The 102,644-nt window shown below is 38.6% G+C and overlaps 1 protein-coding gene, 1 long non-coding RNA gene, 1 other non-coding gene and 1 pseudogene across 5 annotated transcripts; 2 read left to right on the forward strand and 2 right to left on the reverse strand.

Annotated features, from left to right (window-relative positions):
* The first annotated feature begins 6,868 nt into the window (after positions 1–6,868).
* LOC130708239 (uncharacterized) lies at positions 6,869–12,285 on the forward strand. 2 transcript variants are annotated; one of them, XR_009008354.1, is made up of 5 exons: positions 6,873–7,288; positions 7,539–7,583; positions 7,801–7,991; positions 11,254–11,502; positions 11,626–12,285. It is a non-coding gene; the product is annotated as an uncharacterized LOC130708239 (long non-coding RNA). The 2 variants fall into 2 exon arrangements; XR_009008353.1 differs by having other exon boundaries at positions 6,869–7,288; positions 7,801–11,502.
* LOC114236491 (small nucleolar RNA SNORA24) lies at positions 7,339–7,469 on the forward strand. Its single transcript, XR_003622436.1, has one exon. It is a non-coding gene; the product is annotated as a small nucleolar RNA SNORA24 (small nucleolar RNA).
* PRSS12 (serine protease 12) lies at positions 8,173–90,890 on the reverse strand. 2 transcript variants are annotated; one of them, XM_057546736.1, is made up of 13 exons: positions 90,091–90,888; positions 74,161–74,299; positions 70,908–71,086; positions 66,704–66,854; positions 58,139–58,317; positions 56,233–56,374; positions 52,795–52,991; positions 48,420–48,561; positions 37,622–37,827; positions 25,596–25,674; positions 24,751–24,873; positions 12,280–12,560; positions 8,173–10,522 (listed from the first exon to the last, which is right to left on the reverse strand). In XM_057546736.1, the coding sequence occupies exons 1-13, from the start codon at positions 90,578–90,580 to the stop codon at positions 10,215–10,217; spliced, it is 2,616 nt and encodes an 871-aa protein (XP_057402719.1). In that variant the 5' UTR covers positions 90,581–90,888; the 3' UTR covers positions 8,173–10,214. The 2 variants fall into 2 exon arrangements, with proteins under 2 accessions (XP_057402719.1, XP_057402720.1); XM_057546737.1 differs by lacking the exons at positions 8,173–10,522; positions 12,280–12,560 and adding an exon at positions 24,214–24,250 and having other exon boundaries at positions 90,091–90,890.
* Positions 75,857–76,464, reverse strand: LOC114236484 (ADP-ribosylation factor-like protein 6-interacting protein 1; annotated as a pseudogene).
* Positions 90,891–102,644: the final 11,754 nt, after the last annotated feature.

The raw sequence follows: 102,644 nt of genomic DNA on the forward strand, positions 1-102,644 counted from the left end.
TGTTGCCTAGAAATATTACAAATGGTGAAAGTTTCATTAGTCTGAGTCTCTAAATGGCCAAGAGCATTACAAGAAACAAACCTTTGTGGTTTTAAGCCACAAAGACTTTGGATTGTTCATAACTGCAACACAACCTCACCCATTCTGATTGTGGCAGTTTTAACTGGTGTTGACAAATATTTACATTCCCCTCTTTAAGAGATGGAGCTTAATTTCCCTCCCTTTTTGTGTGAGCTGAAGTTAATAACTCATTTCTAACAAGTGATGGCATGTAACTTCTCAGACTAGGTCTGAGAAAAACATTAGGACTGTCTCTTGGATCACTCACTTTGGGGAAAGCCAAACTGCTGTAACTTGAGGACACTCGAGCAGACCTATGGAGATCCACATGCTGAGGAGTTGAGGCCTCCTGCCAACTATTAGCATTAGCTTGCCAAGCTCAGGAGTGAGCCACCTTGGAAGAGGATCCTACAGCCCCAGGCAACATCCTGAATGCAACCTCAAGAGATACACTAAGACAGCTTAGCTGCTCTTGGATTCCTGATCTGCAGAAATTGTACAAGATGATAAATGCTTACTGTCTTAATCCACCATGCTTTAGGCTAATTTGATACACAGCAATAGATAACAAATACATTGAATGATATAGAAACACACTAAAAATTGAACACTGAGGATAGAATGAAATCAAAGGTAGCTCCTAGGCTTTGAGCTTTGAAAAATCTGGAAAAATTGTGATATCACTGACTGTAAATTACTCAACTCCATTGTATTTTTGAGGCAAGGGCCATGTCTGCTCAACAAACATTTGCTGGAGTCTTGTAAATGTTTAACAACTGAAAAAAGTGTTCAGAACTGAAAAAAATATTCCACTACAGATAGGGGAGAACTCTCATCTCCTCTTGTCTAGACACTATACTTCTATTACAATTTTGTTCCCAGTAGTATCACATTGCTAGTACACACCAACTGCAAGCTTAAGTTCCCAAAGTATTTTAAGATGACAGTAAGCCCACAGGCGATTTCCTGACTATATTTCCTCCCACTTATCTCAACAGTCATATGAGAGATGTGCAGTTATGCTACTTTTGTTTCCCTGATGATTACCATAGTTTCTACACTAAAACCCTAAAAGGAAAAAGGGAGAAGTAGTATAGTTGAAGAATGAGTATTCTATAATGAACGGTTTCAGTTCATGTATCAAATGCAGAATTGAAATATTTTCCAGCCATCGTTTTATCAGTCTAACAGCTTCACCTCACAGTCTACCTTTAAAATCCATAAACTAACCTTTATTTACAATCAATTTTTAATCCTTCTATCTATTACCACATTATCTCTCCTGAGAACTCACTCTAAGCCTCAAAGATTTGGCTTGAACAGTGGCTAAATCTATTAGGTATGATCTCGGAATCCCCCCAAATTTAGAAATATTGCCATCTTAGCCACAAATTGCACACTAACAGTAGACAAAAACCATCACTAAAGCACCACTTGTTAAAATGAAAACAGACTATAAAGTTATGACTTTTATTAAGCTTTATTTTTAAACAGTTTCAGATTTACAGAAAAGTTGCAAAAGTGGTACATGGAGTTCCCAGACACCTGTCATCCAACTTCCCCTATTGTTAACATCTTATAATACCGTGTACATCTGTCACAACTAAGAAACCAACACTGGCACATTACTATTAACTAAATTCCACACTCTATTCAAATTTCACCAGTTTTCCATTAATGTCCTTTTTCTGCTTGAGGATCCCAGCCAGGATACAACATTACATTTAGTCATTATGTCTCGTCTCCTCTGGTGTGACAGTTTCACAAACTTTGTTTTTCATGACCACAACAGTTTGAGTACAGTTTAGGGAATTAGTAGAACGTCCACCAATTTGATTTTGTCTGATGTTTTTCTCCTGAGTAGACTGGGGTTAGAGCTTTGCGTAAGAATAACACAGAAGGAGGTGAAGTGTTCTTCTCATCACATCTTATCAGGGTACACACTATCAATATGACTTACCACTGATGTTGATATTGATTACCTGGCTTAGGTAGTATTTGCTAGATTCCTCTACTGTAAAGTTATGCTTTCCCCCTCTTGCCTTACCCTACCCTTTGAAAGCAAGTCACTAATCACAGCCCATACTCAAGATGATGTTGGGGTAGGAAAGGGGGATTAAACTTTATCTCCTGGAGAGAAGTGACTTTTTAAAATAAATATAAAATTTACTCAATTCCTGAAGTACATACTGAGTACCTCAAAGCATCTGCTAATGCAATTTAGTGCCCATTTAATGTGAATCACTCTGCTAGGCACTTCAAATAACGGTTAGAAACAGACCTGCATCATGAGGAGTTTACAATATAGTGAAGAAAATATACCACAAGAAAAATGCTAGTTAAGTACTATAATGCTAGTTAAGTCACAAAAAGGGAAAAATCAAATTCAGTTGGAGTTATGAAAAGTTTCATAGAACAAGAGATATTTAAGCAAAGTATTTAAAGCTGACTATAATTTTGACAGATGGAAATTCAACAACCATTTATGATTTTAAAAATCTCAAAAAAGTGCATATAGAGGGAATGTACCTCAATATAATAAAAGCCATATATATCAATCCCATACTTAACATCATACAGTGAAAAGCTAAAAACTTTTCATCTAATATCAGGAACAAGACAAGGATGCCCACTCTCACCACCTTTGTTCAACATAGTATTTGAAGTCCTAGTCAGAGCAATTAGGCAAGAAAAAGAAATAAAAGGTATCCAAATTGGAGAGAAGTAAAACTGTCACTATTTTAGACGACATGATTTAATATATAGAAAACCCAAAGATTCCTCCAAAAAACTGTTAGAACTAATAAACGAATTCAGTAAAGTTGCAGAATACAAAATCAATATACAAAAATCTGTTACATTTCTATACGTTAATAACAAACTATTGGAAAAAGAAATTAAGAAAATAATCCCATTTACAATTGTATCAAAAAGAATAAAATACCTAGGAATAAATTCAACAAGGAGGTGAAAGACCTGTACACTGAAAACTATAATACACTGATGAAAGAAACTGAAGACACAAACAAATGGAAAGATTATCCATGCTCATGGATTGGAAGAATATTGATATAACATCCATACTATGCAAAGCAATCTACAGATTCAATGCAATCCTTACCAAAATTCCAATGGCATTTTTCACAGAAATAGAACAACAAACCTAAAATTTGTATGAAATCACAAAATACCCCAAATAGCCAGAGCAATCTTGAGAAAGATGAACAAATCTGAAGGCATCATGCACCCTGATTTCAAACTATACTACAAAGCTTGAGTGATCAAAACAGCATGGTGTTGGCACAGAAAGAGACACATAGATCAAAGGAACAGAATACAGATCCCAGAAATAAACCCACACATATGCAATGAGTTAATTTATGACACAGGAGCCAAGAATATACAATAGGGAAAGGACAGTCTCTTCAATAAATGGTGTTGGGAAAACTGGAAAACCACATGCAAAAGATTAAAAATAGGCCACTATCTTACACCATACACAAAAATGAACTCAAAATGGATTAAAGACTTGAATGTAAGACCTGAAACCATAAAACTCCTAGGAGAAAACATAGGTGGTAAGCTCCTTGACATCAGTCTTGGTGATGATTTTTTTTTTTTTTCAGTGCCGTATAGCATGTGGGAACTTAGTTCCCTGACCAGGGGTTGAACACATGCCCCCTGCATTGGAAGCACATAGTTTTAACCACTAGACCACCAAGGAAGTCCCTTGGAGATGATTTTTTGAACCTGACCCCAAAAGTACAGGCAACAAAAGCACAAATAAACAAGTGGGGCTACATCAAACTAACAAGTTTTGGCACAGCAAAGGAAACCATCAACAAAATGAAAAGGCAGCCTACTGAATGGGAGAAAATATTTGCAAATCATATATCCTGCTAAGGAGCTAATATCCAAAATATATAAAAACTCATACAACTCAATAGCAAAAACAAACAATACAATTTAAAAAAAAATGGGCAGAAGATCTAAATAGACATTTTTCCAAAGACATACAAACAGCCAAGAGGCACTTGAAAGGATGCTCAATGTCACTAATCATCAGGAAATGTACATCAAAAATATAATGGAAAAAAAAAATATAATGAGATATCACCTCACACATGTTAGTATGGCTATTATCAAAAAGACAAGGAATAACAAGTGTTGGTAAGAATGTGGAGAAAAGGGAACCCTCATGCACTGTTGGTGGGAATGTAATTGGTGTGCAGCCACTATGGAGAACAGTATGAGGGTTCTTCAAAAAAATTAAAAGTAGAACTAGAGGGTGATCCAGCAATTCCACTCCTTGGTATTTACTCAAAGAAAACAAAACACTAACTCAAAAAGATATATGCACCCCCATGTTCACTGCAGGGTTATTTTCAACAGCCAAGATATGGAAACAACCTAAGTGTCCACTGATGGATGAATGAAAAAAGAAGATGTGGTACACACACACACACACACACACACACACAAAGGAATATTATTAAGCCAAAAAGAGGATGAAATCTTGCCATTTGTGACAACATGGATGGATCTTGAGGGTATTATGCTAAATGCAGTACATTGGACAGAGAAAGACAAACACTGTATGATCTCACTTATATGTGGAATCAAAAAAACAACCACCACCACCACCACCACCCATAGACTCATAATATAAACTGCCAGTTATAAAATAAGTAACTCCTGGAGATGTAATATACAACATAGTGACTATAGTTAATAACAGTGTATTGCACATTTGAAAGTTACTAAGAGAGTAAATCTTAATTCTCACTGCAAGAAAAAAGAAATGTAACTATGTATGAGGATGGAGGTTAACTAGACTTACTGTGGTGATCATTTCACAATATATACAAATATCAGATCATTATGTTGTACACCTGAAACTAATCTAACATTATGTCAACTACAGGAAGAAAAAAAGAAAATAGATGGAAAGACATTCAAGATGAAGAAAAGAGCATAAACAAAATATGAGGGTTCTCTCTCTCTCCCTCTCTCATTCATCCAGTGTTTTAGCACTTTAACCCAACACATTCATTTTAAGATCTTCACTAAGTCTTACTAGGTTAGCATAAGTGAATGGGGTTAGGGGCTATATTGAGTCCCCTCGAAATTCATTATGCTTAAGTCCTAAACCCCCAGTACCTCAAAATATGACTATATTTGGAGATAAGGTCTTTAAAAAAATAATTAAGGTTAAAAGAGGTCATTAGGACAATATGACCGGTGTCCTTATAAGAAGATATTAAGTTATAGATAGGCACAGAGAGAAGAGGATGTGAAGAAACAGGCCCATCTACAGGCCAAGAAGAGGTCTCTGAAGAAACACACCTGTGGACACCTTGATCTCAGACTTCCAGTCTCCAAAATTATGAGAAAATAAATTACTGTTGTTTAAGACATCCTGTCTGTGGTATTTTGCTAGACCAGCCTAGCAAAACAACACATGCTCAGTTAGAGATTCTAAATCAAATCTAATGCGGCAAAATTCCCCACTGTGATTTGTTATTTAAACCTTATTATTGAGTAGTTCTTTCAATTCACTAGTATCATGAAGAGAGTAAAGTAAGGTGAAGAAAGGAAAAAGTGAGCCTTAAAAACAACTTTAGTTCTTTCAAATTTTATGCCCTATAAACTTGTCCATTCCAACCCTAACCATAACAGAAATTTTTGCCCTAAATTCTTTCCCCTAGAAAAGTTTGTAGTGTTCATGAAGCTTCACAGATCTCTCTTGTAGCACTTTATTCACCAGATCGCTTGATAACATTATCCCTGACAGCAACTGCTGCAACACAGGGCCCCAAATGGTCCACTACTAAGTAAAAGCTTCACCTCGATCCACCTTTTTGTCTCATACCGTAGGAAAATTAAAAGGGAAATAGAAAATAAATTTAAATGGCATTTAACAAGCACGTATCTAGGACTAAAAGTATTCCTAAACGTCTGTAACTCCCCTTTTAAAGAAATAGACCTACCATTTATTTAGCTGCACCCCCAAAGAAACGTACAACAGGGAAGTTAAAACCCAGGTGTCCACTTGCAAGAGTCAACAGAAGCTCTGGAGCGGCTACATTGTGGACCACAAACCACGGGTCCGAAGGCAACACGGGAAACGTTCACACACGCATGTAAAAGGGTCTCCCGCACGCTCGTCCGGTCTAATACCCTTTCCTTTTCCTAATCTTGTGTTTACAAAATCGTCTGGCAAGGCTTTCAGCAGAGTGCAAATACTCCTAAGAGATTAGACTCCCTCAAAACAAAACAAAAACTGATTGCAGACCACTGACACCTGCGCTTCAGGAACAGCAATGTCGGCGGAACACGGGAAGATACGGAGTTTTTTAGCAGAGAGACCAAAAAAAAAAAAGTCAGCTAGTTCCATGAAAATCAACCAACCAAAAGGTTAAGAAGCAGAGAACTATCGAACCTGGTGCTTTGGTAACAAGGGTGACTTCTAAAGTAACTCTCTAACAAGACAGCCCTTCCGCCTTCTTCACTCAGCGGACGCGCTAGTCCGACAAGATTTCCTGGTTTCGCGAGAACTTTTGGCAGCTCTGAATGCGCACGCATCAGAGTCGGCGGCCACGTGAGCAGCCCAGATCTAGCGCGGGGGGCGGGGGCGAGGCGGGGTGGAGAAGCTTAGGAAGGGGAGGGGCCATCAGGAAGGCGGTGGCCAACGGATGGGGTGGAACCTCAGCGGAGCTGGGAGGGCGGGGCGGAGGGAGAAAGCGCGTAGGCCCCGCCCCTCGCGGCGCTTCCCCGGAATAGCGTCACCCGCTCTATAAGAGAGCGTGTGGCGAAGGATTCGGCCTTTTACATCCGGGAAGCGTCGAGTTTAGGTTAAGGTACGGCGTCGTGTTTCGTGCGCTAAAATACTTGAGACAGAACTTTTCGGCCAAGTTTAAAATGCAGGAGATGCAACAGTCTTGTAGAAGTAGATCGACGTCAGCTTGGAAAACCTCTAGGTTCAAACGCCTGAGTGGACTTAAATGTTCATTGATTCTCGGAGCAGCCACGTTCAGCCGGGGGCGCTGAGTCGGAAAACTAGCGCGCGTGGGCCGTGGGCCTTCCGGCAAAGTTTAAATGCAGCTGATGACTCCGGTGAAGAAGGTCGTTAGTTCCGCTGTTGGTGTCATGTGGCCATCTTGAATCTACTCCGCCACTATTAAATAGTAACACCGCATCCTGATAACCCGCCAGTTTGATCCAGGTGGTGAGTAGTATCTGTAGTTGTCCTTGCTGGTCTTTTCTGGGATCATGAATCTCCATGTATCTTTGGGACCTGTCAGCTGTGGCAGTCTCCCTTCCTAGCCATGGAAGAGCATATTCTTGTTTATTGGCAAAGCTGTCACCATTTAATTGGTATCAGATTCTGACTTGCACAAGTAACATTCTTCACTTTAAAAATCTGGAGGGTACGGGGTTATTGGGCAAACATCTAACTATTGTTCAAATGTTTTTAGGAAGCTGAGCTAATTGTTCCAATGGATGATGGAAAACATAACAAGGTACGTTCCTGTCTTTATATATATATATTTCTGAATCTGGAACCCTTAGTGCTAAGGATTTGGAAGGCCAAAATTGGCATATTTTGCTGGCATTTTGTAATTTAAAAGAGTAAATAGCCAACTGAATAGAAAGTAACTGAAGTAGCTGCTAAGACTCAGCACCATGAGGTAAGTACACAAATTAGAGTTTTATAAAGCTGGTTTTCTTCTCTTGCAGAAGTCAAGAAATCCAAAGCGATATGGGTGAAGTCTTACTTAGCATCCTGAAGTACACTGCCAAATGTGATTTTAAATCTCAAGTATGGTATTTAAATGGAGAATAAATAAGTGCTTCCTTGCTATATCAATAAAATGCTTGATTTGTACAGATGTCAGTGTTCCCTGACTGAATGACCAATAAGTGCAAAGGTAACTACAAGTAGTGAACAGGCTGTCTCCTGTTCCACTGTTGTGGAGCTCGAGCAGAAGTAACATGAATTAATATTGTTGTGTAAGGTATTATTTGGGGAAAACTCTTACACATAAAAACCAGTTTACCCCTGAGGAAGAGAGCAGGGTCATTTAATACCACACAGAAGATTAAGGAAACTGCACGGTGAAAAGCTATGCACTTTATTTACACAGATGTGCACTGAACACTTGCATCTTTAAAACTCACACTTAACATTTAACAAGAAAAAAAATTAAGCTATAATAAAGGCATATTTTATGAACCAAGCATTCTACCTCAAGGTTGAGCAAACTGCAGGCCATCTGTTGACAATCTGTTCTTTAAGTTTGCCATCCTCTGGTCTAGTTAAAAAGCCAATATAAATGTTTGCATCAGCACTGTAGTTCAATTACAAGGATGGCCCATGAGAAACTTTCAGGAAGATAAATTTTCTGGTTTTTCCCAAGCCCTTGTGCACCGTCCATAGCTGTCATCTCTATATGTAAATGCAGAGTTTTTCCTTTATCAAAGTCATGAGTGTTTAGAAAACGTTTTAATGCTATTCTACTTGAACTGCATTGCAGTTCTGCAAAGTAGTAAACTATAAAGCACTTTCAGGTTAGCACCAGTTTTTTTACATAGCTCAGAATTTACAAAAGGGATGCAATATGATACAGAAGGGAAAGGGATGGAGGTGAAGTCCCTCCATGGTGAGTTAGCCATTTAAGAGGATTACTTAAGCATTCTTAATCCTATAGTTTGCACTTCACCTTTTTTTACTACCTGGGATTTTGGGAAGGACTCATGATAGCAGTCATGTCACCTCTGATAAGGATTACTCAAGTATCCTGAGGGCTTAGCTTTTATATTTGGGCAAAGATTTTGTGCTGCTACCAAGAATGCCCTGTAGGACACATAATAAGCAGCTATCCCTTAACTCCTTTGGGAAACAGCCAGAGGGAAAACTTACCTTTAGACAGGAGAACCATGGGTTAGAGGGGTGGGAGGAGATGCTCTTGTCTGCATTGGGACTCTTCCTGTTCTGGAGTTTGGATTCAAAGCCTTTCAACAGCTGTCTCATCTTGGCCTCTGCCTGTTAACCCATTTGAAAACTAGAAATACTATAAAATCTTACCTACCTTTTATAAATTGTCAATGAGGTGCATAGCCACCTAGCACATAAGTGGTATATGGATTAAACATAACAGTTATTTTAGACTTTCCCATACTATTGACAGGGAAAGCATTTTTAAGTCTATTTTTATTAGATGGGACTGTATCAGGATAGTCTGCAGGTTTAAGTTAGTTACCAGAAAGTTGCAATAGGTGGCACTCTTAAATCATGGTCGGGAAAACAGTGTGATGCTAAGGAAAAAAACATTTTTGTTTTACCAAGCTGTAAATTTGAAGTGATTAAAAGTAATCAAGCAGATTGAATTAGGTTGTGCATTAAACAATTTGAAGGCATTCTTTATTATGTTATCAGGAATGCTGAATTGTGCTAACAACATACAAGGTAGCTAGAATGTTTTTCTCTTTAGTTGCCATAGTGCTTGGTACAAAGGCTTCATTCAGGAATGTATTGTGACAATGATATTCCTTTCCAGTCTGTTTATAATAGAATTCCTTTATCTTTTTTGGCCTTCAGTTTTCTCACGAAAGGCCAGAAAGATGTGGTCTGATTTTTTTTATCAGCCTAAGGAAAAAAATCTGAGCTTAAGAAATTACATGAACAGAAAACAATGCCACTCTTATTTTGAGTATAGTAAAGAGTATTTTCTTTGTGTGTCAAATGTAGGCTCTTTATATGAATATATACCATACTGATTCAGTTATAAAGGAGTTCTCAATCCAAATAAATGTAAAAACAGCCTGACTGCACAATCAATATACAAAAGTCTGGAGAATGCTGAGAAATAGGCAGAGACAAGACTCATAAGAATAATGAATTTAGTGTCCATTAAACTAATTTGGGTAGGCGACAATGCTAAATAAGGATAATGATTACTACACTGAGGTATCTGTAACCAAAATGTTCACATCACACATTCTCAAGCAGCAAAGGGGTACACAGTTCTTATCACAACACAAAACACAGAAATACGGATCTCCACTCCCATTAGTTGGCATCTGGCTAAATGCTAATGTTGGAAAGTTTCCAACAGATTCTTTAAATATTTTCTTGAGGTTTCCATGAAGGATTACAGTTTGGTGACACTTTTTATCCAAGGTACAAAGGCTGAGACTTTGGTATAAACACCAGGGGAATCCTTGACTCCACAGCCATATCCCCAGGAGGTCACCCCATATACAACCCAGCTCTCTCCTGGCCGTTCACACATGAGTGGTCCTCCGCTGTCTCCCTGGCAGCTGTCCACACGTTTGTGTTCATGGAGGTTTCCAGCACAGAGCATCCTTCCTGTAAATCGACCCTTATAACGGTCTTCACAAAACCTCTTGGGAAGTAAGGGGATGGCTGCTTGTTGTAGAGTTCTTGAGTAGGCTCGTCCTATGCAGGCCAAATAATTGAATTAGATTTCAGGTAAAGATCGTAGCAAAAAGAGCTACATTTAACAGTTTAATGAACATTTAATAGCCCTATTAAAAAGCCCTATTGTGGCATTAGTGTAGTTTAAGTGAGTGATAACTATAAATGGTATTTTTTTTATTGTTTGCACTTAACCATACTCTAACCCTTCACTATTCTGTTTCTCAGTACTGCATTTTTTGAAGAATACTTTTAGTAACACTTACGGACTTGCCCAGTAGAAAAAGGTAACCTACAGAAAGCACATTTGTGCAGGCTTTAGAATTTGAATTCTCTATATTAAAACAGTGAGGGTGTATTCATGCTGGTTCTGTATTAGCAAATCCACTGCTCTAGGACTCATCTACTTCACTGACTTTTGAGGATTAATTATAAATAACAATTCTATATAAGCACATAAGGTGGCAATTACTATCCTCAAGAGAAACATGGTATTTCATAAAGATGATTCAGAAACAACATTCTTACATAGAAACAGGCTGAAGTTTAACCACTTGTTAACGTATTCTATTTACTAGTAAGCCACTCATTCTCTGTTTAGTGGCTAAAATGTATAATTGATAGGTTCTCCATGATAGCCTTTTCTTGGATCTAAACTCCACATTATTCTCCAATCCAATTTACTCAACTGGAGTGATTCATCCATAATAAAACATTCCGTAAAATTTACTTTCTTTGTCATCTCTATTCAGATGTAGTGTCTAAAGGGAGGTGATTGATTCACTTCCCTGATGAAGTAATAATTCCAGCAGCTGTACTCCAGCCTTCAGTTTGCCTCACAGATCAGCATAGCGTCGTGAGAAGGCATGTACTCTGCCCTGATTCTATTATATCATCCAGGAAATGTTTCCACTTAAGGTTTATCTCAGGATTGGTCGCAGAGCTTTTTCAGTACTGTATATCTGCTACAGATGTTCTACATTTTGCTGCTATGAAATAACGTAAGTTTAAAGCCCAGATTTAATGTAGCATGGGATAAAATGAAAACAAATACTTATATTTACTAAATATAACCTTATTGAAATTATCACCTGTAGAAATACTTATTTGATGTTCTTTTTCAGTGTTAATTACTTTTAATGGAGAGCAGTCAACCCAATCATTTCTCCTTAGTAGTCATTTGTGAGTCGAGCCCTAATCCAGGTGAGACCTAGATGTTTCGAAGACCATCCTGAGCAAGCACTAGCTGATGTTAACTCTAGCAAGACAATACAGAAAGCTGTTCGCCTGAGAAGAGCACAAGCTGAACACCATCCTGCTCGGGGACGGGGCAGGTGGGAAGAATAGAAGGGGGTTGTGGAAGGAGAAACCCAAGTGAGCTGGATCCCTCCACTTGAACCTCAGCAGCTCTGATTTTTGTTCTTCATTTAGGAATTCTGCATAAGATTTACTTTGATAAAGGGCTCCATTACAAAGAAACCATCAAACACCAAAGCCCTTTGCTGGGGTAGCTACATCAAAGTCATTAGGAAAACTTTTTAACATAGAGACAGCTAGGCGCAAGTCCTGAGTAGGGTCCAAGTTCTAATGGGAACCACAATACCCTCAGGGTATGAATCCAGATTACATGCATGCATCTCACACATGGTGGAATTTCCAAACAACTAAGCCTGAAACCCTTTTAAGATTTTGCTACCCTCTGTACACCCAGATGTATGGACAATCCCAGACACAAGCAGGTGCCCAGATTTTAATTGTTTCTTTGGGTTATTTGTTACCTGTGTCTCCCCATCCTGTTATGTAACAATTGGAGGCTGTTTTCTGTGGCCTCTCCCTCCGGAGTGGCAAACAGGCTGGCAGAACGTGGCTGCTGAATCTGGCACATTGTTCTTCTGGTCCTTGTAACCTAACCAGGGCGATGTCGTAGTCACTGCTGTCTGGCCGATACTCCCGGTGAATCACAATCTGCTGAACTCCAATTTCTTCTTCAAACTCCTCCGGCACCAGAGTATGATAATCCCCAACCCGAACAGCATAGTTCCTAGTGCTGTTACCATACCTGGGAGGCAGAGAGAGCTAATGGGAGGCTTGTTTCAAGTGTTGTGAATTGGTAACTGTCAGCCAGGAAGGTTAACAGAGATGCTTGTAAGCCTTTCTTCCAAATCATTAATCCCTTTTATAAGTTTAACCTTCCTTTCCATTTCTCTGATCCCACTGCTCTCAGTCTCACACTCTAAGCCCACTGTCATCACTTTTTTTCTTCATCCATTTCACTATTTAACTCAGGTTATCACTAACTTTTCTGAGAAAGAGCAAATGTGGAAAGTAAGGGCTAATCACTAACCTGTCATTTCCCCACCATGAAAAAGGATCAAAACAGGAACAAATAGTACAGGGCAAAATTACCATCCTGTGTTTGCTGTCGTCATTTTTCTATCATTTCCAAGATTGTTAGTTCCACGAGGGCAGAAACTATGTCTGATTTAACTCTGTATCCCCCAAAGCACTTAGCACAATCCACTTTACTCCCCTTTTCTGTGAACTGAATGCAAACCAAAACTATCTTCAGGGCAACATACATTCATTATATGCTCTCATCTCTTAAATCTTTGTTCAGACATCACCTCAGTAAGACCTACCTTGACATCTAAGATTGCAACCCACCCTTGCTTATGCTCCCATCCCCCAGCACTCCCAATATCCTTAATCTGCTTTACTTTTCCTTTTTTATTATACACTACTTTCTAACAAATTATTCAATTTACTGTTATTATATTGTTCTCTGTCTCCGCCCCCTCCCCCCCCCCTTGAACAAAAGGTACTCAAGGGCAGGGATCTTTGTGTTCACTGATGAATCTTACACATCGAGAATAGTGATGCCAGTTAAGTAGGAATGCAGCATATGTTTGTTGATCTAGTGAATGAATGAATGTTTATTTTTAATGAATGTGTCTTTTTTCCATAGGAACTATTCAATTAAAACAAATACAATATTTACTTGATTGACAGTTCTCAGCCTGTTTTTCAGCCAACATACCTTGATTCTGATACATCTGCCTAAAGCAGTTTCTCAACCTCAGCACTCCTGACATTTGGGACCAGATTATCATTTGGTGTAAGGGGCTGTGCTGTGCACTGTAGGATGTTTGGAAGCATCCCTGGCCTCTATTCCCTAGATGCCAGTAGCATGCACACTCGCATACACACACCCAGTTTGACAACCAAAAATGTCTCCAGACATTGCCAAATATTCCCTAGGGTGCAAATTGTCCCCACTTGAGAACCGCCGACCTAAAATACATCATCCAACCCACCTCCTGATCACTTCCTCTTTCTCACTGAAGAGTATAGCACCTTGCTCGCTTCCCCTCTATAGCTACTTAAAACATTCTCAATGACTTAATTCCCAGCACCTTTCCCTTTTAGTTCCCTAACCTCCTCACCTGCAGAGAGTGTTTTCTCTACTTGATCTCAGCCCCCCACCTACAGCTCATACTCACCAAATATTACACATTTTTGAAGTCTTGGTTTCAAGCATCTCATCTTGACAGTTTGACATCTCTACTCATACTTAAGTACCTCCTATCTTTACAGTTTTACAGCTCCATCCACAGCTCTTCACTCCCACTGGACTTCAATCCGTCGGCCCCACTAGTTTTTTCATGTCATTCTCACTCTGCTTATGACTTCTTACAAGGCTTGGATTCCATCATCACTCTTTTGCAAAAACTCTCAATCCTTCTTTCCCTGATCTGCCAAAACTCCAACTCTGGTTTCATCAACTAACCACCTACTTTCCGCTAGCATCTGACTGTTCAAAGGGAAAAACATACTTTAACAGCTCTCACCTTAATTTTTTTTTTTTAATCAAAACTTCAATATCTTCCACTGGAAACGGGGCCTGTACTTGAATGTGAATTTAGAGAAGTGGTATTCAAAAACTGGAACTTTCTAGTGACTGCCTATTTGAAATAACCTTTCATTTATTCCTATAAAATTTCTGGAAGTTATAAGTTGCTCAAAGATTCTAATAGCCCTAAGTAGGTCTCTGACAACATTGCAATGTATAAAGTGATTTTCTTAACTATGTCAGCTCAAAAAGCTGAACAATGCAACAAAGATGATTTAGCTTATACAATCACCTACTAGTGATCTATGAAACTAATAATTTCCTGTGGTTCCTTGAAGCTCTTCATTTTCAACCTTAAATTATCACATATCTTTAAAGTTCAGAAGGCTTTTCATATATTGTACCTAGAGACTATCTTCTTATGGGTTCCACTTCAAACTTTAAGTTTAGGATTATTTCATATCCTGAAACTCTAAAAAGGAATAGTCATGAAGAATAATCAGATAGTTAAATAACTCTCACTTCTACTTTCTGTGTATTGATACTAATGTATTATAAAAATTCAATATGACTCATTAATATGTTCAGGTTTTAAAGCAAAATCCCAAGTGATTTATGTTTCTAACAAGAATAACTGTCAACGCATCCTTGAAAGTGCTGCTGAAATGTTTCATATATCTTTGGAATGGAATTTAAGAAATTATCTCAAGCTTCACTGTCCAGTACAGTAGCCACATGTGGCTAATGAAGCGCTTGAAATGCAGTTGGTCCAAAATGAGATGTGCTAAAAGTACAAAAATATGCACAAGATTTCAAGTATTTACTATGAAAAAAGAATATAAAATATATTGTTTCTCTAGATAATAAGACTATCAGATATCTCAATTTTATATCCTATTTTGCAATGATATTTTGGATATACTGAGTTAAATGAAATATATCATTATATATAATGATATATATATATATATCAATATATCATTATATAACCAATATACATATGGATGAAGTTAATTTCACCCATTTGGTTTTTTAATCTTTTAATGTGGCTACTAGAAAATTTAAACTTATATATATGATTTGTATTTGTGGCTCACGTTATATTTCTAGTAGATAGCACTGATCTAGAGAAATACTATGGCATAAAGAAGGCATCCTATTTTTTAATTTTTCTTTAATGCAGTTTCTTGTGTTGCTTATAACTTTTAAGCTCGAGTTATGAGACATTCCCTTCATATGTCAACTTTTTATATTTAAGATAATTACATTACTGTTCAACCAAAAAAAAAAAAGTTTTATTGCAACAATATTTTCCATTCTTTGAAAAAGAGCTGTGACACTTAGCTAAAATAATCCTTGCATCTAAACTGGCTATATAAATATATCCTACATTATCTAAAAATTGAGTCTTCAGCCAGTGAACAAAGAAACAGGACATTACTACAGCAAGGAAATTTATTTTTTAAATATCCCAGTTTTAAAGTCTTGGGAAATCTTGCCTTAATGCGTCACTTCATGCCTGGATTACTACAGCAGTCTGCTAAATGGCCTTGCTGCTTCAAGTGTCAACTTTTTCAAGCCATCCTTCACACTGCAGCCAGAGCAATGTTTCTATCGGATAATATAACTACTCTTCTGGATACCCTTCCAGATAGATACCCTTCACTGTCTACATAGTAAAGTTCAAATTCCTTAAATGATATACAAACCCATCCAAGAATGGCCCTTGTCCACCTCTCTGATACCACCCTCGTCCTCGTGTCTGTGTCCCTGTCATTCTGGCCGCTTGAAGAGGTATCTGACAAACCTGTCTTTATTCAGACTATTTGCAATATCATTCCCTCCACCCCTCATCCTAATATGGCAAAAACTGATTTTATCTTTCAAGTCTCAAGATCTCCTAGGAAACTCTTCCTGCCCTCCCCGAAAGCTAGCAAATCCTTCTTTTGAACACTCCCAATAGCACTGTCAGAGCGTTTACAACAGCTTCTACAACTTGTTAAGATGTCAGGTCTCCCCAGTTAAAGGCTCCTTAAGTGTAAAGACCATGTCATGCTCACTTTTGTATCCTCAGCACCAAGCAAAGTGGTTTGCACAGAGAAAGCTCTTAATAAATATATGTTAAATGACTTCTTTTGGAAGACACGTTCTGTTCACATACATACACTCTGATCCCGAACTTACTGAAATGAGACCTCCTCTCACCAATTCCTATGTTATAACAACACCATCACAAAAGTTACTTTTTAAAAAAAGTCTCCACAAAGATCTAATGTTCTCATTAATACTGGCTGTTCATCAGAATCACCTGTACCACTTTTAAGAATACAAATGTCCAGGCCACACAAACTCTGAGAACATTAAATTAATAGGGCTGATGTAGGACCATGGGTGATCCAAATTCACAGTCAGTCTGGAGAACCACTGAACCAAAGACTTAAAGGCACGGGCATAATGCCCGCCTCTTCATGCCTGGAATTTCACTGGGTGAAGTGAGCATCCTAAGAGATGACTACCAGACTGCCATAACACAAACACGTACACATTCCATACTTATACTGTGTTCTCAGGTCAGGTAGATTTCAGCGGGTATTTTTGAGTATACTCCCAAATTAATATGCTCACCAAGCAGGAGTTGATATTAACCTGAGAATAAAAATAAAATATTTACCTGACAAGAAGGAAAAATGCATCATTCTTGTTAAAATGAAGTTCCTTATTAGAATCTATACTTTTAAAGTCGTCCTGATTTAAGAAATGGACCAGCTAAACCCAAGCAGTGATTCCCACACTCCTTTCACTCCAGTTATTCTTAGAATAGATTTATGCTTGGAATTTGAAGAGCATCCGACACAAGACTAGATTAGTTTTCTAACCAAATATTTGTCTTCCAGTGTCACCTCTCCTAGTGAGTGCGATTATATACTTCAGGGATAACACTTTGGCTGAGGTTACCAGTATGATTTTGGACTTTGAAATCATTTTCTATGGTTCTAGTCTTCTCAAGAAAAATGTATCAAGGAATTCTTTTTCAATGCATTTTAAGGTCTTTCTAGTTGAGCTTTTGTTATTTTGATACACTTTATTCAAAAATGCTTCTAAAACAAACATTTCAGGGTTTGGCTGACACGCCATTCAGTTGTTTGCTTTGCTGAAATGCTTTCAACTCCCCCTCAAATAAAAATTGGATGAAATTCCTGGACAAGCTTGAGCAAGAGAGGATCTGAGACAGGGCAGTTAGTAAAATCCACTATTCCAATTTCTCTGAGATTCTGGAATTAAAATAAACTACAATTAAAATTTTCTAGAATTAGAAGAGTTAATTCAGGTGACGGTCATTTTCTTTATGATAGTCATTTTCTTTCTTTATAGATTCATCTCTTCAAAAAGACAGTATTTTACATCAGCCTGTACACATCTGCTACTTCTAGAATCTTTTTTTCTCTGTTGTCTGGATGAAACTCAAAAAGTAGTTGACTGAAATTGCTTGTGTAAATGGTTCCAGTTGCTTATGGAGAAGAGCCTTCTCTGTAGAACCTCGCACTGTCCCTTACATACATGTCGTGTGTGTTCAGGAAATGGTTTTAGCATAGTTGATGGTATTGTGTATATCACCAAAGACCATGTTCTTAAGAACTCTACCATATACTAGGTCATGGTGGAACATATGTTAAGTACCGCACACATTTTGTTCTTAAAAAGAAGTCCCATTAACTCTGTGGCTCATCTTTCTAATTATAATGTCTAATAATTTAGATATTTCTGATTTTCAGAGCAGCAATCTCTGACAATTTCCAGCTTCTTTGGTGATTCTAGGCAAAAAAGTCAGATAAAATCAGGTAAAGCTATATTCTTGATCAAATCAAATTTGCAGTAGAATTACAGAAATGAAAGAATCCTTGTTTTGGGTACATTCTTTCCTCCAAAGTGGTGTTTGTTATCAGAACAAGCAATTAAAAGAAATTAGTTTAACATTCAGGAATTTTTCTCTCAATTATATTGCCATACCACCATAGAGAGAGGGTCATTTTACAGTAGTTGTAGTAATGATTTAAAGTAGAAAATAGTGGGAGTTCACTGGCGGTCCAGTGGTTAGGACTCCATGCTTCCACTGCAGGGGGCAGGGGTTCGATCCCTGGTCGGGGAACTAAGATCCTGCAAGCCACATAGCGTGGCAAAAAAAAAAAAAAAAAAGTAGAAAATAGCAAAAGCAAGCAATTTATATTGTGTAAAATTCATAGGGCAACTGCAGAAAAACTTAATTTATCCAAGTTTCTGCTTCAAACTGCCAATGGGATACTGCATTCCAAAGTCTGTACTAACACTAGGAAAAATGTGAAAAATGGGATAGAAGGCCTTTAAATGGTGATTCACCAACTACCTCAGTTACCCTTGTTAACGTTGGCATAAAAGAATGTTTTGGACACCTCACAATACGTGAAAGCTATGGATGTAGAGCTGGATTACTAGAACTCTGTCAGCCTTCCAGTAAGGTACCCTCATCATACAGAGACAACTCTATAGGAAATGAGTGTAACAGGATGGTGGACGTGAGTAACTGTGTTCTGATCTCATCATCCCCAGGCCATCATTCCTAGATTATTCTGATACAAGGATTACATAAAAGAGTGACTACTCTGTGAAGGCAAAACAAATAAACATAAAAAACTGTCACCCCGTAGAATAAAGTAACACAGACGGCAATAGCAATCTATGCCCATTGTTCAGAATGGCTGTTCAAGAGCACTGGCCTACATCATCACTGCAAGAATTAGGCACTAAAGGAGGCCCCATGAACAAGAAATGATTTTATACATTGAAGTCCAGTAGTTAAAGCAGCAGAGATACAAACAGAAAGGAAACGGGGGTGAGAGAGAGAATTTCAAAATATGAAATCTAGGTCCCCTACCAGTGGGTCTTAAGTTAGACTCCCAAGAAATCTAAAAGAAAGGTAACCTCTCAGAACCTGACCACATTGCTTCTGTACTACAGTGTCTACAATTCCAGAGGAAAGTTATTTTTTGCAAACTTCAGAGTTTCTGATGATTAAAGCAGGGTTGTTTTAATCCAAAGTCCCTGAACCCAGAAGACAAAATTTGGAGTTTGTTCTAATCACTGGTAACTGTCCTTATGGCTGTCAATAAACTTACTGTAATAAAGATATGAGTTGTAGCCTCCTTAGGCACTTCAGAACAAGTCTATGAAATCCGGTAAAGGTTACAAACCAAGTCAGATGAATTTGTAACACCTTTGCAAAACAATTTTCTCCCTACTCACATTAAAAGAGTCTTGCGGTCTATCCAAAGCACATCAAAAAGTTGCATATCATAATCTGCTCCTCTGTTTTTTAATCAGCTGTCTTTTATGCCGCACAGATAATGGGAAGAAACTCAGAATGACGTATGGAAGGAGTTATCTGTTGATCTAGGTTTAAAATACCACCATCCTCTAAAGAGTCCAACATCCTTAAATACACCCACTACCTGGCAACCGAGCCCCCACTTTCATCCTGCATCCATCATTTAGGAGGGTCTAGTGTGTGCCAAGTAATATACGAGACACTTGGTTTATAAACACAAATGAGACCATTACTGACTTGAAGCAATAATCTAGAAGGAGCAAGCCAAGGGAGGAATAATGACATGTAAACAAACAAACCCAAACATGTACCTAAAAAAAAAAAAAAAGACCTTTGAGGAAAGTCAAAAGTCAGATCAAAGTTTTCAACCTCAAGTGGAATTTTTGGGCAATTTCTCAACTTTAATACTTTAAGCCTTGAACCCCTAAGTCTATAACTTTTAGCAGAGAAAGATTTACTTGAAAGAGAAGGAGTCTTGAACAAGAGGAGAAAAATCTAAACGGAACGTACTGAATTATTTTGCTTAGATTCTAAGCCCAAGACAGGCTTCTCCAGTTTCTCTGCAGTTTCCTACCTCGTTTTTCTCCACTAGTCAGTGGGATAAAATCATCCTGAATTCTCTACTTTTGCTAATAATAATCTTTGATTCCTTTTTGTGAACCCCAACATAATAATAGCCAACATTCGTTTTGAATTTTACGGTTTATAGAATACTCATTTGTTCCTCACTGTAGAACGTTATTGTCTTCATTTGATAGATGAGAAAATTGAGGCTCCCAGAGGTTAAAATAATCTCCACACAGTGAAACAATTAACAGTTGGAGGAGCTGGAACTGTAACATTGGTCTTGATGGCCAGATCCAAGTCGCTGGTTACACAGTACCAAGTTCTACTGATTTCTATCAGGGTCTCTACCTTCTCTCCCTCCTTTTCTTTTCTACCTTCTATCTTTATTACAATAGCCTTATAACCAGTCTCCCTCCAGTTCCTACCACAGTGGTTTTAATCACTTGGTAACATGGACCAATTTGAGTCACTCCAGAAAAAGGCACAGAAGCATGTATGCAAATATTTTTCATATAATTTGAAGCTTGTTCACAGACCCCTAGATTAATAACTTTGCTTCCCCCCACCCCAGATCTATCCCATACATCTCCTAAAACTCCTCTTTGATCATATTTCAAGGCTCAAAAACCTTTAGTGGTTTCCCACTGCCTAGTGAATGAAACAGATTCAGTACCCTGGCATTCCAGACCTTTCCTGCTTCTTTACTGTAAGTCCGCTATACAAATTCCAGATCCACGATCCTAGTAACTGGCATCCTTCAAATATGCTTTATGCTTTCTTTCTCACCACTGTGCTCTCAACACGAAACGTTATCTGCCTCCAGCCTCTACCAATACCCAAATCCAGCCTCTCTGCTTGAACAGACTTCATAACAACTCACTCCTCCCACATACAGCCCATCCCAGCTTTGTCTTGTGTTAAAGAAATAAAAAGGAAACAACAGACCTCTTTCCTATGTTAAAATGAAAATTACCTCCCATTAGCATTTGTGGAGTTTGAAGTAACAGGTAATGAATTTAATCTGATTCCACTCACTCTCCCCTTTCTGCTTGCCTTCCTTAGTGCACCATGTCACTTCTTCAGAGGATGGCACTCGGAACTGAGCACAGTTCTCTCTGTTTGATAGCGACAGTGCTTTTGCCCCCGACAGCAGCTTGAGCACAGGACGGAAGAGCAAGCATCTTGTTGTGTGGGCGCTGTTCTGTCAGGGCTGCCCAAGGCTGATTAACTTTGTGGGAAACCACATGGCATCACTGACTCTATTAAGGTTGCAGGATGCTAAAACCCATAAGGTCTTTTCCACGTGTGCTGCATTCAAGCCAGGTTTCCTGAACTAAAGGCAGCATTTTACTTCCTCTTTATTCCACATTACTTTTTATTAGAATCACCCTACCAATATTCTTTCCCACCATGGATCCTATCTTCTAACATATTACGTGTCCCTCCCAATCGCCTGGCATCAAAAAATATGATTAATTTATCATCAGTGTCCTGTTTCAGTTTAGTGATTAATATGTTGAATAGGGCAAGGATAAGTATCCTGTTAACTCCATTATATTCTTCCTCATCATCAGTCTTCAAAAGTCCAGAGCACATTCTATTCTATCCAGGAGCAAGAGGGTCTTAACGTTTAATGTTCATGAGAATCATCAAAGATGATTGATAAAAATGTAACCTCCTGGGTCTTTGCTCCAAAGATTCAGTAGATCTGGGATAGGGGCCCAGAAATCTAGATTTTTAATAAGCTGAATGTATTGGGTTGGCCAAAAGGTTCATTCGGGGTTTCCTGTAACATCTTACAGAAACACCCGAACGAACTTTTTGGCCAATCCAATACCTAATATTGTGGTGAAAAGACCACACTTTTAAAATGGTGCTCTAAACTTTTTTTGATCCTATATGTCTCCCTCCTCTGGGTTCCTATAGCTGCATTAAAAACTCATGGTACCAAGGGTCCTTCCTATCCGTCTTACTCTCCAAGATATTTCTAGCACATGGCACATTCCTGGGAACGTTACAGGCTCAATAACTTTTTGTTAAGTTAATAAATGAATCTTTATTGTCTGTGCCAGTCATGTAACACAGGACTATATTAAACCCACTGGTATATAGGTGAACTCTCAAACTCAATTATTACTGCAGAAATGACAAAGGCTATGTAAAATACAGATTTGTGTCTTCTGCAGCACCTTAAACATGGAATATTACTCCATAATATTTATCAAAATAGACAAGAGGAAGTGAATAGAGATTCTAGAAACAAAGATACATGAGAACTTGGCAAACAACACAGTTGACATAAATCAGCTGGTAAAGAATGGAATGTTTAATTTTAAAAAGTACTGGGAGGGCTTCCCTGGTGGCGCAGTGGTTGAGAATCTGCCTGCTAATGCAGGGGACACGGGTTCGAGCCCTGGTCTGGGAAGATCCCACATGCCGCGGAGCGGCTGGGCCCGTGAGCCACAACTGCTGAGCCTGCGCGTCTGGAGCCTGTGCCCCGCGACGGGAGGGGCCGCGATAGAGAGAGGCCCGCGCACCGCGATGAAGAGCGGTCCCCGCACCGCGATGAAGAGTGGCCCCTGCTTGCCGCAACTGGAGAAAGCCCTCGCACGAACCGAAGACCCAACACAGCCAAAAATAAAATAAATAAATAAATAAAATCAAGTAAAACTTTAAAAAAAAAAAAAAAAAAAAAGAAGAACTTCTGGGGCATATTTCCTATAAAAAAATAAAATAAAAAGTACTGGGAAAACTAACTATCCATAAAGAAAAATATAAAATTAGGTCCCTTCCTTATACCGTATACCATACACACACACACAAAAACTGTAAACAGATTAAAAATCTAAATAGGAAAAGCAAAATTGTAAATTTTTTTTGTAAAAAACTACTATCTTCATATGGGGCTAAAGAAGAATTTTTAAAATAAGATATACAAAGCTTTTATACGACTTTAAAAATTGACACATTAAAATATATTAAAATTAAAACATCTTCACAAGAAAAAGACCTTAAACTAGTGAAAGGACATGCCCCAGATTGAGAAAAGTTATTTGTAACACATAATAACAAAGATTCTGTACAAAGAATATATCCAAAAAAATGTTTAAATCAATTACAAAAGACAATCGAATAGAAAAATAAGCAAAGGATGTGAACAAATAATTCATGAAAGAGGAAGACACTAATCAGGAAAATAGAATTAAAAAGAAATCCAAAAACTCTAAGACTGGCAAAAATTGAAAATGTTGATGGTATCAAGTTGGGGTAGGGATGTGAGGAAACAGGAACTTACACATTGCTCTGATATAAACTGATACAGTTACTTTAGAACGTAAGTTAGTAGTGTCTAGTAAAATTGAACGGCACCCATACTCCAGGACCCAGCACAATGCTCCCACATGTCTGTACCAATGAGACATGTAATGGATATCTAATGCAACATTGTTGTTTAATAATGAAAGAATGGAAACCACCTAACTAACCACCAGTAGGAGAATAAGTAAACTGAGGTTGGTTTCATCTTACAATAGGAGTTAACACTCATATGGCAGTTAAAATCTACATGGATGGATTGTAAATACACAACGAGGCCATATATTTTCACATATGAAAAAATACAAAACAAATTTTTGGTTGTAACAATTTTTCAACACTATGGTACATGTTTTACTTAAAACATTTTATGAGTATTTTTAAGTACACAGAATAATGAAACCCCTTGTACTCATCACCTTGATTCAATAACTATCAAAATTTGCTAAGCAATGGTATACATCTTTAAATACTAAAATTCATGCTGAGGAAATGGCCATTAGCCAGGGCCCACAAAAGAGCAAAGGACAAGGAGAAAGGACCACTAGGTTCTAGTGCAGGTGCTGTCACCATAAGCAGTGTGACTCTGGCACACTGAATCTCTCTGCATGGCTTCCCCGCTGAACTGGGAAAACTTCAGATTGGGCTGATAAAATTCCTGGGACAAATGGAAATAATCAGGATGCAACCTGACAGGTACAAATAGAGAAATCTAAAAGACACAGAACAGCAAGAAGACCCAAAGGTTCTAAAATTCAAATCAAAACACCAAATCAAAACACTAAACCTGGACTCCCTATTCCTTACCATTCATAATCAAATAATCTGAGGTCTCTTCTAGCGATATGGGGATATGATTTCATCCTCAGATATGTCCTTGGGGGAAGCACTAACACAGCTGCCTCCCCTTCAAAAACCGATCTTGTCTTCTCCTTAACTCTAGAGTTTGCTTTAACACCAGGTAGAAAGTAACTTCCTGAGAGCTCTGTTTGCTCCTGATGTTACCCCCTCACTTCCACAGTGCCGCTGGTGGAGACAAGGAAGGCCTATAGCCTGGCTCTGACACCCCAAGTTTCTAGCACGCTGTAGAGCAGGAAGGGATTGGAAGAGCTGGCAAATAAAAGCCACACCGAGTTGTTTGGAAAGGTGGACACATACCTCTTGAAGCAGTGTGCTGCTGTAAGGACCCAGCAGCTACTCAGGAGTGTGGCCCCACAAAGGAGTCTGCCATCTCCATGGGATGACTTGAGCCGGAGGGACACTTGCCAAGGCCAACCACCCCTAAGAAGAAAGTAAGCCACTCATCAATATCCATAAAAGGCCGAAAGGCAAGGACAGTCATCCAGCAAAACAAGGACTTAGAAGGCTTGCAGGTGGGAGGAAAGAAGTAAAAAGGGGACTCTAGGATGTAGACTCCTTTCCTACTTTGAGAATGAATATTCCTACAACTTTGAGCAGACCACCCTGAAGACTTGCCTATAGCATCTGTATGCATCCCACCAAATTCTGACGTTCTTGGAAACAATCTGTGTCTTCTTTATATATCATGATTTGAAGCATATTTTCTCCCTCACCTAAGCAGCCTGAAGAAGTTGTTTTTTGTTTTGGCTTCTGAAATCTTAGTTCCCCGACCAGGGATTGAACCCAGGCCACGGCAAAGAAAGCGCTGAGTCCTAACCACTGGACCGCCAGGGAGTTCCCCGGAAGAAGTATTTAATAAGCAAAGCACTGGTTTTCCACTAGTAAATTCAACAAATAAAAAAAATATATTAAAATGAGTCAAGTCCAAAACAAATATATTCTAAATTAAACGAATTTGTAGTTATACATTTTTTTCAGATTTTCTGTTAAATTAGTTTGTTTCTGCCACATAATTTTTCAGCAACCCATCTATCTCATAAATCAGGGGATAGTGATTTGAAGAACACGGTCTATATAAAGTGAATATAAGTCAAAGGACAGTGAAATTATCAGTGTAATCTGTATTTGAAGAACCTTTTTACCTTAAAGAATTTTTCCCACCAATGATCCGCTTCTGCCGACGGTGCAGTAATCTCAAACCACAAACAGATGAGAGAGACTCTGAAGCAGAAAGAGATTTTTAATTAAACTATCATATTGCTGATAGTGGGGAAAAGACACAAGTGACACATTCCCCTGATGCTTCTTCCTCTGTTTTAAAGTGCTTTTTCTCTTCAAATTGTAGGCTATTTTTCTTATAATAAAAATTAAAATTTTTTTTAAATTTATTTATTTTATTTATATAAATTATTTATTTTTGGCTGCATTGGGTCTTCATTGCTGCACATGGGCTTTCTGTAGTTGCGGCGAGCAGGGGCTATCGTTGCAGGCTTCTCATTGTGGTGGCTTCTCTTGTTGCGGAGCGTGGGCTCTAGGCACGCAGGCTTCAGTAGTTGTGGCTCGTGGGCTCAGAAGTTGTGGCACATGGGCTTAGTTGCTCCGCAGCATGTGGGATCTTCCCGGACCAGGGATCGAACCTGTGTCCCCTGCATTGGCAGGCAGATTCTTAACCACTGTGCCACCAGGGAAGTCCTATCTTATAATAAAAATTGAAAGTTGTTTTCTCATGTAACCAAGGCAACAATAATTCACAAGTAGACAAGGAACTTTATGAGGTTTCCTACAATCAGCTCTGAAGAGGTTTCACAGGCTGCTGAATGATTTGGCCCTGTCTAGTACATCATCCTTGTGGTTCCCACACCTCCTCCTCTGCTGATTATAGAGATTGTTCGGGAGTTCAGAAATATTAAATGAGAGAACTACAAAAGGCAACAATGCTCTGAATTATTTGATTTTCACAGACAACACTCTTCCAAGCCACATACACAAATATAACTCATAAGGCAAAGCACATTCCCAGGATGAAATTCTGACATAAATTTACATTTACTCATATAGCATGTTAATATATGGAAAGGATTTACTAAGCCAATTTAAGTGGCAAATTGTATTTAAGGATATATATAGTCAAACTTCTCAAGATAACAGATTTCGGGGTTCCCTGGTGGCGCAGTGGTTGAGAATCCGCCTGCTAATGCAGGGGACACAGGTGCGAGCCCTGGTCTGGGAGGATCCCACATGCCGCGGAGCAACTGGGCCTGTGAGCCACAACTACTGAGCCTGCGCGTCTGGAGCCTGTGCTCCGCAACGAGAGGCAGCGACAGTGAGAGGCCTGTGCACCGTGATGAAGAGTGGCCCCTGCTTGCCGCAACTGGAGAAAGCCCTCGCACAGAAACGAAGACTCAACACAGCCAAAAATAAATAAATAAGTAAATAAATTTATTTTTAAAAAAAAAAGATTTCTGTCAAGAGCATAAAAAAAAAAGAGTTAAACTAAAAATGTATGAAAAGGTAGTGTATAAAAGAAGAGTAAATAAACTATGACTAGCTTTAAAAATAATTTTAGAAAGTAGGAGAATCTATATGGGGATACGCTGTTTCTTTGGTTAAGTACACGTGTATAAAGTATAGATATATACTGTTTTTCTATCTGTGTAAGAAGAGAAGGGTAGGAATTGTGCCAAGACCATGAAAGTCTAGTCAGCACTAATGTTCCTCCATAATAACCAGGTAGAAGGGAGCCCAATATGGAATCAGCACTAGTTATTTCTTCATGGAGAGAGAGGTTCAACAATGTGTACCAAGATCATTAATTTGTCAAAGGATCTCAGAGACATGCTGTCAAACCTTAATCCTCATCTCTTAGGATATGAGTCCTCTACATGACACTGCAAATTATAAGATACCAGAAGAACAGAAGTTTCCAGTAATGTTCCAAGTCAGGTCAATGTATATAATGCCATGACAAGCAATGATGTAATACTAAGCAAGCAAAACTGGAAGTTTACATCATTCTGGGGCAAAGAACCAGATTGCAAGAAAGTAAAATCTATTTAAAGCCATAAAACCCACTATTATAAAAAAATTATAAATTAAAATGAAATTCATTTATAAACGGATCCCATCAGATGACCAATAACCAATGGCTTGGGTTTGAATCACCTTACAGAAGTTATTAGGTCTTGAGCCTCCACACAAAGTCAACAGGTTAATAATAAACCAGATTCAGTAATCCAGCTGGTCTAAGATGAAATTTTTTTATTTCAGATATGGTAGCATTAAGACCATGGAAAGGTATCAAAATAAGCAGTGCTACACCTTTGGAAGGCATTAAAACAAATGTATTAATAATGAAGAAATAAATTTGGTATTTGATATTTTAAAATAGGTTTACATAGAAATATGGTAGAACATTTTACAATTACTGAATTTTTATGCTTTTCTGCTGCTTAAGAAATTGTCCATAATCCAAAGAATTAATTATGTTCACTTTGTAACTGCAGTTTAAATTATTGGAGGGAATTTAATAAATTAAATTATAGTCAATACTTAGGAAAAATTGGCTTACCAAATCATATTTATTTCAGGTAATATATATGTGTGTATATATATTATATATATATATATATATATATATATATATATATATATATATATATATATATATATATAACAAAGCACAAAGGGTTATAAATATTCTTCTCCACACTCAAAAGACCCTCAGATAGTGAAGAATCATATTAACAACATCCAATTTATTTATTGCATTGTCTTTAATGGTTATTAAAAGATGTTAGAAAAAGAGAATGCTCAGATATAGATGCACTTGATTTTAAGAAAATCTTAAGTATCAAAACCATGGATTCTGAGGATTAACCAAGATGGCGGAGTAGAAGGACGTGCTCTCACTCCCTCTTGCGAGAGCACCAGAATCACAACTGGCTGCTGGACAATCATTGACAGGAAGACCCTGGACTTCACCAAGGAGGATACCCCACGTCCAAGGACAGAGGAGAAGCCACAGTGAGACGGTAGGAGGGGCGCAATCACAGCAAAATCAAATCCCATAACTGCTGGGTGGGTGACTCACAGACTGGCGAACACTTACACCACAGAAGTCCACCCACTGGAGTGAAGGTTCTGAGCCCCATGTCAGGCTTCCCAACCTGGGGGTCCGGCAATGGGAGGAGGAATTCCTAGAGAATCAGACGGTGAAGCCTAGTGGGAATTGATTGCAGGACTTTGACAGGACTGGGGGAAACAGAGACCCCACTCTTGGAGGGCACACACAAAGTAATGTGTGCATCAGGACCCAGGGGAAGGAGCAGTGACCCTGGGGGAGACTGAACCAGACGTACCTGCTGGTGTTGGGGGGTCTCCTGCAGAGGCGAGTGGTGGCTCTGTCTCACCGTGGGGATAAGGACACTGTCAGCAGAGGTTCTGGGAAGTTCTCCTTGGTGTGAGCCCTCCCAGAGTCTGCCATTAACCCCACCAAAGAGCACGGGTAGGCTCCAGTGTTGGGTTGCCTCAGGCAAAACAACCAACAGGGAGGGAACCCAGCCCCACCCATCAACAGTCAAGTGGATTAAGGTTTTACTGAGCTCTGACCGCCACAGCAACAGTCAGCTCTACCCACCACCAGAGCCTCCCATCAAGCCTCTTAGATAGCCTCAACCACCAGAGGGCAGACAACAGAAGCAAGAAAAACTACAATCCTGCAGCCTGTGGACCAAAAAGCACAGTTACAGAAAGATAGAGAAGATGAAAAGGCAGAGGGCTATGTACCAGATGAAGGAACAAGAAAAAACCCCAGAAAAACTACACTCCTGCAGCCTGTGGACCAAAAACCACAGTTACAGAAAGATAGAGAAGATGAAAAGGCAGAGGGCTATGTACCAGATGAAGGAACAAGAAAAAACCCCAGAAAAACAACTAAATGAAGTGGAGATAGGCAACCTTCCAGAAAAAGAATTCAGAATAATGATAGTGAAGATGATCCAGGACCTCGGAATAAGAATGGAGGCAAAGATTGAGAAGATGCAAGAAATGATTAACAAAGACCTAGAAGAATTAAAGAACAAACAAACAGAGATGAGCAATACAATAACTGAAATGAAAACTACACTAGAAGGAGTCAATAGCAGAATAACTGAGGCAGAAGAACGGATAAGTGACCTGGAAGACAGAATGGTGGAATTCACTGCTGTGGAACAGACTAAAGAAAAAAGAATGAAAAGAAATGAAGACAGCCTAAGAGACCTCTGGGACAACATTAAACACAACAACATTCGCATTATAGGGGTCCCAGAAGGAGAAGAGAGAGAGAAAGGACCAGAGAAAATATTTGAAGAGATTATAGTCGAAAACTTCCCTAACATGGGAAAGGAAATAGCCACCCAAGTCCAGGAAGCGCAGAGAGTCCCATACAGAATAAACCCAAGGAGAAACACGCCGAGACACATAGTAATCAAAGTGGCAAAAATTAAAGACAAAGAAAAATTATTGAAAGCAGCAAGGGAAAAACGACAAATAACATACAAGGGAACTCCCATAAGGTTAACAGCTGATTTCTCAGCAGAAACTCTGCAAGCCAGAAGGGAGTGGCATGATATACTTAAAGTGATGAAAGGGAAGAACCTACAACCAAGATTACTCTACCCGGCAAGGATCTCATTCCGATTTTTTTTTTTTTTTTTTTTTTTTAATGAGGATCTTGAATCAGATGCGTATGTTTGATTGATTGATTGATTGATTGATTTTGGCTGTGTTGGGTCTTCGTTTCTGTGCGAGGGCTTTCTCCAGTTGTGGCAAGCGGGGGCCACTCTTCATCGCGATGCGCGGGCCTCTCTCGTTGCGGAGCACAGGCTCCAGACGCGCAGGCTCAGCAGTTGTGGCTCACGGGCCCAGCCGCTCTGCGGCATGTGGGATCTTCCCAGGCCAGGGCTCGAACCCGTGTCCCCTGCATTAGCAGGCAGATTCTCAACCACTGCGCCACCAGGGAAGCCCTCTCATTCAGATTTGATGGAGAAATCAAAAGCTTTACAGACAAGCAAAAGCTAAGAGAATTCAGCACCACCAAACCAGCTCTACAACAAATGCTAAAGGAACTTCTCTAAGTGGGAAACAAAAGAGAAGAAAAAGACCTGCAAAAACAAACCCAAAACAATTAAGAAAATGGTCATAGGAACATACATATCGATAATTACCTTAAACGTGAATGGATTAAATGCCCCAACCAAAAGACATAGACTGGCTGAATGGATACAAAAACAAGACCCATATATATGCTGTCTACGAGAGACCCACTTTAGACCTAGGGACACATACAGACTGAAAGTGAGGGGATGGAAAAAGATATTCCATGCAAATGGAAATCAAAAGAAAGCTGGAGTAGCTATACTCATATCAGATAAAATAGACTTTAAAATAAAGAATGTTACAAGAGACAAGGAAGGACACTACATAATGATCCAGGGATCAATCCAAGAAGAAGATATAACAATTATAAATATATGTGCACCCAACATAGGGGCACCTCAATACATAAGGCAACTGCTAACAGCTATAAAAGAGGAAATCGACAGTAACACAATAATAGTGGGGGACTTTAACACCTCACTTACACCAATGGACAGATCATCTAAAATGAAAATAAATAAGGAAACAGAAGCTTTAAATGACACAATAGACCAGATAGATTTAATTGATATATATAGGACATTCCATCCAAAAACAGCAGATTACACGTTCTTCTCAAGTGCGCACGGAACATTCTCCAGGATAGATCACATCTTGGGTCACAAATCAAGCCTCAGTAAATTTAAGAAAATTGAAATCATATCAAGCATCTTTTCTGATCACAACGCTATGAGATTAGAAATGAATTACAGGGAAAAAAACGTAAAAAAGACAAACACATGGAGGCTAAACAATACGTTACTAAATAACCAAGAGATCACTGAAGAAATCAAACAGGAAATAAAAAAATACCTAGAGACAAATGACAATGAAAACACGACGACCCAAAACCTATGGGATGCAGCAAAAGCGGTTCTAAGAGGGAAGTTTATAGCTATACAAGCCTACCTAAAGAAACAAGAAAAATCTCAAGTAAACAATCTAACCTTACACCTAAAGAAACTAGAGAAAGAAGAACAAACAAAACCCAAAGTTAGCAGAAGGAAAGAAATCATAAAGATCAGAGTGGAAATAAATGAAATAGAAACAAAGAAAACAATAGCAAAGATCAATAAAACTAAAAGTTGGTTCTTTGAGAAGATAAACAAAATTGATAAGCCATTAGCCAGACTCATCAAGAAAAAGAGGGAGAGGACTCAAATCAATAAAATCAGAAATGAAAAAGGAGAAGCTACAAAAGACACCGCAGAAATACAAAGCATCCTAAGAGACTACTACAAGCAACTCTATGCCAATAAAATGTACAACCTGGAAGAAATGGACAAATTCTTAGAAAGGTATAACCGTCCAAGACTGAATCAGGAAGAAACAGAAAATATGAACAGACCAATCACAAGTAATGAAATTGAAACTGTGATTAAAAATCTTCCAACAAACAAAAGTCCAGGACCAGATGGCTTCACAGGTGAATTCTATCAAACATTTAGAGAAGAGCTAACACCCATCCTTCTCAAACTCTTCCAAAAAATTGCAGAGGAAGGAACACTCCCAAACTCATTCTATGAGGCCACCATCACCCTGATACCAAAACCAGACAAAGACACTACAAAAAAAGAAAATTACAGACCAATATCACTGATGAATATAGATGCAAAAATCCTCACAAAATACTAGCAAACAGAATCCAACAATACATTAAAAGGATCATACACCACGATCAAGTGGGATTTATCCCAGGGATGCAAGGATTCTTCAATATACGCAAATCAATCAATGTGATACACCATATTAACAAATTGAAGAAGAAAAACCATATGATCATCTCAGTAGATGCAGAAAAAGCTTTTGACAGAATTCAACACCCACTTATGATAAAAACTCTCCAGAAAGTGGGCATAGAGGGAACCTACCTCAACATAATAAAGGCCATATATGACAAACCCACAGCAAACATCATTCTCAATGGTGAAAAACTGAAAGCATTTCCTCTAAGATCAGGAACGAGACAAGGATGTCCACTCTCACCACTATTATTCAACATAGTTCTGGAAGTCCTAGCCACAGCAACCAGAGAAGAAAAAGAAATAAAAGGAATAAAAATTGGAAAAGAAGAAGTAAAACTGTCACTGTTTGCGGATGACATGATACTATACATAGAGAATCCTAAAACTGCCACCAGAAAACTGCTAGAGCTAATTAATGAATATGGTAAAGTTGCATGATACAAAATGAATGCACAGAAATCTCTTGCATTCCTATACACTAATGATGAAAAATCTGAAAGAGAAATTATGGAAACACTCCCATTTACCATTGCAACAAAAAGAATAAAATACCTAGGAATAAACCTACCTAGGGAGACAAAAGACCTGTATGCAGAAAACTATAAGACACTGACAAAAGAAATTAAAGATGATACCAACAGATGGAGAGATATACCATGTTCTTGGATTGGAAGAATCAACATTGTGAAAATGAGTATAGTACCCAAAGCAATCTACAGATTCAATGCAATCCCTATCAAATTACCAATGGCATTTTTTACGGAGCTAGAACAAATCATCTTAAAATTTGTATGGAGACACAAAAGACCCCGAATAGCCAAAGCAGTCTTGAGGCAAAAAAATGGAGCTGGAGGAATCAGACTCCCTGACTTCAGACTATACTACAAAGCTACAGTGATCAAGACAATATGGTACTGGCACAAAAACAGAAACATAGATCAATGGAACAAGATAGAAAGCCCAGAGATTAACCCACACACCTATGGTCAACTAATCTATGACAAAGGAGGCAAAGATATACAATGGAGAAAAGACAGTCTCTTCAATAAGTGGTGCTGGGAAAACTGGACAGCTACATCTAAAAGAATGAAATTAGAACACTCCCTAACACCATACACAAAAATAAATTCAAAATGTATTAGAGACCTAAATGTAAGACCAGACACTATAAAACTCTTAGAGGAAAACATAGGAAGAACACTCTTTGACATGAATCACAGCAAGAACTTTTTTGATCCACCTCCTAGAGTAATGGAAATAAAAACAAAAATAAACAAGTGGGACCTAATGAAACTTCAAAGCTTTTGCACAGCAAAGGAAACCATAAACAAGACGAAAAGACAGCCCTCAGAATGGGAGAAAATATTTGCAAATGAATCAACGGACAAAGGATTAATCTCCAAAATATATAAACAGCTCATTCAGCTCAATATCAAAGAAACAAACACCCCAATCCAAAAATGGGCAGAAGACCTAAATAGACATTTCTCCAAAGAAGACATACAGACGGCCACGAAGCACATGAAAAGATGCTCAACATCACTAATTATTAGAGAAATGCAAATCAAAACTACAATGAGGTATCACCTCACTCCTGTTAGAATGGGCATCATCAGAAAATCTACAAACAACAAATGCTGGAGAGGGTGTGGAGAAAAGGGAAACCTCTTGCACTGTTGGTGGGAATGTAAATTGATACAGCCACTATGGAGAACAGTATGGAGGTTCCTTAAAAAACTAAAAATAGAATTACCATACGACCCAGCAATCCCACTACTGGGCATATACCCTGAGAAAACCATAGGTCAAAAAGAGTCATGTACCAAAATGTTCATTGCAGCTCTATTTACAATAGCCAGAACATGGAAGCAACCTAAATGTCCATCGACAGATGAATGGATAAAGAAGATGTGGCACATATATACAATGGAATATTACTCAGCCATAAAAAGAAATGAAATGGAGGTATTTGTAATGAGGTGGATGGAGTTAGAGTCTGTCATACAGAGTGAAGTAAGTCAGAAAGAGAAAAACAAATACAGTATGCTAACACATATATATGGAATCTAAGGGAAAAAAAAAAAAAAAAGGCCATGAAGAACCTAGTGGCAAGACGGGAATAAAGACACAGACCTACTAGAGAATGGACTTGAGGATATGGGGAGGGGGTGGGGTGAGATGTGACAGAGTAAGAGAGTGTCATGGACATATATACACTACCAAATGTAAAATAGATAGCTAGTGGGAAGCAGCCGCATAGCACAGGGAGATCAGCTCGGTGCTTTGTGACCACCTAGAGGGGTGGGATGGGGAGGGTGGGAGGGAGGGAGATGCAAGAGGGAAGAGAAATGGGAACATATTGTATATGTATAACAGATTCACTTTGTTATAAAGCAGATGCTAACACACTATTGTAAGGCAATTATACTTCAATAAAGATGTTTGAAAAAAAAAAAAAAAAAAACTAAAAATACAATTACCATATGACCCAGCAATCCCACTACTGGGCATATACCCAGAGAAAACCGTAATTCAAAAAGACACATGCACCCGAATGTTCATTGCAGCACTATTTACAATAGCCAGGTCATGGAAGCAACCTAAATGCCCATCGACAGACGAATGGATAAAGAAGTTGTGGTACATATATACAATGGAATATTACTCAGCCATAAAAAGGAACGAAACTGAATCATTTGTTGAGACGTGGATGGATCTAGAGACTGTCATACAGAGTGAAGTAAGTCAGAAAGAGAAAAACAAATATCGTATATTAATGCATGTATGTGGAACCTAGAAAAATGGTACAGATGAGCCAGTTTGCAGGGCAGAAGTTGAGACACAGATGTAGAGAATGGACATATGGACACCAAGGGCGGAAAACTGCAGTGAGGTGGGGATGGTGGTGTGCTGAATTGGGCGATTGGGATTGACATGTATACACTGATGTGTATAAAATTGATGCCTAGGGGCTTCCCTGGTGGCGCAGTGGTTGAGAATCTGCCTGCTAATGCAGGGGACACGGGTTCGAGCCCTGGTCTGGGAAGATCCCACATGCCACGGAGCAGCTGGGCCCGTGAGCCACGGCTGCTGAGCCTGCGCGTCTGGAGCCTGTGCCCCGCAACGGGAGGGGCCGCGATAGTGAGAGGCCCGCGCACCGCGATGAAGAGCGGTCCCCGCACCGCGATGAAGAGTGGCCCCCACTTGCCATAACCAGAGAAAGCCCTCGCACGAACCGAAGACCCAACACAGCCAAAAATAAATAAATAAATAAATAAATAAAGTAGCTATAAAATTAAAAAAAAAAAAAAAAATTGATGCCTAATAAGAACCTGCAGTATAAAAAAACAAACAAAACAACTAATACTAAACTTTCATTGGGTTATTTGTATGGAAATATGTTAATATAAATGTTTCAGACATTACATGAAATTTCTAAAAATCTTATATTTGTATTTGTATGGAAATATGTTAATATAAATGTTTCAGACATTACATGAAATTTCTAAAAATCTTATATTTGTATATGTATGGAAATATGTTAATATAAATGTTTCAGACATTACATGAAATTTCTAAAAATCTTATATGTTCTGGTATAATGTTATAAGTAATAATCCTAGTCATTACTTTAAAATGTATATCTCAGAAATAACTAATTTTCTTGTCAACTGCATTATTATGAACTTTCATCAAATCTTTAACCGTGGTCATTTTTAAGTCTTTTGTCATTTACAGACAGTTCTGGGTGTACTCTGATGATTTTGCAAATATGTTCCTATAAAAGGGTTTCATCTTCAAGAAATTCATGGAAAAGACTCTGACAAGTACAGGTTTCTGGTAACTGACTGTACTGCTGAACTGAATGAATAAGCATTTTCAGAACTCTAATGAAAAACTGATGAACTCATAAAAGTGCTAACAAAAGATCAAGATGAAAAAAAAAATTAATTACATGGGACTGAGTGAACTGATGAGGATGAGTATAATTTTTGTGACTTTCTGTCTGAATTTAAAAAAAAAAAATCCCACAAGGACTCAGAGGCAAAGAATATACAAATCAATTTTCACTGCAAAGTAAAGGAGCTGTTACAGTGGAGGATTACTGGACTGAATGTCAATATTATGACATAGTATGAGTGTGTTTCATGTTTGGTAATTGCAATCATTGTTGCTTTTGTTGTGGTCATCCATGTACAATGCTTGGTGTCAGTCTATTTATCTCTTGTAAAAATAAAATACAGTGTGTGTGTGTGTGGAAAAAAAAAATGGATTCTTAATCCACATAAATAAATGACTGTTCTTTTCATAAAACATAACCATAGTTTTCTCCAAAAGAGCTAGTTTTCCCCTTTATTCATTTAAAGCAGTATTTGTTTCATAAAAATTAAACTCAGAGCTTTTAAGAACTCTTCTATTTATATATGTATGACACATCCATTACTGTATTATACTAGAAGATTACTTCTCATTTTCCTTACATTTTTATTTTTATTTAAATTTTATTTATTTATTTATTTGGTTGTACCGGGTCTTAGCTGCAGCAGGCGGTCTCCTTAGTTGCAGCTCACGGGCTCCCTAATTGCAGCAGGCGGGCTCCTCAGCTGCAGCTCGCAGACTCCTTAGTTGCGGCATGCGAACTCTTAGTTGCAGCATGCATGTGGGATCTAGTTCACTGACCAGAGATCGAACCCAGGCCCCCCACATTGGGAGCGCGGAGTCCCATCCACTGCGCCACCAGGGAAGTCCCCCCTTACCTTTTTAAATTTCAGAGAGTAGAATCTACAAAAGATAATTTTCTTTTTGCAATTAATTTTAAAAATTATCCCTGCTGTTTAAGATATTAATAAGAGTGGAAGAAGTGCCCTTCTCTGATTCATCTTTAAATTTTCATTTCTTCTTTTTATGAAGCAAATATAAATTCTGAATCTTCAAGAATACCAGCAAGTTTGATAGTTTTATTACAACCAGAGAAGGAACGGTTAGAAATGGCTAAGAATGTCAAAAGGGGACAATCTCAGAGATTACAAAATCCTGTAAATCCACTCCTGCCCCTGAACCCTGCTCTCCCTTGTGAGTCCCATCCAGTAAAGTTTGGCAAGAACCACTGCCTCTAAATACTAGCAGAAGAACAAGGGATTGAGTATATCCTTATGGAGGGGAGTTTCATTATCAAACTACTGCTTAGAATAATGAAGTGTGGCTTAGTATTCTTTGACTTCTATAGGGCCCAGAAGGTGACTTACCTTTATTACTGTTACCTGATGCTTTATTGCCAAAATAATCACAAATAACTCCTGCATCTTCACCGTGGCGGCAGTTGTGTTTTCCAATATCTTGTTTGATACAGTCAGCCAGGGACCTCTCATTTCCTGTGCACTTCACATTATCCATGTGGATGGGTCCTTTTCCTTCCCCAAAATAAGCCATGGTTCTTGCTCTGGCAGGACCCCTGGAAACAGAGCATTCTTGAGGATGCGGAGAATCAGTCAAACATATAATTGAATAAATCACAACATATACCCTCATTCAATTATATTTCTTAACTCATACATTAAAACACTTATTTCATGACTCTGTCAAAAAAAAAAAAGCTTGAGAGGTAATAACTATACATTCTTTGTTTTCATATCTCAGAACTTCTTGATTACATCTTAGCTCCTACTAAGAAAGTCACATTTAATGGCATGTCAAAAATTTATGGTAGTCTTAAACTCTAGTTTAATCAGGAAAAAAAATCATCTCAAAATTTTCTACTCCCTTCCAGAGCATAATACTCTCTTAAAATTTGTATAGTAAGACTTCCCTGGTGGTGCAGGGCTTAAGAATCTGCCTGCCAATGCAGGGGACACAGGTTTGAGCCCTGGTCTGGGAAGATCCCACATGCCGCGGAGCAACTAAGCCTGTGCGCCACAATTACTGAGCCTGTGCTCTAGAGCCTGCAAGCCACAACTCCTGAGCCTGCGTGCCACAACTACTGAAGCCTGCCCGCCTAGAGCCTGTGCTCCACAACAAGAGAAGCCACCTCAATGAGAAGCCCGTGCACCACAACGAAGAGTAGCCCCCGCTCACCGCAACTAGAGAAAGCCCGCACGCAGCAATGAAGACCCAACACAGCCAAAAATAAATAAAAATTAATAAAAAAAGAAATTGGTATAATATTTCCAAGAAAATTACGAGAATTAAATAATTACCTAGGGAGCTAAGAATTTTTAAAGCCTACTTTAGAAGTACAAAAGCACAATTTTTAACTGAGAAAGAGAACACCAGGAATCATGAAGAGAAGGCAGACTTACTTTTGGTATATCACTTTTCTTTGGGTTCTGTTTTTTTAAATAATATATTACTTCTTTTTAAATATCCAAATACAAAATCTTTTTAGTGAAATATTTCAAACTAACACCATATTCAAAACTCAGTTCCTGCTAAATTAGTGACATAAGAACGGAAAAGTTTTAAAGTTTGAATTATAGGAAAATTGTCTTTATAACCTCAAGTTAGGGAAAGACTTATTAAACAAGACACAGATGTATACCTTAAATTAAAAGATTGATAAATTCAACAAAAATTAAATTAAGAATGCCAGTTTACTAAAAACCACCCACAGGAAAGTGAAAAGATAAGTTTTAAAGTTGACGAATATACTTGCAATACATATATATATATATATGTGTATATATATATATATATTTATGTTGGTGGATGCATTCTCTAATAGAGGGACATAGCATACAATATACAAATAACTCTCAAATTTCATTTTAAAATAAAAAACCAACAACCCAATAGAAAAACAGGCAAAAGACAGGTTTTAAATCAAAAGAAACTGTCTTATTAAAAATGACAATTTGGACCAGATTTCTAACATTAAAATATTCTACTTAGTTAAGATAAGGTTATTATACTTTCCTTATAGTTATGCAAGGAACTCAGGCAAAGTAGTTTACTGATATGAATTATCTGAGGAATTTGCTTGAATAATCCTCTTTCAGCAATGAGACCTGACCTCACATGCTTGTAGTTGGCAGTACACTCATTTCAGAAATATACCCCATCATTTCTTCTGTACTGATAACGGCTACTCTGACATAAATTGCAAATAAAAATAAGATTTAACCCATTAGAAATGCTTACAGTCATGGAAGATCAAACAGGTAACTCTAAAGTTACTCTTTTTTGAATGTGAATCGACATTTCTTCAAAGAAGATATACTCATGTCCAACAAGCACATGAAAAGATGCTCAGCATCACTGATTATCAGGGAAATGCAAATCAAAACCACAGTGAGACACCACTCACGCCTACTAGGATGGCCATTGTCAAAGAGATGGACAATAAAGAGTGCTGGTGAGGGCTTCCCTGGTGGCGCAGTGGTTGAGAGTCTGCCTGCCAATGCAGGGGACACGGGTTCGAGCCCTGTGTCTGGGAGGATCCCACATGCCGCGGAGCAACTAGGCCCGTGAGCCACAACTACTGAGCCTGCGCGTCTGGAGCCTGTGCTCCTCAACAAGAGAGGCCGCGATAGTGAGAGGCCCGCGCACCGCGATGAAGAGTGGCCCCCGCTTGCCACAACTAGAGAAAGCCCTCGCACAGAAACGAAGACCCAACACAGCCAAAAATAATAAATAAATAAATAAATTTATTAAAAAAAAAAAAAGTGTTGGTGAAAAAAATAGTTACTTTTTTTTTTTTTTTTTAAACTTTGGGTTTATTTATTTATGGCTGTGTTGGGTCTTCGTTTCTGTGCGAGGGCTTTCTCTAGTTGCGGCAAGCGGGGGCCACTCTTCATCGCGGTGCGCGGGCCTCTCACTATCGCGGCCTCTCTTGTTGCGGAGCACAGGCTCCAGACGCGCAGGCTCAGTAATTGTGGCTCATGGGCCTAGTTGCTCCGCGGCATGTGGGATCTTCCCAGATCAGGGCTCGAACCCGTGTCCCCTGCATTGGCAGGCGGATTCTCAACCACTGCGCCACTAGGGAAGCCCAAAGTTACTCTTTTTTAACATACAAAACTTTTAATAGTTGTATAAGTAATAAATGCTCATTGTATCAAGTTTGCAAAATAAAAGTATAAAAACTCTCAACAACACACTGCTAGCATTTGGTACACATTTATGGGGAAAATATTGCATACTAACTACAATTTTTAATGGTTAAAAAAATTCATTGTACAGATTAGTGGATCTCAAACTAAGTGGGTGAGTCTTATGCAGGTGGTTCTGCATCAAACTTTAGTGTAGAAAAAAACAGAATTCATTTCCCTATTGTTGCACATTTATTTTAAGAATTTTAGACTTTTTTATAATTATATACATCCTTATACGTAAATCTTTGTGGGCAGCTTAGATTTCTTCCCAGAAGTGAAATTTTTATTCAACAGGTATAAACATTTTTTAAGATTCTGGATATGTGTTGCTGAATACAGAACAAATCTTTGGAAAGCAAGTTATGCATTTAAAATATGTATAATTAAAATGTAACCATTTAAAGAAAAGGTATTTTTCTGTTTTACTTTGCATATCACAGTTCTGATGTGTCTGGAATTTATTTCTGTTTAGTATTAGTAAGGGATCTAGTTTTAGTTCTGTCGCTAAAGTAACTGTCCCAATAACTCCTCCTGCTGATTTAAAGGGCTTTTTTATTTACTTATTTATCATGCTTATAAGTACACAAGCCATTTCTTGGTCTTTATAGTTCAATAATTGGCTACACATTAGAATTACCTTTGGATGCTTTTAAAATATAGCACCACCTGAACCCCACCTGATGTCAATTAAAGTAGAATTAAGACATCAAGTAAAATGGGAGTGGGGCGAGGCAGGGGTAATATTTTTTAAGTCCCAAAGTGATTTCAATGCACAACCAAGGCTGTTAACCACTGCCGTAGTTGGTATCACTGACCTCTTTGCCTATTCCTGTGCCAATATCCCATGGATTTGATTTCAGATAAATTTGGAAGTCCCCCTCCTCAACCAACACACACACCAAGAAAAACAAAAGATTTTTATGAGGATAGCATTTAATGTATAGATTAATTTCTATTTTGTCTTCCCATTCAGGGTTGTAGAGTATCACTTATGAAGTCTTCTAGCTTTTGTAAAGGTTTAGTTTTTTTCACACAGACCTCAATTCTTGTGAAGTTTATTCCTTAATTTTTTTTTTCAGTTTTGTACTTTCTGTAAATGAGAATTTTAAAAAATTTTCAATCTAGCATATAGGAACACTATTGCTTTTTAAAAAATATTTATACTTCATACTGTTACATTAATAAACACTAGTTCTAGTGTCTTTCCAGTTGATTATCTTGGGTTTTACAGGTGGACATCATATTATTCATATAACAATTCTGACTTTTTTTTCAATACCAATACCTCAATTCTTTTTTTTTTTTAAGAATAAATTTATTTACTTTATTTATTTATTTTTTGCTGCATTGGGGCTTCATTGCTGTGCACTGGCTTTCACTAGTTGTGGTGAGCGGGCGTACTCTTTGTTGTGGTGCGTCGGCTTCTCATTGTGGTGGCTTAGGCTCTAGGCACTTGGGCTTCAGTAGTTGTGGCATGCAGCCTTCAGTTGTTGTGGCTTGTGTGCTCTAGAGCGCAGGCTCAGTAGTTGCGGCACATGGGCTTAGTTGCTCCACGGCATGTGGGATCTTCCCGGACCAGGGCTCGAACCCATGTCCCCTGCATTGGCAGGCAGATTCTTAACCACTGCACCACCAGAGAAGTCCCAATACCTCAATTCTTAATGATTAGTGGAAACTCCAGACAATATTGAGTCATTGCAGAAATAGCAGGCACCCTTATTTGTTCCTATTTCATGCTTGTTTGTGATATAAAGTTAAGGTAGTTTTATTTTATCCTCAGCTTCCTAAGAGATATGAGGAAGGAGTGTTGATTTTTATCATGTAACTTCTCAACATTATTAAGATGTTCATATTTGTTTTCACTTATAGACAACAAACTAAAATACACTAATTGAATGCCTCAGTTGAACCACTCTCATATTCTTACAATAGACTCTCTTTGTGGGATATTGTTCTTTTAATACACTGCCGAATTAAATTTGCTAATGTTTTGCTTAGAATATTTAATGTAGATTTATGAGTTTTCTTTTGTGTATGTGTACTTATCTTGTCTAGTCTTGAAATCAAGTTATATTAGCCTCATAAAATGAATGGAAAGATTTTCATCTTCTTTTTTTTTTTTTTTTTTTTTTTGCTCTACAATAATTTACATAACTCAGGAGTCATCTGTGTCTTAAAGATTGGTCAAAACTCTTGGTCAAAAAGTCAGAGTCACTTCTTCTGTCATCATTAATTTATTTGGGTTTTCTAGATGCTCAACATCACTAATTATTAGAGAAATGCAAATCAAAACTACAATGAGGTACCACCTCACACCAGTCAGAATGGCCATCATTAAAAAGTCTACAAATAACAAATGCTGGAGAGGGTGTGGAGAAAAGGGAACCCTCCTACACTGTTGGTGGGAATGTAAGTTGGTACAGCCGCTATGGAAAACAGTATGGAGGTTCCTCAGAAAACTAAAAATAGAATTACCATATGATCCAGCAATCCCACTCCTGGGCATATACCCGGACAAAATTATAATTCAGAGAGATACATGCACCCCTATGTTCATAGCAGCACTGTTCGCAATATCCAAAACATGGAAACAACATAAATGTCCATCAACAGATGAATGGATAAAGAAGATGTGGTACATATATACAATGGAATACTACTCAGCCATAAAAAGAATGAAATAATGCCATTTGCAGCAACATGGATGCAACTAGAGGTTATCATACTAAGTGAAGTAAGTCAGAAAGAGAAAGACAAAGATCATATGATATCACTTCTATGTGGAATCTAAAATATGGCACAAATGAAGCTATCTACAAAACAGAAACAGACTCACAGGCAAAGAGAACAGACTTGTGGTTCCCAAGGGGGAGGGGGGTAGGGAGGGAGGGACTGGGAGTTTAGGATTAGCAGATGTAAGCTATTATATATATGATGGATAAACAACAAGGTCCTACTGTATAGCACAGGGAACTATATACAATCTCCTGGGAAAAACCAAAATGGAAAAGAATATAAAAGAAAAGAATGTCTCTACGTGTATCACTGAGTCACTGTGCTGTACAGCAGAGATTTACACAACATTGTAAATCAACTACACTTCAATTTTTTAAAAAATTGGGCTTTCTATCAATTTTGATAATTATATTTTTGTTGAAAATGTACAGTTTCCTAGATAATTGTTCATTTCATCTAGATTTCCAAATTCATTAGCTAAAAGTAGTTCATAGTATTCTACAATTTTTAACCCTCTGTGTATCTGTGCTTATATTCCTTTTCTCTAATGTTTACTTGTATTCTCTCCTTTTTCTTAATCAGAATTGTCAGGAATTATTTTATTAAACTTTTTTAAAAATGGAAATAATTGCTGATATGTACATGTGTAATGTAGAGCAACTTAAAATTCAAATAGGAATACTTTGAAGAAAATTAAAAACTAATAGCATCCTGAAACTAATATCCCAGATGATTCCCATCAGTTTTGGGTGTGAGGATGAGTAGAGGTAGAAGGTAAATAACAGTATGCTAAATCTCTTGATGTTTTTCAGGAAGGGGAAGTTACAAATAATTTTTGAGATTGGTAAGAAAATATGCCAGTATGTTTGCTAAAAATTTTTTCAAATTTCTAGTAAAACAACAAGAATGCTGAAATTCCAGACAACTAGAGAAAGGAAAGAAAGAAAACTGGATTGCCTGCAAATCTAAAAACCAAAGATTACACAAAGAACAGACAATAAAGGCATGATCAATAGCATAAAAGTAGATGATAGGTGGAAGTAAACATGTAGAAAATAAAATTAGACTCATTAAATAAAACAAAAGGATGATTCCTTAGCAATTTACCAATCAATGCACAAACTAAAGAGAATGCACCATTTTAGATATATCAACAAGTAGAATTAGAGAACATTTTAACTAATGAAAGTACATAATTAAAGACATTTTCAATGATATAGTGAAATCTAATAAATTTTTCTTTGACTTTTTAAAAAATAATTAAGGACTGTGTCACCTATAGAGACTTCTCACTGGACTACAAGCATGCAGTAATTCATAGCTAAGAATTCCAATGAGACAATAGGCTCTAATATATTAGTCTTTAAACTGAGTATCAAGTGCTCCTGGGAGTAGGTGATGACTTTCCAAGGGATATAAGGACTTTATGGGAACTGATATGCAGATCATCAAAATCCATGTGTATTCTCTCCTAAAGCTGGTCTTGCTAAAGTCAAGGTCAACTTCTCTTTCAAAATTTCCCTTTTCCCACTGAGCAAAACAAAGACATATCTTTCACTCATTCCAAATCCAATCACAGTGCATTGCTCCAAGATTTAAAAGACTCTAAAGTGGCCAAAAGATCAATTCAAAATAAATTTTATCCAAGGACCAAAAACCCAACCCATCAGTCTAGGAAATGGAAGCTTTGGTCAACTTTTCTTTCCTATGTTTAATACTTATTTATCAAATTTTATTTTTTGTTGTTGTTGTTTTTATTTAGTTGTGTACTAGAAATCATAAAATCCTGAGAGGAACTTGTTAGAAGAATTTAATTTCTCTCTTTCTCGCTCTCTCCATGTGTGTACACACACACATTTTTTTTTTTTTTTGACATAGACCTTTTTTTTTTTTTTTTAATTTATTTATTTAATTTATTTATTTATTTATTTTTGGCTGTTCTGGGTCTTCGGTTCGTGCGAGGGCTTTCTCCAGTTGCGGCAAGCGGGGGCCACTCTTCATCGCGGTGCGGGGACCGCTCTTCATCGCAGTGCGCGGGCCTTTCACTATCGAGGCCCCTCCCGTTGCGGGGCACAGGCTCCAGACGCACAGGCTCAGCAGCTGTGGCTCACGGGCCCAGCCGCTCCGCGGCACGTGGGATCCTCCCAGACCAGGGCTCGAACCCGTGTCCCCCGCATTAGCAGGCAGACTCTCAACCACTGCGTCACCAGGGAAGCCCCACACACACATTTTTAAAAACACAGGACATTAGGATTCTGTGGGGAAAGAAAATTTAAACCACAATTTCAAGGAGAAAAAGAAACTGTAAAATTTGTTAAGGTCAAAAAAGAGCTTGCTCATGTATTTTTTAAATGAATGTCAGAGTATCAAAGCACTATATTTATATTTTATTGGATATAATTAAGAGTAAAGTAACTGTTCTATTTTTAAATGTCATATACAAATATGCCAGAAATTAAATCCTTTGCAGCTATTTAAATGTAAGATAAAAATTAGATATACTTAACTTTAGATCTCTACTAAGACAATAGGGGTACATCATTTTTTAAATTCTTTTAAGGGATACTACTCTAATAAATACACAGTTCAAAAACAATGTCATATTGAAATATATGCTAATGGATTCACACAAAGTTCAAATAGAATGGAATTTCCATCATGGCTATTTAGTCTTTCTTAACAAGGCTAACTGATAGCAACACATTTCACATTCAACCCTCTAAAAACAATGTGCTCATATGCTAGACTTTGTCAGACATTATGTAATACATCATTAAAGAGTGCCTTTTACTTTCTGTTCACTCTAAGCATATCTATATTAGTTACCATTCACGTTCCTGGTTTTTATTACTTCATTTCTGTTTCTCCCATTATGAAAAAGCTTTCTAATGCTATTTTGATTCTCAGTGTTTCCAAGGACTAATCCTCAAGTGTGATATAGCTGGCTGGGGGACAGGTCTCTGGAATTCTTATTAATAAAACTCAAGCCTTTTGACAGTTTCAAAGTTTTCTGGATTGATTTCTACAAATAAATTGCTTTATTAAAGACTTTTATTAATTTGAAGTAACGGGGAAAAAAACTTTTATTAATTCGAAGTAACATTCTGTTCTAATCACATACCTATTTACAATTATATATATGTTCTTATATGAAATTCCATCTCCCCTTGGTGGAAAATTATAAAAACGTTCAAGTATATTTAGATTGATCAAATATCGAAATGATTTTCTTTTTAATACTATTTGATGGCAAATTGTAGCTTGTGCACTAGAAGATGTCTATCCAATTTGTCATAGTTACATTAAATTACTGAATTATGTGTTAAGAGGCTGTATTTTAAAAATAATTATGAAGTATGATCTTCCTTCAATGCTTTTCTTGATAATTGTTACAGAAATAGTATTGAAAATTGCTACAAACTTTGTTCACTTAATCTAGATTGCTCTTACCTAAATTCACCATTTGAGTTGAATGTAAAATGGACTAAATGATAAGTAAAAAGCAATGAAAAATTTAGAAAGAAATCAAAGTGAAAATGCATTGATGAATATTCTTACAAATTTTTTTCTCCTTAAGCATGACTTAGACACACAATTCAAGGATCAAATTTGACTTTTTCTTTCATATTTTCCTTCATATTTCCAAAGGTAACACTAGGTTTCTTGGATCACCTCTACCAAAACAATAAAAGTAAGCCAAAAAACCAGTCTCAAGCAGTATATACTTTAATGGCTGATTTTAGGTAAGGAAATTCACTGGGCATGTAATGTAAGAACAATAATGTATATATGTGTGTATATATGTATATACATTCTTTTTTTTTCAAATGGAGAATGAAATGTTAGAAATATAGTGAGCAAAGGAAACTTAAATTGTTGACTGAATTCATCTAGGCATCTAATGTAGATGCTTCCTCCCTTCCTCTCCTACCCCATATTTTGAAAGCTGAAAATATGTCACACGCCACCAATTTTGAATACTGAAAATCTATATTACAAATAATGGACCCACTGACCATAGGACAACTGGAATTGCAACTAGGTCCAAAACTGAACCGTAAATTGAAGTAGTATCTGAGTAACCAGAAACAAACTCTGACTTAAAACTTCAGGGAAAAAAAAAAAAAAAAAATTTGAACTTTTATCAAAATAGAAATAATTTTAAAAATAAAAATGTATTCTGCATAGGAATAACCAGTTAAATTTATCAATATTTAAGATACACATAGATGTGTAATTAAGGATATATTTTAAAATCCAAACCACTATTAGTAATCCAATATAAGCTAGGCAAATTATGTATATTAGCTTAAATTTCATGACCCTCTAAACTGTAACATGTTCCATATATTTGCAACTCCAAAATCAATTAGCCCTTTCACAGTCATTTGCAGACATGCGTAAAGTCTCAAAAAATTTGAGTTGCCCAGCTGAGGTCTCACAAGGAGATAAACTGCCTTTCTAGTTCAGCTCTCAAACTGGAAATAAGTGTCCTTTCTCACCTTATTTAGTGCCACATTTTTCGTGCTATAACTCATGCCTGAATGAAGCCCATTTAACAAACTTATTTTCTCTGTAAGGCGTATCACAGCATTCCTTCATTCAAGAATGTTAGACAGTACTTCAGCAAAATTCTTGGGGACCATTTTAAACAGGGAAATCATCAACAAAAAGGTACAGAAATGGAAAAAAAAAAAAGCACTAGGAGACTGCAAAAAGGGCAATTGTTTGCAAGCACGAGAGCTAAAACAAGAAGGCAGAACATGGCTTGGTTCAACCTCAGCTCTAGAAGCAATGGCTCAGTATTTTCTAACTCGATGTTCACAGTGACTTTACAGAATGTAACTACTGCAAATAACAAGAACCAACTGTAATTTCAGTAACAGTAGAATCCCTTATAAGGCTACTGTGTTACGACATAAATCACAGAGAAAAGGTTAACATCTTTGGCTGACAGAAGCAGTAGTATGAATAGTCAAGAGTTATTAGACTATTTGTTGCTAGATAAAAGCTACATTTCTTAAGTAACATAATGTATATTTCTTGTGAGAAAATAGAAAAATTTAAAGAGACTCTACTTCGTATTTCTTTATAATTCTGAATCAAATAAGCATGCTGCCAGTATTTTCAATTGAATCATAGAAGTTAATTTTAGTCAAGAACAAGGATAAAAAATCAGAAATTTTCATCAGATGAACATCCCAAATAGTTAGGTTTTCCTTACTTGTAGCCAAGCTGTCGACAGATCACAGTTGCATCCTTATCAGTCCACCCATCATCACAAATTGTTCCCCACTGGCCATGGATAAAAACCTCCACTCGTCCTTCTTTCTTATTTTCTCCATCCATCAGTCTGATTGGAAAACCTAAGTCATGATTCAAAAGTATTAGAAAAGCCAAAACAAGCAAACTGATACTAAAGCATGAGAGACTTTATACAGTACTATCTGTTTGTAAAAGGAGCTAAAAATCAGCTGGGCAATGAGAGAGAGAGAGGAGAGGAGAGATACCAATTTACAAAAAAACTGTATCTACTTCTGCAATATCTTCTGTAGCCTTGAAGTCAGAATGCTGATCTTGCTCAACTTTGTATTCCCAGCCCTTGGAGCGGTGCCTGGCATTACAGTGTAGAGAGTACACGTAATAGCTGTTTCTTGAATAAATGAATATATATCACTGTAAAATCGTGGATTATTTTATTACCACTAACTTCTAGTTAGCAAAAGACATTAACTTGGAGTTGTTTTTGTTCTACATCTACTCACTTACCCGTGAACACACGTAGAAATTTATACTCCAAAGCTAGGATTTCTAGGAAGGATTTTTAGATATACCCTTGCATGCATGAGTAACTTGAATGATGGAAGAGGGGAAAAAAATTTTTAAAATGGCAAGCACAAAGACAATTTGTATCTCAGCCCTCCTATTTACTATGGATTCCAAAGGAAGGGCTTAAATCATAAAAATTTTAAGATGTAAAAGTTGAGAAACTGACCTCTAGCAAATTGGGATTTATCTAAATTATGCAAATAAAGTGGTTTATAGAGTCTTTCACACATCTCTATCAACACCAATAAATATGGTTTTGTTTAATCAAAGGCCCTCACTATGGCTTGCATACTGCCAGGGGTTGAATTGTGAAGTCATTAGATGGGACTCTAATCCAATTTGTGCCCAGAGATATACAGAAGGAAGACAGAGTGAAGAGACATAGGAGAAAATGGCCACCTGGAAGCCAAGGAGAGAGGTCTCGAACAGAACTTTCCCTCCCGGCCCTCAGAAGGAACCAACCTCTGTGGACAACCTCAGTTTTGGACTTCTAGATTCCAGAAGTGTGAGACAATAAATATCTGTTGTTTAAGCCACCCAGTATGTGATACTTGATTACAGTAATATACATACTTTAAATTACCTAGTTACTAGAAGGGTCTCCAGCTTCAGGGCCCCTAAGATTGACTGATAAGGATTTAGGGAATACCATCAAACATAGTGAAATTAGCAGAACCAAGGAGGTGAAGTAAGCAGCTAATGAATAGAGTATCATTCTATATGTGTTTAAACCAACATATGTAATCACTAGACAACATTTGTTAATTGAAGGAAAATACTGTTGGCAAGATGGACACATCCTACTTTGATTCCTCTGATTCTTCTTTGTTGCCCCCAGAGTTGCTGGCTCTCTAATGTCTGTCCCTGATCATACTTCGTGGAACAGGCATCACAGTAGAATCAACATAGCAAAGTCAAAATCAACAAATGTTTGTGCCTACTCTTGCACTGCTTACATTAGCTGAAAATCTTGGTGTTTTAGGTGTGTCACAAAACACAGTGTATTTGAAACTTAACATTTCTTATTATTGTATCTGAAATTTGGGGATTCTTTGCAAGAGGAGCAAGGCAAAAAAGTGATCCTCAATGAAAAAATTTAAACAGATGAAATTCTTAAAATTTTCAATTTTTACATTTTTTAGATCTTTGGTGCAAAATTAAGAAATCATATGTACATGGAATTAGACCTCCATATTCCACCCTAGTTGTTTTATGGGTAGCTTTTCACATACCATAAAAATAAAAATGATAAAGTGTTTTTAAAGCCTAAGTTGCATACTTTATAAAAATAATAATACAATATTCTGAACCTAATTTTAGCCATCCATTTTATAAAATCACTGGATTTTCAACGCCTGAAGGGAAACTGAATGACAGAAGCCATTCTATCAATACCACCCCACCGCTTAAGTTCTATCTGTTATGGCAATAATAATATACATGTTTTATTTCTAAAATCTTAAATAAATATAAAATGCTTGGGAAAAACTAAACAGTCCTGTGGGTATACAGCATCTTTAATTATATACTTCAAACTCTGATTACAGTAGAGTTTTCTTTATTTCAATTTTCCTGTAACACTGATTTAATACATTATCTTAAGAAAATAATATTTTTCCTAGAAAAAAAGATAAAATGTAGCATAAATGTAAATTAAAAGTCAAACTTTGAGTAAGAGACACTCTCACTGTGAAAGAAATCTCTGCTAAGATTTAATACTCTAAACTTTAGAATTAAAGCAGTATTAAAATGAGAAATCTACGTATTGACCATCCCACAAATTTCCCCCAGTTCACATAGGCATTAACTGCATTCTTACTAAAATTACTTTTACTGACCTAGAATATTGCTTTTGAGCATTCCATCTACCACACACCCAAAATTAGAAAGTGTCTATTGAACTACTACTAATTTTGAGAAAAGTTTCATTCACATTTAAAGTTAAGGTCCACAAGTTACCCTTCAAATAGTTGAAAACTGTAATAGTCTAACAGCTCTTATCACAGTGCCAAGGAAGTAAAAAAATCTCAATTGTTTTTAAAATGCTGTTGTTTATACCACTATTCCATGACCTCCTTCTCTTTTCATTATGCAGTCCTTTTTGATAAGTGGGAAAGTAATGATCTCTTTGGATGAATAAATGGTAATCTGATTCTATTCCAAAAGGATAATTTGGCTCAGATATAATGTCCTTTGGACAAAAGAATAGTTAATAGACATATTACCAAAATTAGGACCAAAGAATTCATAATAATGATCCCATATTTTATTAATAATTATCACCCTCAGCTTTTTAAATTTTTAAAAAATATACCTATAATCCTAGAAAATTAAAGATTTTTAGGGGAACTGAAAGGAATAGATGTCCTAACTGTATGTGTATATTTAACCACACAGGTCTTCAGAGAACTCAGATTATAGTATTTTGTATTTATAATATTTCATCACCTGGAACACTGATGGAATGTGCCTGAACATATCACTCCATGATCCAAATACCCGCTATCTGGGGCTAAGAGGATCCAGTTCTAGCAAATAGGCTCTATCTCCCCCAACCACATGCAATCATTCATCACATAATCCTGGGAGAATCATAAATCCTTTATAAGAAGAAAGGAGCAAGGGAAAAGAATAAACAAAAAGAAACAAAATTGAAAATATGACCCATAAGGGATGGGGTAAAAGGCTGTATTTCCACCTGGTATAATGCTAGATTAGCGCAGTGAGTCACTATGATCTCACAGGATAGAGTGCAATGAGGAATCAACCACGTACTTTGACAAACTTAAGTATACAAAACAGTTAATACTGTGGGATTCAACACGTTCCATTATTTTATAATGTGAAGATTCCAGCTTCACAGTCTCAAAACAGGAGGATACAAAAAGGGCTGATTCAAGCCTGAGGTGAAACTTAAGAACCACCTGTGGTTATTTTAACATCTATGCACCAAAAAGTACATGTATAGATACAAATAGAGCTATGGTAGAGTCCTGGCATGTCTTTTGAATATGTCCCTCTATATTTTTCATTCATATTTATTCTGCCCTCCTTGTTGGATGTTAAGTCTGTCAAGAATATATAGTCATTTGCTCTCTGCTCACAAAAGGACCTTCATCTACAAATATTTAAGATTGTTAGATGAGCTAGGTACCTTTTATCCGACCGTAAGTCTGAAGAAATTTGGAACTAGGGAGTAATAAAGGACACTAATGGATTTTTAGTAACAGGATATCTTAGAAAGATAGGTGGGCTATTTACTCCAATGAATCCACCTAGGAGCCCAGTGAGAAACTTGAAAGATCTAGGTTAGGACAGAGCAAAGGTTGGTTGGTAACCAATGATTGACAAGGCCTCAGGACTAAAGAAGAAATAAATCATGGAAGGTGGGAAAGAGAGCTATTGTTTTGTTCTGATTTATTTTTAATCCTTTCTCAAGTAGTTCATTAGAATTCAAGGTAAATGAGAAGCAGAATAGGTGACTAATCAGTTGGGGAATGGATATTGTGGCTTCTTTAATCCATCTTTCAGATACATGAGAAATTTAGGCTTACAGGTAAAGAAAAATTAGGAGTAGAAATTTATAACATTGGCAGAAAGACTCAAAAGACTATTTTTCTCTGAATGCAAATTATTAAAAATTAGAGCATTTGGGGAAACAGACAAAAAAAAAAAGCCAAAGACGAGAAATGCTTCACATTCCAGACCAGTGGATAGAGGTGCAGTGGCTACTGAAATACGGATACTCAAGAGCTGTGGCAGGACCTCACCCAGAGACAGTCTGTGTCCATCCCTGCCAGGGTAGCAGGAGATAGCAACGTCTTCCCAATGGCTGCAGTCATGCCTTCCCCAGGGTCTCCGAGAACACTGAAGGAAACTGGTTTCCTTTCCTGAGCAGTTGACATCATCCAACCATATGGGCCCTGTGCTTTCTTCAAAGTGGTTTGCAGAGGCTTGTTTGCCATATCTGTGGCAATAAAATAAACACTGTACATAGAACTTTTGTCTCTTGTTTCAAGGAACCACAAAACATAAAACAAACCACCTAATTAAGCGGCATGACTTCAGAGGGTAAGTATTTGTTCTTTCTCCTATCTTGAGAACTCAGTTCTCAGACCAGTGTTCCGCTCCATCACATATTTTGATCATCTTAACAATGTTGGTTAACTAATCCACTAGTTAACCAACAATATTTGGTTAACTAGTGGAAAATTAATCCTTTTTTCCCAACCATTCTTGTGTTTTGTCTACAATTTAACCCACCAACCAGAGAGAATGCAGACAAAGAGATAAACCTCAAATTCCTGACCATGGAAATAACACAGTGGACCAGAAAGTAAGAACGTGTGTCTTATATCAGCCTCTGAAGAGCCATCAAAGCCCATTTGATTTCATTAGCTTCTCTAGGCCTCTTTGGGATCCTCTCTTCCAAAATAAAAAGTGTGTATTAGTTCAGTGATTTCTCAAGGACCATTTCCAAACCATGATGAAACTTGGATTTCAGCCCATCAAAATCAGATTAATGACAATGTTCTTAGCTTTTCATAACGTTACATAAATCTGATTTTTAAGATTTTTATAAATTATATTTGTGTTTTAATTAACTTCATTTGTAACACTGCACTACAAAAAAATCCTAAATGTATTAATAGAAATAGGAAAGATCTGCAAAATTTAAAATTGGTAACTAAGTCAGTCTCTACCTTCATTCATCCTCCCCTCAATTTTGTTTTCTTTTGTTCTGTAGAATACAAACAAACCTCCAGAAATTCCTGGGCTAAAAGATATTTGAAGTGTCTTTCAGTTCTCGGTCTATATAATTAAACTTACTCATAAATTTTATGTCAGTCACTTCCATCACTGAATGTTTTTATTATTTCTGTACTAAGAATATGAAGAGATCTTTCTGTTTGGAAGATGAATTTTCCTAATTGTTTCCCCATGAATTTTCCTAATTGTTTTACCATGCACTTATTTATTAAATTTATTTAACAAGATAAACATTTCAATAAATTAAAACAATGCAACTTTGAATGAGTCATTCTAAGACTTCTATTGTGCTGACTAATCAAATCTTAGATAGAAAAGTAATTAGCCCGAATCCCATATTGTTATCACTTTCAACTTATACCATGTTTCCACAAAATGCATCAATCTGATTATCATCTGTCCATATCAACTATATAACAGACAGCAGGAGATCATTTTACTTTAGGATTTCATTTGTATGAAGAAACCCAGAGTTCACCCTTTCTCATTCCAAAAGAGTATTCTCTTTCAGAAACTCCTCCATAAACTAAAATGTAAATGTAGCACATGCCTATTCTACCTTCTAACATAGTCATTTAGAACTTTTAACAAATATTGAGAACACTTTTAAAACCATTAAGTTCTGATACTCTGTATATGCAAGAAAAACTGAATGTATTTGTGAAACAAAATAAATAAAATATGGAAAAAAAATCAGTCACTCAATTGTTTTAATTAATAAGGAAAAATACGAAAATAGTAAATAATAGTATTTTTGAATCTTTCTAAGTTTGTGAAAACAGGATACAGTTCTCAGACTAACAGAGATTTACTCAGATGAAATGATATTTTTAAGTAATTCTTATTAATTAAACAACAATATTTATTTGGCTGGCATATCATACCCCTTGACCTGACAATTATATAATAATGACTGCACTGCCCATGAAAATTCAAAATATTAGTCAATAACATGCATCTATATCTTTATGATGTCATTATTTATAACAGGAACAATTAAACTAATCTAAATATTAAGTAAATTATAGTATGAACATTCAATAGTTATTATGTTATTAAAAATTGTGACTGTGTAATAATATAAAAGTAAAAAACATGAATAGAAAAATTACATATCTACTACTAGAGCTGTTATAAAGTTATACACACAAGTTATAATAATGATGGTGTAAGAATGGAAAAATTAGGGGTAGTTTTTTATTTTCTTTATTTTCTAAACTTTATCTAAAATTTTATATTACTTTTACAAACTTAAAAATATATGCTTAAACATGGTCATACCTAGCTTGAATGAAAGCATATTTTTAAGGTTTAATAAATATTTGCAATTAGCTCTATCTCAAGCTGAAATGAAATAATTTTGCTCGTTTTTTCAAGCATGAGACAATTACTTCAAGCATGACATAGAAGTATGGAAAACAAGAAAGAATGGGCATTCATGGGTTTCATTCAGATATTAGCTCAAAGGCATCATTTGCAGTTATTTCAACCAACTTAAGTCCTTACTCTGGAATGCATTATGTGTGTGACATGAAATATATTGCCCAAAGCGTGATACTCAGTTTTTAAGAGAGTGAGGTCAAGGGTGAGTTCTAAAGGTCATCTCATGACAAGAAAGCTGTTTTTCTCAAATAAAAGTGATAATTATCATCACATTCTGAGAAAGGAAATAATGTAATACCAAAGCATTTGACACTGGACTTCTCTGCAGTTTTAGATACAGTGACGTCAGTACTAACAACATCCAATAGTAGTGAAGCATCAGAATAAAACTGAGCATTCAAAGCATACAGTCGTACTTGAACAGACACAATGAGACCTAAAAGTCATCCATGGCTCCATTATTCAAGAAGAGGGGTGGGACTTCCCTGGTGGCGCAGTGGTTAAGAATCCACCTGCCAGTGCAGGGGGCACGGGTTTGAGTCCTGGACCGGGAAGATCCCACATGCCGCGGAGCAACTAAGCCCGCGAGCCACAACTGCCGAGCCCACGTGCCACAACTACGGAAGTCCGCGCGCCTAGAGCCTGTGCTCTGCAACAAGAGAAGCCACAGCAATAAGAAGCCCGTGCCCCACAACAAAGAGTAGCCCCCGCTCGCTGCAACTAGAGAAAAGCCCACGCTCAGCAACGAAGACCCAATGCAGCCAAATAAATAAATAAATTTATAAAAAAAAGAAGAGGGGTGGTGGCAGGAAAGGCAAATGAGATAAACAGTAAGATATGGTTATTCATCATCAAAGAAAATGTTATTGGTTTCTTTGTTGTTGAATTTCCATATAGAGAAGGTAGATAAGGTAGGTAGGAAGGTAGGTAGGATAGGTAGATAATGATTGTGAACATGTATTTTTAGTATTATAGAAATTAAAAGTAAGGATTACAAAATGAGACTCTTAAAAATATAACTTGGCATTTAGCTGCCTCCCGTCAATGGATCTTACTTAAATCCCAGCTGTCGGCAAACCACATATGTACTCAGCTCAGTCCAGCCGTCGTCACAGACAGTGCCCCACTGTCCCCTGTAATACACCTCCAGGCGACCCTCATGGTTGCCTTTACCACCTGCAAGTCTGATGACCCCATCTGTGACAAGAAGGAAACATAGAGACTAAGCAAATAATTATCAAAAAAGGTAGAACAACATTTTAATTGCACGAGAAATATCACCCTACTCAGATCTCTCTCTAAGCCTTTCGTTAAACTTCCATTAGAACTGTGCTCAATGACCTGAGGTCACTGGATTGTTTCTGGAGTAAAAGTCATAACACATATCTGTCCTAACAAAATAGTCTTTCCTTTTTATTTGTACTCCTATTTCTAAGTAGAAAAACATATTCTGATATAACCCCAAAGTAGTTATTTAGATTTTTCCAGATTAAATAATATTTGGGAAATTTCCTATGGCTTCGATCTCCTTAAGTATGAGCAGTATTAGTCAGTTAAATTTAAAAAGTTAAAAAAAATAGTAACTCGGAAATAGTTCAAAAATTTAACTGTGAATGAAAAATATTGCAATATGGAGACAGAAAAAGCTATTCTGGTTAAAGAGTGATCTATCATGTCAAGGTATTTATTATTCCTTGGGCATTCATAGGTTACAAAACTGGGGTTCATGTTTTCCCTTTGTTCTTTTATCAATAATACAAATCTGCATTTGAATCTCGTGAATTCAATGAATAATTAATTCCCAGAGAATTCCATAAAAAGCTTCTAAGCAGATACACAATACAATAAATTTATTCCCAAAAAAGTATATTAAAAAGCTATTTCCATCCAAAATAATCCAAACACCCCCCCCCCACCAAATGAAACATAAATAATCGTGGGTAAAAGTCATACTTCTCATGACTTTCTGGGATCTTTTAAAGTAAATGAAGGTCTCCTAGCAACAGAATCACTTACAAATGTAAAACTTCACTGTCTGCAAAGCACTGTTACACCTAGTATCTCATTTGACCATCTCAGCAACATTACAAGACTATCCTCATTTGAAAGAGGAAAAAATGGAGGATCAAGAGAATGAAGTGCTCTGGCTTACAATCTGGTATAAATTTTATATTTCTATTGTGTATAAATGTGTTATTCTAATAAAAACAACAGTGTGTATAGAACTATGTAAATAAAAAAGTAGAACTTCAGCATTTCACAGTCCCTCAGAAGTGTTTCACTTGATTTTTTTAAAGAAAGATTAAAGCCCCCAATTTTTTTCTTCAAGCTCTTTTTACTATAGAAACAACAGATTTGTGATGACCCAACTTCTCTTGCCTCTCCATTTCCCTCTTCTTCCCCGCAAACATATAAGTACATACACATACACTCATTTGCACTCAGAAATATCCTTCTTGCAACACAAGATATATCTTGACAAGCATGCTGTGATTTGGAATAGTCTGAATATTGAGCACAGCAAAGGTAACTTGGTTCTTTAATAGTGTGCTTTAATCAACAGTCCCATCAATATGGTTTTACCAGCTACAAACACATTCCTAGAATCAAGATAGGTTAATATATGAATGGACTAAATATAGAATTCTAATACCTAACACACGAAATTTATCATTGCACACTGATTTTGACTATTGGGTACTATACATTGCAACAAGATCATATTTTCTGACCTAGCTTTATAGGACTGTATAGCTTGCAACTGAAAAATTCAGAAATATCTATGAATAAGGAGATAGCATTTTAATATATCATTTGTATTACTTTTTTTTTTAAGTTTTATTTGGGGGCTTTATTTGTAAGCTCATTTAGTAATATCAGCTAAATTGAGGAGAAGGGAAGGTAAGCCCAAATGGTGCTGGGGGCAAGAGTTGGTTAAGATTAATGGGGTGAAGCTCTTACCTGTTAGAGGGGTACAGGACACTCCAGCATCTTCTTTATGGCCACAATTATGCTCTCCCCAGGAACTCTTTGGACACTGCTCAATAGAAAGCTCATTCCCAGTGCAGCGTACTTCATCCAACATTATGGGGCCAGATCCTTCCCCAAAATATGCCTGATTCCATGCTTTGGCAATGCCGCTGAACAAACATAAGAACATAAGTCAGACCACAGGTTGGTCTGACTTTTTTCTTTTGCTCCTGGCAAAGGTAAAATTATGATTAATTCATAATTTCCCTTATCAATTCACTCCATAGGTCACACATGACTTGCTCTATTTCTTTTTTGTTTGCTTGTTTGTTGATCTTTATATTTTCAGCTATCACAAATCTTTCCAAGACTGCTAGTTACTCTCCAATATTTACTCCCCTTTTCTTCATTAGTAATGGAACCTCAGAGTTTTAGGAGGACAATGGCTATCCAGAATAAAGACCACATTTCCCTCCCTCCTTTCCTTACAGTGAAGTTTGTTCGTTTGTTTGTTTGTTTTAAAATATGCATAACATAAAATTTACCACTTTAACCATTTTTAAGTGTACAATTCAGTGGCACTAAGTACATTCACCTTGTTGTGCAACTATTACTAGCATCCATCTCCAGAACTTTTCAATCATCCCAAATTGAAGCTCTGTACTCATTTTATATGACTAAGTTTTGACCAATAACATTTAGGTAAAAGTGTCATGTATCACTTCCAGGAAGTATCCTTGTCCCACTTCCTCCTTCCTGCTGACTGTTAGGCAGAGGTGATGGCTGGAGCTTGAGAAGCTATCTTGGTCCATGAGGTGCCACACTAAGAATGAAAGAACTGCAAGCAAGAAAGAGCCTGGGGCCCTGATGACTGTGGAACCACCATACTAGCCTTGAGCTACCTCTGGTCTCTTGAGAGAGAAGTAAACTCTTGTCTTGTTTAATCCACTGTTATCTTCAGTTCTCTGTTACTCATGGCCAAATATCTCTTCACTTAAATTTATTTGACTAAATTTACTTCTCCCACAATTCAACGTGACACCATCTTCTAGAACCCCAGATTTAAATGAAGAAGATCACAATTACCTGTCAAAATGGTTAATGACTTCAGAAATTGCATCTTCAGCCCCTTTTAGCCTTTTAAGTTTTAGACTAGAGCATTTATACTTGCAGTTTATTTTTCAATGATTCTGCATCTATTCCCCATTATTTAAGTTGCCCTTTTCTTATAATATTATAACTATCTTAAGAATTTACAACCAAAACAAGAATATAATTTTTATATACGTAATTCAAATTTTACTGTCCAGAAATAAGGTTTTATTGGAACAAAGGCACACTGTTTCCCAACTTATTGTCTGTGGCTGCTTTTGCACTACACAAAAGCTCAGTTGAGTAGTTGGAAAGTCTAAAATACTCACTATCTGGCCCTTTACAGAAAAAGTTTGTTGACCCTCGCTCTAGAGGAAAGAGATTAATGAAAGCAAATATGGAAACTGATTTAGAGAACACTGAAAGTTGGAGAACAGAGGAGGAGGAGACAGGATGACTAATGCAGGTCATGGGGAAGCCAGATAGGAAAGCTTTGGAGAAAGGCAGATTAACAGCCTTCTTGGATCTTTGCCCTGGGATAAATGCTAGGAAAGAAAAAGATCTGTTAAAGAAAATTTCAGTGGGTATAATTCATTGAGCCAAGATTAGGTGCTATAAGAAAACCAGGGACCAATATGAGAGAATATAAAATTTGATCCTAAACTCATAACAGAAACAAAAAATAAACTCCAGATGGTTTAAAGACCTAAAGTGAAGGGAAGGGAAGGGAAGGGAAGGGAAGGGAAGGGAAGGGAAGGGAAGGGAAGGGAAAGGAATGGAAGGGGAAGGGAGGGGAGGGGAGGGGAGGGGAGGGAAGGAGGAAGGAAGGAAGATGGCTAAAAAGTTAATATAATGAAATAATAAGAACATAGTTCCTATAACCTTGGTAATAAGAGAATTTCCTGAGCAAGATAAAAAAAAAAAACACCCGGAAGTCAGAAAACAAAGACTAAAAAAGTTAAATTTAATCACATATAAATTTGGACTACTGTATAGAAAAATACACCATAATCAGTCAAAAGGCAAACAAACTGGAGGATATATTTGTAAAACGTAACCACAATCAAAGAAAAAAAAACACTCCTAGAAATAAATAATAACTTATTATTATCATAATGAAACACAAAATGACCAACATAAACAGGGCAGGGGGCTTCCCTGGTGACCCAGTGGTTGACAATCTGCCTGCCAATGCAGGGGACACGGGTTCGAGCCCTGGTCTGGGAAGATCCCACATGCCGTGGAGCAACTAGGCCCGTGAGCCACAACTACAGAACCTGCGCATCCGGAGCCTGTGCTCCGCAACGGGAGAGGCCGCGATAGTGAGAGGCCCGCGCACCGCGATGAGGAGTGGCCCCCGCTTGCCGCAACTAGAGAAAGCCCTCGCACAGAAACGAAGACCCAACATAGCCAAAAATAAATAAATAAATAAATAAATTTTAAAAAAACAGGGCAAAGGAGAGGAACAGGCTGTTTACAGAAGAAGAAATGCCCATGGCCACTGACCATATGGTAAGATGCTCAACCTTACAATGGTCAAATTAAAACAATAAGAATGCATTCTTACATATCCTTAATATCATTTTCATTAAATATTTAGGCTAAAAGTTTACAAACTAAAGCCTTTTTATTCACCAGAAAAAAATAACAAACCAAGCCTAAAATATTCGTTAGTTGGGAGTGACTTGAGATGGGCTGGACAGAGTAACTGAAATATACTGTATTTCAAATATGTTAAAGATTATGTGATAGAGGTCCTAGGAAAAAGCAAAAGACCTGATTAACTGCCTCTGAACTGTGTCCCTTCCTTAAGGGAGGACACAGGATGGGAGAGCAGAAGCCCCAAACAGTGACTCTGGGGAAAGTCATCTATGTTATAATGCAGTCTTTTTTTCTTTTTTTTTTTTTTAAATATTTGGCTGCATTGGGTCTTCCTTGCTGCACCTAGGCTTTTCTCTAGTTGCAGCGAGCGGGGGCTACTCCGTTGCGGTGCGTGGGCTTCTCATTGCAGTGGCTTCTCTTGCTGCAGAGCATGGGCTCTAGGCGTGTGGGCTTCAGTAGTTGTGGCACACGGGCTCCATAGTTCTGGCTTGCGGGCTCTAGAGCACAGGCTCAGTAGTTGTGGCGCATGGGTTTAGTTGCTCCGCAGCATGTGGGATCTTCCCGGACCAGGGCTCGAACCCGTGTCCCCTGCATTGGCAGGCGGATTCTTAACCACTGTGCCACCAGGGAAGTCCTATAATGCAGTCTTAAAACACCTTAGGGGTGTTTTATTTTCTTCCTTATATATATTTTTATATTTTCCATTGTTTAAAACATTATATATATTTTCCATTGTTTACAAACATTATTTTAATGATCACAAAAATGTTTAATTAAAATAAACTAATCAGAAAAACTAATATAATAAATTCAAGAACCAAAAAAGAAACTAACTAGGAGACTATGATGTAAAACAAACTAGGTTTCCTAGCTAATTTTTGAGTCTATTAAAATTAAGATTATAATATTTATAAATACACACATTCCTTCAGCCAGTCACTAGTATTTCCTGGTGCCCTGGACTGTGCTGGCTCTCAGGGGAACACCAAAGAAATTGATGACTCTGCCCTTCAAGAGACTGTGCAATACTAGGGAAAGCAACATAAAACTCATGGGTTGTTAAAGGCAAATAAGTGCTATGTGAATTCGATAAAGCTGTGTGTTCTCTGTCCTTCCTTTATGGAAGTTATGTCCACACCAGCCCTGGCAGTTCATTTGTAGTAAAAGTCCCAGTGTTACCTACTCTCTTACCCTCTGACCACAGAATAAATTTGTGGGGTTCTCTGATATAATACACTGATTTATTAGGTTATTTTCTGTAAAGCTGTTTGACCTACATAGCAGCAATCCCCAATAAACACTGAATTGATTCTATGTCTGATCTTTATTCAAAACATTCCTAAACCTACTTAGCTAATCTGACTGTATTCATATAAAGTTTGTTTGTTTTCCATAGAAAAAAAAAAGCAAATAAATAGTACCATCTGACTAACTCAATCCCCAGGCTTAGCCACTACTTTGAATAGACACAATAGAGTTAGGCAATTCTATCGCGCAAGATAATTACTTGTTAGGTTATAAAAGACTGGTCCTTTGACTGCAAATATCAGTTTGCGGCACTTGTAACATATGGATGAAAAAAGCTCATTTTTAATGATCAATAGCCTATATTTCTCCCTGGAAAACAACCCCCTCCATCTCTAATTATGATATTTGAAATACACGGAATGATTACGGCATGCCAGACACTGGTCTAACAGCTTTATATGTATTAACTCTTTTAATCCTCCCTACAACCCCATGATGTTATTATCCCTAATTACAAATGAGGAAACTGAGGTCGAGAAGTTAATAATTAGCCCAGCATTACACCACCACGAGATGGTAAGGCTTGTCTGGCTACAGAGCAGACCGTGAAACACTTGGCTTTCTTGCAGTCTCCTGGGGCATCTTCAGTAAGGTGGCAATGGCACCGCAAATACCGTCTGTCTAAAACATGTTCATCGTTGTTTCTTCCTACAATTAACTTTTCTCTCCTGACTTACCTATTTCTTTCAGCCCTATATTCATATTTATTCTTATGAACACCTGTCTATTTTGCAAACAGTGTAACATGAAAGAAAAAAAATCCTACACTGGAAGCCGTAAATCTCAAGATTCTGGCCCTCACTCACAGTATGATCTAGGGGCTTTGAGTAATCTCAGAGGGCCTAACTTTCTTATCTGTTATATAAGGCCTCTTTACTGCTCAATAATTCCACATACCATTAATGTTTATAAAGTATTTTAGAAATTAATAAACAGTAAAATAAGAGAACAAAGAAACATTTTTAATTGTACCAGAAGAATTTTTATTCTGACCACTCAATAGTATGGTTCTATATGATAATTTTATAGCAAAAAAAAAACCTAGGACGAAAAAGTGTTAAAAAATTTTAAATTCTTATGTAAATTATGGCATATCCACACAATAAAATATGATGTCACAGTTCTACGCTACGCTTTTAAGAGTTCTAAAAGACATAGGAAATGCTTCAATGTTAAGTGCACAAAAGGAACTCCAATTAAAATGTCTCTACCTGAAACTTCACTGTGTACATATGCATTCTCAAGTTCAATTTTCTAACATCGGGCTGCCTCCTTTCCTGCTCCTCATCTTTCTCTGAGTTCTAGGCTAATCAAATTTAAGTATCTTAAGTCCAGTAATTCCTTTTGTGTTTTAGGAAGCTTGCCAGCTACCAAAATCTACAGACACCATTAAAAGGTGCGGGTCAACAAAGACAGCATCTCACAAAGAAATTGTAACTAGCACTCCAGAGAGGCATGGTGTAGTTTCCCTTTGGGAATTCGACAAGGCAAGTATGACTGAGATGAAATTTGCTTAAGAACAAATCATAAATTGAGATAAGCTATGATTATGCTGTCTGCTATCAAACTTGTAACATTAAAAATTATTTCATCTGAAAGTACTGTGTCTTTAAGTGAGCAAAACAAATTCTAGGAGAAGAGCAGTTGCAGAATATTGCTTTGTTGCAAGCTTATGAGAGAAGTATAAAATCAAGGGAAAGAAAAGCAAACGAACAATGTCAGCTCGAGCCTAGAGTACTTATAATAAAAACAAATCTCCGCCAAGCTGGATTGTTGGTTATTACATAGGCTTGTGGAGGATCTTTGCTGCCTTGAATATTTGAAGATATTTTTCCTTTTAATCACTTTTCTGAACACAAATCTCCTCATACAAAAGATAGCAGTGAGCCAATGCTTGAGAAAGATGTAAACACTTTACTCAACCCACGCATGTGTTCAACATTAATATAGTCTTCCTTGTGATTCTATCTCTATATTCTTTCCATGTAGTAGACTACTGTTTGCAACACGGTCTTTGTTTAACAAGTTTATATGAGTGAAAAAAAAATTTGGCTCTCAAGAAAGAACTCTACGTTAAAACATGAATTTTTAGAATAACTATAAATGTAACTAAAATTTACAGTGTCATTTAAATTTTCTACACATTTTTCTAAGCAACAAAAGCTTGCCTTTTCCCACAGAAATATATAAATAATAATAAATGCCTTATACCTTAAATTTAGAGTCATCTATACTGCAACTTGTGATGTTAAATATGCTATTACTATACCCTTAAAATTCTTGTATTTTTGGCAAAGACATTGATTTCTTAGTGACTAACATGAAAATCAATTAGCATACCACTGATACCATAATTGGTAACACAGTAAATACACATATACCCACATTAGAGTCTTTTAAAAATACGAAATTCATAGATACAGCTAACTAAATAGAAGTTCTAGATAGAGGAATGGTGTTTGTTTGATGATCTCCTACCAAATGTCCAGCTTACTTTGAAATGTTTAATAACATTTTTCTTTGAATGTTTAATAACATCTTTCAGCTATAACAGTCCCCAATTATAGTCAATGTATACTGTATACCTATTATGTGTGCTAACTGCTTTATAACCACTAAACTCTCTACATCAGGAAATGTGTTATAGATGAGGAAACTGCAACTAAGAGATATTCTGCAATTTTTCTTATCTCCAGAAATACAACTCAAATTCAGGTCTTTCTGAGTACAGGGCACATGCTCATAATCATATGCTATGCTAACTCTGACAGCATCTAAAATTTTGAGAAAAATTGGTCTTGAAATTGATACCCAGTCAGAACGTTTTGAAAATCTAGTCTCAAAATTTAATGACTAATAACAGTTTTTCTCAAAAAGAGCTAGTTGGCCCTATTCCTGACCCATCCAAAGAAAATGATCATACCAGTCAGATCATACACCACCAGTAATTATAAGCCCTATGGACACAGGACTTTGCATGCTTATTCCTTTCCCATGCATAAACTGTGAAAGAGCATTTAGGTTGCAGAATCAGTTACAGGGGGAAAATGTAACCTACAGTGAAGGATTAGGCTGATGCCACCTTAATCCAGCGCTTAACCTTATCCTTATCAGTGGGGAAAACCAGAGCTGTTCTGTGACTCCTAATGAGGTGCAAGATGAGAACATATCACCTGTGATGGTTTCTAGCCAAAATACTTGATTGATTTGATCTAATCAAGCTGTTGGACCTCGCCTCCCATTTCAGGAGTTACAAGAACCAGAGGAGTAGGCTAAATGACACCAGGAGGAAGAAATGAGACAAATCCAGATGGTAGTTTAGTCTCCAAAACAACTGGCTTGGTTTTTGGTCTCTTCAACAAGACAGTGTCATGAAAAACAAGAGGCTGTTCTAGATTAAAAGAGATTTCAAGGACATAACATCCAGATGTACTGCAAGGTCCTGGACTAACTTCTGCTGCGGACAAACCATCTGTCAAGGACATGGTGGGAACAACTATGGGAATTTGAGTATGACAGGGTATTAGACAATTTAAGAATGATTACCATTTATATTAGTTGTGATAATGATCATTTGGCTATGTAGGACAATGTTCTTATTTTTAAGAGATGCACACTGAAGTATTTAGAGGTAAAATGTTGAAACGTCTTTATTTTGCTTTAAAATACTTCAATATTAACATACAGTTTTGAAAAATAGGGGGGTCAGCTGCAAAAACAATTGCAAAAAAATTACTGTAGATGGTTCAAGGTGCAAAATTCATGCTCTAGTGTCAAAGATTATGCTTAAATGGACAAAATGATACATGGACAGAGAAGCTTTAGAAGCCTCCACATCCACCCACCCCAACCTGCCACAACATGCTAAATAATTTTTTTTTCTAATTTAAAGTAAAATATCAACTTTCAAAAGATTCCCTAATATAATTTTAGAGAAACTATTAGGCTTGCTATATCAATGTTCAAAATCACTACAGACAGGGGTTAGAGGATCCAAAATTATAACATACTATTCCAAAATAATCACAACTAAAGCAACATTTAATGTTGGTTTTCATATTGCTGTTTTTAATCGCACATGCTTCATTGCCATATCCTGCATAGGAATTATTTCCTTTGTACATTAATAAACATCCTTTGTTCTAAGCACATACCTCACAAATAAGGAGGCGAAGGTCAAAAGTTTAGACAGTATCTGGGGGAAAGGAATTGAACTTCAGTTAAAGCCTAACAACTAGTTTCATCATATGACTGATAAGTCGCTACAGCTGACAGTGTTAATCATTACCTGGGAGTAACGTAAAGGCTCCTGATGAAAAGTGGTAAAAGGCTTAGATTCTTAGGGATATAAAATCAGCTGAATTCAGATACAAATAGGTTAGACCTAAGAGTACATAACCGTTCTCTTCAGGGAGCCTACAGCCTAATACAAAGATCAAAAGGTGGCTTTTTCCATTTGTTCAAAGAAATCTGCAATTTAAACACACCTACTATTGGGTATGGAAATAAACTCAAAAATTCAAGCAAAACAAAACAAGAACAAGAAAGACCAACCTCAGGCCCAGCTGCCTGCAGACCACTTCTGCATCTGCATCATCCCACTGGTCGTCACAGACAGTCCCCCACTGACCCGCGTGGTAGAGCTCCACTCGGCCCTCACGCGCACTGCTCCCCCCAGCAAGGCGTAGGACGGGGAACGCAGGGCCTGCACAACGTGAAGTTAACAACAAAGTAAACCTACGGATTCACACTGGGCGAGAAGATCAGGTATAGTTTATTTCTTTGCCATTCTCTATAATTAAGTTATATTTATTAAGTGATATGGACATACCCACGCATGTCTAATATATTTTATGGTACTCTCTACCAATTAAAATACTCCAACTTGAATTACGCTCATATAAATAGCTCTCAAGAGGAAATAGTCTAAATTCACTTTCCCCCAAGGACCTCAGAAACCAGAAAAGACACACTCAAAACTGCAGTTATTGGAAACCCATTTGATTTTTACGGGGTTGCTGACACAATTGTGGTGGTGGCATTGGTTGTTTATTTACAGTAACTTGAGCATTACCAATATGTAATTATTAAGAATGGCACTTATGTCTATAAGATACTTGTTTTCAGCATAGAAATATTTTTACATTTGTAGAAATCAAGACAAAGTTAACGTCTAACACATTATAACAAGTTGGTGGACATCACAACCAGCACCTTCAAAAAACAATATTGAAAATTCATTTGGGTATGAATCAGTTCATACTCTGTGAAGAACCACCAGAGGCTTCCCACTGCAAATTCCGTACTGTAGTCTACAGTGCCCTTATCTAGCTTCATCAGTTTCTGAATTTCTCTCTCCCTCTTTTTTTTTTTTTAATATTTATTTATTTATTTGGCTGCGCCAGGTCTCTCTTGTGGTGTGCGGGATCATTTAGTTGTGGCATACGGGATCTAGTTCCCTGACCAGGGATCGAACCCGGGGCCCCTGCATTGGGAGCACAGAGACTTAACCACTGGACCACCAGGGAAGTCTCTGAATTTCTCCCTCTTTATCCTGGTCTAGAATTGAGGACACAGGGAATGCCCTTCCCTTTTGCCCATGTACCTCAGACACCCAGCTATACAGAGGCATGTAATAAATATTTGTTGACTGAGTGGATTGGCAAGTGATAACTAAAAGCCTAGAAAGGATATCCCAAACAAGGAAAAATAATTAGCAATATCTGTTCATTCAATTCAGTTTATTAAACAGGTATTAGGCAGAAAGGCACTGCACAGACACTACCCTCAAGAAGTATACTGCCTCAGGACATGGACAACGTGAGTACAGACGAGACAGCATCGAGAAGACCCTGCAGGGGTTCAGGTGCAAGGGCTGCTTGCTCACCAGTGGGGGTAATTAGAGAATCTCTTCTGAAGAAGTTGGTAGCTGAAGAGGGCCAAGATGATGGATGGGATTTCAGAAGTCAGACATGGAGGAAGTGCAGTTCAGGCAAAACGAACAGTATGAACAAAAACGTAGAAGCACAAAGCTGTATGTATTGGGGAAACAGTATGGCAGTCTAATTTTTCTGGAATAAAGGATGTGAGATGGTAAAAGATTCAGAACAGGCTGGGTCCCTATTAGGAAATTTAGTTGCGTCTTTTGCCAAATGCTCATCATTTATCCACATGAAATATGCTAATTCTTCCACAGTGTTAGTGGCATCAATAAATGGTATTTGGACATTCATATTTATATTCAAATATCACACTCGAGGAGGGATTTAGAATAGTGAACATTTGCATCTACTCATATACTAATACTTGTAATATAGTTTTCTTACATAAGTCAACTAGCACTTGTAATTTGTAAAAGGATAAAAGACAGGTTTAATAAACATAACTGGTCTCAATATTGTATATTAGCTTCTTATAATGACTGATCACTGAATTATGCTAATAAACTTAAATTTGCGTGTTATTATGTTTATTTTTCCTTTAAGAAGCTTGGAAAATATAGAAAAAATGATGGAAAAAATGTATAAATTTCTGGGCTTCCCTGGTGGCGCAGTGGTTAAGAATCTGCCTGCCAATGCAGGGGACACAGGTTCGAGCCCTGGTCTGGGAAGATCCCACATGCCGCAGAGCAGCTAGGCCCGTGAGCCACAACTACTGAGCCTACGCGTCTGGAGCCTGTGCCCCGCAACAAGAGAGGCCGCGATAGTGAGAGGCCCGCGCACTGCAATGAAGAGGGGCCCCCACTTGCCGCAACTAGAGAGAGCCCTCGCACGGAAACGAAGACCCAACACAGCCATAAATAAATAAATAAATAAATAAAATTTTTAAAAAAAAAGTATAAATTTCTTAAATTATTATATTCTCCTCTACCTCCCCTCCCCCCATCTCCATGGTAAGCTTGGAGAAAACAGAAAAACAAAAATTTTTAAGAGGAAATTTAAAATCACCTACAGCCTAGAAACATTATCTCATACTACCTTACATTTTTTTAAGGTCGTGTTTTACTTTAAAACATATAGTTTTTCCACTGGTTGTATAAGTAATTGTGAAAATATAGAGAAGCTCAAAGACAAAATTTAGTCAACATCTCACATCCTCCCAACAAATACACACACACAAAAAAAGCATTTGAAAAAGATTTCAGTGAAGTAATTGACTCATATTTAACTTACGGATAAATAAGACTCCCAGACGTTTCATTTAGATTGCTATTTCCTATGTCCAGTACTCACACACGATCTTCTACTTTGTAAGCGTTGGAAAAGTACTAGATGCCAAGACGCCAAATGTAAATTCCAAACTAAAAGAATGTATTAAAAGTCCACCGCTATGCCTTAAGATGGACTCCATGTTTGCTGAGCTATTTGCTTTCACATTCTCATTTAATTTACCATAAAAGCATCTTTTTTCACTCTCACTTCTAATTTATCTCAACCTTCTATGTATGTTTTATATATGCTTATAACCGAGCTTAAATTTATCTTTGCAACCAGAGAATAAACAAGTGGATAGATCACAGAGAGTAGACTTAGTTTTTTTTTAAAGTAGATAGAGATCTTGGAAAAAAAAGATTGTTTTCAAGATTTTACTTACTTCACTACTTGGAAAATGTTAAACATATTTTATCAATTGGGTTGAACATAGAATACAAGCAATATCTACAAAACGCAGTGCACTGTTTAGCCCAATTCACAGCATCCCTGATGTAGCAATGTGTAAACACGTATTTGCCAAAAGTAACATTACCCAAAGGTGGAGAGGCAAAGGAAGAAAAGGAAAAACTTACAAGACATCAAGATGTAACATGCAAAAAAAAAAAAAAAAAAAAAAACGATGTAACATGCACCTTGCCTACCCACAAAAGGATTGTAGCTCTCCGAGTACACACCTGTACCATATCCTGTACCATTTCCACTGGTTCTTCCAGCCAATTCACAGGAATGACCCTAAATTGGGTCTCTGTATGTTTTGTAGTGGAAACTTTTCAATTCCTCCCCTGATACTTGCACTCAAACAGAAACCACTGCCCTGCGCTGGCTGCTAGCATTCTAAGACCTGGGACATCTGGTCAGGCTGCTGTCTCCAAGGAAAATGCAAAAGGGATACTGTGAGAGTGTGGTAGCCTCAGGCTGTGGTCACACATTAAAACAACCATGGACCCCAGAAAACCCATCCGCCATTGTGAAAGGCAACTATTCCCTCCTCTGTTTCCTTTCTCATGAACATATGCATACCTGTATACTGAAACCAGACTCTAATCACCTCATGCCTAGTATATGGTGCTTAGAAGGAGCCCTTATCCAAGGTAGCAATTTGTTTTATGAAATGTGCCATCTACAACTCAAAAGAGAACACTGGTACCATGATTCTATTCCATTCTATAAAGTGAGAATATTTTGTTGTAGTTGCTGTATTTTATATTTGGTTTATATTTGATTTATAAGATGATTTTTAACTTGATTCCGTCCCAATTTTCCATTACTATAATAACTGTTTTCATATACAGTATATAATATTTCTATAAGCAAATTAGATAAAACAGAAAATACGTAAAAAGTGAGGTCAAATGGAAAACTAATTGTTAGATGAAATCCTATTGAAGACTATTTAATTAGACTGTAGATAGACTATGATGATTCAGACTCAAGTCTGTATTTAAACTCTTTTAGGAAATGATTTAACTGAGACACTTTTATTATCTGGAATCACGCTGAAACCACAATAACAGGAAAGTAAGAGAATAAATATTTTGTTTTACCATGGGAAAAGCTACACGTGACAGCAGCTGCCATCTTCTGAGGACACGCCCCACCCTGCCAGATGTCTTTTTCACAAAGCAGTATATTTTCTTCATCTCCTCGGCAACGGACATTGCTCCAATAAATGGGAATAAGGCCCAGTCCAGAAAACGGGGTTTGTCTTGCTACTCCTTTACCTCTGTAAGCACAATGATCAAGGTTAGGTTTATCAAATGTAGGCTAATTTTTATCAAAGCACTAGGACTTTTAAAAATGGAAGAAATCAATAAAGACAGATATGGAAGAAAAAGAAAAACAATGCATTATGTAAATTTCAAGCAAATCAAAACATCAGATCAGAACTTGGATTGATTACCTATGGTAATCTTTTAAATTAATCTTGAATAACTAATGGTAGGCATGTGCCTTTACTATCTATGGCTGATTTTAGAAGCAAATAGGCAAATACTACAGATATAAATAAAAAGGGAGTCTGGGTGGCTTTGTGGAAGAAGTGTGTCATGTGGCCCAGTGGGACTTGGATTCTAGTCTGAACTCAGCTGCAAATCACTCTAAAGTCCCTCTAAGCTCTGCCTTCTGATATGTAAAAGAAGTCTGGATGCTTGAAGAGTCTTTCCTACTCCAATATTTCAGGCTCTTATTTTCAAAACGATTATTATTACCACGTCTAAGCAAGATAATATCAAGAGAGGCAATCCATGCACATTTTTTTAAACTTTATATATAGTATTTGCTAGCAAGACTTTGAAACCAATTAATAAGATAATAACCCATATAATCTACATATTTTTAACTCTGATATGTACAAAATTGGTATTATGTTTTTAAAAGATTAAATGCTTATCCAAATAACATGATAATCTCTAGAACTGTCTTCATGCAACAGCTTCCATTAACCAAACAGTAAATATTTGGGGTTCATCTAAAATATGAATGTGTCTTAACAGCAATAAAGCTGGGTTGCCCTGCTCTTATTGTGCAATCCTTTTTTATTAATGGACTACTAAGAGATGATAGAAGGAATTAGATCAGCTTACCTGAAGTTTATGTTTGCAGAAAGACAGTTTACATTCATCAATCAAGAGACTAGTAACCTACCACTGTAATTCACATCTCCATTGCAATGTTCTTGTTTTCTTTTTTCTTTATTTTTTTTTAATTTTTAATGGAGTATAGTTTATTTACAATGTTGTGTTAGTTTCTGCCGTACAGCAGAGTGAATCAGTTATATATATATAAATATATCCACTTTTTTAGATTCTTTTCCCATATAGGTCATTACCGAGTATTGAGTAGAGTTCCCTGTGCTATACAAGGTCCTTATTAGTTACCTATTTTATATATAGTAGTGTGTATATGTCCATCCCAGTATCTCAATTTATCCCTCCCCCCTGTAACCCCTGGTAACCATAAGATTGTTTTCTACATCTGTAACTCTATTTCTGTTTTGTATTGTAAATAAGTTCATTTGTACTTTTTTTTGTTTTATGTCAGAATCTCATAGAAAATTTTATTCTTCCCTGATTTTCAGGGGTAATAAGAGCACGGGTAGAAATGTACATAAAGGAAGATACTGACACCAGCCTACAAATTTGTTATATCTCCAGGCCCGCAAAAGAAAAAGCAGCAAGTCAACATTCTTCATGACTTGCCCACCTGCCAGTGACTGTTTACCAGACAAAATACTCACGGATAAAATCAGTAATTAACATCCTAAACACCATTAACACTTTGTAGTCTTTCCCCCTCTTCCTTCTTTTATCCTGATTTATTCCAACACTCATTTTTTAAGATTAGTTAACTAATCAAGTACATTAACCCTATTTGTTACGCTAATAGCATCAAAAGTCTGAACAAAACTTAAGCCCTCAAGGTTTGCCTTTACTAAATACTCATTCCCCACCTTCCTAGTGGGAAGACAGGAAGTTGGCAAATTAAAATTCTTACTGGGACTTCCCTAGTGGCGCAGTGGTTAAGAATCCGCCTGCCAATGCAGGGGACACGGGTTCGAGCCCTGTTCCGGGAAGATCCCACATGCCGCAAAGCGAATATGCCCGTGCACCACAACTACTGAGCTTGTGCTCTAGAGTCCACGAGCCACAACTACTGAGCCCGTGTGCCACAACTACTGAATCCCACTCGCTTAGAGCCTATGCTCCGCAACAAGAGAAGCCACCACAATGAGAGGGCTGTGCACCGCAACAAAGAGTAGCCCCCGTTTGCTGCAACTAGAGAAAAGCCCACGTGCAGCAACGAAGACCCAAAACAGCCAAAAATAAATAATTAATTAATTTAATTCTTACTGATTTGACTGGAGTTGACTAACCTTTTCATTTGTGTCATCACATTAGATATTACCACTCACTGATTATTAATCCAAAATATTTGCAAATTGAAAACTTTTCTTTCAGTCCTTTTAACCTTCATAACAAGATCTTTTCCATGCTTTCTAAAGATCTCTGGTGATAAAGACCAAGAAAAATATAGGGCATGTATACTTAGAAAAAATAAATGAGACACAAAAACAGAACAATAAGAATAACAACAAAAACCAAAAACGTTTGTTCCAAAACGGAAACTTCTGCCCCTGGGAAACCCCTTGAAACGAGGCATAAAGGTGCAGGGCCTGGTGGGCATCAGCATACACCAATCTATTTTAAGAAGAGCGCCGACAGTCGTGGAAGGGCCGGCAGCTTCTCAGGACAGTGGATGCTGCCGGGGCTGAGGGAAGCTGCCATCTATTACAGGACCTCCTCGGCACAGAAACCTATGTCCCAGGATATCACCCCTTACCCAGCACAGGATGAAAGCACGAGTGAACCTCACCTCCTTCACACACACACAAATGGAATTTGTGGATGGCTCAAGGTAGAAAGTTAAAAGCAAATGACAGCAACCTCAGGCTGCACAGGCTGCTGAGAAAGTAAAACTCTTAGGACCAAATTCCTTGCTTCCTAGCACTGAACAATTACTTTGTTAAAGTCAAAGACCAAAAGCTGCTTTGAACTTTGGACCACTTAGCATTTGCCCATTTCCTAGTCAGTAGGGCTAGTAACAAGTGAAGTGCATTTGTATGTAAAAGAACTCACTCCTTCCATTTGGGGCCCTTTCTTTACATCTCTTCTGAGAAAAATGAGAGTAAGGAAAGTGAGGATGAGGAAGGAAGATGTAACCTCTCCACAGTAACGACGCGTGCCCAGCATTCCTCTCAGGTATCAGCAGACAGATTTGGTCAAGGCTGGGCGAACTCACCCCAGCTGCAGCTGGTGACAAACAACCGATGCATCAGAGTCATCCCAATGGCTGCTACAGACTGTGCCCCAAACTCCATGTGCGTATACTTCCACTGTGCCTTCAAACGCGTTTTTGCCACCATGAAGTCGGACGGACCCTAAAGTGGAAAAGAATCCCAAAATCCTTTAATAGCAAATAATCATTTGAACATACTGAACATACTGATAACATGATTTTTCCACTGAAGTGGTGAGAGATCTAGTCTCTCACTGTTCACAGCATGTGCTTCTTTCTTTTTTTTTTTTTTTTGGGGGGGGGGCTTCCAGCTTTTTTATTTTTCCCCTTTTACACAAAACAAAGTAGAAGAAATAATACAGGATTAAAACTGCAAAAGTAGTTAATTGGTAGAACACACATACACACAAAAATCTAGGAAGACAAGCTTATTTACAATGAGGAAACACATGTAAATTACGGGAGTTTGTATACGAAACATAAAAAGAAAAGTCAAACATATGCTACATGGGTGCCACTGTTTACAGCAATATTGAAGGGGAGAAAACAACACTTATTTAGGAACAGATATACCACAAGGTCCAGGTTTTACAGCATCAGTGCAATAAATTCACAAAACTATATTACAGCTAGTTAATCAGTTTAAGAATTGTTCCCAAATATGTCACATTTCCAGCCCTCAGAGGTTCATTCCTACAGATTTCAACTACTCCATCTATGGGGACCAAAAGCAGCCAGTGTTACCATAAAATGAGAATCTTGAGGCTTACCTTTAAAGGCTTATTCTGGTCTTGAAAAACTAGTAGGATTTTCTACTGAAATGAATCTTGACTAAACACAGGATGAGTTTTGTTCTTTATTGGCTGGTCTTGGAGTGAAGGTCATAGACATGACTCAACCTATTATGTACTTTAGTTTCAGTTAGCTGAAAATCTGAAATTAAAAGTATGCTAAAAATCCTAAATACCATCTTGCGTAAGCCTGCTACTAAAAAGCCCTTAAGGATGTACTAACTTCAAGTTTAAGTGCACGGGAACAAGAGTTCTAAGCCTGTCAGATTCCCCATTTGAGAGGAAGGATCAATGTTTCCAACAAATTGCTAAATTCTGCACAAGGGAGAAGCCAACACATACTAGGCCATGGAATTACTTTCATTTTATTCCATGAGGATTCTTCTCCCACAGTATCGAAACAGAATGAGGAATGAATCTTAACTGGTCTCTTCATCAGAAGTGGTAAACTTGGTTTGTATATTCACGAAGCCAGACAGTTGTTAAAGCAGAGTGTGGAAGCAGACAGTAGAACAAGCTTCCTGTAGCCACAGACCACGATCTTGTATCCAGCTAAAGCAAAGATCAACTTGAACAGTTCTCCCAAGCCACTGTTAACTGTACTAAAGGATGAACTTCACCACTATATTATTTTAAAAGTAAGAGTTCAATTAACCCTGGGTGAGAAAAACCAAGACAAGTGGTAATGATGAATGAGTTGTCCATACAAGGGCAGCTGATGACAACACACACTTGAAGACACTGGGCATAAAGCCTTACTTGGCAATTCGGAGTTTCTACTAACTAAGGGCAGAATGAGGGACAGCAAAGAGCTACATCTGTAACATTTTAGCATCCAGACAGCATAACAGACACTGTCCCCAAGGACAATGTATATGCCATTAATCACACTGAATAAAGCAGATGTATTATTCATTTTTCTTTTCTTTTTGTTTGAGAAGCTTGTTTCTCTCTCTTTTGGCCATTCCAATGTACTTCGAGATGATTCCATGTTGGTTTAGTCCAGGAAGCAAGAGTAAGAAAGTCACTATCAGGTAGGTGAGAAGGAGGTTGTGGACTTGCTGTCCCACCCAAGCAACCGCAGCAAGAGAAATGATCATGGTCATGAAGTACACTTTAGGCTTTTCTTCCTTTAGCGTAAAGAGGCGTTTCCACCAGCCCACAGCTCTGCGTCGAGTTTTTACTAGATTGCTGCAAATTTCATGGAATCTCTGCTGTTGCTCAGTGGTCCATTTATTGGAGCCAAAAATTCTAGGCGCTAGAATAGGTAGTCAGCCAAGCACAAAAACATAACAAAACAGGAAACACCTGATAGAACGGATGGATCTAGATAGTAGATAGTCAGAAACACCAAAGAAACCACACCCATGATGGCAGGTGGAAACCAGGCTCTTTCCCATCAGAGGAATTTATCTGCCATCAGCATCACTTCTCCCCATCCTTGCAGCTGCTCTTCCAGACTTGCAGTCTCTGCAGCCAGCAGGTTGGTGCTGCGATTATCTCCTTCCGCCGTTGTTCCCGAGGTGCCCCCTCAGCGAGCGCAAGACGCCCCCAAAACCCTGCCTTCCTCAGAGGCACTCACGACAACCCTAGCCTGCTTCTTTCTTTAAATGAGGATTTAGCAGGTTCTTTTTTTTTTTTTTTTTGGTAATTAACATCCTGATGTCAATGCTAATGATACTTTCTTTTATCTAGGCAAAGTCCAATTATGATTTTCAAAGGAAAAAATTGGAAGACTATGACTAATGGCTGATAATTGCATCCCAAGTATTAGATTACATTACATATTAAGTTCTTATCATTTATGGATCACTTTCCATCTTCACATGAGGTCATAGATTAAAAAAAAACAGAGAAACTAAATTCAATGTTGTGTTTATAAATTACCTGTTATTGACTGTTATATCTTCCTTCTATCTGATTTGTTCTTCCACTAAAGAAGAATAAAATGCTTTTCCCCTTTTAGCCTCCAGCACTAGTCGTGACAAGTCTAAAGCTTATGTCTATAAGTTCAGAAAGATGTTAAGTGTTGAAAACATTGCCTAATGTTAGTCTTAGGGAAACTGCCGCTAGGTAGAGTAGTTTGGTGTAACTGAATGAATGGCCCTGGAACTTTACTTCCCCTTACATACCATCCCACTCAGCTGCTCCACAGTCCATGATTTGAGTCATTCTTTTCAGTCTTAAAAGAGTCAAAATTTAAATTCCAGCACCCCTGGGGAAAATAATATGTTAAGTCTTATCCCTTAAGTGTGGATCAAAGTGGTTACTAGACTTATCATGGTGATCATTTCATAACGTATGCAACTATCCAATCACTATGCTGTACATCTGAAACTAACATAATATCATACATCAAATATATTTCAGTGTTTTTTATTGTTTGTTTGTTTTTTTAAAGATTTATTTATTGATTGATTGATTGTTATGTTGGGTCTTCATTTCTGTGCTAGGGCTTTCTCTACTTGCGGCAAGTGGGGGCCACTCTTCATCGCGGTGCGCAGGCCTCTCAGTATCGCGGCCTCTCTTGTTGCGGAGCACAGGCTCCAGACGCGCAGGCTCAGTAGTTGTGGCTCACGGGCCTAGTTGCTCCGTGGCATGTGGGATCTTCCCAGACCAGGGCTTGAACCCGTGTCCCCTGCATTAGCAGGCAGATTCGCAACCGCTGCGCCACCAGGGAAGCCCTATTTCAGTGTTTTTGAAGAAGTGTGGATCAAAGGCCTACATTTCTCTTCTCATTGGCATTGGTTTTCAGAGTGGGTACTGACGGGCAGCAATTGGGACACTTGCAGAGATAGAATCAAACTCAGACAACTTAAAAATTTCATAAAATTCTGTGAAAAGTCGCTTAGGATGGCCTTTATTTCATAGGTAAAGAAATTAAGAAATTAAATTCTACCAGAATTTTCTGGCATGTTTTGCATATTTCAAAGTCATTATGTATGGCTTTAGAATGATTTTCCGAAAACACCAGATTCACAAATCATCCATACATTTCATTTGCACCAGCCTAGTCATCTACCATTATTACTTTCCACATAATCATCCTTAAAAAATGTAACTATTTAAGAGAAACATATCCTATTTCTCATGACAAATACAAAGTGTCAATTAATTCAAACAAAAGGCAATAATAAATGGAGGCAAACACTGCCCTGCCAAATCCTGATTATTCAGGAGGGAACATGGGTGTGGGTCATTCATATGGCAGATAATCTAAAAATCATTCATATATTCTAAACTTCTTTAATTCAACCAAGCAAGAGGAAGCCCTAACTAGCTCGGTGAAAACTGTGAACTGCAGAATATTTTTAAAGAAATATGTCTGAAGAGTTTTAATGATTTAACGAACTTTAATGATTTTTTTAATCACAAAATGTCTTCTATAGAGACCCACATAATATTATACACAGTACAAATGCCAGCAGTTTATTTCAAAGAATTCATTTGTTCACCTGAAACAAATGTTTATTTGAAATGATATTTAATCTATTATCTGTTTATTAATTTCCCACCACCACCACCAAATTATTCATGTGAAAGCGGTGGAAGAAATTTCTAGTCATGAAAACAAACTGGAACTCTACTTATGCATGTTAAGCAATCATAATAAAATGTAAAATATTGCCTAAATCACTAAAAAACTATCAAGAAGAAATGATGCATGCATATCATCTAAATGATTAAGGCATCTACAAATGAGAAGGCAAAGACTCTGCATAAAGTATAATTGTTACCATAACATCATTATAATGAAAATGATAACACTGGAAATAATTTCCAGGCCAACTATCAGTTCCACCATCATTTCTCAGATGCTCCCAACATGCTGTGAAAGCCTGGATTCATTTAGCTGCATCTGCTATATGGCAAGAAAGGTGGAGTGCTCATCCAATTTTCCTTTAACAAATGAAGACAAATATTTGCAATTCTGGAAAGGCAATTTGCATGTCAATGACTAATTAATCCTCTGTCAGAATCCATTCCCAACACCAACATCCCCAAGGCACACACCTTCCTAGCAGCGCCCCTCCACACAGTTTATCCTTTCCTTAAGGCCATAAAAATTTCCAAAATATACTGAGTAATCATCTACCTTGAACTCAAAGTGAGTATTTCTTACGGTATGTAATTCTGTTAAGTTCACAATTCTTCTAATAATTTTTTGAAAGAGATTTTTAAAAAATATATCAGCTTAATAAAATGCCTAAAATAATAAAAGCATGAACACACAATTCACACTAAGCACATTTAAGACAGGCAGTAGTTTTTTTGTTGTTTTTTGTTTTTTTTTTTATTTTTTGGCTGTGTTGGGTCTTCGTTTCTGTGCGAGGGCTTTCTCTAGTTGCGGCGAGCAGGGGCCACTCTTCATCGCGGTGCGCGGGCCTCTCACTGTCGCGGCCTCTCTTGCTGCGGAGCACAGGCTCCAGACGCGCAGGCTCAGTGGTTGTGGCTCACGGGCTTAGTCGCTCCGCGGCATGTGGGATCTTCCCAGACCAGGGCTCGAACCCGTATCCCCTGCATTGGCAGGCAGATTCTTAACCACTGCGCCACCAGGGAAGCCCTTTTGTTTGGTTTTGGTTTTACTTTGTTCTTGCTTCATTGATTCTCTTAGAATGGTTGAGATGGTTGAACTGTAATTCATTTCCCTTCATTTATGGATGTGTAAGCTATGGACCCAATCAACTGAGCAGTTGCAGAGCCATGACCTCCTAGATTCCCACCCTTGCTATGGTCCCCTTGTCTCTCAATCTGAGCAAAGACCCTGTGATGTAATAAGCACCTTTCAATACCTCAGCTACCACTTTATGCATTCTGACATGTTGGTTTTCACCATTCTATTTGAAGTATTACAACTAATCTACCAAACATTACATGGGGATAAACTAGCCAGGCAGAAGCATAAGACAGCCTGAAGAGTTTCTCTACCCTGCACAACAGGAGAGAAGTAGCTTTCTGGTGATCTACATCTGAGGCTGATCCTCCAGTGGAGGCTGATTTGTCCCATCGGCTGTACAAATTTGTAGGAGAACTATACATTTGCACAAATTTATAGGTGCACAATTACAAGAGGAAATACCCTTAGCTCAATGGAAAAAAAAAAAAAAGAGAGAGAGAGGATGAAACAATAAAGCAATCCACAAAGCTGGTAAACTCATTTCTATTGCTACCTTACTAATAATAAAGTTCTTCAGATAAATTCTAGACCAATTCTTTGGCGATATTGCTCCACTGTCACAGTCTCTTATTATCAAAAATTGATCCGTCCGTCCTCCTTCACTCACACTCTCCTACTCCAGCCCAGTACTTTGCGATGTTCCTCATAGTCTCTGCTAATGCCTCTGGGCCGCACCCCAGTGAATCCAGGGCTGCACAGTCTTAAAGTTATAGACTAAACCGGTAACAGAAGAAAGTCTGGAGCCATGAAGCTATGCGTGATGGCACGTCATGGAGAGGAGCCCCAGAGTTCATGAAATGAATTGTTGCAAAAAACAACAACGACAACAACAAAAACCAGCCAGCTGTACCAGTCTGCTGCCATTACAGCTGCCTAAAGGCAAAACGTGCCAGTGCACAACGATGGTAAGAATTCTACTACCTTAATTCCCTGCCAAAAATGTTGAGCTTACTGTCATTTTAGTTTACTATTATTTTTCTTCTATGTAAATGTATCTCCAGTTTTATAAAGGAAAAGGAACATAAAAGATTTTTGTTACAGAAATTTGCTTTGTGGACAACGTTGCTAAAAAACAGGAATTCCCAAAACAAAGAGACATTCCAAGGGGTTCTCTTTAACCATGTTATCAGCCTCTCTCGATACAAGGTAATCTAGAGAAGGACAGCTAACTAGATTAAAATTGTCTTCACAAGTCTCATTGGTTTTATAGTTTTTAAGGCTAGTGTGATGGGCTGAATACTATTCCCCCAAAAGATGTGGAAGTACTGACTTCCAGTGCCTACGAATACTCGTGACTTTATTTGGAAATAGGGTCTTTGCAGATGATCAAGATAAGATGAGATCATTAGGGAGGGCTCTAATCCAACATGACTATATTCTCATAAAAAGTAGAAATCTGGACAGAGCCACATATAGGGAGAACGCCACCTGAAGGTTGCAGCTAAGTTCCACAAGCCAAGGAACTATCAGAAGCTAGGAGACAGCCCTGGAACAGATCCTTCCCTAGTGCCTTGAGAGGAAGCATGGCTCTGCTGACACTGATCTTGGAGTTCTAGTCTCCAGAACTGGGAAATAATAAGTTTCTTTGTTTAAGCCACTCAGTTTGTGGTACTCATTACAGCAGCCCTAGCAAACTAATAGAGCCATTATGGTATTACCCCTCCTTGGACAGCTGGCAAAACCTCCCTTCTCATACTCCATACTTCAAGGAGGCCTAACAGAAATATTAGGAAAGGAACCAAATAGGTCAGCTATCTTTGTTCTCTAAATCCAGCTCATTCCAAAATAAACCAAATGAAAAGACATGCCTATCTAGTTAACTCCTTAAAATATATTTATAGAATAGCACTCACTTGAAGACAAAGAAAAACAGCAAAAACAAAGATCCATCCCAGTAGTGTTTTCTGAATAGAATTAATAATAAATATTTTTAAAATCTTTTAAAGTCACGGTTTGATAAATGAGTAAAAGAAAATTAATGTTATCCCACAGATCCTTTCTCATCTGTTACTGAACTTCAGAGAGGCACAAAATAATTAATGTTAGTCATTTCTATTGTTCTGGTGGAATCAGAAAGAATCCATGCTGGTGACATCAAGCTATTGTTCAGATCCTTGACAAAAAGTATACTTGAAGCTGAAAATGATGCAGAAATTTCAGTTTATGAACTATTTAAAAGAATAGAAAAAAGCCCATTACATGTTGGACAATTTAGTACACATATTTGACAATGAAACAATCTTTTGTCTTATACCAAAAGCAACACTGGAAAAATATATTAAATGATCATTTCCTATCTTAATTATAAAATACAGACAAAAAATCACACTCCCTAGAAACAACTGAATTGGGCAGCAGTTAGCTGAATTTTTCAAGTACAGTAGGGGAGGTTACGTTAATTTTTATGTTTCTTTTTTCCTACACCTTATTTGATGGTACTGAGGTATTCTATTTTGTGTATGATTACATTTACCCATAACTGAAACCAGTTTAGCATTGCAAAATAGATTTTATTCAAATCATGCCATGTCAAAATGAAATCAAATCATCTTTTAACGTACGAAGCATTCCCCTGAACTATTACCCAACTGAACTATATTTGCCTCCATTAGTTCACATCTATAATTCATATTAATTGTTTATTTATTATTCATGTAGATACCTTTAGTACTGAGAAAAAATAGGAACTGGTCTGGTTCAAAATGAGAGCATATCCTCTGTAAGCAATTCTACCCATTTACAGTGGGCTTATTAGAAATTTATAAATCTTATCGATTATTTGTGGATTTAAAACATTATATAATATTATATAAAAGAAGACTCTATGCAAGGTTAAGTTATGGTACACTAACAATACATGCATTTAAATAACTGGAGCAGAAAATTCCACAAATTGTTTGTCTCTGAACTATCCACACATAAACACATGGTAAGGGTATTACCATTTTATTGTACAACTCTGAATGATGAAATTAAACTACACTTAATAGTAATCGTAGCTGTCTCCCAAAGCACATATCACAGGAAGGGTAATAAAAATGCTTAGTACTCTCCTGACATCTCAACCAGAGAGTGACCATCCACAACTAGAGGACACAGGTGATTTCTTATTCATCTTTGTAAATTCTGCCCCTAGTGTGAACTCAGTAAATGTTTAATGAAATCTACTCTTGACTTTCTACAAGAATCAGCATTTCTCAGTCTTTGTGTCTCTCTGGTGATCCTAATAAAAAGTATGAAGCTGAATGTGCATACATGGCTTCTGGGGGCAAATCTCATTACTTTAGTGTTTTGCAAACAATAAAATTTTTATTAATATTGTTGTGCTAATTGTCAGGAAGAGGAAGAAGAGGTGAGAGGAGGTGACTGCTCTGGAAAAGTTAGATGCAAAGGGGGCAAAAATCAACATTTCCTGATTTTCTAACAACAGCATGTCAACCATGTAGAAGGCAGTCTACAACAATTGTTCATATAGCGCACAACTAAACTCTCGTCTGCTATGCAGACTAAAGGGACAGGCTTCAGAGGATTTCTTTCTTTACAGGTTAATCCAAGGGGGAAAAAGTTTAAAAATTAGAATTAAACACTGTTTACCTAACAACTGAACCAAACTTCCATATTCTTAACACTGGAATTATTCATTGCAGACATAAATTGCTAGAGCTGCAAATAGCATCTTAAGTAAATATGCTCTACCAATTAAATCAATGTCTAAATGTTATTCATCTACATACGGTGAAAAAAATGCGTGAAGCGTTTCACAGTGTAATTTTTTACATTACTTATAACTATTTTCTAATTGCATTAAGCTTCCCCAATGCATGTTTTCCCTGCTATCCAAAAGTAGAATTTTCCTATGAAACCTTTTGTAAGCCAAAATGGCATAAAGCCAAGAAGCAACTAACCTTAGGACATATCTTGCTAAGAGATGCACAAAATAAATTGAGAAAAAGCACAGATGCTCACAGACACAGCTCAAAGCCTGCCAGCAGCCTGACGCTGAGATACTGAGCGTAGTTCCTGGAGAAGGAGCTTAGGGGCGCCACTCTCACTGCTCCGGGTGTGCGCTGCCTCTGTAATGGCTCACTGCAGAACAAACACTGAACGCTCTTTTCAATTTTCACCTTTCACCTTTTGCTCTTTCATAAGAGCAAAAATTCTCTTTGGATTTCTTTTCTAGCAGAAACAGGTACTAATGTAGGTCTTCTGTAAAAGTGAAGTGCATAAAGCAAACTTTCACGAAGCGGGGGATACCTGTATAAGGACTGTATGGTCAGGCCCCCCAAGACGGCAGTTCTCGGGGTCTCTGTACATCCCCGGCTCAACCAGCCCCTGCTTCACCTACACCCTACTCACGTGACTGACCTTCCGTCTTCATCATAGAGCCTAACAGTAAACGCCGCCTACACACTTGCCCCAGCTCCAGCTAGAGACTGTTTTAAGTTTTAGATCAGAACATCTCCACTATGATAGCTTATCAAAGGGGTGGTGAGGGGCTGTGCTCCCCTGCTGGTTTCCCTGGTAACCAATGAGCCAACCTGATATCAATTCCCTCTGTAACTGGTAACCTCCCTCTCTATCCCCTCATCCCCCACCCTCACTCCTATTCCTCCCACCCTCCCAGCCCCCTATACACACACACACACACACACACACACACAACACACACACACACACCCGTAGCAAAGACTGCTGCCATGTCCTGCCCACCCCCTGCTGCACATGGTGGGATGTTGCTCCAGGACCTTACTTCAGAGATGTAAGATCCCCCATCCATTAAACCATTGACGTCTCTGTCGCTGACTCTGGGCTCTTTCTTCGGTCAGGAGGCTGGGCAAGTACTGGGCTTGCAGGCCTGAGGGGTGCAGCCCAACAAGGACAAACCTCAACCACACTTCTTGGCAGACTCTGTTGGTTCTCCTCAATAACTATCTGCTTTCTCCCTGCCAGTATTGTCCCCATGTGTTCAGAGGTCAATCCTGACTAACCTAGGCACGCATGGTAATTGCATTTTCCTTCCCAGATAGTGCCAGGAAGGTCTGGCCAATGAAATACGGGAGGAAATCTGTGGGGGAATTCTGGGAAGGCCTCCTTGCATTTTCAATGGGACATGCATGAAGAGGGGGCTCTATCTTTCTTCTTCAAGTTGTTCTATCTCGATATGAAATCTGGAATAACCATTAGCCTAAGGATAAAAGCCACACTTTGAAAATAAAGGAATCAAGAGTAGCAGAGAAATAGAGCTGTACCATGTTGGAGCCTGACTTCTTGTAATATGAACAACAAATCTTATTTCTTCAGTCATTTTGAATTGGGTTTTCTATTCTTTGCCACCAAAACCACCGTAACTGATCCAAGCCACACTCATACCCAAGTTCGTAATTATCATCTGTTTCCTCTTCCAAACTTTTCACAGCCATCCTTGTTTTCAGTTAGTCATAATGTATATAAATTTTGTATCCATATTTTCCCCTTAACATTATTGTGAGCATTTTTCCATTTTTTGTAGACAATCTTTGTGATTATCACTTTAGGAGCTGCAGAGTATCCATCGAATAAAGAGATCTCTGGGTAATACCTTATTATTTGATATTTAGGTTTGCCTTCACAGTTATAAACCAAATTACTTTTGCAAAGGTTACCTTCACACACACACACACACACACACACACACACACACACACACCCCAAGGACTGCATATATATGCAGAGAGAGAGAGTATTTGTGAGTCCAGGAAAATCACTCATAAAAGGCAGTAGTAAGTGGTTATCTAATTTTCTTCTTAAAAAAAAAATTCACACTAGTAAAAAGTCAGATAATGCCCCAAATCAAAGTATTTTATATCTGCCTTAGCCTGAAAAGCAGAGTGAGCTCAATATTTAAAATCCAGCCAGGAAATGTATCAAATCTGTTATTGCTAATAAATGTTTTTCAGCACCTGCTACGTAGAATCAAGATGCAGCATTAAAAAAGTTTTAAAAGGGACTGCTTTCTACCAACTTTTTAAATTAACCTTCACTTCAAACACCAGATGGACTTCAAAGAGTACAGCCTGTATCATCCCACAAGTCCGCTATCTCTATCTGAATCAGGAGACTTGGGTGAACTAATCTGCATGACATGACAAAAACTCAGATCTATGAATCACTCTTTCTGGTAAAACTGAAACCATTCAACTCAGATTGGGACTTGAACCCACATGCTGGGACTCAAACCCGGCCAAAACCCAGATTGGGACTTGAACCCATGGTCTTTTAATTGAGATCACACACCTGGTCTCAGGACTTATTGAAGCTCAGGTTCTTGACGTCTAGTCGCAGAAAGAATTCAGTGAGAGACAAAGTAATAGATAAGAAGTGGATTTATTTAGAGAGAAACACATTCCACAGATAGAGTGTGGGCCATCTCAGAAGGTGAGAGGCCCTGAAATATGGTGTGGTTAGTTTTTATGGGCTGGGTAATTTCATAGGCTAATGAGTGGGAGGATGGGATTTCCAGGAATTGGACCACTGCCCACTTTTTGATCTTTGATCAGCCTCAGAACTGCCAAGGCACTGGTGGGTGTATCATTTAGCATGCTAATATATTACAGTGAGCATATAATGAGGCTCAAGGTCCACTGGAAGTGAAATCTTTCGCCATCTTGGACCTAGTTGGTTCTACCCAGTTTTTGTCATGTCCTATGGCTAACGTCATTCTTTTAAAGGTTGTGCCCTGCCCCTTCCCTCCTGTTTCAAAATCTCAATCATTAGAGCATTATCATTTATTATACCTATTTTACCCATCAGTCATCAGTCACCTATGGTTGAGTTCCACTTGGCTTCTTGCAACAAAGAGGAGCTCCTAGCACAGTGCAAGCAAGTTGCCCCACCTGCCACACCAACTGGAGACTGGAAAAGGGATCCCTCTTTCTAGTCAGGAAGCTCCAAATTATTGCAAGGTATTGTTGGGGGGAATCAGTTGCCTGTTAATTCTTCCTATAGAAATGTGAAAATAATCTGGCTCACATTCAGTTAATAATCATATTCTGGTGAACTAAGTTGTTATTATCCCACACTGGTCAAACAAAACCATTTTCTAAAACCACACAAAAAGTTACCACAGGCCTGCCTTATGCTTGATCCTAAATCTAGCAGGATTAAGTCACAGAATGGTAGACTCAGCTGACATGATCACCCACCGCTACACAGCTTAGGTGGGTTCTGACGCCCTCCCATGGTTTTCCCTGACTGTGGCAAAGGGTCTTCAGACTCCAAATCACCTTGACTGCTCATTAGAAATGCACATTCCTGAGCCGAATTCCTTAGCTTACTTAATCAGGGTCTCTGAAGGCTAGAGCCCAGGTATCTGCATTTGAATAAGCCCCCAAGTGCGTGATTCTAAGGCTCATTGTAAGAACTAACTCCCAGGGCTGATTCAGGGTGAATCCCCCAAATGATTCTTTATTACTAATTTGCAAGTTTCACACAACCCGGGCCCAGGCATCATCTTTCTTGTTCTCAGATATTTGAGCCACTGGAGTGTCCACGCCCTGCCCTGGCTCACCTGATATCCCCCTGCCACCCCTTCAACTTGGTTTCAACCAACTCTCCACCTCAGGGGCACCAACTTCCTCATTACTCTCCATGCAAACAGGTACATGACTCTGGCCTCCAGTTTATTTTTTAAAGGAGGGATTTCATTACAATAAATTTTCTTTCCTTTGGTCCTATTTTTTTTCTTTTTGTGGTTAAAAAAGAGAAAGAAAGAAAGAAAAGAAAAAGAAAACCCTGGATATTCTCAAGTCAGAAGAGACTGGAAATCATGTACATTGGACCAAACATAATTTCCTTTTTCTTTTTAAACTAGTCTTTAAACTACAAGAATAGGATCATTAGACAGTACAGATATTTCTACATGTTTATATAATTAAAGAATAAAATGAGCTGTGGAGTGAAATGTGCACTATCTTATAATGTTGCTATAAGAATTAAATGAGGGACTTCCCTGGTGGTCCAGTGGGTAAGACTCTGTGCTCCCAATGCAGGGGGTCCGGGTTCGATCCCTGGTCGGGGAACTAGAAACCACGTGCATGCTACAACTAAGAAGCCCACCTGCCGCAACTAAAAAAAAAAAGATGCCACATGCCACAACGAAGATCCCGTGTGCCACAACCAAGACCCGGCGCAGCCAAATAAATAAATAAATAATTAAAAAAAAAAAAGAATTAAATGAGAAAACTAACATATAAAATGCTTAGCTCAGCATCCAACAAAGAGTGAATGCTCAATAAATCCTACCTGTTATTATCAGGCCGTGGTGTTTTGGTACATGCTCAGTGCTGGGAAAGTCCTTTAAATAAATCTGTTTCAAAGCTGCCTTCCTCCGGATAAGGAAACTAAAGCTCTGGGGGTTGAGTCTTACTCAACACTACATAGCTACTGGCAGAGCCAAAGCGGACACAAGTGTTTTCTAAAGCACAATTCCATATTCTTTTCACCACTCCATGACAGCTTTGTTCACACTCTTAACTGAAATGTGGAACGAAAAAAGTCATAGGTTCAGAATATGCCAGTCATTTTGAAGGTATGAGTTACATCCAATCAGAATGTGAGGAGTAAGTGACAGAATGGGTTATCAAGACTAAGCCTGTGAGAGTAATTAGATTATTACATAGCCAGACAATTGCTGTCCTGTTTTTTTTCTTTTTCTTTCTTTTTTTCTTGTGGGCGGGGGGGCGGGGGGAGAATTTATCTCCCATCTTGGGTGGTTTCTTTTGTTTCTCTTGTGTTCAACCACTTTACTCCAGGAAGTACACACACTATTACACAGTGTTCAGAGTTCTGTCTAGTGATAATTGACTATGAACATAAAGGAATCACAAGGGGTGTGTTGCTGTTAGGTTTACATTTCTTTTCAACACAAGAGGGTGGGCAGAATCAATGAACAAGCTACTCTCCTCATTTGGAATATAAAGTGAAAAGAATTATGTGTCAGAAAGAGAACAATAGATCTACTGTTTTAACTCTGAAATCCATTTATTTATGTATATGTATATACAATAGGAAATATGAAATATAATAACAGAAAGATGAAAAAACTGTCAGTGTTTGCTAAACATGAGATTTTACTACAAATAATCTCTTACAGTAAATAGTGAAACAATGCTAGGGCTCTCTGCTTGAGATCACCTCAAATTTTTTACAGCCACATTGGCATTCTGTCTGTGAAACACAAGTATAGCGATGACTTCATTCTCTAGGATAAAGAATAATTGATCTTAACCTTCCTATCACTTTCCTTTAACTCAAAGCACTAATGCAATTGAAGGCACAGATAAATAAAAATTTCTGAAGGGAAAGAATGGCCCTGTGAAAGTTAACCTCCAAATTACCTCCAAAAGGTACAAAGTACAGCATATCTCAGAATCATAATCAGTGAAACCGCTGCCCCACAGCTTGAATGGAGAGCTGCCAAAAAAAGAATTTTTAAAGAAAATCCAAACTTTGAAGGACATGTAAGTTTTTTTTTTCCACAACTATTAAAGAAAAAAAAAAAGCCCTAATGTTAAACAAAACACCAGCTCAAAACAAAGCACTGTTCAAAGGCCGATTATTCACTTACATTAAATCTATTAATGTGATGCTTTTATTACCACAAAATCAAAACATCTTACCAACTTTATCTCTTTACCAACTGATCCCGATTTTCCACAAACAACATATACAGCTGAATACTGGCACTCTTGAAAACCGCACTTGACTCTATCAAGTTGCTTCTTCCCTAAGATAGTCACTATTCCGATCTCTTTTCCCTTTCTTTTTTCTTCACTCACTGATGATATTTATCACACTGTGCCCCAGAACATGAACATCCTTTTGACAAGTCGTATTTTGGCCAGGAAATTTTGCCAAACTTTTTCAAATATATGTCAATGGTGGGAGTAAGGCAGAAATTTTACCACGTTTTCCCAAATCGGGTCGGGGGGGTGGGGGGAAGGTTATTGATTGTCATATTAGATTTAATATTTCCATTTCCAAAACAAGTGATTAGAAACTATCTCCTCCTTTGCTTTGCCTCTTCTACGTAAATATGGTAACATTCTGAAGGCAAGATGATGCAGAAAACACACATCCTCCCAACGCATGCGCGCGCCCACACACACACACACACACACACACACACACACACACACACGGCAAAGACAAGACCTTATCCAGGAACCCAGAGCGCAGCACTTTCCAGAGAAACTATCACCCCAAATAACCTTCACACACGAAGCCCGCCTTGCTAATTCAGTCAAGGTACCAAGGTACTTGGATGGTAACTCAGTGGCAGCCCACCATCACACTGAGCGAGGCAAACCCGCAATCCCACCCCCTCTCACTCTCTCTCTAGCTAGGAGAGGAACACCTAATGCCCTCGCCTAGCTAGGGTGGCTCCCCGCCAGTCCGGGTCGCCGCCGCTGCCCCGAGGCCACTCACCGTGTCTGCAGTCGCAGTAGCCCCAGTCCACCTTGCCGTGGGCGTTCCCATAGAAGCACCAGGGTCTGCCCGCGCCGTCGGGGCTCCGGCAAAAGTTGTGGCGCTGCCCTCGCAGTTGAGCCCAGCCCGCCGGGGGCGACCGCTCGAGGAACGGTGGCACCTCTGCCCAGCGCAGACAAGAGGCGCCGAAGTCCGTCACGTTGACCCAGGGCTCGCCGGCGGGGCAGTCCCCGGCGCGCGGCCCGGGCGTGTGCCGGGCGTGGAGGGCGTGCAGGCGCGGGGCCCGGAGCGCCGCCGGGGGGCGCGGGACGCGCGGCACAGGCGTCCTCTGTGGACGCTGCTGGGTAGGAAGGTAATAAGGGTACTGGGGACCCGGAGGGGGCGAATGGCGATGGCCGTGGTGGAGGGGATAACTGAGGACCGGATCAAAGCTGACCACTCCGGGGAGCGCCCCGAAAATCAGAGCCACCGCGAAGCGGGCGAGCGTCATGGTGCCAGAGCAGCGGCGTTTGCTCCATACTCCCCCTGCTCCGCGGGTTCTGAAGGGTAGGCGAGGAGGGGGCGAGGGCGGGGCTGCGCGTCCCTGGAATCCCCTACTCGAGCCCCCTCCCGTCCCCCGCGCGCGGGCCGCCTTCCCCTCCCCACCTCGCCTCCCGCCGCGGAGCCCCGGCCGTGCCTCTGCTCCTGAGCCTCGGGAGCGATCGCGGGCGGGGAAATCTTGCGCTCCGCGGAGCCCCGCCTGGTGGAGAGGACCCGCCAAGAGAAGACGCGGACCCGGCGGACAGTGGCGGGGCCGGGGCCCCAGGTAGCCTGCAGTGACACGGCCCCGGGAACTCTGCCCCCTGGCTGCCGGCACGGGGCACGCAGTCTCGCCCCGGAGCCGGACCTCCGCGCGGCCGCTGCCTGGCTCCCGGCTGTCAGCCCGCCCGGCCGGGTCGGACCAGCTGCTGGCACCGCTGCGGCCTCAGTGTGCCCGAGCCAAGCCCGAGGGTGCCAACGAGGGGGACGGTCTTGGCCGCTCCTTGCCGGCAGGCGACACCACTATAGCCCCGCGTCTGGCGGCTGCCAAGCCTGCCACCAGCCCCTGCAGCCATCTCTCCTCCACCCCCTTGCCGCGCCTCGTTTCCTCTATTCTGAAATCTCTGAAAGTGTGGATGGGTTTAGTTGCAACTCTCCCTTGATAAGTCCCGGGGTGAAAGTTATCAAAGCCTACTTGGAATGCTGAAGCCATTTTCCAGAGCTGTGAGCTCCTCAAGGACAAGACCACGTTCCGTTCCGCTTTATATCCCAGTGCTTAACATCGTGTCCAACACTAATTAGGCTCCAGTAAACATTTGCTGAAATTAAATTCCTGAACCGACCCAGGGAAGGCAGCTTGAGCCTTTCTACTTCCTGCCACCCACTTTCCACCCGGTGCCCTGAACAACACCAGTTGTTTGGTTATTATTGGGATTCCGTGAGGCCCTCTTAATACCAAAGTTCCTTTCTAACCAGAGAAGACTTCATCCGTCCGGGTCTCCATCCTATCCAAAACGGCCATCCCTCTAACACCTGCCTCGTTTTTGCCCGGCAAGGGACTTGAGTTAAGCCTACTCTTTCGCCTCTCCAAAGTGGGCTCTGCCTGCCGGCAATTTTGTAGCTGTTAGCTCGACCTTAGCAAAGCCCTTTCCACAGCTCCCCCTGCTTCCCGCCGCCCCCACCCCCAAAAAAAGTTGGTTTAGAATTTTTAAAAAATCACTGGAGCTGGATGTTTTAGGATTTCCCCTTTCAGTTGTTCCTGACTATGCCACTGAAGTTAAACAAGAAAAAGGAAGGCCGTAAAGAAGGCAATATTTTATTTTCTGGCATAATCGTGTTTCAGTGTGGGGTAGAGCTACTGTCCCATAGTATATACTGCACTCTGAAGAAAACTTGAGCATGACTTAAACGTTTATTGTTAAAACCTAGATTTCAGTTAGAAACTGAATTAATTTCCTTCCCCCAGTTCAAATAATAATCTATCTGAGTTTAACCTTTTCGAATCATCTGTTCTGTTTTGTTTTTTAATTTTGTTCACTCCTATTAATGAAACATTTGATTTGACTTCAGAGAGAAGTGGGCAAGTGAATGATATTAGGAATCCAAGAATGTACTTATCAAATCTTTATTCAAGATGTTTTTACCCACTATTTCTTTTTTTTTTTTTTTTAACTAATAGTTTTCTGACTCCAAAAGCATAGTTAAAACTGTACTTGGGGAAGAGAGTGAAGGTAAAATCCTTCTCTGGGGGAGGTTGATTTACTTATTTTAGTAGGGTCGACAGAGTTCACCAATCACAGATTCTTGATATAATAGGTGACAATTCTAAAAGGAGTCACCCTTTTCCTTCAGACCTGGCTCTCCACCTTCTGCCACTCACATCATGGCCCAGGGAAGGCTCATCTTGGGATTCTGGTTGGCTTGCTTAGACCCTGCTGCCCTCCCTTCCCTGCACGGCTCCTACACCCGTGCCTTTCACACTTCCTGGGGGTCTGGAGGCAGACCCAATTCTGACACACCTGTGTACCTTGGAGAGAGGAAAATAATGAGAAAGAAGTAGAAGAGAAGATGGTTGGAACTGAGCTCCAAAGAGGAGGGACCCTGGTCTGGCCTCTCCTCCAGCTCCCTATACACCTAAGAGGAGCTGAAGATTTTCCAAGGTCTACTTAACATTTAACAGATTATAAAGCTGACACATACAAAGTGGAGTTACCCACAGAAAATTCCACATCTGGATTTAATCGCTTCAATTTTAGAGCATATCTTTCTGAGAATATAAAATAGCATGTCTGTAATTGGACTGTGAAGTCAGGGGCCTCACTTTGGGTTTTGTCCTCTACTTTACAGGCAGAGTATGACTTAAACAGACCTGCTCTTTATATATTACTCCCCTCCTCTGCTAATCTCTTCTTTCATTTCTCCTCGCTGCTACCAACATGCAGATGTTTAGGATTTCCAATTCTCCCTCCCTCCTCCATCACATCATGTGTGTTGGGGAAAGGGGGAGAAGTCCCCTCCTTCCGCCTCCATTAGGTGCCACCTAGCCACAACTCCCTCCTCAGACGCTCCTGACCCTCTATCACACACATCAAAGCCAAAGGAGAAGGGGAGGCAACTCAACTCCATTGTGTTACAACCGCGAGAACCCCACTGCCAGTTCTTTCTCTGCTTTCCAATCCCTTCAGCAGCAACAAGGGAGCAAGGAGAGGGAACAGAAAGAAACAAGTGACATCTTGCAGGCATTTCCCATCACAACACTTAGAAAGCCCCACGAGGCCCCCCAATCTCTCTTGTCACCTCTGCAACCTCCAATTCCATCAAGCAACCTCGGAGACATGGGGCCCAAGAGTTCAACTCTCCCCAGCCTGTCAGCCTAAAACCTAAAACTGGAAGTGAAGAGGAGAGTCTCCCAGCCCATATCACAGCAGGGAGGAGGTGCAGCCTTGTGGGGTGGAGGTGGGGCACAAATACATGTGCATATCTGTACTTTCCTGTGGTGACTATGTTACGTAAGAACATTTGATTTTATGGTGGTTTTTGGGGAATCCTTTTACTTTACATACATGATGGGCTGAATAGTGTAGTTCGATTTAGAAATACAACCAATATATTGTACATTTTATTTTTACAGAGTTCCAGAACCAATACATCAAATAACTTTTGGAAAAGTTCCATGTACAATTTGGGTACTGCCGGTATTTGGAAAAGCTAAGAGCGTTCAAACATATGGCATAAAAGCAGTATTTACTTGGACAATTTCAAGTGCAAAAAAAAATTGTTAAGAGAACACTGAGCATTGCTTTATCACATAAAAGAAAAAATATATTAAATAATACCAATAATATAAGTCCCTGTCTGGGGACTGTGGGAAATTTAAAGTTATAAGACATTATCAGGTCTTGGTGGCGGGGAATACAATAAAAGAACATATAGTATTTAGTTAAAAGTACAAGAAAATAAAAGAAAGATCCAGAAAATAAGAAATGAATTGCTAAATGAATGGTACAGTGATTTGGGCCAAGGGCCTCTGTTGGCAGGATGTCTCTGGCAGCAGAGGTAAAGTTTATACCTCTGCCTTGTATCAGCCACACTCTTCTTTGCCAGCCCTCCACCATGAAGATGTCTGAGGACCCACAATTGCAACAGCTGTTCTATATTTAACCATATATAACCATGTGTAAGGGCTGTTGACCTTACATACAGTGTCAAAGAGCAAAAGAAAAGTTCTGCTTGACTCATCGTATTCATAATGCTTCTAAGAAGCATTTTATCTCTATTTTTCTCATTTTTCAAAATGAAATTTTATAAAACTGAACACTTTTTTGTTTCCATTTTTTTTAAAATTAACATTTATTTTTGGCTGCATTGGGTCTTCGTTGCTGCGCGTGGGCTTTTCTTTAGTTGCGGCGAGCGGGGATTACTCTTAGTTGTGGCGCGTGGGCTTCTCATTGCAGTGGCTTATCTTGCTGCGGAGCACCGGCTTTAGGCACACAGGCTTCAGTAGTTGTGGCACGCAGGCTCAGTAGTTGTGGCTCACGGGCTCAGTAGTTGTAGCTCACGAGCTTAGTTGCTCCATGGCATGTGGGATCTTCCCAGACCAGGGCTTGAACCCGTTTTCCCCTACATTGGCAGGCGGACTCCTAACCACTGTGCCACCAGGGAAGCCCTCCATTTATTTTTAAAAACTCATCTAACAGTGTAATCCCTATATGGAAATTAATTCTACAGATTCATTTCCAGGCTTACCCAAATTATACATACTGTATATGATGAATATAGATGTAAATATATAGATAGCTCCCAAAAACAGAAAAGAAAAAAGGTTAATTTGGCCTTGAAATCAAACTGGTGCTCACGCTGGCTCTAGCTCCTATTCACTGTGGGATCTTAGGCGAGTTCCCTTAGTGCTCTAAGCCATAAGGCTCAACATCTGTGAAAAAAGGACGGCAATCCTGTTTGCAGGACAGATCTCTGGGAGGGGTAATTGAGATGATACATGTGAACTGTTGAACAGAGTACTCAGAAAGTGCCAACTGCAACATGGTCAATTTGCCTCAGTAACTGCCTTTGAATTCTATTTTTTTTCCTTTTTTAATTAATTTATTTATTTTTGGCTATGTTGGGTCTTCGTTGCTGCGCACGGGTTTTCTCTAGTTGCAGCGAGCGGGGGCTACTCATCGTTGCGGCATGCAGTCTTCTCATTGTGGTGGCTTCTCTTGTTGCGGAGCACGGGCTCTAGGCACGCGGGCTTCAGTAGTTGCAGCACACAGGCTCAGTCATTGTGGCTCGCGGGCTTAGTTGCTCTGCAGCATGTGGGATCTTTCCGGACCAGGACTTGAACCCATGTCCCCAGCATTGGCAGGCAGATTCTCAACCACTGCGCCACCAGGAAAGCCCTGCCTTTGAATTCTTTTTTTTTTTTTTTTATAAATTTATTTATTTATTTATGCTGTGTTGGGTCTTCGTTTCTGTGTGAGGGCTTTCTATAGTTGCAGCGAGCGGGGGCCACTCTTCATCGCGGTGCGCGAGCCTCTCACCATCGCGGCCTCTGTTGTTGCGGAGAACAGGCTCCAGACGCGCAGGCTCAGCATTTGTAGCTCACGGGCCCACTTGCTCCGCGGTATGTGGGATCTTCCCAGACCAGGGCTCGAACCCATGTCCCCTGCATTGGCAGGCAGATTCTCAACCACTGCGCCACCAGGGAAGCCCTGCCTTTGAATTCTTAACCCCGCAAACTAAGTCACCCTGTGAAAGCCTGCCTCAGTGAAGCAGGAAATCCCCTCCCTATCATGCTTCTGCCTCTTGCCGCACCCCATTTAAGAAGGATGACAGACATGCGGTTGCCCCAGCTCTGCTCACTTGAGTACTAGTTCTTGCTGATGGGTTTTCTCTCTCCTCCTCTCAACAGGTTTGGTCCCTGAAAGCCAATGAACTACTAGCTATTTTGAGTTAAAACACTTTTCGTGAGGAGTCTGCCTAAGGATAATGAGCGGTTTTCAAATCCCTCAGTTGCAGGTGGGCTGTGGCCACAGATGAAAAAAGTAAACAGATTGAAAGAAAAGCCTGGCTAGAACTGCTTGCCTGTGATCTGGGAAGCACAGAATCTTCGTGTTGAAAAGGACTTAGAGCTCCAACTTTCTGTCAAAGGCAGGAATCCTTTTCAGAACCTCCTGACAAGTGGACTTCCAAGTATTTCTTGAAAACTATGGGTGGAGGAAATTTCTACTTGGAAGCCAGCACACTCCACCTCTAGAAAATCCAAATTGTTAGGAAAATCTCCCCATCTACTAAGCCAGAAGTTGCCTCCAGGTGGAAACCTACTTTATCCAGCTATGATTCTGGTTCTACTCTCCTATTGATTTGGTGTCAGGGTCCAGCAGACCTGGGTTCAAATCCCTGTTAAATTATTCATTAGCTTCTTGACCTCCAGGGGGCACTAAAGACTCCTTTCTCGGCCCCTTCTTTTCACCTTCAAAAAAGAGACGTCCTGAGACTTCCCTGGTGGCGCAGCGATTAAGACTTCCCGCTTCCGGCACAGGGGGCCTGGGTTTCGATCCCTGATCAGGGAACTAGATCCCACATGCGTTCCACAACCAAGAGTTTGCATGCCACAACTAAGGAGCTGGTAAGCTGCAATGCAACCAAATAAATAAATAAACATTAAAAAAAAAAAAAAAGAAAGAAAAGAAAGAGACGTCCCGATTGGGTTTGTGCAGATCCAAGAACAGCAATTGATTCACACTGCTAGACTCCCTTAATAGTATTATCATGGGAGATATAAATATAAGCCTGTATAAGCATAGACGATCAATGCCCTATTTTCCCTCCTTTTGCTTAGTGTTTTTTCTACTTCATCACTGGAATCTTAAGGACCATAAAGTTGAGATTTGGGCATAGGTTGAGGCAGAAAGGGAGGGAGAGAAGCTGTTTAGCTGTGTGGCCATTGGCCTACTACGAGGAAACTGCTTTGGGGTTTGGGATCAAAGCCTTTGCTAATTGTAAAAGTCCACATTTGCCTGGGCTTGCATCCTGTGCATAAACGCCCTCTGGGGAACTCATTGCCTGAGGATGGGGGGTGGGGTGTGGGGCCTGTGGGTGGGGGGGTGGAGATGGGATTTAGGGATCCTGGCTTCCCGTCATCCATCAGTCACTGCTAACCTCTTCTAAAATATAGTTTGCCCGTCTGTAATATGGAGATAATTCTATTTTACAAAGTTGTAAGAATTAGAAGCAGTATGTTAAGTGCTGGACAATGAGCAAATGACTATCATTTAAGCATGTGAAGACAGTTACCAGGATAAGTGTGGCAGTAAACTGCAGCTCATAGAATTAAAAACAGTACCTCAGATATTATTTGCCCATTGCGATTTCAGTGGAAAAATAAAATGTCACCCTTCTTTTAAATACCACACTATGATTGCATTAACTTTTCCACAGCCACATAATTTCTGGCTCTTATACAACAAAGTTACCTAAACTCTTGTCAGTCTGACAAAATTCCGCATATCCTTTAAAGCCCTGTTCAAACTATGAAATCTTCCCTAACCAAATTCCGCTCTTGCAATATGTGTTAGCCTGGCATGCTGTACCCACAGAATTTCTACAATCACAATCACATTGTTCCAGACTTGTCTTCATTATAAAATACCCAGTGGAAAGAATTGTGCATTCCATAGTGATTGGCCCTTAAATGGCAGCCAATAGGCAGTGGAGAATTATTCAGCACTAAGAAGAATTACTTAGCATGAAAAGACATGGAGGGATCTTAAATGCATATCACCTAAGTGAAAGAAGCCAATCTGAAAAGACTGTATACTATATGATTTCAACTGTATGACATTCTGGAAAAGGCAAAACTATTGAGACAGTAAAAAGATCAGTGGTTGCCAGTGGTTGAGGTGTGGGAACAGGAAGGAACAGGCAGAGCACAGAGAATTTTTAGGACAGTAACAATACTTTGTATGATACTATAATGATGGATACATGTCCTTATACATTTGTCCAAACACATAGAATGTAGGACACCAAGAACAAACTGTAATGCAAACTATGGACTTTTGGTGATGATGATGTGTCAATGTAGCTTCATCAATTGTAGCAAATATAATCACTCTGGTGGGGTATGTTGATAATGGAGAAGGCTATGCATGAGTGGCGCAGAGGATATACGGGAAATCTGTGTATCTTCCCCTCAATTTTGCTGCAAACCTAAAACTGCTGTAAAAAATTTAATTTTTTAAAAATGTCAGCCAATAAACAGTGAACAAGTGAGATCCTCAAATAAAATGCAAACAAGCTTTTAAAATTTTTTTATAATATGGTAGTGTAGTGTCTACAAGAGATGTCACAAACTAGCAGCGAGCAAGATTGACATGCCATCCAGATATATCAATATTTGGTTTGGTAGAGAATCATTTTAATAATTGAACTTTATGCATTATTTAAAATCAATAGCTCATCCATGAAATTATGGACTACCCGCCTCCCTTGTGTATCTGTTAGAAAGCTTTTGGCTGCAAGTAAAAGACACTTCAAATCAAACTGGCTTAAAATCAGGTATTTTAAAGGATTATATGATCTCATACAATAGGAAGTACCAACCAATCCGGGTTGATTGCTTCAGTGCCTATCCATGTCTTTGAGGTGCCAGGCTCTGTATCTCTCTACTTGGTCATCTTAGGGTTGGCTTCATCTTCAGACTGACAGCAAAGAACAAGACATGACATCTAGATAGAGTCCATGTTCAGAAGAAGAAAAGAGACTTGTTCTTTCTGTGCCTCTTTTTCAGGAGTGAAGTAATCTTTCCCAGAAGCTTCTGAGGAGATTTCCCCTCACACCTTATAGGCCATTATTGGGTCACATGCCTGTTCATGAAACATTCACTGACTGGAAGATAGACTTACTGTGATTAGCTTGAACTAATTATCTGGGTGCTTGGGAAGAGATCAACCTATGTATACCTTGAACAATCAAAAGATCTGGCAACATTGCAACCCTAATTCCCACATGGCAACAAATGTCTATTGCTGTTTCCATCCTTAGACTTAGGGAACAGTCCTCAGTTCACCATGATCACTACCTGCCTGGACTTTTTGAGCATTTGAGTTTACTACACCTAGTTTATACTTTTTTATCTGGCAGGAGTTTTATGCTAAATTATGATATTTCATAGGTATTTGAGCCTATGGATTCTGGAGACTAATGATGAATGGGTAATTATGTTAGTATCTATAGCAACATAGGTTTTTGTCTGACAACTTAGTGGCTTAAAACAACAAGCATTTATTATCTCACAGAGTTTCTGGGAGTCAGGAATCTGCGAGTGGCTAAGCTGGGTGGTTCTGACTCAAGGTGTCTTATGAAGTTGCAGTCCAAGTGGTGATGGGGCTGCAGGCATCTGAAGACCTGGGTGGGCTAAGGGATCTGCTTCCAAGCTCACTCATAGGTTGTTGGCTGGAGGCCTCAGTTCATCACCACATGGAATTCTCTATAAGGCCACTCACAGCATGGTATTGGCTTCCCCTGGGGCCAGTGATCCAAGAGAGCAAGAGAGTGACCAAAACAGAAATCACAAAGACTCTTATAACCTAATCTCAGAACTGACATACCATCACTTCTACCATATTCTATTGCTCACAAAGTAAACTAACCCTGGTACAGTGCAGGACAGGTGTGAGTTCCAGGAGGTGGAGATCGCTGGGGGCCGTCTTTGCGGCTGGCTACCATAGTTACCTTCTGCAAAATCGATGTGTTGACAGGGAATTTAAACAGATACTTATTTGTAGTGTGACTACATGAATTTTCCAAATGCTAAATATTTGGGGAGGTCATTGTCAATTAAACAATCACTTTACATGAAACATAGGGTCAGTTGTAAGCAAAGGTGTCTTAATTTCCCCAGAATTGCATCTCCCATGCTACATTATAAGCAGACTCAGTCTTGTTTTTTATCTGTTTGCAAGAAAAAAAAAAAAAGATTGTTTCAATGAATCAGGTATCTAGACTCCTAGTAAAAGACTCCCAAGTGTACCAGCTGCCTGATAAGACTTAATGTGTCAACCAGTCTGGAGTTATTAACATTTTAACAGGGACAAAAGAATGCATGGAATGGTCAAAGGAATTATGGGCTTTCAGGCATCCCCTGAACTGAGTCCCAGGAGAGCAGGAATTTGGATAAGGAAGATGCCTCCTGCAATTGTATCACATGTAAGGCTGTCCATATTAGAATATTGCTAAAGAAAAAGGAAGATAAAACACGACAAAAATAACCATGGTTTAATTTGATGAGAAGATTACAAACCTTTTCAGCTAAATTATATTCACCATCTGTAAAACAACACTGGGCATTTTGTAATGCAACAGAGTTTCTTATCTAAGAAATTAAGCTATGTACATTACTGTTGCTTTCCTACACACCCTCATTCAAAAAAAAAAAAAAAACCCTAAAGCATCAAAAGGCTTATTTATGTATAACACTGCTATAACAACTGGAAACAAAATTTACTAGTGGAAGGGAAATCAGAAAGAATTTCTTTTCCCCCCACCCTTCCATGAAACAGTTACATTGTGAAGGATATTTTGCCCTCATCTGGGGACTGAAAGATAGATACAGTTTTGAAACAGAGACTCATTGGCAGTAATTATAGCTGAGTTGTGTAGTAAAACAAATTCAGGGCATTAAAAATATGATACTACTCTGTGGGCTTCCCTGGTGGTGCAGTGGTTAAGAATCTGCCTGCCAATGCAGGGGACATGGGTTCGAGCCCTGGTCCAGGAAGATCTCATATGCTGCAGAGCAACTAAGCCTGTGCGCCACAACTACTGAGCCCGCATGCCTAGAGCCTGTGCTCCCCAACAAGAGAAGCCACCGCAATGAGAAGCACGTGCACCACAACGAAGAGTAGCCCCCGCTCACCGCAACTAGAGGAAGCCCGCGTGCAGCAACGAAGAACCAACGCAGCCAAAAATAAATAAATTAAATAATAATAATAAATAAAAATATGATGCTACTCTAGACTAGTCTTTATTTTTAGAAGGCTTAGAAAACCTCCACCCAGTGTACAAAGGCCCTACATAGGACTAAATGTTCCTTGCTATCAAATGGTCATCAGAAAAATGAAATAATGGTCATCAGAAAAATGAAATATGGTCAGAACAAGAAAAACAATACTTGGCACACAGTATCAGTTCTGTTGCAGCTCACAGCTGAGTCTAAGCAAAGGAAACTTTATGGAAGATGCTGGGTTCCATCTAGGAGCCTGAAATAAGACGTTAATTAGTAAGTTTTTGTTCTGTGACAGAAGGCTGTTAATGTAATGGCACGTGTCTTGTGGAATGCTTGTCTTCAGAAATGCTTTAGGTAAATTATTTCAGAGACTCAACAATAACTTTGAATAATTTTAACCTTTGGAACTTAACTAGCTCAACAGGGCATATAATAATAAAGGCAGAAGGAAGAAACGTGTTAAGACATAGATCTCCTGAAGAGGTTAAAATGCTTTAAACCCTGAACATCAACACAAAAACCTGAACAATAACATCAGTTTTAAGAATATAGATAATGCCATGATTTTTATTTTTGATTGTGATACATAATAGTATGTGTAACTATAATTTGAAGCTATGATGTTATACTTTATAATTTTCTATATTCTTTCATTTTCAAAATGTTTGATAAATATTTAGAAAGAAAGAGCACAAAAAGTAATACAAGGATCTTTAATGTACACCCATTTAGTGGCATCCAAATGATCACTTAAAGATATACTAACTTTTTCATAATGAGGACTTTTACTCAAGTGGTTGGATGGATTTGTGCTCTCCTTAAGAAAGCTCTTGAGTGAGCTATTGGATCTTATTCATTTCCGTATCCACATTACTTACTACAACTTTCTCAATAAATATTTTTCACTGACTCTATCTCCAGTCTCTGATCTAGTTCTCTCTCTTTTTTTAAATTAATTTATTTTTTATTTTATTTTCTTTATTTTTGGCTGCATTGGGTCTTCGTTGCTGCATGCGGGCTTTTCTCTAGTTGCAGCGAGCGGGGGCTACTCTTCGTTGCGGTGCGCGGGCTTCTCATTGCAGTGGCTTCTCTTGTTGTGAAGCACAGACTCTTGGCGTGCGGGCTTCAGTAGTTGTAGCACACGGGCTTCAGTAGTTGTGGATCATGGGCTCCAGAGCACAGGCTCACTACTTGTGGCACACGGGCTTAGTTGATCTGCAGCATGTGGGATCTTCCCGGACCAGGGCTCGAACCTGTGTCCCCTGCATTGGCAGGCAGATTCTTAACCACTGTGCCACCAGGGAAGCCCTTATCTCGTTCTCTTGATGGTCAGTGGCTTCCCTTTGTGAGATGGTTGGCTGGAGTTAAATGCATTGAAGGCAGTGGAGTGCAGAGTTTTTTCTCTGTAAATTAAATGGGTTTTATGGAAAATGTGTAAAAAATAAAACAAAGAAAACTGACTTTATTTAGAACGTTTTATTTTGCTACAAATATGTATTTTCCCATTACATTTTCTTTTTGACTCCCTCAG

Source organism: Balaenoptera acutorostrata, chromosome 5, assembly GCF_949987535.1.
Source record: "Balaenoptera acutorostrata chromosome 5, mBalAcu1.1, whole genome shotgun sequence".
Lineage (NCBI taxonomy): Eukaryota > Metazoa > Chordata > Mammalia > Artiodactyla > Balaenopteridae > Balaenoptera > Balaenoptera acutorostrata.

What these genes read in the sequence shown, in the direction of transcription:
- PRSS12 (XM_057546736.1), bottom strand. Translation starts at nt 90,580, where the DNA reads ATGACGCTCGCCCGCTTCGCGGTGGCTCTGATTTTCGGGGCGCTCCCC. An exon ending in CACGTGTAGCTTTTCCCATG is followed by an intron (nt 66,855 to 70,907) that starts GTAAAACAAAAT and finishes CACGTTGTGCAG; the next exon opens with GCCCTGCGTTCCCCGTCCTA. An exon ending in AACAGGATGGGGAGACACAG is followed by an intron (nt 10,523 to 12,279) that starts GTAACAAATAAC and finishes TGGCCTGCATAG; the next exon opens with GACGAGCCTACTCAAGAACT.